This window comes from Myxocyprinus asiaticus, chromosome 5 (assembly GCF_019703515.2).
Source record: "Myxocyprinus asiaticus isolate MX2 ecotype Aquarium Trade chromosome 5, UBuf_Myxa_2, whole genome shotgun sequence".
Lineage (NCBI taxonomy): Eukaryota > Metazoa > Chordata > Actinopteri > Cypriniformes > Catostomidae > Myxocyprinus > Myxocyprinus asiaticus.
Genome location: NC_059348.1, coordinates 24,003,451 through 24,132,030, shown reverse-complemented (window position 1 = coordinate 24,132,030; position 128,580 = coordinate 24,003,451). Strand labels below are relative to the sequence as shown.

Genomic DNA, 128,580 nt, shown 5'->3' with positions numbered 1-128,580 from the left:
GACTATCAGATTAGCAGAGAAGAATTGACAGATGCACTTAAGAAAGTAAAACCCAGAAAGGCATGTGGTTTCGACAACATTAGAACAGAAATGCTGAAGCACAGCCCCGCAGTAATGCTGGAGGCCTTGTTAAAACTGTTCAGTCTGGTTCTGCAAACTGGCTATTTTCTGATACCTGAAGTATGGGCATAATACACCCATTATATAAGAGTGGGGACAAATTCGACCCCAATAACTACCGAGGCATTTGTGTGAACAGTAATCTGGGGAAGACTTTCAGTTGTATCCTGAACGCCCAGATACAGGCCTTCCTTACCAAGCACAATGTCTTGAGTAAGGGGGTTTTCACACTGGGCACGTTTGCTGCGGTCCGATTCCGCAGCGTTGGTCTGGTTTCACACTCACTTGATTCTAACGAACCCCGGTCCATTTGCGTTCATCTTACGTCATCACAAACACGCATGGAGAACACAACGCGACTCATCATACTTTTTGTTTTTTTTGTTATTTTGGTGCCATTATGCACAGCAGAGTGAACGACAACTGTGTATATGTGCACTTCATGGCGTAACTCATCAGATGTCCAGGGGAAGGCAGCTTGCTGCTGCTCGAAAATTGTGTTTTTTGAGAAGACAGCTGACTGCAAGGAATTCATTTACAACTTTGTTTACACTGCACGCTTACGCTCGTGTCCAAGGTGAAGTTATTGCCACTGTCATCTCCTATTATACCCTATATTTATAACCTATAATAGTATTTATATATAGTATTTATAAGATAGATATACAGTATATACAGTGTTGATTGTACTTGTATGTCATTGTGGTGTCCTTACTTTTTTGGGACTTTCAGAAATTAAAAAACGCATGTGCAGGTTACGTTACTTCCTGAAGGAGTGCACACCCGAGTCCGAGTTGCTTTCACATTCATGCGAATCGCGCTACAGTTCCATTGCAACCGAACTCAGACCACCTCCTACAGGTAGTCTCAGGTTCCATACCGCGATGCGCTCCCCGGTCCACATGACAGCTTTCACATTACCAATTTGCAAACCGTGCTCTTTTTCGAACTAAACTGGCAGTGTGAAAGCACCCTAAGGGTCAGATTGGATTCTTATCAAACCACAGCATCACCGACCACATTCACACGCTACACACAATAGTCAACAAATCATAAAAGCAAAGGCAAAATTTATGCATGTTTTGTTGATTTAAAAAAACCATTTGATTCAATTTGGCATGATGGTCTATATTATAAAATTCTACAATCCGGCATTGGGGGTAAAATGTACAACACTATCAAATCTATGTATTCGGACAACAGGTGCGGAGTTAAAATTGGCAATAAAAGAACAGAATTCATCACTGGGCTGCAGTTTGAGTCCAGCTCTGTTAAACTTTTACATTAATGAGTTAGCAGTGCTACTGGAATAATCTGCAACACCCGGTCTTTCTATAAATAATTCTGAAGTAAAATTTCTTCTCTATGCAGATGATCTGGTGCTGCTGTCAGCTACTGCACAAGGGCTACAGCAGCACCTGGACCTGCTGGAGAACTACTGTCAGAACTGGGCCCTGACAGTCAATAAAAAAAAAATAAAAAAAAGATCTTCCAGAAAAGAGCCAGATTACAGGAAACCAGATACACATTCACTCTGGGAAACACTGCAATAGAACACACCCTACACTATGGCTACCTTGGTCTAAAAATCAGTGCAGTGCTTTTGGTCTGGCAGTGAATGCACTAAAAGAGAAAGCTAGAAGAGCATTCTATGCTATTAAGGGCAAATTTACCCAAATAGACATTCCCGTAGCAATTTGGTATAAAATCTTAGATAGTATTATTATGCCTATTGCTCTGTATGGATGTGATATTTGGGGTCCTCTCTGTCTGGCAGATTACTCTAGATAGGACAAACACCCCATAGAATCCCTGCATGCAGAATTCTGTAGAAACATTCTAAGAGTTCAGAGAAGAACACCTACTAATGCATGCCGGGCCGAACTAGGCAGTTCCCTATCTGTCACTCACTCGATGTTGTGTCGATGTAGTGACACTAGGGGTCACACCTGGGAGCCCCAAACACCTCTGATCTTTGAGAAAAGGCCAATGGGAATTGGCGAGTGGAATTTGCATGCCACTTCCCCGGACATACGGGTATAAAAGGAGCTGGCTCGCAACCACTCATTCACATTTTTCTTCAGGGCCGAGCGGTTGTCTTCAGCGAGCTGAATCCTCTGCAGTTCCATTCACCTCTAAAAAAGCTGTTGGAGTTTACGGCGCATTACAGCGGCTTCTCCCCCTTGCGCACCGGTGGAGTGCAGAGAATGCCCCTGGGCACTTCGACAGTCTAAAAGAGTATATATTCTTGCAAAAAAAGAGTATATTTTCCCTACTAAAAGATTGGCACTGACGGAGAGCGTCTTTTTAAAGATACCTTTCCATCTGTGTTTAATTCCTGGTTGCAGTCATTACCTCTCTGCTCGGATGGCCACGATCGCTGTCTTACGTGCTTGGGCACTGCCCACACAAAGACAGCATTCGTGGATGGGTCATGTTCTCACTGCGAGAACATGACCATGGCAACGTTGCGGTCGCGGCTTTCCTTCATTAGAGGGTAAGCCACCCCAGCGGCTCCCCGCCTCGGTCCTTCTACCTATGGGTTTGGGGCCATGTCGGTTAGCACTGGGGGCGATTTGGGGACCACCTCAACGTGGCGCCTCTGGCTCCGTCCCACCGCGAGGCCCCACCCACCGGTATGACCGATGTGATTGTCTCCTTTGTCCCCCTCGCCCGGAGCTTGGGGGCGTGGCTTGCACTCCCCAACCCGTCGCGATGGCTTACCGGGACCGTCTGACTCGGCAATGTGATTCAGTTCGCCAGGCACCTGCCCGGGTTCAGCGGCGTCCGTTTTACATCAAGTGCAGGGCGAGAACGCCACTGCCCTGCCTGCGGAGATTGCATCCATTCTGTGGAAGGACACGGTAAAGCCTGTCCCTCCAGCCAAGATGAAGAAGGGGTTCTACAGCCTCTTCTTCATCATACCAAGGAAAGGCGGTGGGTCCTGTCCAATCCCGGACCTGCGAGTTCTGAACCGGGCCTTGCACAGACTCCCATTCAAGATGCTGATGCAGAAACGCATTTTAGCGAGCGTCCGGCATCAGGACTGGTTCACGGTGGTAGACCTGGAGGACACGTACTTCAACGTCTTGGTTTCTCCTCAACACCCTTTCTTTGGTTCATCTTCGAGGGTCAGGTGGACCAGTACAAGGTCCTCCCCTTTGATCAGTCCCTGTCACCTCACGTCTTCACAGAAGTCGCAGAGGCAGCCCTTGCCCCGCTAAGGGAAGTGGGCGTCCGCATCCTCAAATGTCTTGACGACTGGCTGGCTCCAGCTCACTTTTGAGACTTGTTGTGTGCACACAGGGACCTGGTGCTCAGGCACCTCAGCCGGTTGGGGCTTTGGGTCAACTGGGGAAAGTCGTTGTGAGCCACAAGTCGTTGTGAGCCACTCACATCCCGGGCGACCTCGACAGCACGGCAGATGTGTTGTCGCGACAGGTCACGCTCAGGGGAGAGTGGAGACTCCATCCCCAGGTGGTCCAGCTGGTTTGGAGTCGATTCGGTCAAGCGCAGGTAAGCCTGTTCGCTTCCTGGGAATCCTCCCACTGCCCGCTCTGGTACACCCTGACCGAGGCTTCCTTCGGCACAGATGCGCTGGCACACAGCTGGCCCCGGGGGCCGTGCTAGTATGCATTCCCTCCAATGAGCCTACAGTGAATTCCCCTGAGGAGGGTTCTCTTCGTGACCAGACCTCTGGATTGTTCATGTCTGGCCCTTGGGAGACCTAAGTAGCCTACCAACCATGGTGGTAGACATGATCACTCCGGCTAGGGCTCCCTCTATGAGGTGCCTGTATGCCTTGCAGTGGTGTCTGTTCGCTAAGTGGTGTTCTTCCCGAAGCGAAGACCCCCAGAGATGCATAGTTGGGTCAGTGCTTTCCTTCCTGCAGGAAAGGCTGGTGGGGCGGCTGTCCCCCCCAGCTTGAGGGTGTATGTGGCCGCTATGGCGGCGCACCACAATGCAGTTGACGGTAAGTATTTTGGGAAACACGACCAGATCATCAGGTTCCTTAGAGGCGCGAGAAGGTTAAATCCTCCCAGACCGCGCCTCATTCCCTCATGGGATCTCTTCGTGGTCCTTCTGGGAGCCCCCTTGAGCCCTGGAGTCAGTTGAGCTAAAGGCAGTCTCTGCCCTCCTGACTGAGCTCACATACATCAAGAGGGTAGGGGAACTGCATGCATTCTCTGTCATCGACACGTGCCTAGAGTTCAGTCCGGAATACTCTCACGTGGTCCTGATGCCCTGACTGAGCTATATGTCCAAGGTTCCCACGACCCCGTTTAGGGATCAGGTGGTGAATCTGCAAGCGAAGCTGCCCCAGGAAGAGGCAGACTCAGCCTTTTCGTTGCTGTGTCCGGTGCATGCTTTGCGCATCTACTTGGATCACACGCAGAGCTTTAGATGCTCTGAGCAGCTCTTTGTCTGCTTTGGAGGAAAGCGGAATGGGAGCACTGTCACCAAACAGAGGATCGCCCACTGGGTTGTTGATGCCATTGCTTTGGCATACCACACCCAGGACATGCCGCCCCCCCTTGGGGCTTTGTGCACACTCCACCAGGAGTGTGGCGGCCTCCTGGGCCCCGACCAATGGCACCTCTTTGGCAGACATCGGTAGAGCAGTGGGCTGGGCAACACCCAATACCTTTGCGAGGTTCTTCAATCTCCGGGTTGAGCCGGTTCGTTCCGTGTGATGTCAGGTATGAACAGGTAAGTTGGCGGGACAACTGGCCGGGTGTACCGCTTGTGTATAGCGCCCTTCCCCTCCTGGAGGGGGAGATGTGCACTTTTTACCCCCAGTCTTGTTCACGAGGTCATGTACCCTGGATGTCCTTCCTTCTTAGCCCTGTGGCAGGCGAGTTCATGGAGAAACTCGATGCCGTCCCAATACGTGTGCTATTAGGCCCTGTACTGGGGTAGGTGCTCCACATGCCTATTTGTAACCCCGTGTGATGTATCTTCCACGAGATGTTTCCCTGTTGGTAAACCCGCATCTTCCTTGGGAAGAGTTTCCCTCTGTCACCGGTCAGTGTGTTTGTAGAGCTCCGTCTCCTCTGGGTAGGACCTACCATGGGGACTTCTCCACATGCGACACTGCCGACAAGACTCGGTAAGACCATGTGATGTATTTCCACATAATTGCCTCCCCTTCGGGCAGGATGTGGTCTCAATGGTGTCCTCTCCTTGGGAATGGACACCCCCCCGACGTGGACATTTATGGCCCCCAGCTTAACGACTTCCATTCTTTTTTGGGGAGAAAAAACAAAGAGAAGAGGCCACAGCTGGGGCGGCCTGTCCCCATTTTGGGCAGTCGACTTGTCCCTGAGGTGCGGGGGACTGTATGACGCTCGTAGGAGCATTGGGGGAGGTTACATGACGGCCAGGTGCGCTGGCTACAGGGCACGCAATGTTTACCCGTCTCGCACCGCCAGTCCACATAACACAGTTCAGCTAGTTGTGGCATTTCGTATAGGGACCCCTAGTGTCACTACATCGACACAACGTCAAGTGAGTGACAGATAGGGAATGTCCTGGTTACTTTCGTAACCTCCGTTCCCTGATGGAGGGAATGAGACGTCATGTCCCTCCTGCCACAACTCTGAACTACCCGCTGAAATGGCCGGGACCCGGTCTTGGCTCCTCAGCACAAAACCTGAATGAGTGGTTGCGAGCCAGCTCCTTTTATACCTGTATGTCTGGGGGAGTGGCATGCAAATTCCATTCGCCAATTCCCATTAGCCTTTTCTCAAAGATCAGAGGTGTTTGGGGCTCCCAAGTGCGACCCCTAGTGTCATCGACACAACATCTCATTCCCTCCATCAGGGAACCGAGGTTACAAAAGTAACCAGGACGATTCCCCCTAATTATACATATTGAAAAACGATCCCTCAAATTTTGGACACACCTAAATTCAAGTTCCCCTAACATACTGCAACACGAAGCCCTTAAAACCCAAAAGTTGAAGCCTAAAACCCGTCCCCTTTGTCAGCTGGATCTGAAACTCAACAAACACCAGCTTCAGATCAGCACTGCTGAACAAAACCAAATCAGAATAAATCAAATCATAAAAGAAAGCAAAAACTCATATTTGGACCATTGGGAAAATGAAAGTAAAAACCAAAGCAAATTGAAATTTTATCGGGCCCTAAACAGAATTTGTAATCTAGCAGAATATCTCCACACTGTAAGTGATCCAAAACAGAGATGGATCCTCACCAAATACAGACTCAGTGATCACAGTCTGGCCATAGAAAAAGGCAGACACAGACAAACATGGCTTCCAAAGGAAGAACGAGTCTGTGCTCACTGTGACACTGGTGAGGTCGAGACAGAGACACACTTCATTCTTCACTGTGAGAAATTTACAGAGGTGAGAGAGTAATACTTTGACAAACTCTCAAACCTTATACCACAGTTTTCCAGTTCAGCAGAAACAGGTGAAACAGTTCAAATGCAGGTGTTACTGGGGGAGGACAATCATGCATCAGTTGCAGCTAAATTCATTTTTGAGCTGCACACCCTCAGAAACCAATCACTGCCTTAATGTACTTCAGTTACAGTATTATTATTATTATTATTATTATTATTATTTTTAATGTTCATAATGTCTTGTTAAATGCTTATTTTATTTTATATTGTATAGTGTATACTGTTATTATAATTTTTATTTTATTCATTACCTGGCACCTTATTTTAATTCTATTTTATTGTTATTTGTTACTGTTTTATTATTATTATTTGTCTTGTCATTATCTGTTTTGTGTATTAATGCTTTGGCAATACTGTATGTAAACACAATCATGCTAATAAAGTACTTTAAATTGAAATTGAGTGTGTGTGTGTGTGTGTGTGTGTGTGTGAGAGAGAGTGTGTGTGTGAGAGTGTGAGAGTGTATGTGAGAGTGTGTGTGTGTGTGTGTGAGAGAGAGCGAGAGTATGCGGGTATTTATCACTTTGTGGGGACCAAATGTCCCCATCAACCATCATAGTTGTGGGGACATTTTGTCGGTCCCCATGAGGATACCAATTTATAAATCACACTAAATGATGTTTTTTTGAAAATGTAAAAAGTGAGGGTTAGGTTTAGGAGTAGGGTTAGGGTTAGGGTTAGGGGATATAATCTATAGTTTGTACAATATAAAAACCATTATGTCTATGGAAAGTCCCCATAAAACATTGTGTGTGTATGTGTGTGTTTGTGTGTGTGTGAGAGAGAGAGTGTGTGGGTGAGAATGTGTGTGTGTGTGTGTGTGTGCGTGAGAGAGAGAGAGAGAGAGTGAGAGAGAGAGAGTGAGTGTGTATGTGTGTGTGTGAGAGAGAGAGTGTGTGTGAAAGAATGTGTGTGTGTCAGAGTGTGTGTGTGTTTACTGTAAAATAGCCATATTTATTTATTTGATCTAAATGGGCAACATAAACTGTTGTGCACATGCACAGGTTTGATAATTTGTAGGTATGTCTTTCAGTCCACTGTGAATGTAACTAGCCTTTCTTATCTCTCTGTTTCAGGTGTTTGCTGAGTAATGCTTTACAAACCAGAATCTACCAAACACATGTATGCAGAAATTGATCAGCACAGTCTTCGCTGATGACTTTATATCTCATCAGAAGACATTGGAGTTGGAAAAGACTTCTAGTGAACTTGCAGAGATTCTCTTGATAGTTACTTAAAGGTATTATGGTCTTAGTTGTTTAATAATGTTCTGTGGTTCAACAGACCTTGATTTTACACATAATAATTTGAGCATGTCCCAAACTTAAAGGGATAGTTCACTCAAAAATAAAACCTCTCTCATTTACTGACCCTCATGTCATCCCAGATGTGTATGACTTTTTTTCTCCTGTACACAAGATTTTTGGAAGAATATCTCAGCTTTATCGGTCCATACAATGCAAGTGAAAGGATACCAAAATTTTAAAACTCCAAAAAGCCCATAAAGGCAGCATAAAAGTAATCCATAAGACTCCAGTGGTTAAATCCATATCTTCAGAAGGGATATGATGGGTGTGGGTGAGAAACAGATCAATATTTAAGTCCTTTTTTTTAACTATCACTTCAAAAGATATATATTTAACCAATGGACTTATGGTATAGATTAGTTCACCCAAAAATGAAAATTTTCTCATAATTTACTCACCCTCATGCCATCCCAGATGTGTATGATTTTCTGCTGCAGAACACAAATAAAGAATTTTAAAATAATATTTCAACAAAGATAAAACACAACATATATACGAGTCAACATTTAACCCCTGCTTTTACCCCTCCCCAATCACCAACCCCACCCGACCCCCAACGAACACACCTGTGGTCACAAACACAATACACACACACAAAAAATTAAAAAATAATAATCATATAATTAAAACTAAACCTCTCTCTCCACAGCCCCTCCCCCAAAGTACCCCCAAAACACAAAATACCTGCCCCACTTCCTATCAAACAAATCTCGAACCCCCAGCCCTCTGCTCGACATCTCCTCAAAAGCCGCCACCCTCCCCATCTCCGCACACCACTCCGGAAATGAGGGAGCCCCATCTGACTTCCATCCCTTTACAATAATCTGCCTGCCCATCATAATACTAGTCAGGACCCAATTTTGTATGTGTTTGTCCCCCAAATTTATGACCGCCCCATCGCCCAGAATACAGAGACTGGGGCAAAATGAAATTCAAATGCCCAAAACATCACATATGAAACTCTGAACCTTCAACCAAAACTCTTGGATCTTAACACACTCCCAATAAACATGGGTTGTGTCTCCATCTTCTGATTGGCATCACCATTAGGTGGGTGTGTCTTTAAGAACAAGCCTATACAATCTAGAGGGGGTCCAATAGAATCTATGTAAAATCTTGAATTGCATAAGGTGATCCCTTGCATCTCTAGATGCAGACTTGACGTTTTTTAGAATCCTGGCAATACAGAGCAGGTGGCGCAGCTGTAAATACCTATAGAACTGAGATCTGGGAATCCCAAAATGTTTTCAAATTTTCAAAAGATCTCAATACTCCACTCTCATATAGGTCACCGAGTGTAGTAACCCTCCTCACAATCCAGTCTGACCAGCAGAAAGGGGACTTATTAATACAGAATTTAGGGTTCAGCCATATGCTTGAGGCAACATTTAAATAAATGTCCGAATTAAACACTCTGGACACTTTTATCCACACCGAGTGCAAATGCGAGATAACAGGGTGTAACTTAACCTCTCTGGTTAGTTTGATAGAAAGGCTTTGCAATGGCAAAATAGGGGTAAGAACTTCCTGTTCCTGTTCTCTCAGGTGGAAGTGACCAATGAGCCAAATGCCTGAGACCGAATGCATAATAATAAAATAAAACCTTGGGTAGGTCTAGCCCACCTTTGTCAATCAGCCATTGTAATTTACTGAAGTGTAATCTGGGACCTTTACCATTCCAGATGAAGGACTTTGCTATGCTATCAAATTACTTAAAATAAGTGAGGGCGACATCTACAGGGAGGGATTGTAGCAGGTAGTTAAATTTTGGAATACAATTCATATTAATAACATTAACCTTCTCAATCATAGATAAATGTAATGAAACCCACCTGTCCACATCGCTCGAAAACCTTTTTATTAAGGGGTCAAAATTAACTCTAACTAAATCTGGGAATAAATTGTTAGGAATAAAATTCCCAAATAGTTAATAATCTGTTTGGGCCACTGGAATGCGTCCGGCTGGAAAGCCGTTACTGGGCAGTATGCTGTCAGAGCCAAAGCTTCAGATTTAGACCAATTGACTTTGTATCCTGAGAACTTAGAAAAGGAATTAATAATTATGTGGAGGCAAGGCATAGATCTAGTGGGGTCGGAGACAAATAATAAAATATCATCTGCGTAAAGCAAAAGCTTAACGCGCCATACCTCCCGCCACCACCCCTGGAAAATCATCCTCCTTTCTTATCACGGCTTCTAATGGTTCCAGGGCCAGACAGAACAATAAGGAGGAAAGAGGGCAACCCTGTCAGGTGCCCTATCCAGAGTAAAATAATCTGAAATTAATCCATTTGTTTGTACCGCCACTATCGGGTGTCTATAAAGTAACTTAATCCATGCAATAAAAGTTTTCCCGAACCCGTATATATTTCCAAAATCTTAAAAAGATAATCCCATTCTACCGTATCAAATGCCTTTTCAGCGTCAAGTGAGATGGCAGCGACCGGAGTCTGATCATTTGCCACTGACCACATGATATTGATGAAATGCCTAATGTTATCAGAAGAGCTGCGGCCCAAATAAACCCCACCTGATCTATATGTATAAGAGATGTCATAACTTTACTTAATCGGTTAGCCAGAATTTTTGACAATATTTTTAAATCTAGATGGATAAGGGAAATTGGACGGTAACTCTTACACTCGCTTGGATCTTTGTCCTTTTTAAGAAGTCCTTTTTTCCTTATTGTACAGCACTTTGATTACAACATTTGTTGTTTTTAAATGTGTTTTATAAATAAACTCAAAGTATGACTGTCTTGCCCTGAATAGCCAAAACTCCACCTTCTGTGACAAAATAGTATTATATCTGTATTTCAATTGGGTCAATTCTCTGAGGCCATCAGATGACATTCGGTGCTTCAGCTCTGCCTCGGCACTTTTAATATTCCCTTGCAACTCCGTGAGTTCTCGTGCTTTGGATTTTTTGATGAATGAGGCATACTGTATGATCCGAAACCTAAGAACCGCCTTAAGTGCCTCCCAAGCCATGCCCACAGAAAATACTGAGGACCAGTTGGTCTCCATATAAACATGGATTTTGCAAAAGGGATACATTAAAGTGCCATCTATATGATCTCTTTTTCTCCATATGTGGCAACACCTCTAATCTCACCAGTGTGTGATCTGAGACTAAGATGTTTCCAATTGAACAATCAACAACAGATGAAATGAGGGACTTAGATATTAAAAATATATATACACTATATTGCCAAAAGTATTCGCTCACCCATCCAAATAATTGAATTCAGGTGTTCCAATCACTTCCATGGCCACAGGTGTATAAAATGAAGCACCTAGGCATGCAGACTGCTTCTACAAACATTTGTGAAAGAATGGGCCGCTCTCAGGAGCTCAGTGAATTCCAGCGTGGTACTGTGATAGGATGCCACCTGTGCAACAAGTCCAGTCATGAAATTTCCTCGCTACTAAATATTCCACAGTCAACTGTCAGTGGTATTATAACAAAGTGGAAGCAATTGGGAATGATAGCAACTCAGCCACGAAGTGGTAGGCCACGTAAAATGACAGAGCGGGGTCAGCGGATGCTGAGGCGCATAGTGCGCAGAGGTCGCCAACTTTCTGCAGAGTCAATCGCTACAGACCTCCAAAGTTCATGTGGCCTTCAGATTAGCTCAAGAACAGTGCGTAGAGAGCTTCATGGAATGGGTTTCCATGGCCGAGCAGCTGCATCCAAGCCATACATCACCAAGTGCAATGCAAAGCGTCGGATGCAGTGGTGTATAGCACGCCGCCACTGGACTCTAGAGCAGTGGAGACGCGTTCTCTGGAGTGACGAATCACGCTTCTCCATCTGGCAATCTGATGGATGAGTCTGGGTTTGGCGGTTGCCAGGAGAACGGTACTTGTCTGACTGCAATGTGCCAACTGTGAAGTTTGGTGGAGGGGGGATTATGGTGTGGGGTTGTTTTTCAGGAGCTGGGCTTGGCCCCTTAGTTCCAGTGAAAGGAAATCTGAATGCTTCAGCATACCAAGAGATTTTGGACAATTCCATGCTCCCAACTTTGTGGGAACAGTTTGGGGATGGCCCCTTCCTGTTCCAACATGACTGCGCACCAGTGCACAAAGCAAGGTCCATAAAGACATGGATGAGCGAGTTTGGTGTGGAAGAACTTGACTGGCCTGCACAGAGTCCTGACCTCAACTCGATAGAGCACCTTTGGGATGAATTAGAGCGAAGACTGCGAGCCAGGCCTTCTCGTCCAACATCAGTGTCTGACCTCACAAATGCGCTTCTGGAAGAATGGTCAAAAATTCCCATAAACACACTCCTAAACCTTGTGGAAAGCCTTCCCAGAAGAGTTGAAGCTGTTATAGCTGCAAAGGGTGGGCCGACATCATATTAAACCCTATGGATTAGAATGGGATGTCACTTAAGTTCATATGCGTCTAAAGGCAGATGAGCGAATACTTTTGGCAATATAGTGTATATATCTATTCTAGAATAAATCTTATGGACTGATGAAAAAATGTATAGTCCCTACCAGATGGGTTCAAAAGTCTCCAAATATCTGTAAGGCCAAGATTTTTACACATCCTGTGAAGCATCAATGTTGCTCTAGGGGGCTTGCACACTTTTGCTTCACTATGATCAAAGACTGAGTCCATCAAAAGATTAAAGTCTCCCCCAATATTATATCATGAGGGGTGCTAGCGGCTTACAACATCCCTTCAAGATCTATAAAAAGCCCTGATCATCAATGTTAGGTACGAAAATATTAGCCAAAATCAACCTTTGACTCTTCCTAATTTATTTAATCTGTTTGAGACGTTTGAATTGTAGATGTTTACTTATCAGTGTAGTGACTCCCCTGCTCTTACTTGAGCCAGCACTAAAGAAAACATGCCCACCCCATATCTTCCCAAATTTTTCAGCTTCCTGAAGGGAAAGATGCGTTTCTTGAAGAAATACTGTATAATATTTCTTACATTTAAGAAAAGAAATAACCTTTTTTTATGGGTAAGGAATTCCAACAATTCGGACGTTGTTTCGTCGATTACAATTCTCCAAATCCTCCAGTTTTTCCCAAACATGCTGCAAATCCACCTTGGTTGCTAGCGGGTTAGCAGCTAATTCCCTCTCTGATGACTCCAGATAATCAATCCATTTCTCAACGTCCCCCAATCTTGTAACCAACTCAGTGAATTTCGTCTCCATGGCAGTGATTGATCGATGTATTACAGCAAGATCCTCCAAGTCAGCTACGACCTCTGCCAGCATTGCTGACATGCTCGACAGTTGACGCTGAATCTCTCCCACCGCACCGTCCAAAACTGAGTCCCCGGTCTGTGGCCCTGTTGGGGTATCAGCTTGAGCACGTAAGTGTCTTTTAATGTCTCCAGAGCCTGAAGATTTTGAATTCTTTGACATATTGTCTTCATAGAATAGTTAAGAATCAGGGCGTATCGAATCTATCGAATCTCACTGGTTTATGACACAAATAGTAATAAAACTAGCAAAGTGTGCAGAGCTTGCCGTTCACAAGTCTGACACTTGCATGGTGCAATGTGACTCTCCTAATCAATGTCTTTGTGATCCAGTTGGTTTCGGGTGAGAACAGGCCAAAATAAAAAACCCTTTTCACAGTACATCTGGCCATTGCAATCTCTGAGCATGATCATGATTTCAAGCTCGATTACACTTAAGAGCATAATGCATTTGTACAGCACTAGATGGCACTATAGGAAGTGTAATCGAGCTTGAAATCATGATCGCCAAGGAGTTCCCTATCTGTCACTCACTCGACGTTGTGTCGATGTAGTGACACTGGGGGTCACTCTTGGGAGCCCGAGACACCTCTGGTCCTACGGAAGGGTGCGATAGAACCTGTCCCTCTGGCCGAGATGAAGAAGGGGTTTTACAGCCCCTACTTCATCGTACCGAAAAAAGGCGGTTGGTTGTGGACAATCTTGGACCTGCGAGTTTTGTACCTGCTTTACACAGACTCCCGTTCAAGATGCTGACGCAAAAACACATTCTGGTGAGCGTCCGGCATCAAGATTAGTTTGCGGTGGTAGACCTGAAGGACGCGTACTTTCACGTCTCAATTCTACCTTGACACAGACCCTTCCTGCGGTTTGCAATCGAGGGTCAGATGTATCAGTACAAGGTCCTCCCTTTCGGCCTGTCCTTGTCCACTCACGTCTTCATGAAGGTCGCAGAGGCAGCTCTTGCCCCGTTAAGGGAAGTGGGCATTCGCATTCTCAACTATCTCGACGATTGGCTAATCCTAGCTCACTCTCGGGACATGTTGTGTGCACACAGGGACTTGGTGCTCTCGCACCTCAGCCAATTAGGGCTTCGGGTCAACTGGGAAAAGAGCAAGCTCCTCCCAGTTCAGAGCATCTCTTTTCTCGGTTTGGAGTTGGACTTATTCTCATTGACAGCGCGCCTCACGAATGAGCGCGCACAGTCGGTGCAGACCTGTTTGAAGACGTTCAAACAGAAAACAGCAGTTCCACTGAAACACTTTCAGAGGCTCCTGGGGCATATGGCATCCTCAGTGGTGGCCATCCCGCTCAGGTTGATGCATATGAGACCGCTTCAGCACTGGCTTCAGACTCGAGTCCCGAGATGGGCATGGCGCCGCGGGACACATCGCGTGGTCATCACGCCGGTCTGTCACGTCTCTTCAGCCCTTGGACCAACATCTGGACAGGTGTTCCCCTAGAGCAGGTCTCCAGGTGCGTCGTGGTCATGACAGACGCCTCCAAAACGGGCTGGGGCACTGTTTGCAACAGGCACGCAGCCGCCGGCTTATGGATGGGCCCGCGGCTGCGTTGGCACATCAACTGCCTCGATTTGTTGGCAATTCTGCTCGCCCTGCTGAGGTTCCGGCCGTAGATCCAGGGCAAGCACGTGTTAGTTCGGACAGAAAACATATGCAACGGTAGCATATGTCAACCGCCAAGGTGGTCTGCGCTCTCGTTGTATGTCACAACTCGCCCTTCGTCTCCTCCTCTGGAGTCAGCAGCACTTCAAGTCGCTGCGAGCCACACACATCCCAGGTGACCTCAACACTGCAGAGAATGCACTGTCACGGCAGGTTACCCTCAGGGGAGAGTGGAGACTCCACCCTCAGGTGGTCCAGCTGATTTGGAGTCGATTCAGACAGGCACAGGCAGACCTGTTCGCCTCCCAAGAATCCTCCCACTGCCCGCTCTGGTACGCCCTGACCGAGGCGCCTCTCGGCATAGATGCACTGGCACACAGCTGGCCTCCTGGCCTAAGCAAATATCCATTTCCCCCAGTGAGCCTACTTGCACAGACTCTGTGTAAGGTCAGGGAGGACGAAGAGCAGGTCATCCTGGTAGCACCCTACTGGCACACCCAAACGTGGTTCTCGGACCTTACGCTCTTCACGACAGCCCCCCCCCCCCCCCGGTGAATTCCCCTGAGGAAGGGCCTTCTTTCTCAGGGACGGGGCACCATCTGGCACCCGCGACCAGACCTCTGGAATCTCCATGTCTGGCCCCTGGATGGGCCGTAGAAGACCTAAGTGGTCTACCACCCGCGGTGGTAGACACGATCACTCAGGCTAGGGCCCCCTCTATGAGGCGCCTGTATGCCTTTAAGTGGTGTCTGTTTGCTAAGTGGTGTTCTTCCCGACGGGAAGACCCCCAGAGATGCGCAGAACTTTAGGATCTCTGAGCAGCTCTTTGTCTACTTTGGTGCACAGCGGAAAGGAAGCGCTGTCTCCAAGCAGAGGATCGCCCACTGGCTCATTGACGCCATAGCTATGGCATATCACGCCCATGACGTGCCGCCCCCGGTAGGGCCCATTCTACCAGGGGTTTAGCGGCCTCCTGGACCCTGGCCAGGGGTGCCTCTCTAACAGACATTTGCAAGGCAGCGGGCTGGGCAACACCCAACAGCTTTGCAAGGTTCTACAGCCTCCAGGTGGAACCGGTTTCGTCCCAGGTAGTGGCACGCAATACAAGCGGATAAGCCCAGGATAGCCGGCTGGGTGTATCGCTTGCACATAGCACCTTTCACTGAAGACGTACACCATTAATTCCCAGTAGTGTTCACAAACTATGTTCCCTAGTTGACTTTCTCCGAGCTCTGTGGCAGTCGAGTTTTCGGAGAGACTTGCTGCTGGCCCAGTACACGTGCTAACTAAGAGCCCTGTTCTGGGGTAGGTGCTCCGCATGTGGCGGTTCCCTGTAAGGTAACCCCATGCGATATATATCTTCCGCTAATTTGTTTCCCTGTTGGTGAACTGTGTCTTCCTTGGGCAGAGCCCCTCTGCCCCATTCTCCATGTTTGTAGTAACTCCTCCCCAGTTGGGTAGGACCTACCATGAGACTCTCCACATGGTCGGCAAGACCATGTGACATATTTTTTCCACTTAAATATCCCCCCTCTCTTTGGGCAACGTGTGGTCTCCACGGTGTCCTCCCCTTGGGAGGGACACCCCACGACTAGACCTGGTGGCCCAGTCGGATAATCCCCCTTCTTTTTTAGGGAGTGGAAAAAAAGAAGGGGAAAAGAGGCCACGACTGGGTCAGCCTGTCTCTATCTTTTGGGTAGACGACTTGTCCCCAAAGGGCCGTTCGACACTCATAACTATGTTGGGGGAGGTTACGTGTCGGCCTGGTGCGCTGGCTACGAGGCACACAGTGGTCTGCCCATCACACACCGGCAGTTTACGTAACACAGTTCAGCCAGTTGTGGCATTTCATATAGAGACCCCTAGTGTCACTACATCGACACAACGTCGAGTGAGTGACAGATAGGGAACATCCTGTTTACTTGCGTAACCTCCGTTCCCTGATGGAGGGAACGAGACATTGTGTCCCTCCTGCCACAACGCTGAACTACCCGCTGAAATGGCCAGACCTTGTCTCGGCTCCTCAGCATAAAACCTGAATGAGTGGTTGCATACCAGTTCCTTTTATACCCATATGTCCGGGGGAGTGGCATGCAAATACCACTCGCCAATTTTCATTGGCCTTTTATCAAAGACCAGAGGTGTCTCGGGCTCCCAAGAGTGACCCCTAGTGTCACTACATCGACACAACGTCTCGTTCCCTTCATCAGGGAATGGAGGTTATGCAAGTAACCAGGACGATTTGTAATAAAAAGGACTTAAATATTGATCTGTTTATTGTATCTGAAGATATGGATTTAATCACTAGAGTCTTATGGATTACTTTTATTCTGCATTTTTGTGCTTTTTGGAGCTTCAAAGTTCTGGTTACCATTCACTTGAACTGTATGGACCTACAGAGTTGAGACATTTTTCTAAAATCTTCATTTGTGTTCTGTAGAAGAAAGTAAGTCATAAACATCTGGGATGGCATGAGGTTGAGTAAATGATGAGAGAATTTTCATTTTTGGGGGAACTATCCTTTTAAAGATTATTTATAAACAACAACAACAAAACTAAAACAAAACAAAGATTTTGTCTTCCATGGAAGAAATAAAGTCATACAGGTCTGGAACAAGTGAATAAATAATGACATAATTTTGTGTCAACTATTCTATTATGTAGGTGTGTATTTTAAACCGATTTTAATAAATTGTTCTTTAATTTTGCCACTTTTTTCTATTTCTGCATTTCAGAGCTAAAGATTCAGAAGAGCCAAATGTTGGGTATTCATCAGTTGCCCTGTTAACAGTGGTCAGAGTACTCACAGATGCTGCAATTCACTACAATCTGGTCAGAAATGTCATCGTTCTTGAAAGTGAAGTCATCACCCACCTGCCCAAGCTTTTCAGATTTCTTTTCACATTTGGACTTATTTATGCATTGGATCTGAGTTACCCAAAAGAGTTTTAAAGGCTTTATAAGGTTTTAACATTGAAGGATGTGCAACACTAATGCACTAAGTTGCAAAACTTTCACAATTAAGGAAACTTAGAAAAAAAAGGCAGTTGCAAAACATTAAGTAATACTACTAGCACATTTCAAGTCACCTAAAATTATATAGTTTAATTATTAAGTTAACATGGCTTAAAAAAATAAGTTAATACAAAGCATATTCATGATTTAAATAGTTGTATAAATATATTAAGTTTGCAGAACTTTACGTTTTGAGTTATGGTTTATTAAAATAAACATTAGTAATTGCATATTTTGATTGGACCAAAATAATTTCTTTTAATTTATAGTTTCTGAGAAAAACAAGTTATGCCTACTTGAAACTTAAGTTTTGTTACTTGTAAAAGTTGCCTCAAATTTTTTAAATTAGTAGAACTTATATGGGTTTACAGTGTTTTTAAACCCTCCAAAAATTGGCCCCATTTACTTCCATTGTAAGTTCCTCACTTAAAGAAATGTTAAAATTGTTTTGTGGCAATCAACACTGACACAAATGCTTTCGACTGAGCTTAACTTGTATTGAACCTGTATTCCCTTAAGCTTTGAATGTGGTTTGTACAACAGACTTCAGAATTATTTTTTTTCCAATAAATGGATTAGTTTCATACTGTGTGCTGCCTCTGTAGTCTCATTTGCAGTCACTGAAGAATGAGAAAATAGAATTGACATTTATAACTGGAATTATACCTAGTTCTAGTAACTTGACCTAATCTACTTCATCTAACGTGATATAAACATGTAGACTAAACAAGACAAGAAGGCTTAAATGTAACTGATTCAAGTTAAATGAAAGCCATTAATTCATATTAAATGAACATCATTTAATCATGTTAAACTAACACCATTCATTCAAGTTAAACGAACAACATTCATTCATGTTAGTTTTACATGGTCCGTTTTATTGGGTTTAAATTAATTCCATTTTGATGAGAGAACTTGTTTCAGTCACTTAAAACCACTGTCCATGATTGAATCATGTTCAGCCAAAGTGCAATTTTAGTGTATGTGCGTGTGGGTGTGTGTGTGTGTGTGTGTGTGTGTGTGAGTGTGTAATTTTTAATGTTTAAATGTTCAAATGTTCCATAGCAGGTTCATTCTTCTTTTATTTTAATTTTAAATGTGTGTGTGTGTGTGTGTGTGTGTGTGTGTGTGTGTGTGTGTGTTTGATATCATGTTTTAATTCATATTATGTTAAGGCAAAAAGGCCATAGTATTTTTTTCCAGGGGTGAAAAACAAAAGCTGTTGTTCCCAGAGCAAAAACATTTTAGAGACTGGTTTGTCAGCTTAAAAAAATTATGAACCAGTGAAAAAAACAACAAAAGTGTTGTGTGAAAAATATGCTTAAGCATTTAAAGCCATTGCTAATGAGATCTTGTAATATGTTGAACAAAAGAATTTGTGTTGTTTTGTATGTTGTTTTTGCAAATAATAATAAATACAGTTTTTGTTGATCGCTTTGGTACTATTGTCGCAAGTATGTGGTAAAAACTCATCACACTTGTAACGCAGCCAGTCTTTCATTCAAAACTTACCATTGTGCATTCATTAGGATTGTAAACATCTCTCACCACACATCCATTGATTCAAAATATAAGTTTCTCATGAAATGTCATGAGAACATATGGTTTAATCACCAAAACACAACATAATGATATCTTTTCAGTTTAGCCGTTTTAACTACCAGTGAATCCAATAACAAACAATGCAAGATACATGTTTCAAATCGCCCTTAGAAGTGCTGAAAGTAATATGCTACAGTACTGTAAAATACAGATTACACAGTTTTCACATTAGGCAATACACTTACATTACCCAACATATACAGATGATTAAGTTATGATCAATGAAGCATCCTTTACAATAATTTGGGCAAATTGTGTTTTTCAGATATAACTGTAACATAGGTATACTCTCTATAATCAAATGTACACAGTTTAATAAAACAAATTAACTAAATGAAAACAAAACATATAATTTAGCACACATTACATTCATTTGGATCAAGCCTGTCTTGAGCATTTGGCCATAGATTCTCATCCACATCACAATGAATGTCATCATTGTTCATGCACCTTGGGAAAAACCTTTTGGCATGGCGAATCCATGCTTGACATTGGTCTACACTGATGTCATCACATGCCTCATCCATGGCCTGAAGGAGGGTGGCGTGCTCAAGGGGTTGGCTATCATAGACCTTCCACCTCCATGCTGAAAAAAATTCCTCAATAGGATTGAGGAAAGGAGAGTATGGGGGCAGGTAGAGGGTCATGAATCCATGCTTGAACCACCTCTGCATGGTGGAACCTGACATTGTCCCACACAATTACATAGGTGACCCCTTCACCTTGACAGGCTGGTTCAATTACATTGAGAAACTCGATGAGATGTGCAGCGTTGTTGGAGCCAAGTTATGGCCTGCGTCCTACCACACCATCTTCAGAGATAGCTACGCACATGGAGATGTTTATTCCAGGTTGTCCAGGCACTTGGACAGTGGCCCGTTAGCCAATGAGTTTCCGTCAACGGCGACAAGTTTTGGCCAGGTTAAAGCCTGCTTCAGCAACAAAAATGTACTCATGATGGTTCACATCAGCATCAAGCACCATCACCCTCTAAAAATATATATTTCGATTAGTTCTTTTTACAGTGTAGTTCCAATATACATATGAAGTAGGTGATGCATCAAATAGTAATAGTAATACAGTATATAGTGCTGTACCTGAACATACTCAGCCCTCAGTTGTTTCACCCGGTCCTTGTTTCTCTCAAAACACACCAGGTAAATGTGTTTCATTGATACCTGGTGCTTCTTCAAAAGGCAAGCTACTGTTGGTAGGCTGATGGATGCCACATTGGCAAAGGTGTCATTGTTCTCCTCAATTGCCTGCTTTATTTACATCAACCGTATATCATTCCTGGCCCTCACCATTTCCACCACTGCCCACTCCTGCTGGTCGGTCAGCACAAGGCCACGACCACCACTATGGGGTTTTCTGTCAATTCTAAGCATTGAACAGAGTATACTGTCAATAGATCATACTGTAAGAATACTATAACATGTTTTATGAATTTACATGCATTACAATTTACTGTAAATGTAATGGTAAAGCATAGTATATATCCTCCAGACTTACCGGTTTTCTTGGCGAAAAGTTCGGATGATAGAATTGACCGTTGATCTTTTTAGATTTGGATCAACTACTGTAATCTGGCAGCCTCTGCCATAGTAAGGCCTCGGTTCACCACATGATCAATGATGATGGCCCAGACTTCATTAGAGACAACAGTTCTGCCTCCCTCTCTCTGACGACCAACCCTTCGACAGGCCCCATGCCCACCTCTCTGTTGGTGCCCATGCCCATCTCTCTGACCTCTCTGTTGGTGCCCATGCCCACCTCTCTGACGGATCCCTTGTCCACGAGCTCTTCCTATTCCTTGCTGTCTATCCTGCTCCATGTTGAAAGAAATTGCCAGTGTCCCCCCCCCCCCACTGTATATGGTGACCAATTGTGGTTAACACTATGTGAAATCAATTAGCAATAACAAGTATTCATTATGTGTGGTTACATGTAATTTAGATGTTCATACAAACACACATTTTATTTGTGTAGTTTCTGAAATCCATATACTGTATATAGCTGACAAACCAATTTAAAATCTATAGGTTTTCCAAACGGTTCAGTGATTAACCATTAAGAGCAGTTGGATTAAGTGTTGGTCAAATGTATTTATGCAAATCAGAAGAGAAGCATATCAAAGTATTGTGAGCATTGCATTGTGAAAGACAATTACTTCACATGAAAGGTATTTCTTTGAGGACACACTGATTAGGTGTGGTGAAAAAGTTACCGTGTAATTTTGTGTGTTGTACTTAGTCAATGTAAATTTTGCATTCATTACGCAATATTTTTCCACAAAGTATGCATACAATGGGGATTTGGGCTACTGCTGTCGGACTGTTCAATCTGGTTTTCAGATGCATAAAATATCTGCAAAGTACTCAAACTTTATCCTTCAAAGTATGTAAATGCTAACTGTGTGAATTCTCAGCCTATTATTTTCTACTTTCCCCTCCCTACTTTCCTTCTATTTTTCTTAGTTAAAATTATTTTTGCATACTCATAAAGACCCCCCAAAGTTTGCCCACAATTCAGCTCTCTGGCAAAATTCACAGAAAAAAAAAAATCACAGAAAAAATGTAGCAGAACAACAAACATACACTGACCCTATGCCTGGACATGCTGAAGACTTCTAGTATAAAGAAAATATGCAGCTCTATAATTTGTTTTTTTAATTCAGTTTTCAGCAGGATCCACATTTGTATCATTCTTTACTATAAACCATGTGATTAAGCAATCAAAGGGAATACATCCATGTTATACCATGCATCATATAATTATTCTATAATAATCATCTGAGCCATTGTAAGCGAATGAACTTCAGTTTTTCTTTTTCAGACATCACAAACCTTTCAATTTGTTTGGCTTGTTACTGAAACTTACAGTTCAAATTAAACCCAAAAGAAGTGCACTCTCACGCCAGACATTTAAGATGTTTGCTCTTCAAAAGCAGTTGAAATTAATTTATATGTTGATCCAGCAGAAATCTGAGACTTGAGTCAACTAGACATTTTGCCCTTACCTTAGGATACACATTGGTCCACTCTGGACTTGGTCTGCTTTGTTGCCCCAGGCTTTATGATTTTAGACTTTCAAAGTTCTTTGAAAAGATCTTGACATCAAAGTCATTGCTTACATCTTTGCTCTTGAGGTGGTACTGGGACACAAAGGTTTGAGACAAGACCACAGTTTCATCTCGCTGCTGCACTATCATTGCTGGTTGATAGAGATAAAAGGGTTAATACAGTCAGATTTACCATTAGCTTCAAACTGTTAGGTGTGGATATGGAAGACTGACTCAACCACAAAACTCTAGAATGTGCTGTAGTCTGAGCGTGCATTTCATTGCTGAAGAGCCATCAGCTTAAGATAATCCCTTTATTTATTTGAAGTGGTGAAATCTACTGAATTTGTTGCTATGACTGTACAGTCAGTCTCTAAAGATATGGTGTATTCATATGAACTCATGTTTTTCTTCAAAAGAAGGACAAAGCCCTGCCAAAAGCAATCCATTGTATGGTATGGTATAGAGTAATGACTGCAAAGTATTGTCTATGCAAATCGTCTCGGTAACTGTCGTAACCTCCGTTCCCTGATGGAGGGAACGAGACATTGTGTCGATGTAGGGACACTAGGGGTCATCCTTGGGAGCCCCAAACACATCTGATCTTTGAGGAAAGGCCAGTGGGAATTGGCGAGTGGAATTTGCATGCCACTCCCCTGGACATATGGGTATAAAAGGAGCTGGCTAGCAACCACTCATTCAGGTTTTGTGCTGAGGAGCCGAGACAAGGTCCCGGTCATTTCAGCGGGTAGTTCAGTGTTGTGGCAGGGGGGACACAACGTCTCATTCCCTCCATCAGGGAACGGAGGTTACGACAGTAACCAAGACGTTCCCCTTCTGTCACTCACTCGACATTGAGTCAATGTAGTGACACTAGGGGTCCCTATACGAAATGCCACGACTAACTAAATTGTGGACTGGCGGTGCGAGATGGGCAGACCTCTGCGTGCCTCGTAGCCAGTGCACCCGGCCGTCACGTAACCTCCCCAACGCTCTTACAGGTGTCAAACGGTCCCCTGCACCTTGGGGACAAGTCGACTACCCAAAATTAGGGACCGGCTGACCCAGCCACGGCCTCTTCTCTTTTTTTTCTCCCCAAAAGGAATGAAATCGTTCAGCTGGGGGCCATATAGGGACCGTTCTTTGGGGGTGTCCAATGAACACCCCCAAAGAGAGACCTCTGCCCAAGGAAGATGCAGTTTACCAACAGGGAAACTCTTTTTGCAGATGATACATCACACGGGGTTACGTATAGGCAACCAGCGCATTTGGAGCACCTACCCCAGTACAGGGCCTAGTTAGCACACGTACTGGGCCGGCAACGAATTTCTCCGTAAACCTGCCTGCCACAGGGCTAAGGAGGAAGGACATCCAGGGTCCACGACTTCGTGAACACGACTGGGGGTAAAAAGCACACGTCTTCACCACAGGAGATGGGAAAGGCGCTATGAGCAAGTGGTACACCTGGCCTGTCCAGCAGCACCGTAGGCCTTAGCCACCAGTGACGACGTGAGCCTACAGGCCCTGGACGGGAGCCTCGGACGGTTCCGCCAGGTGGCGGCACTCTGCGGGCACAAGTGTACTGCAACGGCCTGATCCACCTGGGGAATCACCAAATATCCCTTGGCCGCCCCACCGTCAAAGGTAGTGAGAGCGGAGGAGCCTGCAGACCGGGTCCGAGCAGTAAAAGGTGCCCGCCACGATCACGTGAGCTCATCATGCACCTCCGGGAAGAAAGGTACCGGGGCATGGTGCGGACGTGAACGGCGCTCTGGACCCAGGAACCAATCGTCGAGCCGCAAGGTTACAGGGGGGAGTGGAGGATTCCACTCCAGCCCGACGCTCGCAGCCGCCTGGGCAAGCATGGCCGCCAGTTCTGCGTCAGCCTGCGACTGGGCTACCGCACCCGAGGGTGGGAGCCCAGCCGAGTCCTCCGCGCTGGACTGGGCGAACCCACTCTCCGATGCTGCTATTGATAACTCATCCTCTTCGCGTGCTCCGAATGAGATCACGAACTCGCCCTGAGACGAGCCCGCGGTCTCATCCCAGAACCCGACCGGGGCACAAGGAATGGGAGGTAAAGCTCCCATTGAGGTCCCCAAATCGGCCCCAGTGCTAGCCAACTCTGCCTCATACCCATAGGTAGAATGACCGAGGCAGGGAGCTGCTGGGATGGCTTTCCCTCTGACAAAGGAAAGCCGCGACCGCAACGTTGTCATGGTCATGTTCTCGCAATAAGGACACGAACCATCCATGAAAGATGTCTCCGCGTGGGAAGCACCCAAACAGGTGAGATGGCGATCGTGGCCGTCAGAAGCAGAGAGACAACGACCGCAACCAGGAATAATACACAAACTAAAAGACATCTTGATAAAGATGCTTTCGTAAGTGCCACTCTTTTAGTAGAAAATATACTCTTTATGAGGAAAGAATATACTCTTTTAGCTGCTGAAGCGCCCAGGGGCGTTCTCTGCACAACGGCGGTGCAAGAGGGGGAGAAACCACTGTAATGCACCGTAAATCCAACAGCTTTCACTGGATAGAGTGTTTGGGGCTCCCAAGGGCGACCCCTAGTGTCACTACATCGACACAACGTCGAGTGAGTGACAGAAGGGGAACTGACTGGTCTCATTGTACACAGGTGCCTGTATTGAGCGTCCATTGAAAACATTACTAAACTGAATCTTAAACTCACGACTGAATCACATCTTTAATTGATTACAGAGGTAATCTCTGTGGCACTACATAGATTTAGAATTTTTTTTCTTTAAAATATGTATTACTTGGAACAGACATGACATCACAGTGTGGAAAAGACAGTGAAAAACATAATACGCAGATTTTATAGGAGCCAAGACCCTTGTTTCCAAATTCCAATTGTCTCAGACTTTCGTTCAAAGCTTGTGCAAGTGGTGCTTTATTTTTCTTACTGTACGTCTCTGTAGTTTTACCTTTTACAACTCAATGAGGTTCAGTTACTTAATGTTGTCACATGTTGTTACTGTCTGTGTTTTATAATTCACACTGATACCTGTAGAGAGCAATAGTTTAAATCACTGAAACTATCAATTAAGGTATATAGAACATTTATTTATTGACGTATCAGACATAAGATACAGTGAGGAACAATATAAAAGTTGAAAATGAAAACAAAATGCTACACGAATCAATTGTTTTTTGTCATATTGATCTGAGAAGGATGTAGCTGTGGTTTGAGAGTCTCTGCATGTTCTTTATTAACACAGTTTTCACTGAGGTTTTATTTCGTGGTTTTCTCACGTAAGTACTCTAAGCCTTTTGTTTGGAATATTTTGCCTTTGAAATACATACAATAGTGCTGCTGTCCTTATTATGATTTGTAGCTCATAGAGACAGCACAGTGTACAAACAAATGTACTATAAATCTAACATTCTGAGCTGATAAGAAATGAAAAGAGTAACAAAATATTAAATACCGAAATGACTTGCGATAAATCAGCATGAATTGTATAATTATCGGCAGATTCTCTGCATGTGTTCACAGGAAGGCTCTACGTTAATTATAGCAATGCATTTCCCAGTGCTATCAATTTTAAAATGATCACACGACACGTTTAAACAACTTTGACTATAGTAGAGTCATACCACTAACATCAATGACTGCAACTGAAAGATGTAACTTTTAACATTTCTTAGCACTGGCCAATCTCATCTGTTTTCTTAGGTGCAAATATGCAGGGAAATCCACTGGGGATTGCTAATAGCACCATAAGTATGCCTAGAGGTGAACCACATCTATCTGGAGGACTAAATCCTACTTTATATTTTATACAATTTATAAAATCTTAATTGGCTGTATTTGTTTTTTCAGATTAATATAAAAGTCGGCTGCTTAAAGGTGCAGTATTTAAGATTCAACCCTTGTTATTAATTACACCTGTGGCCGTTAAGTGAACTGCAGCCAGCTACCTGTTGCTCGTGCTCATGCACACACTCCATAGGGCCAAAACAATGACGTAACACACAAAGAGATTGAACGTGATTCACCGGCATCATGCTGACAGATGAGGTAGCATAATTAAAATTACACAGTTATGATTGTTTTACTACAAACTTTGAGACTAAACTAGAACTACTTATCAGCTAACATAGCATACTGATACACACATACAGCTACATACTACAGAACTATACCAGACAGTTTACTGTTGCACTGCACTGTTATGTTGCACTATTGTATGTTTTGTATGTCATATGTTGTACTACGATTAAGAAACCAGCGTATTTGCTTAAATTTATCCTGTATATCTGACTTTTAGTATAAAGAGAAGATCGTTGAAATTATTTGAAAGTTACGAAGCAAGGTAGCTTGCAATTCGTCAGCGTTAGCAGGCAAGATCAAGTAAGCTAAAATTACACAGCTCAATCCTTATGGCACTATATTTTACATGCTTTGCAGTTATGTAAGCTTATGTACCTGTCCAATAAGAAGAATGCCAATTCAGGGTGGTTTTGATCCCCAAAACCGAACGAAGGTCCCTCCAGGAATCAAATGCCCTGCCGATGTTCACTCTAGTTTTCGCTCTACCACAATCATGTTCCTGCTTAGCCAGATGGGATTCAGTAGATAAATGTTTTTTTTTTTTGTTTTTTTTTGTTTTTTGTCTTACTCTGAGTTTGTGTAGGAGTCAGTGTTGTGCTGGGAGCTGGACGTTTGCTGGATTTCATCTCTAAGATAACATTACCTAGTGTTGCAGTTTGTTGTTGCTGTTGAATAGTGGAAGAGAAGCACTGAGGCAAGGCTCTCGGGAGTGCGCATAAATGTCACATCCTTTGGATTTTCCCGGCAAAACTGACCTGCTCCCTTCGCATGAAAATCAGTCTACAGGCTTTAATAGGTAACCTGGGAAGTCCGGGAAAGGCTTATTTTTTAAGTGGCGTTACAAGCCGTTCACACATGCAAAAAAAAAGGTGAAAATTACATGATGGGAGACATATTGATGAGTTTATTGAAGAAGTAGACAGGGTGTTTGTGGGGATGGGGGCATGGTCGTGTGTCTGTTTGCGGGAGAGAGGGAGTGGTGTGGCTCGACAAACTGGTTGTAATTTAACAGCTGTTTCTTGTTACAGTGATGGCTGAGGGAAACCTTACAAAGCAGCCAAACATGCAAAAGAGGGAGAGAGTGACATAACAGTACAGTGTTGGCATGTTCATACAGAAGTTATTTATAGTTTATGTTAGTGAAAGTTTATGTTACTAAAAGTTGAAGATATTGTGAGTTTATATTTTGATTTGATGCTACTGAGTGAAAGCACAAAGAAGAATGTGCAGAAGGCAGAAAATAAAGCCTGACCTGAACTGCCATTGCTTCCCGTCTCCTCCTTTCTGTGCCCGAACCTTGAACTGCGTTACATTGGTGCCGAAACCTGGGAAGGAGGAGGGATGCGCTATCGTGGAGTCCTAGCCGTGGCCGTCCACCGGAGGATGGAGGAGTCGCTGCCAGCCGCCGGGAGTCGGAGGAATCACTGCCATCCACCAGGAAGGGGAGAAGCCATTCCGTCCACCAGGGGTCAGAGGACTCATTGCTGTCTGCCCGGGGAGGAGCGGCTGTCATCCGCTACAGGGCGGAGGAGTGGCTGAGGACCAGGCGACGCCGTGTCCGGGGACCAGCGAGCAAGATTTTCTCTCTCTCTCCTCTCTCTTTCTCTCTGTGTCTCTCCCGCTCACCCTCTCCCCTCTCTCTCCCCTCATCTCTCCCCAGGTTCCCAGGAGGCGGGATGGAACATCGGCTGATGGAACGGCCGGAAGGACAGCATCTCTCCTCCAGAGATGGGGGGATAAGGCCAGTTCAGATGGCACCCTGGCCTGAATCGGGCGGCGGAGGAGTGTGTCAAGGAGGAGGGCATGGCTGGGCCATGAGGGTGCACGGCCGGCACTGAGTCAATTAATCAGCGGGAGAGAGAGATAAAGGGGAGCCGGAGACACCAGTTTGAGAGAGAGAGACACACGTGGCCGCTGTGTGTGTTTATGTTTGTTTTATGTTGTTTTAAGTTTAGTTACATCATTAAAGTTATGTTGAGTGTTCTGCCGGTTCCCGCCTCCTCCTTGCCCATCCTGAACCCACTACAGTGTTACATGCTAGAAATCAGACAACAGAGGACCAGTTAGACCTCGTACTCTCCCTCTTAAAGGGTGCAGCCTTAGAAGAAGTAAGATTACAGATTGGAAATGAACCAAAGTGACCATGTGACCTCTTTGTGTACCTGAGAGATGATTTTAGAGAAAAACACAGTGTCTTAGTTATTGCAAACATTCTATAGCCATAAACAAATGGAAGGTGGGGATGATCATGCTTACTCTCATGCTTTGTCCCAAATTCTAAGTTCTATTCTGAAACTATCAGCAATCTGAGATCAATTCATTGAGGGGATTAGGGATGCAGACCTTAGAAGGGAACTTCGTAAGCTTGTGAGAGGTAAGCCACAGTCAATACTAATTGAAGTGCGAGATGAAGCCCTTATGTGTTCTCTAGAAGATCCTAAATCTTATGTCACAAAATCAGTTACAAACAGAAGTGTTCTGTCTGAGACAGCAGAAGCTCTGTGCGCTGCTTTTGGTGTACCTGAGAAAAAACCCGCTATGCTTGAAGAAGTTTTAAAAACAGAACAAGCAAGCTGTCGAGAAACTCACTTTGCAGTGCACTAAGTCAGAACCTGTGGCTCATTGTAAATCCAGGATGCAGCCAAGGTTTACAGATGATGGCCAGCCAATATGTTTCCGGTGTAGTGGTGAAAGACATTGTGATGATGTCATCATGAAATAAATAAATGAATTACAATTAATTGTTCATCTGTCTTGCATTTATCAGTCATCATTCATCTGGGAAATGAATCTGTGTCCACAAATATCAAAGATATGACAATATTCTATGGATCTACAGTCATCGTTCTATATGGCCCAAATCAAGATGGTGACGTTTTTAGTCCAGCCCCTAGTTACCTTTATCTGGTTGATGTGCGTCACTCACGGCAAGATGGCGGTGGCTGTCGGGTGGCATTGAGTGTACCTCGCGGAGCTCCTCCTGAAGACTCCTGCGGCGATTTATTGTTTTATCCGCGGCAAGAGTGCTTACCGTCGGCTTTATACTGTGATTGCGCATCCTGGATTACGCAAAGGAAAGTATCCTCGTCATTATGTGACTAGCTGACAGTCGTTGAGATGCTTCAGGGAAAACAGTAATGCGAGTGTATAATTCCAAAACCTGAACTGGATTGATGGAGTGGGAGCCTCCAGCCCTGTATATACCAATGCCTAAGAAGTCCCGGAAAATGTGTACCAGACTATTAAACAAAGAGTTGTCAGTACAATTCAGCCTGCTGTGGATGACTGTTTGACTTGACTGTTGACTGTTTTTGATAGGGGGAATATTTTTTCCTTTTCTCCCCTACTAGTTTGACTATTTGAACTATTTTTGCTGCTGATTATTTACTGTTTGGATTAACTGATTGCCTTGTGAACTGGACTAATGTTTTTTTTTTTTTTTTTTTGGTAGCCTATTTTGTGGCTGGGCAATTTTGAATTAATTTTTGTTTTTCTTTTTTCTTTCTTCTTTCCTCTCCAACCAAAAGTCAATTTTGAGACACTTGAATTTGCTGAATTTTGAATATACAGATTTGAATGTAAATCCTTATCTGAGTTCTGTTGTGTTTAATGTTCTTTTTTTTCTATTTAAGAGTGGTTATTATTGGTATTATTGCATTGATTACTGGTGTGTAAAATCCTCATCTCATTAAGTTACAGGTTTTGTGTAAGACACAAGATCTTTGTACATTTTCTTTACTTTGAGACCTCAAACTTAAACTAATGACAGAAATCCTGTCTGACACCCCAGCATATAAAACAACCCAAACTAAGAGTCTGGAAAACGTTACAACATATAGTTAAGAGGTGTGTGAAGAAAAACAAACAGACTGTCACAGAGAATGCTAAATCATCAGTGCAGCAGGTAAACTTGCACCCTCGCTTGCTGTGAGCCAGGCAGTGCGAGGGCAGTCCATAGGCTCAGCCAATATCTATACTTGTCGTGACCGACTATTCAAGTGTGCTGTGGGAAAATGTCCTGTCGCTAATCTAAAATTAGTGGAGTAATGGCCTCTTGTTTACTTGATACAGGAAGCCAAGTCAGTACTATTTCTGAGAGTTTCTTTAGAGAACACCTGTCTGGGGAGGATGAAGATATGTTGTCCACAGCAGGTTGGCTGAAGATTGCAGCTGCCAATGGTTTAGACATACCTTACCTAGGTTATCTTGAGTTGGAAGTTGAAACCATGGGTATTACCCTACCAGAGTGTGCTTTTCTAGTAGTTAGAGACTCACAAAACTCTTCTGCTGTACCAGCCCTCATTGGCATGAACAACATTAGCAGATGTAGACAACTGGTTCTTGCAGAGTTTGATACAACCCTTGGTGGAGTCTGATTGAAGGGAGGCATTTCAGCAGATGCAGAGTGCCAGCAGTCTACAGAAGTGAAGCTTAGTCCGAGTAGCTGGAAAAGACATGGTACACATATATGTTTCATCAATTACAATGGTAATGGTCAAGGGAGCAAAGAGTATGTTAAATGATGGTTCACGGGACTTCCTGTTAGAACCAGTGAACACACCCTTACTTGGCGGTCTGATTGTTGTACCGTCTCGTGTCTTCAGAGAAACTGTTGTTTCCTGTACAGGTTTTGAACCTCTCCCCAGAAGATATCTGGTTACAGGCCAGAAATAGACTTAGTACTCTATCTCGTGTCAAGAATGTGAAGTCCAGTGAGACGTGTGAGGTGAGATTAAAGAGAATTTCAGCTGATATTGAAGAGATCACCATAAACACAAAAGACAGTCAGTTATTGGAGGACAGCTCCAAAGATTTTCTCAACAAACTACATATAGGTGGTATTCCTGAACAGCAGGCAGAGCTGAGTGATTTGTTGATGAAGTCTCTGATGTTTTTGCTCTTGAGGATGAAGACCTCAGTTTTACCAGCAAAGTGCAACATGAGATTCATGTGGTGGATGATGTACCAGTGGCCCAGCCTTATAGGTATATCCCACCCACTCAGTACATGGAAGTCAAAGAACATATCACCAAGCCCCTTAAGAAAGGAGTGATCCAAAAAAGCACTAGTGCTAATGCTTCACCTATTGTGCTAGTCAGGAAAACTCAAAGACCAAGGAAGACACGTTTCCTCTGCCTAGGATAGATGAAAGCTTTGATGCACTACAAGGAGCAAAGTTCTTTTCTTCCATTAATTTAGCAAGTGGATATCATCAGGTTGCTGTCCACAAGTAAGACAGGCATAAGACTGCATTTACGACTCCATTTGGGATCTTTGAGTATTTTCAGATGCCCTTTGGGATTTGCAATGCACCTTCGACATTTCAAAGTCTTATGCAGGCTTCCATGGGTGATCTAATTTTTCAGATTATGCTAGTGTACCTTGATGACATACTAGTGTAGTCACCCACTTTCCCTGAGCACTTGCAGAGAAGAAATGAAACAGGTCTCAAAGTTAAGCCTGAAAAGTGTCATTTCTTGCAGCAAGAAGTAGCTTTCTTAGGTCATCAGATTTCAGCTCGAGTTATTGGTACAAATCCAGGTAAAGTTGAAGTGGTCAAACAATGGAAAATTCCCTGTACAGTTAAGGAATTACGCTCATTCTTAGGGTTCTGCAGTTACTACAGAAAGTTAATTGAGGGTTTTTCTAGAATTGCCAGCCCTCTTCATGATTTAGTGAACCTGTGTATCAAGCAGTTTAGCACCACAAAGAGAGATTTTAGTGTTTTGTAGTCATCAAAACATTTGAGCTGCTGAAGGAGAAGCTTACTTATGCTCCTGTGTTAGGGTATTCAGATTTCAATCTTCCTTTCACATTGGAGACTGATGTGAGCAGTGAAGGCCTGGGTGCTGTCTTATACCAGCAGCAGTATGAGTGTAGAAGAGTCATAGCTCATGCTAGTAGGAGACTTCATAAAGCAGAAAGGAATGACAGAAATTACAGTAGCATGAAGCTTGACCTATTGGCCCTCAAGTGGGCTCTGAAAAATTCCATGGTTATCTTCTGGGTTCTAAATTTGTGGTTATAACAGTTAACAAACCTCTGTGCCATCTAAAAACGTCCAAGCTTGCTGCAATTGAGCAAAGATGGATCGCTCAATTAGCCATCTTTGATTTTGAGGTGAAATACCACCCAGGATGGCATAATGCAGCTGCTGATGTCCTCCCTAGGCAGCCATCAGCTGGGGAGCCAGCCACTCCTTAGGATGCAGAATATGATGACTGTATTGTCATCTGCAATATAATATACAAAGGAACAGCCTTAGAGCCTGACTTAGTGATGGCTGGTGAAAAGAGCTGTAGGATTAGACAGATTCATGCTTAATGATGTATACTCTGCCGAGTTACATCAGCTGAACTGAAGGATTTTAAATTGAAATATCCCACTTTGAGTTCTATCAGAAACTGTTGTGAACATAAACAAAAGCCCACCACTCTGAGAGATCTGGTCTATCAAAGTCTGTGTTAGAGAGCTGGATGGCTTGCTTTTTTGCATTGTGAATGACCAACATCATGGTGAATGTCAACAGCTGCTCTTACACTCATGTCTAAAATAACAGGTCCTTGAAAGTGTTCATGACAGTATGGGACATCAGGGCATGGAGCACATGCTGAACCTGTTGAGGCAACGATGCTTCTAGGCTTGGATGTATTGTTTAATGATGTGGGGTGGGGGATCAAAAAGTGTCAAAGGTGCATCTAACCAAGATGCCACAGCCAAGGAAACATCCTCCTATGAAGCCATTTCTGGCAGCAGATTTTACTGTGCTTTAACCTGCCTCTGATGGCTGTGACAATGTGTTAATTGTGACTGATGTTTTCACAAAGTTCACACAGGCGTTTCCAACCAAGGATAAGAGGGCTGATACCACTGCCAAGATCTTTCTGAAAGAGTGGTTCATGATATATGGTGTGCCTAAACGATTGTATTCTGATCAGGGAAAATTTTTTGAAAGTGATGTGATTGCTGAGCATTGTAAAATGTATTGTGTAAAGAAAACCCACACCACACCCTGTCGGCCTCAGGGTAATGTTCAGTGAGAGCGCTTTAACAGAATGCTCCATGATCTATTACGTATACTTCCCCCTGAAAAGAAAAAGTGTTGGTCAGAACACCTTCCTGAGTTTATATTGATAATGTAATACTACATGCAACCACTGGATATTCACCACAGTACTTGCTGTTTGGATTTAACCCACATCTTCCAGTAGATACGCTGCTATGTCAAGAGCAAACTGTGGACAGAAAACATGATTGGTTAGTGATTCACCAATACAGATTGAGAGAAGCTCATGAAAAAGCCAGGGAATACAACGAACACTAGGCTGCTGAGAGACTTGTCCCTTTGACCCATTCTTCCACAACACCACAATCGAGGGGAGAATCTGTTTCTGAGCAGGTTGAGATTATTCATTCTGATCCTGGTTTTGTTTTACTAGAATATATCACATATCATAGTCTGCAAGAGACAGAGAATGTGAACCCTGAAAACCCTGTGTCAGCCACCGAAGCCCTTATAGGTGAATCTGTACTGATTTTAGAGAACATTGAACAACAAGGTTTGGTACCAGAGAGAGTTGAGTCTAGCAATGACACAACTCCTAGAGTGTCTGGTCCAGAGAGAGTTGATTATGACACTGGCACAGCTCCTAGGGTGTCTGGACCAGAGATGAAAAAGCCTGTTCCTGCACCAAGAAGAACTAAAAGAGCCAATGCTGGTATACACTCAGACCCATTTAATGAGCCAAAATCAGCATGCAATGCTGTTTCACTCAGTCCTGAAGTTTTTTCACAGGTGTTAACAAGCCTGTTCTCTAGAGAAGCTTTTAAAGAAGTGAAAAATATGTATTAAGTCATCGGAGACAATGACTTTTAGCAGGGGAGAATGTAGGCAAGAGGAGAAATTTTATGTAATTTGACTCTAGTCATAAATTGGACATGGCCCCTTTAAGACTGGAGTTTTGTGAAACCAGAGTTTTGCCACACCTGCTTTCAGGTACTCTGGTGTTAGAGACTGAAAACAAATGTTGTGCAAGAGCGCTCCTGGTTTTGTTCATTGTTTGAGAGTTCTTTGGGTAAATATCAAATTTTACACAAAATGCTTATAAAGTTCATTAAATATGTGTTCATAGGAGTTGTATGTTAAAACTGAGTGTTTGTTATGGGTTATTTTTGAAGGATGCATATGGATAACGTGTGGAGTTTGACCATGTTTTTGCACATGCAGGACTGGGTATGTAAATTTAGTATTAATCATATCTCATTTAATAATTTATAGCCCAGAGTGTTTTCCATTTAAGTGAACATGTGTAATGAGAATTTTATTGTTTTAAACTGTTATATATGTCCTTAAAGCCTGGTTAGAAATGCATAAAATGCTGTGAATGATATAAGCATGTATTAAGGTGATGTATGCTGAAGCATCTGGGTAGGCTAATGCCCTGTTTGTATTTTCATTTGACATTAGCCTCCACCATTTTTCATTATTGTATTTCGTTGAACCATATTTCATTTTTTTGTGTTTCAATCTTCATATATACGGCCCCATCGACCGCTGTTTTTTTTTTTTCTTCATCTTCTTCTTTTTTAAACAGCCGTCAGATAAAACTCCCTCAAAAAAAATTTGTATTCTGTGTTGTTTTGTTTACAACCCACCAGCTACATATTAAATAAATAAAACGTTGATGTTTACTTATTTTAACTCCTTTATTTCAGCACTTTTTTCAACTCTTTGATTAGAAATACACTTAACTGAATCAAATTTACAGTGAAATGACACAAGCAATTACCAGTTTCAAACAGAAGTAAAAGTCAGGCATTTAAAGGTTTAAAAAAGGTAATTGTAATAATTGTGGTAATTATAAAGGCTTTTATAAACCAGAGATAAAGGGTTGTCACATTTATTTGTTTACAGAATCAGAATGTGTTTGCAATTACAACTGGTTTAATTTACATTACACTTAGCATACCTGTAGATTTATGATGTATGGTCCAGTTCTGGTCCGCTTAGCAGCGAAGTGTCCATCAATTAAACCCTACAGAAACGTTCATTTTGAAGGCCCCTTCGAAGAAATTAACTTTGAACACTTCAGTTTGGAACAACCCTACAACATGGCGGCCAAGATTGTTCTGATTTCTGGTTGATTTATACCGTTTGGAATGCAGGGAATGGAAATGAACAAGAACATTTTTGTTAGAATTTGTTTGCTTAAAAGAGTTGTTTAAAGAAAACGTATTTGTCCGCTAACCATACACCAATAAGGAGAGGAGAATCTTGTGATTTTTTAGGTGTTTATGAGAATTTAAAGGAATGGTCCAGGTTCAGTACAACTTAAGCTCAATCAACAGCATTTGTGGCATAATGTTGATTACCACAAAAAAATTATTTAGACTCGCTCCTCCTTTTTTATTTAAAAGAATAAAAATATATATATATATATATATATATAAAAAAAAATAATAAAAAAAGAATCGAGGTTACAGTGAGTGAAAGTGAATGTGGCCAATGAAAGTGAATGTGGCCAATTTTGGAGGTTTTAAATGTGAAGCCCCAATTATAGGTTCATTACAATTGGTGTAATATTTCCACATTAATTTGCTTAAATAAAAATGTTATCAGAGTTTTCATTAATTGCTACAATTAATAACAAATGTATTAACATAATAGAGTGTTATTTTTCCTACACTGGGTGAATGGTGGGTTTGCCAGACAGGTAGATGGCGCTGTGTGAGCATAGTGTGTTGCGCTGCATAACCCAGCAAGACCAGAGCTGACATTACATACACCATTGTCTTGTGTCTTTATTTCCACCATTTCACAGGTCAGTAGAGCGCTTTACATTTTAATATACTTGGATGACAAGAGTATGCATGTTAGTGATCATTATGTGATAAGTATTGATGAGTTTTGAAAGAATTTTGTCTGTTTAATCACCATAATTAATCGCGAATGTTTAACCGCGATTTGAGTGCAGGTGTGCCTCATTAGGTTTGTCTTTCTGAGTTAAATGTTTTTCAATACATGTTTATTACCGTTCGAATAATGTTATATACTAGGGATGGGCGATACCACTTTTTTTGTTTTTCGATCCGACACCAAGTACTTTTAGGCCAATATCGCCGATATCGATACCTCTATTAAATTGAATTTTTACGAATTCTTTGGATAAAATGAGTAACTTTATTTTATATATATATATATATATATATATATATATATATATATATATATATATAGACCTAAACAGAATTATTAGGCTGCTTTGTTTACCCTTTAAAAATGAGTTAGTATAAGCCATATATAAAACTTCAAAATTAACCATAGAAGATATTATATGGTTACTATTACTAGAACCAAATTACCATATGGATACTACAGTAATGCTGTAGTAAAACCATGGTTAATTGTATCAAAACCTTGGTTACTGCCAAAAAGAAGAGAAGAAAAAAAAAAAAAAAAAAGAACTTGGTTACTACAGTTGTGGTTATTAGTCATGTTTAATACAATATTACTACAGTAAAGCCATGTTAACCCTCTATGGCATGGTGTTGCCCTCAGGCAACAAACTACCTTTTCTTTTTATAAAAGGAAAATATATAATATCACCTGACATGTCTGTGTTCAATGAAATGAGAGGCTGAAGTGGGTCTGGCCTTTTGTCTGGGGGTGGAGCAGTCCTTTCAGGAAGAAAAGCGGGGACACAGTGCCTCCAATTGGTAAGATAAATATAACTTTTTAACGTTTAAATTGAAATAACTTTATATAAAAAAAAAATATATGCATGTGCATGAGCATGTAAAGAAGTATGTTTGATTGTTTAAAGATTTATTTTGTTTTTATTTATATACTAAAACTGTGTTTTTTGGTTTGTTGCCTCAGGGCAACATAGTGCAGATAGACCACTTTTGTTCGGGCAATATCATGCTAAAGTGTGGAGATGTGCTCGGATGCATAATTAGGACCATATCACTTGGCTGCTCTACCGAAGAGATTGTGAAGGCACTGGCATGAGAAAGAAGGAACATATGAAGCTGTATACCATCAAGTCATACATCGCTGAAGGCCTATGCAACGCACACACCAGAGTCATTTGGAGATGTTTATATGAAATGTGAGACATTTATACATGAGGTGTTAGTTGTAATTAGTAGAGATTTGTTTATTTGATTGTTTGATGTTTGTGATTGGTCGGAACCATTTGTGGTTGATGTTTGTCAAAATAAAAGTTTTTCTAATGCATATATTGCTTGTTTTCCTTATTCCACTTATCATATGTACTATAGAAAAACTTGGTGTTTCAGTACCCTCATATCACATTGTTGCTCTGAGGCAACAAACCAATATCTGGTTGGGGGGGATTGGACAGACACATTTTATGATGGCTATATTATCAGGGTCCCCCAAGCTCCCAAAAAATGGGGTGAAATACCCCATAAAAAAAAAAAAAAAAAAAATCATGCCATAGAGGGTTACGTTTTCATAACGGTATCATTTATTAACGAGGATTAAAGATCATTATCAATGTTTTAACAACTCTGAATTTAAATAAACCTGTAACAATTGTCACCAATCCCATTATAATATATGTAATATCTAGGTTTGTCATTACTAAGTGTGAATAACTCCAGATGCTGTTTTTGTCATTACCTCAGAAAGCACTGCTCCCTCTTTGAACGAGCACTATTACTGAAAGGGTGTGCTGTCTGACTGCTAGTGTATTTTAGCATTTCTGCGTGTCAAGATGAGCGGAAGAAAAACAGTTCCAGTGCCATGCAACAATTCGCTCATATAATTACTTTTTCCTTTTCAAAGCGTATGAGATGCATTAATATTCATGTAATCTAAATAATAAGATCACTTGTTAAAAAAGAAAATAAAGAATCTATATTTTTATGTGAGGATCGATATACTTGATACCACATCCGTATCGGAAGTATCTTTAGTATCGATCCGCCCAACCCTATTATATACACTTTAAAACACAAGAAAACGGTCTAAAATGTGTAAAGCATGTAAGAGTTGATGTTAAGAAAACAGATTGATGTCATAAATCTGTGATTCCAACCAGGTCCGGACTGGACTGCGAAAGTTTAATCGTGATTAAGCTGGTGTACTTTTCGGCATATCGCGGCGCCGTTTTGTGACCCTCTTCCCCTGATTACAACGGTGTGAAAGTTTATTGAACACTGCGACTCTAAGGAAACTCATGAATATGCAAATGAGCTGTAACGTGATTGGTTTCTGTTTCATGTTTAATGTAAAAGACCTGAAAGTCAAAGTAAGAGACTGAAACATTGTAATAATGATTTAATGCTTTTTGACGCAAAATATGTATTTTTGACTTTTTTTAAATTTTTTATAAAAAACTAAAAAGAGACCAAAAAGGAATATATAACCCAGAAAGACCAGAGCTGACCACACATGCACCTTTGTCTTGTGTCTTTATTTCCACCATTTCACAGACTGCTGGGATTTAACTGATAGTCAGGCACTGAGGCCCAGTACCTGCTACATAAACAGAAATGTGAAGCTTATAATTTAAAAAAGCACTTGCATTAATTCCTCTGTTAAAATTTGTGTAGTATTTGAGCAGTAAATTTGTTCATCATTTTTACAGTCATTTTATGGTTTTAGGGTTTGATGACATTACATCGTCATGATAACGAAGTTGTAAAATTGGCTATAACTTCATCAGAAAAGGTTTGTAAGTGATTTTATCACACTAAAATCATGCTTAAATACATAAGCTTTTTCTTATGGCTATATTATTCAAACAGTATTTTAACATTCAAAAATTGGCCCCCATTCACTTCCATTGTAAGTGACTCACTGGCTGTGTCTCGTTTGGAAGGCTGCGTCCTCCAGAGGTTTCATTTGTCGGCCACATACATCATCGAGGCTGTCTCGTTTCAGAAAAGCGAGTAGGACACTCCGAATGCGACCTTCAAATGCGACCTTTTAAAGGAATTCGGAGAATGCATGAGGTGTATCCTTGTGGGCACTCACAACCCACAATTCTTTGCTTCAACGGAAATGAATGTCATTTGTCTAAATAAAATGAAGCTAATTTGCTATAAATATGATGTTCAAATGCAAGTAATGTTAATTCAAATTAAAGTTGAAGTACCTCAGTAGATGGGTGTAGAGTATATAATATGTATAATTATAGTAATATATGATTAAAATAAAGTATTATAGACTAAAGTTACACCTGTAAAATCTATTTTCTTTTCTCTCTACATCATTATAACTCTCCTAAAATATGCCTCATACATTCCCTTCCAAAAGGACTTTGTTCCCTTGTCACTTAAAGCACTCGCGCTTGTTAAAGAGTGGCATGCTCTCATAGCAACCATGTTACATTCCGTTTCCATTTGTCCTACGAAGGCCATCTCGTTTAAATGAGGCTTGTTTAAAGGAGAACGCTCGGTATACCGCAGCCTTCAAAGGACGCATCCTACCTAATGCGCAGCATTCGAAACGAGACACAGCCACTGTTACCCAGATTTTTGCTTTTTTTTTTTTTTTAAAGAAAAGGAGGAACAAGTCGAAATAATTTTTTTTGGGTAATCAACACTATGCCACAAATTCTGATGATTGAGCTTAACTTGTATTGAACCCGGAACATTCCTTTAATATATATTGGTAATTTACTTGAGTAATTGAATGTTTCCCAGTAATCCTAATATCTAAAGCAAAGAGTATCAGTTAAAGTTGAGATAAATGAACTCAGGGTAGCTCCCTCATTTAAGTGGTCTAGGGGGTGCTACAGTAAGCTAATGTGTTCTGTGTCTGTGTTCTCTCACTCCTGAATGGCTCAGAGTCTGGTTTCTCTCATTTCGCTTTATGTTAGGGATGCACCGATACCACTTTTTCTCTTCCGATCAGATTCCGATATCGGAAATCTCAGTATCGGCCGATACCGATCCCAAGCCAATACCAGTGTTGTTTTTTTGCATAATCAGTTTAGAATATCTTTACATTGTGTGGAACTAATTGGGAGTACTCTTTAATATGTAAATAAACACAAACCTCTAACTACACATTATTTCAATATAAATGTATAGCTTATTAAGAAACACTTTATTATTAACTAGTATACTGGATAATGTAGCAGCAAAATTAACAGTAATTCAAGTCTTCAGTAGAAAAGAAACCAGTGTTTTTTTTTTTTTTTTTTTAAATGTTTCAACTTGCATCTGGACTTTAAAGGATTCAGATCTCTTTTTTGTTCAATTTAGTTGTAAGACATCAGTCCATTTTTCATTCACACAGTTATTTTTTTGGAACCCATTCAACTTAAATATTGTTATAAATTGTAAACAAATACTAATGATGACAACAATAATAATAATAATAATAATAATAATAATAAATTGTTATTAATATTATTATTATTGACTTTTAATTTTAAATACAACAGTAATATTTAAATTGTGCACTTTTTAAACCCTCGTGCTTTTATTTTGACATTCTAAACTCTCCAGGAAGTCCTGTATGTGTCTGTTTGTAGGCAAGTTCACAGTAGTTTAATTTGCTTCTTATTCAAATTCTGGTAAAATGCACCTCCGGTGCCATTCTAAATGCATATTATAAGTGAACCGAACTATTGAGCATCTACATCTGAGATGCTGTTCTTGAGTAGCACTCAAATATTGCACACTAATGTGAAGGCTAAAAATAGCCGCGAGTGCATCACCAGCCTGTGCATGAGTTTGTGTCAACAGAGCAGCACCATTCAATAAAGCGCTGGCGCTGCGCATACTATATATTTACTTATTAAACACAGCCTTTTGTGATTCACAGAGCTATCGCACATCTTCAAGTGGCTTTGAATAAATTGCACGAGTCATATGAACTGCTTTAATGGTGTTTTTATGATTCTTTTATGTCATTTTTGGAGCTTGACAGTAACGAACATGACAAACACACAGTATCGGATTTGGATTGGGCTCGTCAGACCGATATCCGATCTGTCTAAAAACTTCAGTATCAGAGCCGATACCGATCCAGGTATCCAAGGATCAGCGCATCCTTACTGTATGTAGAGGGGGTTGTCTGAGACCCCGTTTATACCTGGTATTAAGGTGGTCCAATCATATGGTCAAGCAAGACACATCGCTGTTTAAGCTTGGTATTATCATGCATCACAAATAAGTCTCTTGTGACCGCTTGTCTTTGGATTTCGAGGGGAAGGTCTCTGATTTCTTGATGATCAGTCACTACAGTATGTCAGTGTGTTATTGCATGATAATACACCGCAAAATATTCATAAATGACAAGGAAAGTGTGAACAAAATTGACACTCTTTTTGTCCCAGATGTGCAGAGTGGGGACGACTGCGCAGAGCAGGGTTTCTCTCTGCAACGCTTTGAGCGAAGTTGGGAAATTGCTCTTACTCCAATCCACTCTCATACTGTGTGATCCAGTCCATGTGTTGCTTGGTGACACAAGAGAGCTTGATGCTTTGGCTTGCGGTGAAGAAATACAAATATTTGTGTATTTTTTTTATCTGAAATGTAAGGTAGTCAGTTGCCCTGTTGTATCCACCTTTTTTTCTGAACATGAAAATGTCTATTTTAGTTTTCCGGTCAACAGTGTTTTCACTCGCATCTGTGTATGTTCATATGGATAATGTGGTGTTTAGTGTATTAAATTTGTCAATTTTCACCAAAAAAAAAAAAATAAGCATGTGGCTCCATATTACTGCACAAGCCTTGATGAAATGAAGCCTGAGCCCAACCCGTACCCGAGACTGTGTAACTTGACCCTACCCGATCCTATGGTACTGGCTGTATTTTATGTAAGCATATAGGTAACATTCGTAAAAGTAAAGTAACAGTAAACATACACGGTTTTAACAAGGCACAACAGCCACTCAGCACAGTAGAGCAGAAGGGGAAAATTTGGCTCACTGTTTATCAAGTGCTAAACCTTAACTTAGTGAAGAACAATCTGGAATCATTTATAACAGTCACATAAAGTCTTCTTTGTGGCCTGAACATCTTCAGAACGGTGAATCTTTGTGGCACCTGCACTAAAAACAAGCTAGATGAAGCAGGTGAAACAGAACGCGGAGTCTCGAGATGCATTTTCAAAAAATTTTATTTTTAATATAGTGTCTAAAAAATTTGGCGGTCCTATGCGATATACTGAAGAAACCGCGAGACATCATTTCAGGAAAACAATGGAAAAATAGCATAGACGCACACAAACTCAGTATGAACAGCCCCTAACTTGTCCATCTGCGCTTGTCTGTGAGTGAGAGCGTGTGTGCGAAAAAAGCTAGGTAGGCCTTTTTTTTTTTTCTTTAAATATATAATTACGAACCCAAACCCATAGTCACACCTAAATAACTGACCCAAACGGAACCCTGCCCCAGTTGCAGTACTCCCTACTCCATAGTGCCAATACTTCATCTTGATGAAAAATTTTTAACAGTGCCTCAACCATCAAAGTTTACGGGTTACGTTGAAATCATAAACTTCTTTGAGTTATTACATGGCTTTCTGGAATACTCGATTCTGGCTGGTTAATGGCACCATCCAGTGGTGAGATATTGCACTGTAACAACCACGCATCCGGGGACTAAGGCATATCAGACTGCTCATCTGGGTTCTGCGAGCCATCAGACGGTCATTTTTACAAAGTAAACACCAACAAACAGGAGGTTGATTTCAGCTGTTCGATTTCTTCTTAAATTGCAAAATTTCAACGCAAATCAGTATTATATGTCCTAGTATTTATTTATTTGGTTAGTAGCCGTGTTATAAGGGATAATGTACAGTCATCCGGTTGTTATTGCACAATAAACACCGACAGGGTGATCAGGTCTTTTATCACTTACTTATGGCACTGAACTCATTTTTACTCCAACTAATACTTTATAAGGTTGTTGTTCTCTGTCAATTCTGGAATGCTTGTATTGGTCATTTTTCCATTGCTTTTTAAGGAGCCTGGAACCAGAAAACAATCCAGTGGAAATTAGAATCATCATGGCAGCACCCAGTGATTAGTCAGGAAAACTGTAATATCAGACTCATAATGGTACTGTTGTTGTATGCTGGTGTTCTGTGCTGTGATTGCCCGTGGCCTCATGCCCATGGCCAAATCACAGCTGTGCTGATATTCGGAAAAGCAATTGCTTTTGTAATATTGCTTAATGATATGCATTAAAACACAGCCTTTAATGAAGTTATCATCTTACATAATGCAAAATTGTGCATAAAACACCAAATATGTGACAATCGCTCAAGATATGTGAGATAGTCAGAATTCACTGCAAATAAATAATAGATAACTTTTCAGAAAAAGCTCTCAAGTTCTGATAAATATCCTGCTTTTCATGCTGCACAAGCTTTTACTGCAGCCTGCAATCAAACCACTGTAATTGGTGGCATGATGTCACAGAGTATCCAAGCTTCAGTTAGTTGTATGAAACCACACAACCATATTCCAGTCCACTGTGGCTTTGTCAAGCTTGCTTCAAATATGTGCAACACTTGCTTAATGATGGTCTTGGATGAAAGGCTGTGCTTATTTAGTTTTAAAATCCAAGCGATGGACAATCACTACTAAGAAATGCCGACGAGTCAATGAATGCCTTGACAAAGATGGAATACATGTGGTCAGTTTAGTTTTGAAGTCATAAATATGCCTGGGAACACTGCAGTCATGAAAAAGGCATAATGTCAGGGGGAGCAGTGGTTCATTGTGTCAATGAAGACATGCAAAATGGTCTGGCCAATCTAAGTGAGGGTTAGAGAGCTGCCCTCTGGTGCCAAACTAAAGATTGTTTGTTAACAAACTAAGTGACCATTTCCAGATGAGTCAGTGGGAACGTGGGTTTGGAGCACAAACTGAATCACCCTTTGGGAGAGTGATAGCAGAATATTTCATTGCTTGACATTAATGTAAACATAAATTAATTCTTGAGAAGCTGTCCAAGAAATTACAGTATAAGATTATCATAAGGTATTTGATTGTGTGGAGTGTCCCCTAGTGGAAAGAGTTGGGACAGTGACAGCTCAGTTCCCCATGAGGCTTTTTCAAGCATTTCAACCATGTAATCATTAACAGACTTCTTGCATTATCTATGTATTGTTTCCCAGATCCCTCTTTCATTAGTAGAATGGTAAGTCGAGAGAAAAATTTGAGTTTTGTAACTTGTTTTTGTTGCTTGGAATGACCACAAATCCAAGGCAAACTCTGTACCAACTGTACATCCTTCTCACATCTCTGTCCCCTAATTTGATTCTGCAAGAGCCTCCATCAAAATTGTATGTGGCCTCATGCCAAAGTTAACTTCCTGGATCTTCTACGGCTCCTCTCTCTTTCTGTCTCAGACTCTCTCACTTTTACACACACATGCTGATGAACTTTATATGCCAAATGGGTACAATAAGGTTCCATTTGTTAACATTAGTTAACAGCATTAGGTAACATGAAACTTATTGTAAAGTGTTACTGCCAAATGTAAAGAAAAAAGGCAGATGAGTGATTATAAATGGCTTGATTATAACTTTGCTTGCTTGAGAGATTAAAGACAAGTGGGTTTAGCAGGAAATAATGAGTTCAGATTGTCACAAGTACTGTATCAAGTGAAGTGAAAACAGAATGTGGTGGATGTGCACAAAGGTTATGGTTGTGAAATACTACACGTTCAAGTTATCTAAGATGACCATATGGTGGCAGGCAGGCAGCCCCAGCATGCCTTTAACTGACCCTGACCTCTAACTGACCCTGACCTCAATGCCTGTACCTTTATGAAAGGCCAATATGTCTCCCCTGATTTGTGAGCATTCATTTTGTTTAGTCATAATGTATTCAGGATTACTAACAAACAAGGCATGGAATGATAAAAATGTCAGTTTAGAGAGTGGCTGTTTTCTCTCTTTTAATATACTTTCCCAGCCTAATGTAATATGCATTGTCAGCTATAAGCAAGCCCAGATGAAATCTGCATACGTTTTAGCATTCTCTGTACTGATTTTGAGAGGAAATCTTCAGAATTCTGTGGAAGGAATTAAAACAGTAAAATGTGTTATATATAGTACTACACTCTTATTGGTAGCTGAAATCATCATCAAATTACCCAAAAATATTCAATAAACATGCATGCAAGGGGTGGGGGAAATGTAGAAAGTTTATGAATGACAGATGTCTCAATTCTGAGGAAATCTGCAGAGTTTTCATTGGAGTTCTGCACACACAGATTCCGTCTGGGCCTGGCTGTACAGTAAATTAGCAATTAGTAGGATGATTTCTCCACAAAGAGTAAACACTGTAAACCTGTGGTGCTTTCAAAACACTGCTCAGTTGCTGTGAACATCTTGACAAGCCCGACACACCAACATTGGCTCAACCAATGGCATGAAAAAGATTGAAGAGTACGTAAAGCTAAGTTGTCTGCACTAAGCAATTTTACTTTTTCAGAGTGTCTATTTGCACCCCGTTGTAAATAGCATCTGCCACACAGGGCAGCTATTTTCACCCTAGTAATCTAGTGGAACCAGAGAAATATACGACAAACCAATCAATAAGTGTTGCTGCAGTGGCGTGGGGTGTAAAGACGGTGTGTGAATGTGTTGTCCTAGCGACCACGGTTTGAATCCGCATTTTGCCCCACTCTTTTTCCCATCCGATTTCCTGTTTCCACTCTTAATATTTCCTTTATTACTACTAAAAATAATAGATAAAAATGAATATAAATGTTGATTTCATTACTGTGATTTGCTCACTGTGAATTTTGAGAAGTGCTGAGAGGAGTTTGATCCGGAGGGGAGGGGGGAGGGGGTCTGTCGATCACAATCGTTCCCTTCCTCTGCATTGCTTGTGTGTAGATTGCATCAAACCAAGGTTATTTGTTTTCTAAGGGAAGGTTAAGGTTAGGTTTAGGGGTAGAGGTTAATGTAGTGTGTCTACATTATATACACAATAAACACACAGCAGTGATGTCCATATACTGTATGTTAGTATTTAATTATGGGTGCAAATATTATCTGACACTATTTGCACCAGGGTGCAATTAGTATCTACCATTATTTTCACCAGAGTGTAAATAGCACTGGGGATGTAAATAGCATATAACCTAATATTATTTGCACCAGGGTGCAAATAGCATTTGCCATTTTTTTTTTTTTTTTTGGTCCCAGACTGGAGTAGACTGATCACTGATGCTAGTGTTTCTGAAAGAAACCTCTCTTGGCCACCGTTAAGGCAGTAAGTTTGAGGGGAATGAGGCCAACTGAAGACGGAAAGTTTGACCAAAAGAAGGCAAAACTGTGAACCGTATCCATGAACGAAAACAAACAAATTCCACAGCTCCTGAATCATCTGTCTGCTCAAGACACCCTTTCCATTTGAGACCAAACAGGACACTACTACTGTCAAAAAAGGAATGTGCTAGGTTTTTACATTTTGGAGGCTCACTTTAGAGGTCAATTGAAGTATTGCAAATTTCTGATGAATAATGTTACTGTTTTCAAGTAATAAACTTTCAATGTGTACCGTCAAATTCGTGTTAATGAAATAGAAGCAGCAAGCACATTATTGTAAGTTTTGAGGAAGAATTGCAGAGTAAATTTTTAGTCTATATTGTGCATATTCTGTAAAGTTTAGAAGAGGAAGGAGATAGTTTGTGCATTTTTATTAAATCATTTCACTTAAGGTGCAGTCACATTTACCTTTGCACTGCAAAATACGGCTGGCAAAATACAGTCATCTCAATGGGAATCCACGCGATCAGGAACTTCGCCTGATGGACTTCCGGTGACAAAGAATTTACCTACACAAATTTTGAATGGAGTTCAAGTTTGGTGAACTTTGACACACAAAGTTGCTGTACAAAGGTATGCTTAGCAAAGGCATGCTGTGCAAAGACAAAGGTATACAGTATGTGTGCGCCTTTAACATGAGTAATTTAATGATTTTGCTAAATGGTTGTTTTCCATTTTGTGTCTTGTTTCACAGATGTAAGCCTGTTGATGATAGCCTTTTTGATGATTTTGGCCTGATAATTATCTGGTACAGAATATTGCAGGGTACAACACAAAGTACAATTTAAGTGACGTATCCTCAACAAATCTGGCACAAATTAACAAGAGAATTTTCTATCTTAAACAACAATTTCATCATATTTTCTCATTGAGGGTGAAGTGGATTGAGATGAAAGGGGAGAGAAAGAAACAGAGAGAAACTGACAGACAATCAGCCTGAAAGAAAGAGAAGAATGTTCCCCTCGGTTACATGTATTTCTACTTGCGGCCACGAAAGTGAAGCCTGTTTCCCGCTGACTACTGTGAATCAGGATAATTAAATTGATTCCATCTGTACTTTCATGGATAACTTTCCATCCACAGCATATGCCTCAGCCCCTTTTATATCTTACCCTCTTTTACATTTACAAAGATCTACCATGTCATCTATCTGCATGCCAAAAATCCATATCAATACAGATTAAATAATAATGTTCTTTTCCAATGACTAGGTAATTATTTTAACTTTTTTTTTTCCAGTTTTTTTGCTGACAAAATTATGTTACACATAATATTATTCTGTAATGTTATCTTCTACATGCTGTAATGCTATATCACTTTATGTAACACTATACTAACAGCCCTGTGGCCTTTTGACGTAAAAGAACAACTATAGTAAATATGCGGTATTTTTATATTTATATTTATTACATCACTATAATACACCTATTGATCAGTATTACATGTTTATAAATAACGTTTAAGCTGTCCTCTGTTGGTAAAGGGAACACAGAGGTTTTCAACTGACATGACGCATTGTTCCTAGTATTTATCAAGCATTTTTGGGACAACATGAGAGAAGAACTCGCAGACAGTCCTGGACTCATTTTATAAAGATTAATGCCATCTAAATGTAAATACCACCATCTCACAACAAATGCTTGACTGATGGATGTTTTTAGTGTGTGTCCAAAAACACAGATGTCAATCTAATGTGTGTTTACAGAGTTTGTAGACATTGTCCTTATCCAAATGCAATTAAATCCAGTCACTGTTCATTAACTTGCACATTACAGACTAGCATTAGTTTGATTAGGTATATCCAAACTGAATTAACAATTCAAAGTTGTGCAATCAGAGGGCAAGGCATTTCAGTGATTATATTCTGGTTATATATGTCTTCAAAATAACTAGAAGTGTCCTCAAGATAACTGCAATGTGTTATGCTGCCTGTAACATTGTCTCCTCTCTCATGGTGGTGCTGGTGCTCTTTCTCAGAGGCTGAAGATAAAATTTAAGTCTTACATTTTAAATGTAAATGACACATTGCAAATCAACAATGGTCTGAATAAAGTGGAAAATCTCTTCTTTTTTATCATAATGATATGGTATGGATTCCTATGAATAATGGTCTAATCTTTACTCAAGTGTTAAGATGATATTTGCATTTTGATGTCTGTCAGGTAAAAAAAATAAACATTTTATATTTTGTTGTCAAATAAACAGTTGTTTGTTCTATAATAATAATAATAATAATAATAAATTATAATTTGCCACTGATCACCTCTGAAAATAATACAAAATACTTTTAAGCAAATTTTAAGTTTCCAGTGGCTGGTTTTTACCAACGTTTACATTCAAGAACTCTGGAACACCTTTGGTCATTTCTACATATTTGTTGTATTTGATATGTTAAAAAATATATTTTTATGTTGTTGAACTTTTACAGTTTTGAGTCAGCATGGATGGCAATAAATGGGTCTTCTTCCATTTTGCTGAATCTGAAGTTAGCATGTCCATCTCCTCCAACCTGCACCTCTTTCCCAGTGCATCTGCTTCCTTCCTTCTGTCCAGAGATGACATCACAATAGGTGCCTCCTGACATGCCAGTGTTCAGGGACACATCCAGATCCCTAGAGAACAAAGTGAATATTGTACATTATAAGCTGCTGGCAACAGTGAAAAATAGCTATTAATAAATAAATCTGTTGGACTCACAATGAAAATAAAAGTTCTACCTGTCTTTAAATAGTTCATTCTTACATGTCATCATTGTTGATGACAATGAATCCACGATTGCCATGGCCGAAAGCCATCTGGTTGTTCTGGTTGTCCCATCAGTTAGTGAATGGCTGTCCATTAACAACATTATGGAAGATCACCATGTTTCAGTGAAGGAAAATTTGGTTTTGAAAATGAACTTTAAACTGTATATTTGAGCTCATTATAAAGTTTGTCAGCATGTATAACATATCAGTGCAATGAAACTGTAAGAACTCACTTGATCTGATGCCATCCGTGCTCACAAAATCAGCCATCTCCACAGGTCAGGGTTGATGGGAACGGGCTTAGTGAGTCTATCACTGTATCTGGGAGGTCCTATCCTTCATTTTGGTCCTGTGCGAAGAGAAAGTCAACAATGGGGAGAAAAGAAAACACTTTGGATTTGATTTTGTTTTCTCTGTTGACTGAGCATAATCATCTACCTGTCCATTAACAATGTTGCGGTCCCAGCGGTAGCTGGACATTACTCTGGTGACTCCATATGGGTGGGCCAGCATCAGACCTACAGCCATTTTGTAATGATATAAAGATATATACATGGTGTGCAGGGAAGAAAAATAATAAATTTTTCAGTCGACTAGCATATGTTGCTTTTGCCATTTTGGCTTTTTTTTTTTACATCATAAACAAGGTTACGTTGTACCTGGCATCCCAGAATGTGACGATAGATGCACCTCCAGCACCATGTCCTCTCTGGTTATCGTGGTTGTCAATAAATACCGGGCTTTATCAGTGGGTATCATTCCCTAGCCCTCACCCCAGTTCCTGACACATTAAGTAGACACAATAAGTAGTTCACAATGATTCAAATTGCTCAATGTCTCCAACTTTGTTTTATAATAAAAATTCCACTACTTTCTTACTTGAGGTAGGACAGTTTTTCTCCATTCCATTTGCACATGACAGTGCCCAACTTGGCGCCATACTTGAACTCAGTGACCCTTCCAAGTCCATAGTACTCACTTGATGAAATGGACTCCCCACCAAGGTCAATAACCTAATAACATACCCAATAATAATGTGACTCACTATTAAAGACTTTTCCACCTTTATACTGATGTTCTTCCAGTAGTTCAATGCAAATGAATGGAAACACCTCATGATAGATGAAAGACCTGGAGCCAGAGGGAAACCATTTGGTGTTGAGATTATTGAAAATACCATAAATCGCAGAAAGATCACCAGGCCACATGTGCTTGCAGGCATCCACTCTGAACCAGCCACACCCATATCAATTAGCTTGTTCATGAAGCCAGTCACCTTACCACGCACATAGTCTTTTCTCCAAAGCCAGGTCCAGCAGACCAACCAGACGACAGTTTCTCACCTGTAAATATTACGACAATCAGATTTGCACATATCTGAGGTTGACGATAAAAGTTTGATATGACAACAAAGAAAATTTTTCATACTTGATTAATATCATTGTAGTTCTCAATATTTCTGCTGCCAGTGTTGCATTTGCCATCATTGAAGTCCAAATTTGAGTATGGAACTGTGGGGAAATCCTTGTTGTTGGCATTGAAATATGAGCCACAGCTTGAGTGCGTACCTGCTCCACCACCTGCTCCACATATGTGGTTGACGACTGCATCTACATAGATGTTCACCTTCAAGAACTAACATTAGACAGTACTGTATACTGTATTTAATCAAGTAAATGAAAGCAACAACATTCAAATTCACATTTGCTGAAACCAATGTTCTTTATATGTTGCCATTTATTGTTGCATTTACCCCAACATTGTGCACCTAGTGATCATGTCTCTCAGCTCATCTTCATTTCCTGATCTGGAACACAAATTGTAGCCAATTGGCTGATATCTCTACCACCAAGGATGCCAGGGGTTTGTGACAACAATGCTCTCACTTGGAGAGGAGATCTGAAATAGAAAATGTCATTGAAGAAATTATGAGTTAACCTGTGGTTTCATGACTTAAAAATAAACAAATAATATAATAATATTCAAAACAATATTTAAATAAACTCTTCTCATTTTAATACTAAAGATGTTTTAAAAATGCAATCATGATGCTTACCTGAATTCCACCAAAGCTGTTTGGTGCAAGGTAGCACTCACACTCTGCAGCAATATCAGCCCAGCGCCACTCAAACAGGTGGACGATGGAAGTTCTTCCATCTTTTGTGTTAGGGTTGAACTGAGCAAAGCTTAGCCCAAGTAGTGCTGCCAAGATTAGAAGCTTCATTCTTGCCTGGTACAGAGAAATCAGGCAAGTGAACATGGGTTCATGCACAATATATATAGAGAGGAACAATTTTCTGTCCAATCAGCAACCTCAAAAGTTCTATGATACAGTTGATATCAGCACATGAGAAGTGAACATGTGACATTTACTATGTCCTTCTCACAGATCTTTACATCAGTCTCTGAACCACCACACTAATGAACTCTGCATGACCCTCACTATGTAAACACAATTTGTTACGAGACAGAATTGTGTATCATTATACAATAATGTTACATTAATAATGTGAGTTATGCATGAATTACCATTAGTTAATGACTGTTAATAATCTACTCATAAATTATTATTTAGTTATGACTTCACAATATTGATCATAAAGCAAATAAACAACTGCTTAATTGTTAAAATGAGTTACTATTTTCACGAGAAGGCTAGTTCATTTTGAGACAGTATACAGTAATCAAAAATGATTTGTAATTTGCTCAAATGACTTAGTATAATACCCCAAAACAATTGGAAAACTTATTTACTATATATGTAAACTGTATATGACCATTTGCAAATTGTCCATACTGAGCAGTATAGACTGCAAGACAGAAGAACTGTGGTATGAGACCTGTCAGAGAGGTTTAAGGAAGTGGGCATGGGCCCAGTCTTAGAAGTGGACATGAGAGGGAGGCAAAGAACAGGATACTGTTCTGTCTAATGAAGTCATCATTGATGATCATGTGGTTAGCAGAGTTCTTACTGTGACAGGGGCTGCCAAATTATTCATTTGTCAATTCAATCGTACCATTTTGCCATAAAAAAATAAAAATAAAAATAAATAAATAAATAACAGAAAGTCTTGGATATGCATTATAATTGTATGTACTCAGAATACTTTAGTACTTTTGGAATGTTCTCAGAATAGGGATCATACCTTCCCTTTTATGTGCCATTATTGCAATCACTTTGACCAAAACTGATCCCAAAAGCCATTTTTTAGTGGATGTATGAAGTCAGCTCCCCTCAAGTTCACACAGGTGTCATAGCAGAGTAACCACAGGTGTAGTTTATCACACTACCTATGGAAATATTCCACTAGCATCTGACAACCAGTAAGTGTCTAAATACTTTTAATCTTAATGTTGAACTGAAATCACAGAACACATTATTTTCATTCAAGACCTAGAAAACAGGAAACTAACCCTAACCCTATCTAAAACAATGACATGCACACATTTTAAGTGTAATACTTAATACGTTTGGGGCCACATAGCACATAATGTATGTGTACATATGTTTATAAAAAAGAATACATTTTTTGCAGCTGGAGCACTGGGGCCAACAGGATAAAATCTTGTTTATTTATATATAAATATGAATAGTTTGAAAATGGGTCTTTAATATCTGAAGTGAGTGTGTCCACTGTAGCTTGCATATGTTGCTTTGGTATTTTGATTTTCATCATAAATCAAGTACCTGGCATCCGAGAATGTATCATTAGATTTACCTACAGCACCATGTCTTTTCTGGTTATTGTGGTTGTCAACAAATACCTGGGCTTTGTCAGAGAGCAACATACCCCAGCCCTCACCCTAAGACAATAAGCACTTTTTAATTTTGAATTGCTAATTGAAAAATATATTACATTGGGCAACACAATAGATCCTATTAACTGAAATACAAATGGTATGTAACCAGATATTACATACCATTTGCATTGCAGTTTGATCTTTATATACAATACTTCACTTGACTTCTTATGTTCACAAGTCTCTGACTTAGAGTCAAGTTTCAAATGTTTGCGGTGTAGTAGTCCAAGTCCAGTCTCCAGTCTTTTGTCAAAAGTCCAAGACAAGTCTTAACGCTCTTCCCAGGGCACTGTGAGTTCCAGCATGATCAGCTGCTTGGTGGACTCTGAAACAATGGTCATGTCTGGTCAAAGCCATGTTGATATTATCTGGGCTGGGAACTTCAGCTGCTTGCCCAGGTCTACTTCCAATTGCCAGTCGGTGGCAGTGATTAGGAGACCAGACTTTGCTCTAGGTTGTAGGTGGGGCTTCTCTACTGCTCTGAGGAACGTAATGGTCTCTTGCTGGTGGTGGTCCTTGCTTGTGTTGATGGCCGTGGCTGCACTCTTAGTGACTGCCTTAAGCATTTGGTCATGGCGCCAGTGATAGTACCTGTCTTCTAGGGCTTTTGGGCAGCTGCTAAGGAGGTGTTCCAAGGATCCTCTTCCAGAGTAACAGGTGTAACCCATCTACGGGTAAGTACACAATACTAGGTTTGTAGGAGTTCAGGTAAGACAGATGCAGCAAAAGTGAATGTTGTTTCAGTGGAACTTTAGTGAAACAAGAAATAATTTTGTACAGAGTTACAAAACAATTAAGCCAGTGTACAATAATAAAATGAAATAATACACCTTTAAATGTGTGTCAGTGTGAATCTGTTTATCAGTGTATGTGTATTATATGTATATGTGCAACAAATTAGTCAGTCTGATTATTCAGGTCTTTTCTTTCAAGTGTCCTCCGATCTTTGTTTGATTTATGTGGGCAACAGTCCTACCACACAGTGAAGCTTCAGAGCTCTGGGTTCAAGTTTTGTCACTTAATTGGAATCCAGGAAAATCAACTCTGTCCTCTTCTGGATACAACGATCAGTTCCGGTCAAACTACCATCTACTTCCATGTCCGATGCTTTGTGTCAACAATGGGGTGCTCTTAAAAATAGTCCTGACCTGCATTTACAAAACAGGTACTTATAGTATACATTTGTAAAAAATTGTTTGGACATCATTCACATTATTATTAGGCCTAATGATCACATTTTTCATGAAAATAAACATCCATATGTCACACATATGAATACCGCATGTGAAAACATCAATGAAATACTGGTATGCTCAAACAGCATCATTTGATGAAATAAACAGAAAAACAATCATTTCAGCTGTAAACACTATACTGTAGATTTCACAAAGAAGTGAAATAATGCTAGAAAATATATTATCTTCAATATACATCTGCAAAATTGTAGCAAAGATACATTTTATAGTCTCAATCAGCAGGAATGCCCTATATGGCCTGCACAAAGTGCATACTCAGTTCTGAAGTGCATACTTAACTCAGTGTTAAGAACAATACCACTTTTAGTAACTCAAAACAACATAAAAGCTTGTTCATACAAAAAAAAAAAAAAAAAAAAAAAAAAAAAAGATACAAAAGATTAATATTTTACTGCAATTAAAGTCATTAAGATATTGTGACTTATAAAAGTCTAGCTCTGTTACATTTTTAAGATGTAAATTCAGTGGCACATTGTTTAGCCAGTAAAGCTAATTAGTTGGAAAATATCACTTAATGTGACAGATACTCAAAATATGAACTCACCAAGATATTCTGGGAACTTGGTTCATAAAACAACTGAACAGTTAACAATGGTCTGCTGCAGTCTCCAAATAATAAACAAACTTTTAACAAATTCAACTAAATCTCCCTCACACCTGCTGATCAGCAATTACATGTGCTCTCTCTAGCGCAATCTGCACAGTCACACACAACCTCTCAAGCATCTTGTCGGCAAAGCCAATCGACAGTGTCAGGAGGCGGTACAACGTGCCTAAGTGCATTTTGATTGACTTAGAGCGGGAGTAACATAAATCCTCTTTATAATTCTTGATTTAATTTTTATTAAACTTATATTTTGTAACTGGGTCACACAAGGGCAGGAAGGTGTCTTACTTTTGCCCCAGATGTGAAGGTTTGCTGGACTTGGTAGGACATCGTAGACAGCTTGGACCAAGAACCTGATGCGATGGAAGTCTGCTTGCCAGATGTTGGACCAGGTGATCTTTCGTTGCAGTACACTTTCCCAACAAGTCCATGCTCCTTGCTGTCCCATCCCCACCATCCTGCTGGTTTGTACCTCCTCCATGCCTGCCCGCACTTCCTCTTGAATGAGATGTTGCCGCTCTTTGCTCTGGACATTGACAACCCTGGTTGCTGGGAAGTAGCCTATGCCTGCACTTCTTGTTGCTACTGACCCTACCAGTGCCTTCTACCTCAGCCGTGACTCAGACACCTCCAGAGATTTGTCTGCGCTCAATTTCCTGCCTGTTTGAACCTGGATCCCGGCAGATGCCACTTTTGGATCCATGGATTCTCTGTACTGAATAGCATCCCATCTCCATGACACCATGAACTCTTCAGCGAGGCCACTGATTGGGAGCTGCAGGATGTTACTTGTACCATACAGAGCAGCACTGCTCAGACTGCAGGTTAGACCTAGCCACCTTCGCAAGTAGCTGCTGATCTTGCTCTCCAGGGCCTCGATTGTTGTTATGGGCACTACATACACCAGCAGAGGCCACAGAATCCAGGGCTGTATGGAATGCTGGTAAATCTAGGCCTTGAACATCCTCGGCAGGCCTGTTTTGTCCACCTTGGTGAGCCAGGCCTCAAGCTCTTTGCTGGTTTTCTGGATGGAAGCAGCATCTTTGAGGTCACAGTCAAAAATCTTCCCGAGGCTCTTGACTGGCTGCTCTGTAATGGACAGGATGATGGCTCTGGACAGAGATAACAGACTGAGAACTGGAACTTTTCCACTACTTTCTCCCTCTTCAGGACTAGAGACCTTGATTTTGTTGGTTTAAAGCTCATCCTTGCCCAGTTGATGAGCTTCTCTAGGCCTTGGAATATCCACCTGCTGCCGGGGACAGATGTAGTAGTATACAGTACTGTCTAATGTTTGTTCTTGAAGGTGAACATATATGTGGATGTAGTCATCAACCACATGTGTGGAGCAGGTGGTGGAGCAGGTACACACTCAAGCTTTGGCTCATATTTCAATGCCAACAACAAGGATTTCCCCACAGTTCCATACTCAAATTTGGACTTCAGTGATGGCAAATACAACACTGGCAGCAGAAATATTAAGAACTATGAGGATGTTAGTCAAGTATGAGAAATTTTCTTTGTTGTCATATCAAACTGTTATCTTCAATCTCAGATATATCCAAATCTGATTGTCTGAGAAACTGTCGTCTGGTTGGTCTTCTGGACCTGGCTTTGGAGAAAGATTTTGTGCATAGTAAGGTGACTGGCTTCATGAACAAGCTGATCAATATGGGTGTGGCTGGATTCAGAGTTGACATCTGCAAGCACATGTGGCCTCATGATCTTTCTGTGATTTATGGCATTCTCGATAATCTCAACACCAAATAGTTTCCCTCTGGCTCCAGGCCTTTCATCTATCAAGAGCTATTTCCATTCATTTCCATTGAACTACTGGAAGAACATCAGTATAAGGGTGGTAAAGTCTTTAATGGCGAGTCACATTGCTATTGGGTATGTTATTAGGTTATTAACCTTGGTGGGGAGCCCATCAGATCAAGTGAGTACTGTGGACTTTGAAGGGTCACTGAGTTAAAGTATGGTGCCAAGCTGGGCACTGTCATGCACAAAAGGAATGGAGAAAACCTGTAAGAAAGCGGTAGATATTTTCTTATAAAACAAAATCGGAATGCCCCGCCGCATTTTGGGGGATGGTAGGGGTCTCCTCCACCCCTGGCACCGGTTCTCCCGCTCCAGGCGGTCGGTAGTAAGCCCCTCCCCACTCGCAGATGGCAGTCTTCCCTTTGACCCACCGCATTTTAGCGGTCGGTAAGGGTCTCCTCCGCCCCTGGCAGCGGCACCTCCTCCCTTCGCGGTCGGCGGTCATTCCTCTGCTTTCAGGTGGCTGGGCTCCTCCATTCCCCGGCAGATGGCCTCCTTTGGGGTGGATGGTAGTAGCGAGGACTCTACTACGGCGCATCCCTCCTACTTCCTGGGCTTCGGCATCAATGTAACAAGGTAAAATGGAAAGGAGGATGCGAGAACTGGACGAAGCATCAAAGTAATATTTAATTAAACAAAAAGACACAAACATAAACACATACAGGGCAGCTGCCTGTATCTCTCTCTCTACCGAACTGCAGCCTCCCGGCGGCCTTTATCCCTCTCGTCGGCTTGATTAGCCTGATTAGGGGCCGGGCGTGCGTCACCACGGCCTGGCTCCGCCCTCCTCCTTGCCACAATTTACAACACTTTACAATAAAGTTCCATTTGTTAACATTAGTTAACAACATTAGTTAACATGAACTAACAATGAACAATTCTAATTAAGCATTTATTAATCTTAGTTAATGTTAATTAAAACATATACCAATACATTTTTTAAATCAAAAGTGGTATTAGTTCATATTTGTTATGCACTATGAACTAACATGAACTAACATTAAACAATTGTATTTTTATTGACTAACATTAGCTAATATTAACAAATGCAGTACAAAATATATATTGTTAATTGTTTGTTCATGATATCTAATGTATTAACTAATGTTAACGATGGAACCATATTGTAAATTCTTACCGATATATTTATTAATAGCTATTTTTGCATCTAGATGTATCCACAGTCACTGTTGACAGCAGCTGATAATCTATAATATTCACTTTGTACTCTAGGGATCTGGATGTGTCCCTGAATACTGGCATGCCAGGAGGCACCTATTGTGATGTCATCTCTGGACAGAAGGAAGGAGGCAGATTCACTGGGAAAGAGGTGCTGGTTGGAGAAGATGGACATGCTCACTTCAAAATCAGCAAAATCAAAGAAGACCCATTTATTGTCATTCATGCTGATTCAAAAATATAAATATGAATATTTATTAATAAACATATTAATTGTTGTAATGTTTATGGTGCTTCATCAGTATTATCAACTTTTACCCAAAACTCCCTGTTTTCTTTATTGTGTACATATATTCTATGAAGAGAATGACTGTAAATTTTAGGTTATTTTATTTATATATATATATATATATATATATATATATATATATATATATATATATATATATATATATATATATATATATATTTTTTTTGTAATTTTGTTAACTTTTATGAGTACACTAGCATATTGATGACTTCAAAGCTAATAGACATGGTATAAAATCCACATCTCCAATTTTTCAAAGACTTATGCACAACAGTATAATACAATTACTTTGGATAGTAAAACATTTTAGTTAAAAAAAAAAAAAAAAAATTAATTAGAACTAAACCAGCTAACAAAAGGAATATAGAAACATGTGTATCAGTATTCTCATTTACTGTATTTCATAAGCAGAAAAATTTAACTTCAAAAACATTAAATAAAGTAAAATTGGTAAAGCACACAAAGTGAATTGCTAAAATAATTATACTGATATATAATATCTTTAATAAACTAACATGACCAACACTGTAAGCTGCATGTCCAGTAATGGGCAATAGTTCCACTCCAGGCATCAGCACAAATATCTTTGTGATACTGTGAACAGTGTATATAATACTTCTATTTGCTTCTCTCTGATCATTCTGATAAAGCCGATGAAAAATGCTGCTTCTCTTCCTCAATAACACCGTAAGAAATTAATGCAAGCTCGGTCCTTGCAGTCCGTCACTCAGCATGATGGCCAATAATGGCCTGTCAGAGATGCTGGCCACACATAGCAGAGCATAACCCAGCAGGTCTACAGGGGCTTCCTACTTTAATGAATGCTGAGACGGACTAGTACACTCAAAGTGCCTGAGATAATGCATAATCTATTTCCTGCCTCACATCAAATGTGACACAAATGTATTCCCTTAAAACATGGCTAGTCAACTGGCAGCCAGCGGGCTAAATCTGGACAACCAATCATCTTTATCTGGCCCTCCGGCTGATTTCTGAAATACCAGAGCACTCTCTGCACACAACTCAGCTTTCAAAGGCACGAGCCACAGCAATCAGCGGTGAGTTTAACAATGCTCAATGGCACGTGCAACAACATTCAGCCTTATCATTTGTCCAGACCGAAGTGTGTGTTTAAGCTTTTCTGGTGAGAGTTTAGTTACACTGCTTTGCAAAACATGGATCGCACCATTTAGGTGAGCATTCGATAGTGTCTTTTTCAATCAAATGTATTTATATAAATTGCTTAGTTGAGGGAAGTGCTGTCAAATCTACAGATGTAAAGAATTAACACTGCAGTTGTTACAGAAATGTTGTCAGCGCATATGCACATCTTAAGCAACAAAAGAGAAATCGATGATGAAAACCGAAATAAAATGTGCTGAAAAGTTTGCTTTTATTCACTATTCTTGGAGTGTCAAACAGGTGTGCCTCATCTGTTCAGGGTCGGTAGTGCTCGTAAAAACAGTGATAACGTGAAACTGAACCTGCAAATATCCTGATAATATTTGGTTTTATACAGCTGTGATTCAGCCCTCTCAATCACCAACAGAATCAACACAGTTTGCTCTTCTTTTACCAGTGATTATCTGCACAAAAATCTGGCTCCTGCACTAGCTATTGTGTGCAAATTCACAATACTTGAAGGACTAATTTTCCACTCACTGAGTAGGATGATACTTTATAGAGAAAATGGAAGAATAGACATTTTATCTCTTTTTTTTCTTCCCAAAAATAAAATTAAATGTATTAATTCTTAAGTAAACATGACATATCTAGATGACCATTATTTACATATGTAGGTTGATATTGTAATAAGGCTTTAGCAGAACTATATGTTCCTGCTCAGTTTTCATAATTTGTAAACAATAGCCCTAAAATTTAAAAATGATCATTATGTTTTGTTTAGTTTTTTCCTTCCAAGTAAAGTTGATCAAAACGTATTTGTTAGTTAAGAGTGTAAGTCGTGTTTGTTCTTCAGCCAGATCTTATGAAGGAATTTTGACCAGACATAAGAAAATGATAATTAAATATACAGTTTACCCTGTGAATATTTTATTATAAATAAACACACAGTATTAAGGATGTTTTTTAAGTAACATGTTACTTAAGATGAATGTGCTAGCCAAGATGAATACAGAAAAAAATTTGGCCCCCGCAAAGTTTTCATATGGACAATCTGGCCTCCGCAAGAAAGTAGTTGAAGAGCGCTGCCTTGCAAAATAGCCTTAAACAGAGCAGAGACCAGCTTTTGATGAATCATTACTGTGTTAAAATGTCAAGCAAACAGGAAGGTCTAATGTGATGAAAGTGAAAGGAAACCCAGAAAGCATTAAAATAATGAATTTTAAATAAGTGGCATCAGGTTGTTTGTCAACATGTTCCCTCAAAATATTGATCCTAGTTCATGAAGGATCATTAACTAAGAATGTGATTCAAGCTATTGGAGTTCTGTCAAGTTAGCCATGACCAAACCCCCTGAACTACAGACACAAATGGACTTTTCACTTTATAAACCTGGGGTTAACGTAATCCTGGGTATTCACATTTTTAGATTTCACAATGCACATATGTAAACCCTTGGTTAATGTTCTTATTTGCACATTGGTGTTCAGTTTCTGATAGGTTGTCTTTTGCTGGACAACTAGACGTTATATTCTAGCCGGGGCAGTTCAAGGATCAGTAGATATTCAGGGCTTAGCCCAGACCCCTGTGGATACATATGGGGCCATTATTTGATGAAACATCGGAATATAATAAACTTTATGATAAAAGTTTAAATGTTACATCTGTGAGATGTCATTTATATAGTAAATCTTTACATATTACTGAAATGAAAACTCAGAGGTCCCACTAACTTTTGTCTCAGCTTCAGATATACTCGAAGATTTTAAATTGCATGCTTTTAGCACTATGTACTTTAAAACCTGATTTTTGTCCCTTTCGTCTTAGTACAATTGTAAAGGGGTCAATTGTGTACAATTGACCATTTTTATATCATTGATTCGTCAGGTGCTTTATGTTAGTTTAGAAGATAGCAGGCTGTAAATAGGCTAAAATATGTACTGTATTTATAAGGTTTCTAGTTTTGCCAGAGTTTGCGAGGTTCATGGCATCGTGTCTTAATAAAAAAGTTTAGCAAAAAACTCATATGCGCTGGCTTGTGGCTTAAAATGTGCAAATTCCTCGAGCACATCTGTTTATATTACTCTTTGTTTTCAGGGTTATATATCGGAATATTTGATGTGGTTGATCTGGATGGACCATCTCAACACAGTTTCCAATATCTCACCAAGATAGGAATGTTGGCCAAACACACAGCCACAATCGTGTGTGTGAATGTTTTCATTCATGCGTGCACACACATGAAAGCTGGAAAGCAGCTGCCAACAAGACAATGTGTGTGTGTTGAACTGTGTGTATTTGATGTTATCGATACTGTAGAAAGACAGGTTTCATTGATTTACATATATTACTTAATATTAAAATATATAATATGTTTTAATATCAACTTAATACAAAGCACTTGTACATCTGACATCACTACAAGATGATAAAAACATTCAGGGCTTTACGGAAAATATTTGTGGCTTAAAGGGATAGTTCACCCAAAAATATAAATTTCTCTCATCATTTGCTTACCCTCATGGCATCTCAGATGTGCATGACTCTCTTTCTTCTGCAGAACACAAATGAAGATTATTAGAAGAATAAGGACTTAAATATTGATGTGTTTCTTACCCACACCTATCGTATCACTTCTGAAGACATGGATTTACAGTAACCACTGGAGTCATGGATTACTTTTATGCTGCCTTTATGCCCTTTTTGGACCTTCTGAGTTCTTGTCACCATTCACTTGCATTGTGAGGACCTACAGAGCTGAGATATTGTTCTAAAAATCTTTGTTTGTGTTCTGCAGAAGAAAGTCATTTATATCTGGTATGGCATGAGGGTGAGTAAATGATGAGAGAATTTACATTTTTGGTTGAACTATCCTTTTAAGCCCCTGTAGCCCAGCCCTAGTGCCTCCCATGATTCTAATGCTGCACTGTTTCACACTGAATACCTTTGGCACTTCAGGGTTAGCAGGGAGCAAGAGATAGGTTTTATAACGCAGGGTTATAAGCGGTGGTTTTATAATAAAGGATTTTGTAACTTATTTTAAAATTACAAGTGTGAAATACTGCGCAGTACTCACGTTCTGTGCATGCGATAAGCACGAGAAAGTGTGAACAAGCTTCTCTCGTGAATGTGCCAAAAAAACTATGGATGTCAAGATTTATAGTTAATAACGTCTTGGTTACTGGTGTAACCTCTGTTCCCTGATGGAGGGAACGAGATGTTGTGTTGATGTAGTGACACTAGGGGTTCGCTCTTGAGTGCCCCAATCATCTTTGCTTTATTCAGAAAAGGCCAATGAAAATTGCCGAGTGGAATTTGCATGCCACTCTCCACCCCAGACATACGGGTATAAAAGGCTTGACCACGTCGTGACCTTCCAGCGAGTTAGGTAAGGCGTCTCCTGGGTCCCAATAAGGGTGGGAGGAGGCACTTACCCGAGGAATCTACGGACGGTGGCCTTTCCTGATTTTTGTATTAAGTAATTTCCCACCGAGCACCTGCTAGAATAGCACTGGGGAAGTGCTCTTCCATCTCCAGAAGAGAGAGCACTACGGAGACCACATCCTACTGGAGGGAGGTTAACATGTGGAGAATACCTCACATGGATTTACTGATGGGGAAGTTCACATATGGAATGATGCCACTGGGGAGGACCCTATCTACAGAGAGGGTACACAGCAACAGTGGCCGAGGCAGAGCAGAGCTCTGATGAGGGGAAACACAGCGTTCACCTAAGGGGAAACCGAACAGTGGATACGCCTCATACGGGACTACCGAGGGGGGAGTCACCACATATGGAGCACTGAGCCCAAGTACACGGGCTCACCTGAAAAGAGGCATACCATGAGTACTGGGCCTGGCGGCGTCACTCCTCTGCTGAGTTTGCCACCGAATAGTGCTTAAGGAAATAAAGAGGCATCCAGTGTTAACCAGTTACGGGGAACTGTTGTGGAAAAGATAGCACACATTATCACCTCAAAAGGGCAAAGGTGTAATGCAAGCGATACACCTGACCGGCCGCCAGGCCTACCTGTTGTTACCCCGTAACACTCGGGTTGAAACCGGTTCTATGCATAGGTTGTAGAACCTTGCAAAGGTATTGGGTGTAGCCCAACCCGCTGCTCTGCATATGTCTGCTAGAGAGGCGCCCCTCACCAGTGCCCAGGAGGACGCAACACCTCTGGTGGAGTGTGCCCGGACTCCCAAAGGGCACGGCAGGTAATCCAAAGAAATGGCATCCACAGTACAATGGGACAACCTCTGTTTGGAGACAGCTTTCCCCTTCTGCTGCCCTCCAAAGCAGACAAAGAGTTGCTCCGAGCATCTAAAGCTCTGTGTGTGGTCCAGATAGATGTGCAGGGCACTAACTGGACACAGCAACGACAAGGCTGGGTCTTCCACCTCTGAAGGGAGCGCTTGCAGTTTCACCACCTGATCCTGGAAGGAAGTGGTGGGAAATTTGGGTATGTAACCAGGCACCTCAAGATCACATGAGAGTGTGCCGGCCCGAACTCCAGGCATTCGTTGGTGACAGAGAGCACCTGCAGGTCCCCCACCCTCTTGATAGAAGTGAGCGCCACCAGGAGGGCCATCTTCAGTGACAAAGTGCTGAGCTCAGCCTGCTCCAGGGGCTCAAAGGGGGCTTTCTGTATGGCAGGTAGGACCATAGAGAGATCCCAAGAGGGAATTTGACACAATCTAGGGGGATTCAATCTCCTCGCGCCTTTGAGGAATCTGGTGATCAGGTCGTGCTGTCGAGAGGGTCTCCCATCCAGTGTATGATGATATGCTGCAATAGCAGCCACGTACACCTTCAGGGTAGAGGGAGACAGCTGTTTCTCCAGTCCCTCTTGTAGAAAGGACAACACAGACCTGACTGCGCATCTCTGTGGATCTTCTCTGTGGGAAGAACACCAATTCGCGAAGAGACACCACTTCAGAGCCTACAGCCATCTCGTGGAGGGGGCTCTGGCCTGAGTGATCGTGTCTACCACTGCTGGCGGAAGGCCTGCTATGTCCTCCGCATCCGCCAGGAGCCAGACGTGGAGATTCCAGAGGTCTGGCTGCAGGTGCCAGAGCATGCCCTGCCGCTGGGTAAGAAGGCCCTGCCATCAGGTCTGAAAACCAAGTCCGGTTGGGTCAGTATGGCGCAACCATCAGGACTTGTTGCCTGTCCTCCCTGACTTTGCACAACATCTGTGCAATGAGGCTCACTGGGGGAAACGCGTACTTGTGCAGCCCCCGAGGCCAGCTGTGCACCAAGGCATCCGTGCCGAGGGGAGCCTCAGACAGGGAGTACCAAAGGGGGCAGTGAGAGGACTCTCAGGAGGCAAACGGGTCCACCTGTGCCTCTCCAAAATCAGCTGGACTGCGTGGGGGTGGAGTCTCCACTCTCCGCGGAGTGTTACCTGCCATGACAGCATGTCCACTGCACAGTTGAGGATGCCCAGGAGGTGAGTGGCTCGCAGAGACTTCAATGTTTGCTGACTCCAAAGGAGGAGGCGGTGGGCGAGTTGCGACGTGAGCGTACCCTGCCCTGGCAGTTTATGTACACCACAGTCACTGTGTTGTCCGTCCGGATCAACACGTGCTTGCCCTCAATCAACAGCCAAAGCCTCCGCAGGGCCAGTGATACTGCCAGTAACTCTAGGCAGTTGATGTGCCACTCATTTACCCTGTCCAGAGCCCCAATACTGCCTGCCCATTGCACACAGCACCCCAGCCTGAATTCGAGGCATCTGTCATGACCACCTCAAGACCTGCTCTAAGGGAACTCCTGCCATAGAAACGGCAGGTCTGACCAAGGACTAAAATTTTGATGGCACCGAGGCATGATAGTCATGCGCTGGGTGCCGTGGCGCCATGCCCACCTCAGGAATCGAGTCTGTAGCCAGTGCTGGAGTGGTCCCATATGCATCAACCTGAGGGGAGTACCGCTGCTGAGGATGCCATATGCCCCAGGAGCCTCTGAAATTGTTTCACCGGGACCGCAACCTTCTGCATGAAGGTTTTCAGGCAGGCCAGCACCGACTGTGCATGCTCGTCCATAAGGCGTGCCATCAGGGTGACCGAGTCCAACTCCATACTGAGAAAAGAGATACTCTGCACCAGGGAGAGCTTGCTCTTTTCCCAGTTGACCTGAAGCCCCAGTTGGTCGAGGTGCCGAAGCACAAGGTCCCTGTGCACACACAATAGATCTCGCAGGTGGCTGGGGCGGGCGAGCTGCCCCAAGAACCAACGTACTTACCTGTTTTGACGGAAAACAAGGGAACGCGAGATACTCGCATTCCACTCGCTGACCGGAAAGACTTTCAGCACCTGGCTGTCATGGGTGCGAGGGCCGGAGGGGCTGAGCATTGGAGAATGATCCAGAGAATGAGGAAATTGCTCTTTTATTGACAATTTGGGTGCCGGAGCCCAGAAGGCATCCGGTAATGTTGGGATACCCACCTCGTGCTGACCCAGGGGTGGGAGTGGGGCCCGTGCACACACCTGGGTCAGAGTCGTCAATGAGAGCTGCCTCATCCCTGGATCGCCCGTCTCAGGACTGCCTCGAAGCCCGTCCGGGGTCTTGGCAGCCGGCTGGCGGGCAGGCGGTGCCGCCTTCCTGCGGGAGGATCTTCTTCTCAAAGACTGGCATACGGGCTCCGATGGTGGGGGTGCTGGGGCCAACACCGCAGGAGGACGGTCCAGGTGAGAGGCATATGGGGCACGGGACTTCGGAGGCCAATAGGCAGCTGAGCCACGCCGTGGCAGGATGTGTTTGATGGCCTCTATCTGCTTCTTCACCATCGAGAACTGTGGGCGAAATCCTCAACAGTGTCATCAAAGAGCCCCCCTTGAGTGAGATGGGTGCATCAAGAAAGCGGACCTTCTCGGCATCACGCATCTCTGTAAGGTTGAGCCACAGGTGCCACTTTTGGACCACCAAGGTGGACATCATCCTTCCAAGGCACGCACCATGACTTTCCTCGCCCATAGAGAAAGTCGGTCGTGGTACACAATTCCTGCATAAGCCCTGGGTCGGTCCTACCCTCGTGCAGATCTTTGAGCGCCTTGGCCTGGTGGACCTGCATGATGGCCGTGGCATGCAGGGCGGAAGCAGCCTGACCCGCGGCGTTGTAAGCCTTCGCCATGAGTGACGAAGAAAACATACACGCCTTGGAAGGGAGCCTTGGTCGGTTCCTCCAGGTGGCTGTGCCCTGCGGGCATAAATGCACCGCAATGGCGCGCTCTACCTGGGGAAGTTCGATATATCCCTTAGCCACTCCGGGTAGTTAGGGTGGATGAGCCGGCAAAGCGTGTACAAGCAGAGAAAGGTGTCTTCCACGACTTCGTGAGCTCCTTGTGCACTTCCAGGAAGAAGGGCACTGGGGCGGGTGTGGCCGTGAGTCATGCTCCGAGCCCAGAAACCAATCATCGAGCTCAGGGCAGGGCGGAGAGTTCCACTCCAGCCCAATGTTCGTGGCCGCCCAGGCAAGCACGGCTGCCAACTTAGCGTCTGCCTCATCCTGAGCTCTACTGCCCAAGAGCGGGAGCTCAGAAGATTCGTCTGCTTCCAAAAGCAGAAGCCCATCCTCCGATGCTGCAACCGATAACTCATCCTAGTCGTGAGCCCCGAACGAGATATTAAATCTGCCCTGAGGCGGACCACCTACCTCGCTCGTGAACTCTACTGGGCAGAACGAGTGTTCTGGGGGCTGGGAGGTCTGCAGGGACTGAGCCGCAGACCAGATTGCCTGCAGCGCTCGCCGACACAGCCGCCTGAGTTTCAGCGCAGGACAGACCGGGTCGGGAAGCAGCCGTGGTGGCTTTCTGTTTCACAAAGAAGGAAGAGAGACACAACCGCAATGTTCTTATGGGCATGTTCTCGCAGTGAGAACATGACCCCTCCACGAAAGCTGCTTCGGCGTGCTAGTGACCCAAGCACTCGAGACAGATTTCATGGCCATCCGGTGGGGAGAGATAACGGCCGCACCCAGCACAAAGGCGAAAGGACATCTTTAAAAAGATGGCAATCGTTTGTGCGAGCTCTTTTAGAGAAAATATACTCTTTTGGAATATACTCTTTTAACACCTGTGGACTCAGCCGCCGAAGCGCCCAGGAGAAGCACAACACTCGACCGTGTGAGGGTGACCACTGATATGCGCCATAAATTCCAGCAGCAGAAGGTAAGGTGATGAGACGAACACACACATGCGCCCGGCTCCGAAGGACAAGTCTGAATGAGTGGTGCATGCCATCTCCTTTTATACCCGTATGTCTGGGGCGGAGAGTGGCATGCAAATTCCATTCGCCAATTTTTATTGGCCTTTTCTGAATAAAGCAAAGGTGATTGGGCCTCTCAAGAGCGAACCCCTAGTGTCACTACATCGATACAACTTCGAGTGAGTGACAGACGGGGAAGGACTTACATTTAGGTCTTTTTTCAATTAAACCGGATCATATTCTTAGAAGACATGGATTAAACCATTCAAATCGTATGAATTACCTATATGCTGATTTATATCCTTTTTGGAGCTTTAAAGTTTTATACCCCATTGAGCTTAACTTAGGGTTAAAATGACTTTAAACCAAGGTTTTGCACAGTGTGTAAAGCCCTAAAGGATTTTGTAAGAATCATTCAAAAACATACTGTGTAATAGCCAACCCACCTGGATGTAGCCCTAAATAGAGATTTGGATATTTTAACTACTACAGTAGCAAAATAGACACAACAAAAGCTACAGTATTTGTTTACCAAGAAACAAAGTTGGGTCTTTGATCTTGGAGGGATGTTTTCTTTCTGTTTTTTGGAGCTTTCACATCGGTTTCACCTGAGTGCAGCTGTGGCAGGGCAACAGGGGGCCACCCTCTGCACCCCGTCACACACACACACTCAAGAGCTCAACATATACACACACATACACAGACCTGAGGTCCAGACATGAGAGCTTAGACAGCGAAGGTGACATTCACCACACCATCCCACTTTGTTGTCATGGCAACTGTGGTCTGATGACAATCTGGAAAACAATAACTTTGTTATATACTAAAATATTAATTGAATAACCTTTGTCTCTCACTTTCTCTCTCTGTTTATGTATGTATGTATATGTATGCGTATACTATATGTGTGTATATGTGTGTGTATGCATCCTGAATATGTGTGTACTGTGTGTAGTAAACTTATACATGTATATCAATATATACAACAGATTTACAAATATGTATATTATGCCTTTTCCTTGTGGGGGTTTATTGGTTCCTACACACACAAACACACTTTTTTAAAAGATTATTTTAGTTTTGTGATTTTTTTTTCTTCCAAAAAAAAAAAAAAAAAAAAAAAGCATATAGCACCATATTTCATTCAATAAATAATTTAATTGCCCTGCATTTTTCTGAGCTGGACAGTGGGGAGAGCTGTACCTTCCGATTAGAGGCTCAAGTTTCACTGTTGCCGGTCAGAAGCTTGGGTTTGTCTTTTTCACTGATGTTTTTTTACATTGTTGTCAACACTGTCTCTTGTACCCACACCCCATCCCTTGCTCTATAATTTATTATGCTCACAGTGAACCTGACTCTCAGTGCACATATGGTGGACTGCCTGACCAAAAACATTGTTTTTCTTAATTGTTTGAAGGGGGAACAAATAAAATAAATGGTTACAGAACAGTTTTCAGAAGTTCCAAAAATGATGCTTATAAATTCAGAATCATTTGTAGTCAACACAAGGAGCCAGGTAAGTGCTTCGATGTCCTCGGACTCAGCACGGCCACGACGTGGTGTGGCACCTCGAGCTCCGCCCCGCTGCGAGGCCCCACCTGCCAGTACATACGATGATGTTGTCCCTTTGGTCCCCCTTGCGCGGAACTTGGACGCATGGCTTGCACCTTCCAATCCGTCACGAGGGCTGGTCTGGACCGTCCGACTCGGCTGCGTGATTCACTTCGCCGGGCATCCGCCCAGGTTCAGCGGTGTCCACTTCACCTTGGTGAAAGACGAAAACGTTGCGCGAAACCTTGCGCAGAGATCGCTACCCTCCTACGGAAGGATGCGATAGAACCTGTCCCTCCAGCTGAGATGAAGAAAGGGTTTTACAGCCCCTACTTCATTGTACCAAAAAAGGCGGTGGGTTGAGGCCAATCTGGACCTGCGAGTACTGAGGCTTTACACAGACTCCCATTCAAGATGCTGACGCAAAGACACATTCTAGCGAGCGTCTGGCATCAAGATTGGTTCGCGGCGATAGACCTGAAGGATGCGTACTTTCACGTCTCGATCCTTCCTCGACACAGACCCTTCCTGCGGTTCGCGTTCGAGGGTCAGGCGTATCAGTACAAAGTCCTCCCTTTCGGCCTGTCCCTGTCTCCTCGCGTCTTTACGAAGATCACAGAGGCTGTCCTTGCCCCGTTAAGGGAGGTGGGCATTCGCATTCTCAACTATCTCGACGACTGGCTAATCTTAGCTCACTCTCGAGATGTGTTGTGCGCACACAGGGACCTGGTGCTCTCACACCTCAGCCGACTAGGGCTTCGGGTCAACTGGGAAAAGAGCAAGCTCCTCCCGATTCAGAGCATCTCTTTTCTCGGTTTGGAGTTGGACTCAGTCTCCTTGACGGCGCACCTTACGAATGATCGCGCACAGTCAGTGCTGGCCTGTTTGAAGGCGTTCAAACAGAAAACAGCGGTTCCACTGAAACTTTTTCAGAGGCTCCGGGGGCATATGGCATCCTCGGTTGTGGCCACCCCACTCGGGTTGATGCATATGAGGCCACTTCAGCACTGGCTCCAGACTCGAGTCCCGAGACGGGCATGGCACCACGGGACACCGCGTGGCCATTACGTCGGTCTGTCACTGTCTTTTCAGCCCTTGGACTGACCTCTCGTTTCTACGAGCAGGTGTTCCCCTAGAACTGGTCTCCAGGTGCGTCGTGGTCACGACAGATGCCTCCAAAACAGGCTGGGGCGCTGTTTACAAAGGGCACGCAGCTGCCGGCCTCTGGATGGGTCTGCGGCTGCGTTGGCACATCAACTGTCTTGAGTTACTGGCAATTCTGCTCGCCCTGCGGAGGTTCCAACCGTTGATCCAGGGCAAGCACGTGCTAGTTCGGACAGACAGCACGGCAGCGGTAGCATATGTCAACTGCCAAGGCGGTCTGCGCTCCCGTTGTATGTCACAACTCGCCCGCCGTCTCCTCCAATGGAGTCAGTAGCACCTCAAGTCGCTGCGAGCCACTCACATCTCAGGCAACCTCAACACTACGGCGGACGCACCATTACGACAGGTTACCCTCAAGGGAGAGTGGAGACTCCACCTTCAGGTGGTCCCAGCTGATTTGGAGTCAATTCGACAGGCACAGGTGCACCTGTTCACCTCCCAAGAATCCTCCCCACTGCCCGCTCTGGTACGCCCTGACCGAGGCCCCCCTCAGCATAGATGCGCTTACACACAGCTGGCCCCCTGGCATTCGCAAATATGCGTTTTCCCCCTGTGAGCCTGCTTGCACAGACCCTGTGCAAGGTCAGGGAGGACGAGGAGAAGGTCGTCCTGGTAAGCACCCTACTGGCCCCCCAGACGTGGTACTCGGACCTCACGCTCCTTGCGACAGCTCCCCCCGGGCAAATTCCCCTGAAGAAGGACCTGCTTTCTCAGGAAAGGGGCTCCATCCGGCACCCGCGCCCAGACCTCTGGAATCTCCATGTCTGGTCCCTGGATGGGACACGGAAGACCTAAGCTGTCTCCCACCTGCGATGGTAGACAAGTTCACTCAGGCTAGGGCTCCCTCTACAAGGCGCCTATATGCCTTTAAGTGGCGTCTGTTCGCTAAGTGGTGTTCTTCCCATCGGAAAGACCCCCAGAGATTCGCAGTCAGATCAGTGCTTTCCTTCCTGCAAGAGAGGTTGGAAGGGAGGCTGTCCCCTTCCACCTTGAAGGTGTACATTGCTGCCATAGCAGCACACCACGACGCAGTCGATAGTAAGTCCTTAGGGAAGCATGATCTGTTCATCAGGTTCCTAAGATGCGCCAGGAGTCTGAATCCCTCCAGGCCGCGCCTCGTTCCCTCATCGGACCTCTGTAGTTCTTCAGGGTCTACAGAGAGCCCCCTTTGAGCTTTGCAGTCAGCCGAGCTTAAGGCACTCTCCTTGAAGACTGCCCTCCTGACTGCGCTCACTTCCATCAAGAGGGTAGGTGACCTGCAAGCGTTCTCTGTCAGCGAAACGTGCCTGGAGTTCGGTCCGGGCTATTCTCACGTGATCCTGAGACCCCGACCGGGCTATGTGCCCAAGGTTCCCACCACTCCTTTTAGGGACCAGGTGGTGAACCTGCAAGTGCTGCCCCAGGAGGAGGCAGACCCAGCCCTGTCGTTGCTGTGTCCGGTGCGTGCTTTACACATCTATTTGGATCGCACGCAGAGATTTAGAATCTCTGAGCAGCTCTTTGTCTGCTTTGGTGCACAGCGGAAAGGAAGCGCTGTCTCCAAGCAGAGGATCGCCCACTGGCTCATTGACGCCTTAACTATGGCATATCTATGAGCCCATTCTACCTGTGGTGTAGCGGCTTCTTGGGCCCTGGCCAGAGGTGCCTCTCTAACAGACATTTGCAGAGCAGCGGGCTGGGCAACACCCAACAGCTTTGCAAGGTTCTACAACTTCCGGGTGGAACCGGTTTCGTCCCAGGTAGTGGCACGCAACACAAGCGGATAAGCCCGGGATAGCCGGCCGGGTGTATCGCTTGCACATAGCATCTTCCACCTCCTTTTGAGCTGAAGATGTGTGCTGTTAATTCCCAGTAATGTTCACAAAAGTTGTTCCCCGGTTGACTTCCTCCGAGCCCTGTGGCAGTCGAGTTTTTGGAGAGACTCGCTGCCGGCCCAGTACATGCGCTAACTAAGAGCCTGTTTCTGGGGTAGGTGCTCCGAATGTGGCGGTTCCCTGTAAGGCTAATCCCATGTGATCTATATCTTCCGCTAATTCATTCCCTGCTGGCAAACTGCGTCTTCCTTGGGCAGAGCCCCTCTGCCCCAGTCTCCATGTTGTAGTAACTCCTCCCCCCATTGGGCAGGATCTACCTTGAAGGCTCTCCACATGGTTGGAAAGACCATGTGATGTATTCTTCCACTTAAATATCCCCCCCCCTCTTGGGGCGAGGTGTGGTCTCCGCGGTGTCCTCCCCTTGGGAGGGACACCCCCCGACTAGACCTGGCGGCCCAGTCGGATAATCCCCCTTCTTTTTTAGGGAGTGGAAAAAGAGAAGGGGGAAAGAGGCCACGACTGGGTTAAGCCTGTCTCTATCTTTGGTTAGTCGACTTGTCCCCAAAAAGGGCTGCTCGACACTCATAACTGTGTTGGGGGAGGTTACGTGTTGACCTAGTGTGCTGGCTATGAGGCACACAGCAAGTCTGCCCACCGCACACTGCCAGTTCACGTAACACCATTCAGCCTTGTGGCGTTTTGTATAGAGACCCCTAGTGTCACTACATCGACACCAACTTCGAGTGAGTTACAGATAGGGAACGCCATGGTTTCTGGTGTAACTTCCGTTCCCTGATGGAGGGAATGAGATGTTGGTCCCTCCTGCCACAACGCTGAACTACCTGCTGAAATGGCCGGACCTTATTTCGGCTCCTCAGTGTAAAACCTGAATGAGTGGTTGCATACCAGCTCCTTTTATACCCGTATGTTCGGGGGAGTGGCATGCAAATACCACTCGCCAATTTTCATTGGCCTTTTATCAAAGACCAGAGGTGTCTCGGGCTCCCAAGAGTGACCCCTAGTGTCACTACATCGACACCAACGTCTCGTTCCCTCCATCAGGGAATGGAGGTTACACCAGTAACCATGACGTTTGCCAGCAGGGAAACGAACTAGCAGAAGATATAGATCGCATGGGGTTAGCCTTACAGGGAACCGCCACATGCGGAGCACCTACCCCAGAACAGGGCTCTTAGTTAGCATGTGTACTGGGCCAGCAGCGAGTCTCTCCGAAAACTCGACTGCCACAGGACTCAGAGGAAGTCAACCAGGGAACAAAGTATGTGAACACTACTGGGAATTAATGGCGCACGTCTTCAGCTCCAAGGGAGGTGGAAGGCGCTATGTACAAGCGATACACCCGGCCAGCTATCCCGGGCTTATCCGCTTGTGTTGCGTGCCACTACCTGGGACGAAATCGGTTCCACCTGGAGGTTGTATAACCTTGCACAGGTGTTGGGTGTTGCCCAGCCCGTTGCTCTGCAAATGTCTGTTCGAGAGGCACCCCTGGCAAGGGCCCATGGAGCCGTTACACCCCTGGTAGAATGGGCTGGTAGCCCTACCACGGACGGCATGTCCTAGGCGACATATGCCATTGTTATGGCGTCAATGAGCCAGTGGGCGATCCTCTGCTTGGAGACAGCGCTTCCTTTCCTCTGTGCACCAAAAGCAGACAAAGAGCTGCTCAGAGATTCTAAAGCTCTGCGTGCGATCCAAATAGATGCGTAAAGCACGCACCGGACACAGCGACGACAGGGCTGGGTCTGCCTCCTCCTGGGGCAGTGCTTGCAGGTTCACCACCTAGTCCCAAAAGAGGTGGTGGGAACCTTGGGCACATAGCCCGGTCAGGGTCTCAGGATCATGTGAGAGTAACCTGGACCGAACTCCAGGCATGTTTCGCTGACAGAGAACGCTTGCAGGTCACCTACCCTCTTGATGGAATTGAGCGCAGTCAGGAGGGCAGTTTTCAAGGAGAGTGCCTTAAGCTCAGCTGACTGCAAAGGCTCAAAGGGGGCTCTCTGTAGACCCTGAAGAACTACAGAGGTCCGATGAGGGAACGAGGCGTGGCCTGGAGGGATTCAGCCTCCTGGTGCCTCTTAGGAACCTGATGATCAGGTCGTGCTTCCCTAAGGACTTACCGTCAACTGCGTCGTGGTGTGCTGCTATGGCAGCAATGTACACCTTCAAGGTGGAAGGGGACAGCCTCCCTTCCAACCTCTCTTGCAGGAAGGAAAGCACTGATCCGACTGCGCATCTCTGGGGGTCTTCCTGACAGGAAGAACCCCACTTAGCGAACAGACACCACTTAAAGGCATACAGGCGCCTCGTAGAGGGAGCCCTAGCCTGAGTGATCGTGTCTACCACCACAGGTGGGAGACAGCTTAGGTCTTCCGTGTCCCGTCCAGGGGCCAGACATGGAGATTCCAGAGGTCTGGGCGCGGGTGCCAGATGGTGCCCCTTCCCTGAGAAAGAAGGTCCTTCCTCAGGGGAATTTGCCAGGGGGGAGCTGTCGTGAGGACCGTGAGGTCCGAGCACCACGTCTGGGCAGGCCAATAGGGTGCTACCAGGACGAACCCTCCCTGACCTTGCACAGGGTCTGTGCAAGCAGGCTCACTGGGGGAAACGCATATTTGTGAATGCCAGGGGGCCAGCTGTGTGTAAGCGCATCTATGCTGAGGGGGGCCTCAGTCAGGGCGTTCCTAGAGCGGGCAGTGGGGAGGATTCTTGGGAGGCGAACAGGTGCACCTGTGCCTGTCGAATTGACTCCAAATCAGCTGGACCACCTGAAGGTGGAGTCTCCACTCTCCCCGAGGGTAACCTGTTGTGACAGCGCATCTGCTGTAGTGTTGAGGTTGCCCGGGATGTGAGTGGCTTGCAGCGACTTGGCGTGCTGCTGACTCCAGAGGAGGAGACGGCGGGCGAGTTGTGACATACAACGAGAGTGCAAACCACCTTGGCGGTTGACATATGCTACCGTTGTCATGTTGTCTGTCTGAACTAACACGTGCTTGCCCTGGATCAACGGCCGAAACCTCCGCAGGGCGAGCAGAAATGCCAACAACTCAAGGCAGTTGATGTGCCAATACAGTCGCGGACCCGTCCAGAGGCCGGCGGCTGCGTGCCCGTTGCAAACAGTGCCCCAGCCCATTTTGGAAGCATCTGTCGTGACCACGACGCGCCTGGGGACCAGTTCTAGAGGAACACCTGCCCATAGGAACGAGAGGTCGATCCAAGGGCTGAAAAGATGGTGACAGACCAACATAATGGCCACGCGGTGTGTCCCGTGGTGCCATGGTACATGCTATGTGCAGTCTGGAGCCAGTGCTGAAGCGGCCTCATATGCATCAACCCGAGCGGGGTGGCCACCGCCGAGGATGCCATATGCCCCAGGAGCCTCTGAAAAAGTTTCAGTGGAACCGCTGTTCCCTGTTTGAACGCCTTCAAACAGGCCAGCACTGACTGGGTGCGCTCGTTCATAAGGCACACCGTCAAGGAGACTGAGTCCAACTCCAAACCGAGAAAAGAGATGCTCTGAATCGGGAGGAGCTTGCTCTTTTCCCAGTTGACCCGAAGCCCTAGTCGGCTGAGGTGTGAGAGCACCAGGTCCCTGTGTGCGCACAACATGTCTCGAGAGTGAGTTAGGATTAGCCAGTCATCGAGATAGTTGAGAACGCGAATGCCCACCTCCCTTGACGGTGCAAGGGCTGCATCTGCGACCTTCGTAAAGATGCGAGGAGACCGGGACAGGCCGAAAGGGAGGACTTTGTACTGATACGCCTGACCCTCGAACGCGAACCGCAGGAAGGGTCTGTGTCAAGGAAGGGTCGAGGCGTGGAAGTACGCATCCTTCAGGTCTACCGCCACGAACCAATCTTGATGCTGGACACTCGCCAGAATGCGTTTTTGCGTCAGCATCTTGAACGGGAGTCTGTGTAAAGCCTAGTTCAGAACTTACAGGTCCAAGATTGGCCTCAACCCACCGCCTTTTATTTTACCATCATCTCGGCTGGAGGGACAGGTTCTATCGCGCCCTTCCGTAGGAGGGTAGCGATCTCTGCACAAGGTAGCAGCGTTTTCGTTTTTCAGCAAGGTGAAGTGGACACCGCTGAACCTGGGCGGATGCCCGGCGAAGTGAATCATGCAGCCTAGTCGGACGGTCCGGACCAGCCCTCGTGACAGATTGGAAAGCACAAGCCATGCGTCCAAGTTCCGCGCAAGGGGGACCAAAGGGACAACGTCATCGGACGTACCGGCAGGTGGGGCCTCGCGGCGGGGTGGAGCTCAGGTGCCACACCACGTTGTGGCCGTGCTGAGTCTAAGGACATCGAAGCACTTACCTGGCTCCTTGTGACCACCCCTGGAACAGCCTGGAACGGGGTGGAAGAGGCCTGTCCTCGTGACCCGTGGAGACTGTCACATCGGGGGCGGATTTGTGCCACAGCTGGGAGCTCAGGGCGGGAGACCACTGCTGGAGCACCAAACCTGCCAAATAGAGTGGTGGACGGTGGTCGTGATGACGGCCGTACACACCGGATACGTGACCCAGGGAACAAGGAAACCACTCTTGCTGAGCTCTTGAGTACTGCAGCCACTTGGGCATGCAGCACAATTAAATGCAAAAGGTAACAAAAAGATGGAGATCTGCTTACCAGCTCCAGAGCAGCGGGTTTCGTTGTCCCTGGGTCACCCATCTCAAGGGCGCTTTGAAGCCTTTCACGGGTTCTGGGCGGCCGCGAGACGGGTGGCATCTGCTTCCTGCGGTGGGCTCCACGCCAGGGCCGGGCCAAAGGGGCAGGCTGCGGCAGAGCCGGTACAGTCACCGCAGGGGGACGCCCTTGGCGACGAGTAGACGGGGTGCGGGATCTTGAGCTTGCGGGATATGCCGGCTAGCATCCATCTACTGCTCTACCATCGAAAACTGCTGGGCAAAGTCCTCGACGGTGTCTCCGAAGAGGACTCGTGTCTTGTCAGCCTCACCCATCTCGACCAGGTTGAGCCAAAGGTGGCACTCGTGGACCACTAGTGTGGCCATCGTCCGCCCGAGAGACTGCACCGTGACCTCCGTTGCGCAGTTCCTGCATCAATCCCGGGGTGGAACTACCCTCGTGCAGTTCCCTTAGCGCCTTGGTGGACTTGCAGGAGAGCCATGGCGTGCAGGGTGGAGGCGGCTTGTCCAGCGGCACCGTAGGCCTTGGCCGTCCGAGACGACGTAAACCTACAGGCCTTGGACGGGGGCTTTGGGCACCCGTGCCAGGTGGCGGCGCTCTGCTGGCATAGGTGCACCGCAAGCGCCTTTATCCACCGGGGGAATTGCCGAATAGCCCTTGGCCGCCCCACCATCGAGGGTAGTGAGGGCGGGGAAGCTGAAAAGATCGGGACCGGGCAGTAAAAAGTGCCTCCCGTGACCTTGTCAGCTCTTCATACACTTCTGGGAAGAAAGGAACGGGGGCAGGGCGTGGCTATGAGCGGCACCGCGAGCCCAGGAACCAATCACCGAGCCGCGAAGGTTCAGGGAAGAGCAGTGAAATCCACTCTAACCGATGCTCGCGGCTGCCCTGGAAAGCATGTCGTCATCTCCGCATCAGCCTGTGACTGGGCAATCGACCCCGAAGGGAGGAGCCCAGCTGAGGCTTCTGACTGGATGAGAATAAGAGGTCGAACTCGCCGTGAGACGAGCCGTCGGACTCACCCTGAAGCCCGATCGGGGCAGCCAAGTGTGCTGGGGAATGGGAGGTCCGCGGGGGGATACCCGGCAGAGGCGGTCCCATTGGGGTCCCCAAATCGCCCCCGGTGCTAGCCGCGCTGGCCTCATATCTGTGGGTAAAAGGACTGAGGCGGGAGCCTCAGGGGTGGCTCGCTTTCTTACGAAGGCGAGCCACGACCGCAACGTTGCCATGGACATATTCTCGCAATGAGAACATGACCATCCACGAATGCTGTATCCGAGTGAGCAGTACCCAGACACGAAAGACAGTGATCGTAACCATTAGAAGGCGAGAGATAACAAGCACAACCAGGAATAACACACAATCAGAAAAGCATCTTTAAAAAGATGCATCTTTAAAAAGACGTTCCGTGTGTGCGCTCTTTTAGAGAAATATATACTCTTTTAGAGGGGAAAAATGCTCTTTCAGAAAATATATTCTCTAGTTTTTCTGCCGAAGCGCCCAGGGGCGTTCTCTGCAGTGCACCAGTGCAGAGGGGGGAGAAGCCGCTGAAATGCACCGTCAGATCCAGCAGAGGTGAATGAACAGTAGTATTCAGCTCAATGAGCATGACCATTCGGCTCTGAAGAGAAAATCTGAATGAGTGGTTGCATACCAGCTCCTTTTATACCCGTATGTCCGGGGAAGTGGCATGCAAATAAAACTCGCCAATTTTCATTGGCCTTTTATCAAAGACCAGAGGTGTCTCGGGCTCCCAAGAGTGACCCCTAGTGTCACTACATCGACACCAACGTCGAGTGAGTGACAGATAGGGAACTTTGTTTATATTACAAAGAGAAGTGTTTTGGTTTGTTTTGCATATGCCTGTGTCATGCTGATGGGATGTCAGTGCTCGGATTCAAACCTTCATTCATTGTTTTTTTTTCCGGAAATCGATATTCTTCAGATGTCGATTTTCCTAAGAAAACAATCTAATATTGAGACTGTTTTACTATTTGGTTATTAGTCCCTGATTTCAGGGTGGTGGCCAATGTTAATCCTTATTAATATTCTATTGATTTTTGATAATTGATAATTATCTTTGATGATTGTTGAATTTGAATGATCAATAAGCTAGTGTTAATTTTAATTAATGTTTCATCGATGTTAACAATTAACGATTATCTTTGATAATTGTTGATTTAAAGGATTAAAAAAAGCTAACATTGATTCGCATCAATGTTCTATTGATTTTAATAATTAATAATTATCTTTGATAATTATTAATTATTGCTAATAACCAAACTTGCTCCTAAACGTAGCACACTACATTTACTGGAGCCCCATATGAGGTTTTAATGAGTTAGATTCAATTGATTAATTTAAATATTGATTAATAACTACAGTAATAATTACCTCCCCTGAGCTGAAGACGTGTGCCGTTGACTCCCAGTAGTGTTCACAAACTGTGTTCCCTGGATGAATTCCTCCGAGCCCTGTGGCAGACGAGTTTGCGGAGGAACTCCCTGCCGGCTCAGTACACTTGCTAACTAAGCCCTGTACTGGGGTAGGTGCTCCGCATGTGGTGGTTCCCCATAGGTAAGCCCATGCGACGTATATCTTCCGCTAATTCGTTTCCCTGTTGGTAAACTGCATCTTCCTTAGGCCCCTCTGCCCCAGTCACCATGCTCGTAGAAACTCCTCCCCATAGGGTAGGACCTACCATGGGACTTCTCCACATGACATACTTCCGACAAAGCTCGGCAAGACCATGTGACGTATTTCCACTCGAAATACCACCCCCCTCTCTGGGTGGGGTGTGGTCTCCACGGTGTCTTCCCCTTGGGAGTGACGCCCCCCGACTAGATTTGGTGGCCCCAGTCGGTTAATTCCTTTTTTTTTTTGGGAGAAAAAAAAAAGTGGATAAGAGGTCACGACTGGGCTAGCCTGTCTCTATCTTTTGGGCAGTCGACTTGTCCCCAAAGGGCCGTTTGACACTCATAACAACGTTGGGGGAGGTTACGTGTCGGCCTGGTGCGCTGGCTACGAGGCACACAGTGGTCTGCCCATCACACACCGGCAGTTCACGTAACACAGTTCAGCTAGCTGTGGCGTTTCGTATAGGGACCCCTAGTGTCACTACATTGACACAACATCGAGTGAGTGACAGATAGGGAACGTCCTGGTTACTTGCGTAACCTCCGTTCCCTGATGGAGGGAACGAGACGTTGTGTCGCTCCTGCCACAATGCTGAACTACCTGCTGATATGGCCGGGACCTTGTCTCAGCTCCTCAGCACAAAACCTGAATGAGTGTTTGCATACCAGCTCCTTTTGTACCCGTATGTCCGGGGGAGTTGTATGCAAATACCACTCGCCAATTTTCATTGGCCTTTTATCAAAGACCAGAGGTGTCTCGGGCTCCCAAGAGTGACCCCTAGTGTCACTACATCGACACAATGTCTCGTTCCCTCCATCAGGGAACAGAGGTTACGCAAGTAACCAGGACATTTTTCAGAGAATGTATTTTTAACATGTTTATTTTGTCTTACTGTACTGGCAGAGTTTTTATAGACAAAACAAGTGAAAAAATCTACCAGTGCTGAAGAAGTAATCCAAAGTATTTAGAATACGTTACTGACCTTGAGTAATCTAACGGAATACGTTACAAATGACATTTTACAGCATGTATTCTGTAATCTGTAGTGGAATACATTTCAGAAGTAACACTCTGTAGGGCCTTGGCCCACTTAAAATGGCAGCAGAGACCGCATGGCCCTTTGTTCTATGGTCAAAAGGATAGACATTGAACTCAGTTTCCCAAGGTCCTTCACAAATTCACAACTGGATGCGAAGTCCCGCCCATGGACCCAGGCTTAAACGCCATTGGTCGAGTGGCCTACGACCGATGACGTCATCTCGTCAACAAAACCCGCGGACAGATGAATTTCGCTCTCTCTGTGCTAAGCTCTGCCTGGCTCTAAAGGGACATCTGTACTGTGCACGTACTGAAGGAGTTTTCCCTCCGTTTGGACTGAGAACAAAGAGACCACGTTTTTCTAACCTCGCCATTTGGCCACGGTAGAGTAAGATTAACTTAGCATTGTTCAAGTCTTATAGTATACTTATATCAACCGGTTCAGTTTCACTGTAAAGCAACAGTGAATTTATTTTGAAAAACGGAAAGGCGACCAGTTTCACTTCTCCCTCTTTTTCATTCAACGTTGACTATCTGCATTCTTCCCCACCGCTGGATCCGAAGAATAAAGCAGAGATGCGTCTTTCCGCTGACGAGCGTAAGACAAGGAACCATCCAGACCGTTTCTCCTGACCGCTCAATGCAACAGGAATTCCAACGGACAAACCTACTGAAATCACACAGGATTTCCCAAGTAAGGCTTGATATCTGGGCAGATTTAGTTTAGAAACTGTGATTTTTCTTGTGAATCTAAATCGTATTTTTGATTCTAAATGCTGATGTTTTGAATATATATATATATATTTGTATGTTAAACTCTGCTCACTGTTTCAAGTGGGGATATTTGTTTTAGTTTCTTTTGGGGTTACGTTTGTTTTGTTGAGTGATTTGAACTAGTAATTCAGTCCCGCTGTTACGAGCGGTTACCCTTAACTAAACTGCATGCATTCTTCCTCGCTCCCGCTCGCTCTCACTCTCTCTCTCTCTCTCTCTCTCATTGATATTCATTGAGTGAGCGGCGCCTCAGTTCGTGTTCGACTCAGGCTGGTGAACCAAATTCTCCCGCCTGTTTCGTCAGTTCCTTTGTGTGTCCGCTCATTTCCATTCGCACATGGGATCAGCTCCATTTTGGACTTAACCCTCCATTCTGAACCTGATCCTCCATTTTTTTATTCCTTTGTTACCACACCTGGACACACACACACACACACACACACACACTATCATATAGCTCCACTGTTATCTTAGGATATCATTGATTTTATATTTGGATTATATTCAGATAGTATTGGCTGTGTTCACTGGCTGGCCGCCAAATTCTCCCGCCTGTTCCGTCAGTCCCTTAGTGTGTCCGCTCATTTCCACCCGCACGTGGTATTAGCTCCATTTTGGATTTAACCCTCCATTTTGAACCTGATCCTCCATTTTGATTCCTTGGTTACCACACCGGGACACACACACACACTAGCATATAGCTCCACTGTTAGCTTAGGATATCATTGATTTTAACTAGATTATATTCGGATAGTTTTGGCTGTGTTATAATAAATCTTGTTATATTATAAGTACTCCTGTTTGTTTTTGTTTGAATGTTGTGTTGAAGCCAACCTCTGCCACGTGAAGAACTCCCAAGTTACCTCAGAGTACTATTGTGTTGTTGGTATTAGAAACTAACTGTAACTAGATTACTGTTGGATTTGTGTATCAAAATAATTGAACTAGGTTTCCCCTTTGATTATTTTGATTAACAATTAAGATACTCAACCTACAGGGTAGATTTTATTCTATGAGACTCAGTCAGTAACTTGCTATCATTTTTATCTTTTCAAAGAGTGGTGCCCCGAGAATAGAGTTGAATGAATTAAATTATATTTAATTACTATTTAGCTATTTGATTATTCCATAATTAATAACAATTAATTATTGATCATTTCTGGAGAATAGTTTGTTAAATTCTATTTAGTTATTTAATTGTTATTTGATTATTCCATAATTAATAACAATTAATTATCGATTATTTCTGATAGTAAAACTGATTTAAACAACCAGTAGCACCTACAACTCCCAACCCTGGGCATGTTATATCCTCGTATCCACTATTACATTATCATGGAATATCCTTCATGGCACCCCCTTATCCAAAAAATAAAAATAAAAAACATATTTCCATGTATCCTGCCAACCCAACTTAAACATTTACCCAATATGTGGCTAAAATATTGCTTTTATGGTCTAGTCATACCTCTCATCTCTCCATTGTTTGAACAGCCATTTGCATGGGATGTTTGTTGACAGCCGACAGCAGCTGATATGACAACACCACAGTGTCCAAATACAGGCACTAATTCAAATGTGTTTATGCAGTAATTGCCAGCAATGTTGGAGGCGGACCCTGGGCCCCATTCCAAATGCTCCCGGGGCCCACTGAGCCATCCGCAGAGTGAGCTACGATGAGAAGGAACAGATGGAAGCATGAGTACTGCAGAGTGCGCCCACCCCCGACTACCTCACCCTCATCAAAGCCTCTGCACTCATTACCCATGTGCTTAAAACCCCATCACATAGTTCTGTGAGATCATATTCCATCAGGTTAGAATCACATGCATGCACAAATTGTGAGGCATTCTATTAGTTTTTTTGAGTTACTATAAAAACTGTGTAATTTTTCAACAGACTCAGCAGGGGTGCTGTAAATAACACAAGTCAAGCAGGGGTGTTTAACATCACCAACAAGTGCATGAGCCAAATGGAAAAATTCCTGGAGGCCAAGGAATAAATAATAAATAAACACAATTTAGAGATAACAAATCTAAAATATAGTTGAATATTTGTTTATATAAATAATACATCAGTGTTTATTGCTCTTATTTCGGTCATCTCATTAAAAACATTTCCACCTAACAGGGAATTAAGACAAAATACAGTGAAATTAGATACTAGTTAAACTAGTAACTACAGTTAATAGGCCATCAGAAAATCTCTTTATGGGGTGTATAACTTTATATATGTATAATCAGGTCATTTAACTATTTTATGTTTCTTCTGCTTTGAGAAATGACATGATGACAATGTAAAGGAGGCATACTGATTTAAAATGGAATGATTGAGAATTTGGTATATATAATATAGCATAAATAAAGTGTGGAAAACATAAATAAAGAATTAAATAATTTCAACCCCCCAAAAAAATCACCTTAAGGAAAGTAGTCTGGGAGAAAAAGCCTATGTGCACTGCCCACATCTGACAAGTTTCTGTTTGTCTGTTATTTAATTTGCTTTTTGTTTTCTTTTTTTTCCAGGTTACAATATTTGACTGGCAACTTCACACAGGTCATTAAAATGTAAAATGGGCTGGCAGTTAACAACTGAATATTGAATAGTTAGTGGTTTAGTGGTTTGACACACAATGGCATCTTATGGAAAGGTCATTGTGTAAATGTGACATTCTCCTTATTGTAGATTATTGGTGTGTTGTTGGAATGATAGAGGATTGTGATCATTAATGACAGTGTCAATATTATAAAAGTATCACAATGATCCCACCATCATCGTGAAAATATGTGGAGATATGCTATCTGCAGTATCGCATTTCACATCGCAGCTCTCACTGTAGTATGAATAACAGTCGATTTAAAGGTGCCGATTTTAATGATCATTAGTTGACATAAATGGGGCCCGTGCAAAAATAGATCAAGTCTGTGCTGTCACTACCTGCGACAGTATAAATAAAGCTAGCTCAACATGCTTGCGACATGTCAAATTAATTATTCTGACAAGGGAAAAAAAAAAGATTAATTATTTAAGAACGTTTAAAATCTCTGAAAGCATATCGGCAGGTGGGTAGATTTAAACAAGGTTAAATAGTTCAGGAATAGCTTGAAGGCAAAACTTTATTTATTTGTTGTCACCAGGATGTGATTACCAACTTGGCATGCAATTCTGTATTTGCAGCCTGACAGAGAATCATGGCACTGAACCCCTGTGCGATCAGAGTTCACTGACACTTGTCACTGCATAATCCCATAAAAATTAATCACACAGTACATACTGTATGAATTACAGTACAAATACTTAGCATACAATGCTCACTGTATAATGTGAACAGTATGAAAATCAAATGACATGAATAGAGAAGACTTCACAAGTTCCTCAGATTATTGTATCTGCCTGCATTAACTATTTAGTTAACAATATCAAACTCTAAAATTAATCTACCCATAATGAAGTAACTCATTACTGCTTCATCAGCTTCAAAATGGTATCTCCAACCAATTTTTGTCAAAGAAGCCCACAGAAATATTTCAATAATACATGATTCCCTAAGGCAACACAATGCATTAAAATTGCATGGTTGGGTCCACTAGCTTTAGAATCTGCCAAAACCTGTTTGTGACCCATCTATCCAGAATACCGCAATGCACACTGCAGTTAAGATTTCACAGACATGAGAAATGGCAAATACTTGCCACATTATTTCACCATCAGTCCAAACCTTTATGCTCAATCTCAAAACCTGTAAATTGAACTGTGAGGTGCTGATAAAATAAACAAATAAAATTTGATTTGAACACATATTGATCAGGAGTTTTGGCATACACACTGCAAAAAGTGGTAAACTCCAACTGATAAAGAGTTATTTCTACCTTATCTAACCCTTACAATTTATTTTGTTCATGTAACCTAATGAATTAAGGTTTATTCTGTGATGTTCAATACAATTTTTGACTTTTTACCACAGATAGCACATTGTTAAGATTTGCATTTTTTTCAGTGTACAGCATGTTTTATGCTTCAATCATCATGGTACAATTTAAAATAAGAAAATACATTAGTTGAAATAGCTAGGTTATAACCGCCAGCTAAATTGAGATATTCAGCAAGTAGCCTAAATCTCAAGATCCATTAAATTTATCTGATGTCTATCACAATCAACTGTCTCTAATTCCCTTCTTTCCATACTGACATTTCTCATTTTCAGATCAGTGAAGTTCAAACTATAATTGCATATCCTTTGCTGACTTGTAAATGTGTTGGCCTGCCTTACTCTTTCTGATGTGAGCTGTTTAGTGTCAATATTGGCTGTTATTGATTAGGTCTAAGAGGAATGGGAATGGTACCTCAATGACAGGTGCCTGAATAAGAGTGGTGTCAGGGCAATGTTTTCTGACAGGTCGCTGACTCACAGACGACCCTATTTGCTTCTGAGATAATGGCATCTAATAAACACTTTATAGGACAGGCAACTTTTGGCAAAAGTCGAGTGTGAGATTTTTTTTTTCTTCATTTGAAATGCCTCTACTACAAAGGGAACAATATGATTGATAATCTATTCCACAACTACGGTGATACAATATTTTGTCTGAATTAGAAGTTTAAAGTGTCTTAGTGATAGGATACAGAAAGGAACAAGACAACATCTCTAAATCAGATATGGGGATACTTTTGTTACAGCTACTAAAAACTGTAAATAATATTTAAGAAATATCCACAATTTCTAAATCTGAGCAGATTTAAGACACTGTGAATTCTGTGACTGTAGGTCGAAAGTTTTGCTGCTCAAATCGGTCTGTGTGAACCAAAATTCAAATCACTGCCCCCAGTGGCCAAAGCTGGAAATGTTGAGCTTCAGTTTTCCAATGAAATGTCCACAGAGTGGCGCCAAAAGCTAGTTGTAGTTTTAGTTGTAAATAATGTAATACAGTCAACAGCAATGCATATTTTATTAACCACACGCCCTAACCCAAACCCCAACCCTAAACCTAACCGTCAATGTTTTTATATGAATTCAACTACTTTCTGGTTCCATGGAATCTGAACTTGTATCTCAGAGGTTGCTTGCACAATGCACTATCAGTATCTCTAGAGGAAAAGGTGACCACATTTGACCACACTAGATGCAAAAATGTCTGATGGAGTATGGTGGTTGGCAGTAATTCATCAGTATGGGATTGATTTCAGAGTACAAGGACTTTTGGAAGCAGAATGACGATTTTACGTGTGATCATTGAATTTAGAGGTGTGCAAAGACTTTAAAGAGTCATGAAACCCCCCTTGTTCAGCACCAATCATGAAAGGGGTGTGAAAATATGTAAAAAGTTGGGCAGGTCATGGGTGGGTGGAGGACATTAGAGGGTCAAACACAACAATGAACTCACTCTCACGCAAGATCAAAACGTGAGAGGAAACAGAAGAGTGTTGCACATGACTACAGTGTGATCAAATCGCTTACTAACCATGTCTGTGTAGTTATCCAGTATTTCGACTTCGTTGTCTTGACGATTGAATCCTGTAGGCCTACATCCCTGTTACTTTCGCACAATGTAATGGATACCAAAAAGAGTGTTGATGTGATTTTGAGATTTCAGTTTCACTATTGTCTTCTGTTTCTGAACAAGCCGTTGTGTTATCCTTTCCATAACATCCAGACGTACAGAGAAGATGCAATGGAATATGTGCATCTCTAAGCTGCTTCATGTTTAGAGCGCGAGTAGCTGAACTTAGGCCAACAAACATGCTTGCTCCGGTCCGGTTATAGACAGCAATCCATTCTTATGAGTGATTTTGATCTCACCACAGTTTTCTGTGTCAAATCTGGGCCAAGAACGTGTGATTTTGAATTCTTTACTGTAATGCGATCTCACCAGGGTTGGGGAGTAACGGAATACATGTTATGGGATTACGTATTTAAAATACAAAATTTAAGTAACTGTATTCCACTACAGTTACAATTTAAATCATTGGTAATTAGAATACAGTTACATTCAAAAAGTATTTTGATTACCGAAGAGATTACATTTTAATTTGCATTTTATTGTCATTTGTTTCATTTAATATTTAGTCCTTTCAGATGGAAAACATTTATACATATAAATGATGCGATCCAAAGTGCATTTGAACAGCGGTGAAACACTTTCTTATGATGTGTTACATTCATACGAGCAGACAGAGAAGTAAGTTTGAAGTTTGGAGCAGAAGTAGAAATAAACCTTGTGTAAATTGTCAGCTTTACGCTAAGATAAAATGCTATTTCTAGCCATTTTACATGCACGTTACCAGGCACAATCATATTTTTTATCAAGAAAATTCATGTTAGATCATAATTTCTTTTTTTCTAGTAAGACCTTTGATATTAGGGCAAAAATCATATTCTTGATAATAATTTTTGTATTGTTTTCCTGTAAAAGTATAAAAAAAAATCCTTAAAACAAGATCAATTTTATTCATCTTGTTTTAGAAACAACACTGCATAAGATATTTAGGTTTTTCAGAGAATGTATTTTTAACATGTGTATTTTGTCTTACTGTACGGCAGAGTTTTTATAGTCAAAACAAGTGAAAAAATCTTCCAGTACTGAAGAAGTAATCCAAAGTATTTAGAATACGTTACTGACCTTGAGTAATCTAACGGAATGCGTTACAAATGACATTTTACAGCATGTATTCTGTAATCTGTAGTGGAATACATTTAAAAAGTAACCTTCCCAATCCTGGATCTCACTACGGAGCCCCTCTTATATTTGTTCTGCGAGTGCAGTTGAACTTGTTCCGGCCAGGAACCACTGTCATATCCGTGTGTGATTTTGAATTATCTTCTGTTATGCGATCTTACCACGGAGTCCCTCTCATATCTGTTCCGCGAGTGCTGTTGAACTTGCACCAGGAACCACTGTCTCATCCGCGTGTGATTTTGAATTCTCCACTGTAATGCGAGCACAGTGATTGGTTGAAAGTGTTCCTTCACATGAACAATGCTGAGAAATATTAGAATCCAATGACATATTAGTGTATTCTACTACCAACCACAACTCAGAGTTAATGCATACAGGTGCATCTCAATAAATTAGAATGTCATGGAAAAGTTCATTTATTTCAGTAATTCAACTCAAACTGTGAAACTTGTGTATTAAATAAATTCAATGCACACAGACTGAAGTAGTTTAAGTCTTTGGTTCTTTTAATTGTGATGATTTTGGCTCACATTTAACAAAAACCCACCAATTCACTATCTCAAAAAATTAGAATATGGTGACATGCCAAACAGCTAATCAACTCAAAACACCTGCAAAGGTTTCCTGAGCCTTCAAAATGGTCTCTCAGTTTGGTTCACTAGGCTACACAATCATGGGGAAGACTGATCTGACAGTTGTCCAGAAGACAATCATTGACACCCTTCACAAGGAGGGTAAGCCACAAACATTCATTGCCAAAGAAGCTGGCTGTTCACAGAGTGCTGTATCCAAGAATGTTAACAGAAAGTTGAGTGGAAGGAAAAAGTGTGGAAGAAAAAGATGCACAACCAACCGAGAGAACCGCAGCCTTATGAGGATTGTCAAGCAAAATCGATTCAAGAATTTGGGTGAACTTCACAAGGAATGGACTGAGGCTGGGGTCAAGGCATCAAGAGCCACCACACACAGACGTGTCAAGGAATTTGGCTACAGTTGTCGTATTCCTCTTGTTAAGCCACTCCTGAACCACAGACAATGTCAGAGGCATCTTACCTGGGCTAAGGAGAAGAAGAACTGGACTGTTGCCCAGTGGTCCAAAGTCCTCTTTTCAGATGAGAGCAAGTTTTGTATTTCATTTGGAAACTAAGGTCCTAGAGTCTGGAGGAAGGGTGTAGAATCTCATAGCCCAAGTTGCTTGAAGTCCAGTGTTAAGTTTCCACAGTCTGTGATGATTTGGGGTGCAATGTCATCTACTGGTGTTGGTCCATTGTGTTTTTTGAAAACCAAAGTCACTGCACCCATTTACCAAGAAATTTTGGAGCACTTCATGCTTCCTTCTGCTGACCAGCTTTTTAAAGATGCTGATTTCATTTTCCAGCAGGATTTGGCACCTGCCCACACTGCCAAAAGCACCAAAAGTTGGTTAAATGACCATGGTGTTGGTGTGCTTGACTGGCCAGCAAACTCACCAGACCTGAACCCCATAGAGAATCTGTGGGGTATTGTCAAGAGGAATATGAGAAACAAGAGACCAAAAAGTGCAGATGAGCTGAAGGCCACTGTCAAAGAAACCTGGTTCCCTATCTGTCACTCACTCGACGTTGGTGTCGATGTAGTGACACTAGGGGTCACTCTTGGGAGCCCGAGACACCTCTGGTCTTTGATAAAAGGCCAATGAAAATTGGCGAGTGGTATTTACATGCCACTCTCCCGAACATACGGGTATAAAAGGAGCTGGTATGCAACCACTCATTCAGATTTTCTCTTCGGAGCCGAACGGTCATGCTCATTGAGCTGAATACTACTGTTCATTCACCTACTGGATCTGATGGCGCATTTCAGCGGCTTCTCCCTCCTCTGCACTGGTGCACTGCAGAGAACGCCCCTGGGCGCTTCGGTAGAAAAACTAGAGAGTATATTTTCTGAAAGAGCATTTTTCCCCTCTAAAAGAGTATATATTTCTCTAAAAGAGCGCACACACGGAACGTCTTTTTAAAGACGCGTCTTTTTAAAGATGCTTTTCCGATTGTGTGTTATTCCTGGTTGTGCTCGTTATCTCTCGCCTTCTAACGGTCACGATCACTGTCTTTCGTGTCTGGGCACTGCTCACGCGGAGACAGCGTTCGTGGATGGTCACATTCTCATTGCGAGAATGTGTCCATGGCAACGTTGCGGTCGCGGCTCGCCTTCGTAAGGAAGCGAGCCACCCCAGAGGCTCCCGCCTCGGTCCTTTTACCCACGGGTTTGAGGCCAGCGCGGCTAGTACTGGGGGCGATTTGGGGACCCAAATGGGACCGCCTCCGCCGGGTATCCCCCCGCGGAACTCCCATTCCCCAGCACGCTCGTCTGCCCCGATCGGGCTTGCGGGTGAGTCCGCCGGCTCGTCTCACGGCGAGTTCGACCTCTTATTCGGAGCCCGCGAAAGTGATGAGCTCTCGAGCGCAGCATCGGAGAGCGGGCTCGTCCAGTCGGAAGCCTCGGCTGGGCTCCTCCCTTCGGGGTCGATCGCCCAGTCACAGGCTGACACGGAGATGACGACATGCTTTCCCGGACAGCCGCGAGCGTCGGTTAGAGTGGATACCGCTCTTCCCTGAACCCTCGCGGCTCAGTGATTGGTTCCTGGGCTCGCGGCGCCGCTCCAAGCCACGCCCCGCCCCGTTCCTTTCTTCCCGGAAGTGCATGAAGAGCTGACAAGATCGCGGGAGGCACCTTTTACTGCCCGGTCCCGATCTTTTCAGCTTCCCCGCTCTCACTACCCTCGATGGTGGGGCGGCCAAGGGTTATTCGGCAATCCCCCGGTGGATAAAGGCGCTCGCGGTGCACCTATGCCCGCAGAGCGCCGCCACCTGGCGTGGGTGCCCAAAGCCCCCGTCCAAGGCCTGTAGGTTTACGTCGTCTCTGACGGTCAAAGCCTACGGCGCTGCTGGACAAGCCGCCTCCGCCCTGCACGCCATGGCTCTCCTGCAAGTCCGCCAAGGCGCTAAAGGAACTGCACGAGGGTAGTTCCGCCCCGGGATTGATGCAGGAACTGCGCTCGGCGACCGACCTTGCTCTCCGAGCGACGGAGGTCACGGCGCGGTCTCCCGGGCGGACGATGGCCACACTAGTGGTCCAGGAGCGCCACCTTTGGTTCAACCTGGTCGAGATGGGTGAGGCCGACAGGACACGATTCCTTGCTGCCCCCATTTTCCAGGCGGGCCTATTCAGCGACACTGTCGAGGACTTTGCCCAGCAGTTCTCGATGGTAGAGCAGTAGATGGATGCTAGCCGGCTTGTCCTGCCCCGGTGTGGCTCAAGATCCCCCCATCTACTCATCGCCGAGGGCGTCCCCCTGCGGTGACTGCACCGGCTCCGCCGCAGCCCGCCCCTCCGGCCCGGCCCCGGCGTGGAGCCCACCGCAGGAAGCCGACGCCACCCGTCTCACAGCCGGCACCGAAGAACCACGGAGGTCTTCGAAGCGCCCCTGAGACGGGAGACCCAGGGACAACGAAACCCGCTGCTCTGGAGCTGGTAAGCAGATCTTCTTTTTGTTACCTTTTGCATTTAATTGCGCTGCATGCCCAAGTGGCTGCAGTACTCAAGAGCTCCGCAAGAGTGGTTTCCTTGTTCCCTGGGTCACATATTCGGTGTGTACGGCTGGCATCACGACCACCGTCCACCACTCCATTTGGCAGGTTGGCGCTCCAGCGGCGGTCTCCCGCCCTGAGCGCCCAGCTGTGGCACAAATCTGCCCCCGATGTGACAGTCTCCAAGGGTCATGAGGACAGGCCTCTTCCACCCCGTCCCAGGCTGTTCCGGGGGTGGTCACAAGGAGCCAGGTAAGTGCTTCGATGTCCTCGGACTCAGCACGGCCACGATGTGGTGTGGCACCTCAAGCTCCGCCCCGCCGCGAGGCCCCACCCGCCGGTACATCCGATGACGTTGTCCCTTTGGTCCCCCTTGCGCGGAACTCGGGTGCATGGCTTGCGCTTTCCAGTCCGTCGCGAGGGCTGGTCCGGACCGTCCGACTCGGCTGCACGATTCACTTCGCTGGGCATCCGCCCAGGTCCAGCGGTGTCCACTTCACCTTGGTGAAAGATGGAAATGCTGCTACCTTGCGCGGAGATCGCTACCCTCCTACGGAAGGACGCGATAGAACCTGTCCCTCCAGCCGAGATGAAGAGGGGGTTTTACAGCCCCTACTTCATTGTACCGAAAAAAGGCGGTGGGTTGCGGCTAATCTTGGACCTGCGAGTACTGAACCGGGCCTTACACAGACTCCCGTTCAAGATGCTGACGCAAAGACGCATTCTAGCGAGCATACGGCATCAAGATTGGTTCGCGGCGGTAGACCCGAAGGATGCGTACTTTCACGTCTCGATCCTTCCTCGACACAGACCCTTCCTGCGGTTTGCGTTCGAGGGTCAGGCGTATCGGTACAAGTCCTCCCTTTTGGCCTGTCCCTGTCTCCTCGCGTCTTTACGAAGATCGCAGAGAATGCCCTTGCCCCGTTAAGGGAGGTGGGCATTCGCATTCTCAACTATCTCGAGGACTGGCTAATCCTAGCTCACTCTCGAGACGGGTTATGCGCACACAGGGACCTGGTGCTCTCACACCTCAGCCGACTAGGGCTTCGGGTCAGCTGGGAAAAGAGCAAGCTCCTCCCGGTTCAGAGCATCTCTTTTCTCGGTTTGGAGTTGGACTCAGTCTCCTTGACGGCGCACCTTACGAACGAGCGCGCCCAGTCGGTGCTGGCCTGTTTGAAGGCGTTCAAACAGAAAACAGCGGTTCCACTGAAACATTTTCAGAGGCTCCTGGGGCATATGGCGTCCTCAGCGATGGCCACCCCGCTCGGGTTGATGCATATGAGGCCGCTTCAGCACTGGCTCCAGACTCGAGTCCCGAGACAGGCATGGCGCCACGGGACACACCGCATGGCCATTACGTCGGTCTGTCACCGTCTTTTCAGCCCTTGGACCGACCTCTCGTTTCCACGAGCAGGTGTTCTTCTAGAACTGGTCTCCAGGCGCGTCGTGGTCACGACAGACGCCTCCAAAATGGGCTGGGGCGCTGTTGGCAACGGGCACGCAGCTGCCGGCCTCTAGACGGATCCGCAGCTGCATTGGCACATCAACTGCCTCGAGTTACTGGCAATTCTGCTCGCCCTGCGGAGGTTCCGGCCGTTGATCCAGGGCAAGCACGTGCTAGTTCGGACAGACAGCACGGCATGGTAGCATATGTCAACCGCCAAGGCGGTCTGCGCTCCCGCTGTATGTCATAACTCGCCCGCCGTCTCCTCCAACGGAGTTAGCAGCACCAAGTCGCTGCAAGCCACTCACATCCCGGGCAACCTCAACACTTCGGCGGATGCGCCGTAACAACAGGTTACCCTCAAGGGAGAGTGGAGACTCCACCTTCAGGTGGTCCAGCTGATTTGGAGTCGATTCAGTCAGGCACAGGTGCACCTGTTCGCCTCCCAAGAATCCTCCCACTGCCCGCTCTGGTACGCCCTCACCGAGGCCTTCCTCGGCATAGACGCGCTGGCACACAGCTGGTCCCCTGGCATTCGCAAATATGTGTTTTCCCCAGTGAGCCTGCTCGCACAGACCCTGTGCAAGGTCAGGGAGGACGAGGAGAAGGTCGTCCTGGTAAGCACCCTACTGGCCCGCCCAGACGTGGTGCTCGGACCTCACGCTCCTCGTGACAGCTTCCCCTGGGCAAATTCCCCTGAGAAAGGCCCTTCTTTCTCAGGGAGGGGGCACCATCCGGCACCCGCGCCCAGACCTCTGGAATCTCCATGTCTGGCCCCTGGACGGGACGCGGAAGACCTAAGCTGTCTCCCACCTGCGGTGGTAGACACATTCACTCAGGCTAGGGCTCCCTCTACGAGTACCTGTATGCCTTTAAGTGGTGTCCGTTCGCTAAGTGGTGTTCTTCCCATCAGGAAGACCCCCAGAGGTGCGCAGTCAGATCAGTGCTTTCCTTCCTGCAAGAGAGGTTGGAAGGGAGGCTGTCCACTTCCACCTTGAAGGTGTACGTTGCTGCCATAGCAGCACACCATGACGCAGTCGACGGTGAGTCCTTAGGGAAGCATGATCTGATCATCAGGTTCCTAAGAGGCGCCAGGAGGCTGAATCCCTCCAGGCCACGCCTTGTTCCCTCATCGGACCTCTGTAGTTTTTCAGGGTCTACAGAGAGCCCCCTTTGAGTTTTGCGGTCAGCCGGGCTTAAGGCACTCTCCTTGAAGACTGCCCTCCTGACTGCGCTCACTTCCATCAAGAGGGTAGGTGACCTGCAAGCGTTCTCTGTCAGCGAAACGTGCCTGGAGTTCAGTCCGGGCTATTCTCACGTGATCCTGAGACCCCCGACCGGGCTATGTGCCCAAGGTTCCCACCACTCCTTTTAGAGACCAGGTGGTGAACCTGCAAGCGCTGCCCCAGGAGGAGGCAGACCCAGCCCTGGCGTTGCTGTGTCCGGTGCGCGCTTTGCGCATCTATTTGGATCGCACGCAGAGCTTTAGACTCTCTGAGCAGCTCTTTGTCTGCTTCGGTGCACAGCGGAAAGGAAGCGCTGTCTCCAAGCAGAGGATCGCCCACTGGCTCATTGACGCCATAACTATGGCATGTCTCGCCCAAAACATGCCGCCCCCGGTAGGGCTACGAGCCCATTCTACTCGTGGCGTAGCGGCTTCTTGGGCCCTGGCCAGAGGTGCCTCTCTAACAGACATTGCAGAGCAGCGGGCTGGGCAACACCCAACACCTTTGCAAGGTTCTACAACCTCCAGGTGGAATCGGTTTCGTCCCAGGTAGTGGCACGCAACACAAGCGGATAAGCCCGGGATAGCCGGCCGGCTTGCACATAGCGCCTTCCACCTCCTTTTGAGCTGAAGACGTGCGCTGTTAATTCCCAGTAGTGTTCACAAAGGTTGTTCCCTGGTTGACTTCCTCCGAGCCCTGTGGCAGTCGAGTTTTCGGAGAGACTCGCTGCCGGCCCAGTACACGCGCTAACTAAGAGCCCGGTTCTGGGGTAGGTGCTCCGCATGTGGCGGTTCCCTGTAAGGCTAACCCCATGCGATCTATATCTTCCGCTAGTTTGTTTCCCTACTGGCAAACTGCGTCTTCCTTGGGCAGAGCCCCTCAGTCTCCATGTTGTAGTAACTCCTCCCCCATTGGGTAGAATCTACCTTGAAGGCTCTCCACATGGTTGGAAAGACCATGTGATGTATTCTTCCACTTAAATATCCCCCCCTCTCTTGGGGCGAGGTGTGGTCTCCGCGGTGTCCTCCCCTTGGGAGGGACACCCCCCGACTAGACCTGGCGGCCCAGTCGGATAATCCCCCTTCTTTTTTAGGGAGTGGAAAAAGAGAAGGGGAAAGAGGCCATGACTGGGTTAAGCCTGTCTCTATCTCTGGGTAGTCGACTTGTCCCCAAAAAGGGCAGTTCAACACTCATAACTGTGTTGGGGGAGGTTACGTGTCGACCTGGTGTGCTGGCTATGAGGCACACAGCAAGTCTGCCCATCACACACCGCCAGTTCACGTAACACAGTTCAGCCTTGTGGCATTTTGTATAGGGACCCCTAGTGTCACTACATCGACACCAACGTCGAGTGAGTGACAGATAGGGAACGTCATGGTTACTGGTGTAACCTCCATTCCCTGATGGAGGGAACGAGACGTTGGTCCCTCCTGCCACAACGCTGAACTACCCGCTGAAATGGCCGGACCTTATATCGGCTCCTCAGCGTAAAACCTGAATGAGTGGTTGCATACCAGCTCCTTTTATACCCGTATGTTCGGGGGAGTGGCATGCAAATACCACTCGCCAATTTTCATTGGCCTTTTATCAAAGACCAGAGGTGTCTCGGGCTCCCAAGAGTGACCCCTAGTGTCACTACATCGACACCAACGTCTCGTTCCCTCCATCAGGGAACGGAGGTTACACCAGTAACCATGACGGCTTCCATACTGCCTCAGCAGTGCCACAAACTGATCACCTCCATGCCACGCCGAATTGAGGCAGTAATTAAAGCAAAAGGAGCCCCTACCAAGTATTGAGTACATATACAGTAAATGAACATACTTTCCAGAAGGCCAACAATTCACTAAAAATGTTTTTTTTTATTGGTCTTATGATGTATTCTAATTTTTTGAGATAGTGAATTGGTGGGTTTTTGTTAAATGTGAGCCAAAATCATCACAATTTAAAGAACCAAAGACTTAAACTACTTCAGTCTGTGTGCATTGAATTTATTTAATACACGAGTTTCACAATTTGAGTTGAATTACTGAAATAAATGAACTTTTCCATGACATTCTAATTTATTGAGATGCACCTGTATACTTAATATTTTATGGCACTTTACTTCATACTTCATTTACTTCATGATTTAAAATGTATTTTTTTAAACTGGAAGAATGAAAAGGCTTAAAAAAAATAAATAAATAACCACTTTAACCGTTACCTTAACAATAAACTTAATGAGTGCCATAATTGTGATATAGCATTCATTAATGATAGCTATAAGTGTTTTGGGGTTGCATCACCCTTTAAAAACCCCATAAAATCGCAAGTGCAGTTTCTTGTCCTGTGTTTCTGTCTAGGAAGTTTAGACAGGACATACTGAAGTGTTTAACCCTTAAAAAAAAAAAAAAAGAAAAAAGAAAAGTAATAGTTACAAATAATTTTTATTTGATCTTTATTTTTACTAAATCTGTGTAGTGCAAGGTGAGTCATCAATATTTTTGGTCCATTTTTTCAGAAAAGAAAGATTGTACATTTAAAAGCTAAAAGTGAGTCTACTTCCACTAAATTATAAATGGATTCAAAGGTAATGGACATTTATGTAAAGCCACAAAAGTCCAATTTTTATATTATGGGATCTTTAAGTGCAAAGCATGAAAGGCAAGATAATCGATTAAAAAGAATAAGGAAAATGCGATGGAATATATATTTATTATTTTTTTTTTGCAGGTACAGATTTAATGTTCAGTTTGCAGGGGAAATAATTCAGTCAGTCAGTCAGTGTTCTCTCAGTATGCACATATTACTGAGAGCTGATTATGAGTATACTACAGCAAATAGGATACCTAAAACAATCTCACTCTCTCTCTCTCTTCTGGAAGTTAATTTGTTTCTCCCAGTATAATGGATCTCTGTATGGGGTCCATATGGTAACAGTAGGGCAAGCAGGAAAGGAAAGGGGGGCTGAGTGGGACACACATTTTAATGAAAACTCACAATGGCTCCTGCACACCTGTGCTAATTCTCCACAAGATGAAGCCTAATGTGCTTCTCTTCAGTAAAAGAAATACACTTTAGAAAAAGGTAATTATAACTCATTCAATACTGTTTAAGTGTGGATAAAATAATAAAACATTTGGATTTTACCTCTATATTTGTGTATTTTCCTGCCTGTGTCACTGGTTCATTGACTGACAAGTCATTGTTGTGTCTGATAATAATATGTCATGTGTTTCTCCATTACACAGTGGAAGAAATGATTCAGAATCCCCTCTGTAGCAGAGCAATTGGACTAGAAATGTAACAGATATGATCATTTGAATCATAATGAGATACTTTTGAAAATCTTATGGAAAGAAAAAACATTTCCAATCTGACATATTGACAGATTAACAGAATTGCATAATAATTTAACCGAGTTGTTGACAGAGAGAATGCCCAACCCCAACTCTTTACCATATTTTTTTTGACCAAGTACTAAAATGGATACATGTGTTTGTTTATCCATTAATACATGCATTACTTCACTATTCTCTCTCTCTCTCTCTCTCTCTCTCTCTCTCTCTCTCTCTCCACACTTTCTCTCTTTCACAGGGATAGCTCTTCCTTTCACAGGCAGCAAAAAATAAATAAATAAATAAATAAATTCACGTGAATGAATTGGATTTGAATTTGAAAATAAATTTAAGAACTTGTATTATGATCTTCCTGAAGATAGTAAAGCTTTAGAGCAAAAACATAATATAATTTAGTACACATAAACAGTTAACCAATTAGTATAGCTTTGACATGTTCTATTAGATATTAACTGCCATTAAATGCTATGGGTCACTTTCCAATTTAGAAGTAATTAAAGGAGAACAATTGAAACCGAACTTGATAGCTACCCAGAGGGCTCTGGTCGTGTTTATTTTTTCAGTATTACATACTGTATGCCTGCTTGATGCCCTTGTGTGATCATTACAATCAAACAGCACAATATGAACTTGTGGGATCCACCAACAAACACACGAAAATATCAGACAACAAAACAGTCTGGACTGCAGTCCACACTACACTTCAAATATATATTACAGGCTCATCCTGAGATAAAATGTTACCAAAGTGGACTGAAGCACTGCGATTTGACTGGTTATGCCTGAGCATCCAAGGTCAAGTTTTTGAAAACAGCATGTTATCAGAGCTAGGCAGGGTAAACAGAGCCAATCTTCTCTGCAAGGTAAAGCCACAAGGGGCCCATTACAGGCTTCAGATTGGAGTGGCTTGTCATGCATTCAGTCTATTTATTCTCTTTAGCTATCTTTTAAATAATGTACATCAGTGTCAGGTGAGTCCTGGTGTTTTGTGGGTCACCATGCAGTTAAATATTGGTAATGATTTTAGATTTTCTGAAACATTGCAAAGAATCATGAAATAGTTTGGGGGAAAAGTGTCATCTTATTAATCAACTTTTTGATCTAATAGTACATTTTTACAGTCCTAAATGTTACTATATTGCTTATACTCCTTTGCTGTTTTGACATTCTCACTTCTCATATTGAATTTTTAAGAGTACCCTTTGTAGTATGTGACAACTATAGCGTCCTGGTTACTTGCGTAACCTCCATTCCCTGATGGAGGGAACAAGACGTTGTGTCGATGTAGTGACACTAGGGGTCACTCTTGGGAGCCCGAGACACCTCTGGTCTTTGATAAAATGGCAATGAAAATTGGCGAGTGGTATTTGCATACCACTCCCCCGGACATACGGGTATAAAAAGAGCTGGTATGCAACCACTCATTCAGGTTTTATGCTGAGGAGCCGAGACAAGGTCCCAGCCATTTCAGCGGGTAGTTCAGGAGGGACACAACGTCTCATTCCCTCCATCAGGGAACGGAGGTTACGCAAGTAACCAGGACATCCCTATCTGTCACTCACTCGACATTGTGTCAATGTAGTGACACTAGGGGTCCCTATACAAAACGCCGCAACTGGCTGAACTGTGTTATGTGAACTGGTGGTGTGTGATGGGCAGACAACTGTGTGCCTCGTAGCCAGCGCACCATGCTGACACGTAACCTCCCCCAACATAGTTATGAGTGTTGAACAGCCCTTTGGGGACAAGTCGACTACCCAAAAGATAGAGACAGGCTAACCCAGTCATGGCCTCTTTTCCCCTTCTTTTTTTTCCACTCCCTAAAAAACAAGGGAGATTATCTGACTGGGCCGCCAGGTCTAGTCGGGGGGGTGTCCCTCCCAAGGGGAGGACATTGCGGAGACCACACCTCACCCAAAGAGAGGGGGGGATATTTAAGTGGAAAATACGTCACATGGTCTTGCCAACCATGTGGAGAAGTCTCATGGTAGATCCTACCCAACGGAGGAGGAGTTACTACAAACATGGAGACTGTGACAGAGGGGGCTCTGCCCAAGGAAGACGCAGTTTGCCAACAGGGAAACGAATTAGCAGAAGATATACATCGTATGGGGTTACCTTACAGGAAATGCCACATGCGGAGCACCTACCCCAGAACAGGGCTCTTAGTTAGCACATGTACTGGGCCAGCAGTGAGTCTCTCCGAAAACTCGACTGCCACAGGACTCGGAGGAAGTCAACCAGGGAACATAGTTTGTAAACACTACTGGGAATTAATGGCGCACATCTTCAGCTCAGAGGAGGTGAAAGGTGCTATGTGTAAGCTATACACCCGGCCAGCTATCCCGGGCTTATCCACTTTTATTGCGTGCCACTACCTGGGACGAAACCGGTTCCACCCGGAGGTTGTAGAACCTTGCAAAGGTGTTGGGTGTTTCCCAGCCCCCTGCTCTGCAAATGTCTGTTAGAGAGGCACCCCTGGCCAGGTCCCAGGAGGCCGCTACACCCCTGGTAGAATGGGCTCATAGCCCTACCGGGGGCGGCACGTCCTGGGCATGATATGCCATAGCTATGGCATCAATGAGCCAGTGGGCGATCCTCTGCTTGGAGACAGCGCTTCCTTTCTGCTGTGCACCAAAGCAGACAAAGAGCTGCTCAGAGATCCTAAAGCTCTACGTGCGATCCAAATAGATGCGTAAAGCGCGCACCGCACACAGTAACGACAGGGCTGTGTCTGCCTCCTCCTGAGGCAGTGCTCGCAGGTTCACCACCTGGTCCCTAAAAGGGGTCGTGGGAACCTTGGGCACATAGCCCGGTTGGGGTCTAAAGATCACGTGAGAGTAGCCCGGACCGAACTCCAGGCACGTTTCGCTGACAGAGAACACTTGCAGGTCTCCTACACTCTTGATGGAAGTGAGCGCAGTCAGGAGGGCAGTCTTCAAGGAGAGTGCCTTAAGCTCAGCTGACTGCAAAGGCTCAAAGGGGGCTCTCTGTAGACCCTGAAGAACTACAGAGAGGTCCCATGAGGAAACTAGGCGCGGTCTGGAGGGGATCAGCCTCCTGGTGCCTCTCAGGAACATGATGATCAGGTCATGCTTCCCTAAGGACTTACCGTACACTGCATCATGGTGTGCTGCTATAGCAGAAACGTACACCTTCAAAGTGGAAGGGTTTCCAACCTCTCCTGCAAGAAGGAAAGCACCGATCTGACTGCGCATCTCTGGGGGTCTTCCCGTCGGGAAGAACACCACTTAGCGAACGGACACCACTTAAAGGCATACAGGCACCTTGTAGAAGGGGCCCTAGCGTGAGTGATCGTGTCTACCACCGCAGGTGCGGGATCTTGAGCCGCGCCGGGGCAGGATATGCTGGATAGCCTCTGTCTGCTGCTTCACTTCTCTGGGCAAAGTCCTCGACAGTGTCGCCGAATAGGCCAGCCTGGGAGATGGGGGCAGCAAGGAACCATGTCTCATCGGCCTCACCCATCTCGACCAGGTTGAGCCAAAGGTGGCACTCCTGGACCACTAATGTGGACATCGGAGAGCTAGGTCAGTCGCTGAGCGCAGTTCCTGCATCAGATCTGGGGCGGAACTACCCTCGTGCAGTTCTTTTAGCACCTTGGTTTGGTGGACCTGCAGGAGAGCCATGGCATGCAGGGCAGAGGCAGCTTGTCCAGCAGCGCTGTAGGCTTTGGCTGTCAGGGACGATGTGAACCTACAGGGCTTGGACGAGAGCTTTGGGTGTCTGCGACAGTTGGCGGCACTCTGCGGGCATAGGTGCACCGCGAGCGCCTTATCCACCGGGGGAATCGCCGTATAGCCCCTGGCTGCCCCGCCATCGAGGGTAGTGAGGGCGGGGGAACTGAGAAATCGGGACTGGGCAGTAAAAGGTGCCTCCCACGATTTTGTCAGCTCCTCGTGCACTTCCAGGAAGAAAGGCACTGGAGCAGGGCGCGGCTGCTTTGAGCGGCGCCACGAGCCCAGGAACCAATCATCGAGCCGCGAGGGTTCAGGGGAGAGCGAAGGGTTCTACTCTAGCCTGACACTTGCGGCCACCTGGGAAAGCATGTCCATCATCTCTGCATCAGCCTGTGACTGGGCAATCATTTTCTTATGAAAGCAAGCCACGACCGCAACATTGCCATGGTCATGTTCTCGCAGTGAGAACATGAACCATCTACGAACACTGCCTCCGTATGGGTCGTATTTTCTATATTTCAAACAATGTTTAAAATGACACAGCATCTTAAAAATGGTGTGTATTTGATGCAATGTAACCAAAGTGAAACGCTTCAAAAGCATCCCTCTAATGCATATCTACATAAACACAGATAATACCCTTATATAATACCCACAGAAATACCCTTATAATTAGTCTCCCTCGGACAAATTGACAAATTTAATTGTAAATTGAATTTTTGTTAACTGTAGGCCAAAGATGTTTAATGATATAAAAAAGACACTTTTTTGTATTGCCTAATCAATGCTTTTTACTCGTCTGCCACAATAATGTACTGTATTTTAATCATCTGAATTATTACATTTATTGTATAGGCCTATATTTATTATATTTATAATTATTTAAATAGGATCATTTCTAAATATTTAATCATTATACTGTATATTGTTTTTTTAAAAAAAAAATTTATTTGGGGGCCTTTCTTGACAAATATTAATAGATGTGATAAATTGTGATTAATCGTCATATTGTGTAATTAATTCTATTACGAAATTTTATCGATTCGCAGCCCTTGTAAAAATATAAAGAATTTATTAGACAACAGATAATATTAAAGTAAGAAAATAAAGTTTCAAAGCTAGTTTGTAGAATTGCAGAAGTTGAAACAAAATTTGTGCAACATGATCATACGGGAAATTGACATGTTGTTTCCATGTACCCTAAAATCAACCCCGTTCAACTGAACTAGTGACAAGCACCATCACCAATCAGACATTTTTCATCAGTTCAAGTGTGACCGCATTTCCCTCAGCGCTACTGCAACCTTTGAGACATGGAAAAGTAAGAAGTGGTCCTGTGGAAACCTGGTGGTATTCACATTCACATAAATAATGGTGAGTGTGATGCGGGGGAAAGGGGGTGGATGTTGGGGTCTGGACTGGTGGGTGTTTTTTGGGGGTTGTTGGGTGCAGAGTAGGGATGTCCCAATACCAGTACTGGTATCTGTATCTGGTCCGATACCACGCTCATGTACTGGTACTCGTACTCGTAAAAATGCTCTAATACCAAAAACCGATACCATCTGATGTACGAATGTCATTACATAAACATTCAGCCCACACGTGAAAATCAAGTTATGTCCTAGTGAGAATGTTTAACTGCAAAAGCTGCAATTTAATGGTATAAATACAGTTGAAGTCAGAAGTTTACATACACTTAGGTTGAAGTCATTAAAATTATTTTTTTAACCACTCCACAGATTAATAATAGCAAACTATAGTTTTGGCAAGTCGTTTAGGACATCTACTTTGTGCATAACACGAGTAATTTTTCCAACAGTTACAGACAGATTGTTTCACTTTTAATTGACTATCACAATTCCAGTGGGTCAGAAGTTTACATACACTAAGTTATCGGACTTTAAGCAGCTTCTTTAGACAATTAGCCAATTAGCTTCTGATAGGAGGTGTACTGAATTGGAGGTGTACATGTGGATGTATTTTAAGGCTTACCTTCAAACTCAGTGACTCTTTGTTTGACATCATGACATCAAAATCCAAAGAAATCAGCCAAGATTCAAAAATTGTGGACCTCCACAAGTCTGGTTCATCCTTGGGGCAATTTCTAAATGCCTGAAGGTACCATGTTTATCTGTACAAACAATAGTATGCAAGTACAAACACCATGGGACCACGCAGCCATCATACTGCTCAGGAAAGAGATGCATTCTGTCTCCTAGAGATGAATGTAGTTTGGTGCAAAAAGTGCAAATCAATCCCAGAACAACAGCAAAGGACCTTGTGAAGATGCTGGAGGAAACAGGTAGACAAGTATCTATATCCACAGTAAAATGAGTCCTATATCGACATAACCTGAAAGGCTGCTCAGCAAGGAAGAAGCCACTGCTCCAAAACCACCATAAAAAAGCCAGACTACAGTTTACAAGTGCACATGGGGACAAAGATCTTACTTTTTGGAGAAATGTCCTCTGGTCTGATGAAACAAAAATTTAACTGATGGCCATAATGACCATCGTTAAATCTGGAGGAAAATGGGGAGGCTTGCAAGCTGAAGAACACCATCCCAACCGTGAAGCATGGGGGTGGCAGCTTCATGTTGTGGGGGTGCTTTGCTGCAGGAGGGACTGGTGCACTTCACAAAATAGATGGCATCATAAGGAAGGAAAATTATGTGGAAATACTGAAGCAACATCTCAAGACATCAGCCAGTAAGTTAAAGCTCGGTCGCAAATGGGTCTTCCAAATGGACAATGACCCCAAGCATACCTCCAAAATTGTGGAAAAATGGCTTAAGGACAACAAAGTCAATGTACTGGAGTGGCCATCACAAAGCCCTGACCTCAATCCGATAGAAAATTTGTGGGCAGAACTGAAAAAGCGTGTGTGAGCAAGGAGGCCTACAAACCTGACTCGGTTACACCAGTTCTGTCTGGAGGAATGGGCCAAAATTCCAGCAACTTATTGTGAGAAGCTTGTGGAAGGCTACCCAAAACGTTTGACCCAAGTTAAACAATTTAAAGGCAATGCTACCAAATACTAACAAAGTGTATGTAAACTTCTGACCCACTGGGAATGTGATGAAAGAAATGAATAATTCTCTCTACTATTATTCTGACATTTCACATTCTTAAAATAAAGTAGTGATCCTTACTGAATCCTTAAGACAGGGAATGTTTTCTATGATTAAATGTCAGGAATTGTGAAAAACTGAGTTTAAATGTATTTGGCTAACGTGTGTGTAAACTTCTGACATCACCTGTATATAGTTTGCATGTAATTCAAATATGAGTGCTTGTGAATGTGAGGAGACAGTTTTGTGCTGACGCCAGCTGCTCATACCTTTTAAAGCTCCTTGGCTCGTACAGGGAAAACATTACCATGAGCATTGCATGCTCTTTTTGTAGCAGATGACAGTAAACAGAGTCCAAATTCACGTTGTAGTGAGAGGCACATACAGAGTACAGACTTATTTAATTAATTAACAGCCTTTTGCGGTTTAATAATCACTCTGAGTCATGTAGCGACTGGCTTTTCTAGAGTGGGAAGCTGCCGTCATAACATCAGAGCTCCTTGGTCAAAAAAACACAGAAACACTTCAAAATAAAAGCTCCGTCAAAATAAAAGCTAAAGTTATAGGAAAAAAGTATGACAGAAATATATCACAACTGTAAATTTATGTAATATTCACTGTAATACTACTACTACTACTACTACTACTACTAATAATAATAATAATAAATCAGTAGTAATTGTATTATACTTAAGCAGTATCTAACATCTGGGATGCTCTGTTATGCAGCACTTTATTTTACAAATATATAACTCCAATGTTGTATTTTGTATGGTGATGTGAGGTTCTGTATATAAGCATTTCATTTGATAAAAAAATAATACAATATTATGCTGAAAATTAATTGTTATATTTGATTAAAGTTTTAATGAATTAATTTATGTAAACACCATTTTGATGATAAAATTGAAATAAACTGTTGATATGGAGTTCAGAAAAAACAAAACAAAAAACAGGTATCGGACTCGGTAATCGGCGCGTACCAAAATGAAGTATCGTACTAGTACTCGTTCATAAAAAAAATGGTATCGGGACATCCCAAGTGTAGAGATAATAAAATATGCATTCCTGTTGACTGTATTACATAATTTACAATTAACAATACAAGTTGCTGGGGCCTGGGTAGCTCAGCGAGTAAAGACGCTGACTACCACCTCTGGAGTCATGAGTTCAAATCCAGGGCATGCTGAGTGACTCCAGCCAGGTCTCCTAAGCAACCAAATTGGCCCGGTTGTTAGGGAGGGTAGAGTCACATGGGGTAACCTCCTCGTGGTCGCTATAATGTGGTTCGCTCTCGGTGGGGCGCGTGGTGAGTTATGCGTGGATGCCGCGGAGAATGGCGTGAAGCCTCCATACGCGCTATGTCTCCGTAGTAATGTGCTCAACAAGCCACGTGATAAGATGCACGGGTTGACGGTCTCAGATGCGGAGGCAGCTGAGATTTGTCCTCCGCCACCCGGATTGAGGCGAGTCACTACACCACCATGAGTGCACTGGGAATTGGGCATGCCAAATTGGGGAGAAAAAAGGGGGAGAAAATCAGAAACAAAAAACAAAACAATACAAGTTGCTTTTAGAGCCACTCTGAGGACATTTCACCCAGAATGTGTGAAGTGAAACACACATGCCCATTCATTCACCAACACTTCCAGCTTTGGCCACTGGGGGCAGTGATTTGAATTTCAGTCAAAACAGACCGATTTCAGCAGCAGAACTTACGACCTACTGTCGCAGAATTAAATATCAGCTATACAGTAAACTATAACATATCTATACGTTTTAATTCTTAACATTACAAAACTGAGGCAACATTTTAAATTAAATGTCATGCAAATGTCTTCAAATCACAAATACACGCAACTTTCCATTTGTACATATCATTATGTCAAAATTATATGGATCCCCTCTAGCTAAAGACAGGAAACAGTATGCCTACACCAATCCATTTAACTTTCAAACATTTGAGCCATTTCCAGACCTTTAAATGTGCTGATTCTGCACCTTCCTCTGCAGAATTCACAACAGAACTCTAAATATAAAAATTATTCTCACAGAAAGGTGGCAAAAGCACACAAAGAGAATCTATGATCATGTTTCTCATTACCCTCACTGAGCCTCAGAATCAATGGCTTCCTAAGCAGCAGATGAGCGGAGGTTCCATCTGCAGGCTATCTCTGGGATCTGCTTGATGTTAACGCCACCTGGGTGAGGAGATGAATCAGCATTAGCACTGCAGAGGCCAAGCTCTGATCTTATCCCACAAAGATGACACAGCTCTGCTCCCCGATGAGATGAACACACACTCTGGCCCTGGGATGAGGAATCATGGGATCACATGGAAATATGTCACAGAGGGGAAGGAAGGAAATATTTTAGGTTATTTTAAGGTACCAATATTAAAATGATTCATCTTTTCACACTTTTTTTTACACTTCTATATTACATAGGCCAGGGTGTTCACTAAATGTTTCAGTGTCCCTCCCACATTAAAATGTATTTAATTCAAATTAAAATGTGACGTACAACTAAATGACTCCATACACTGTATGGCTTAATGGCTTAAAATTGATATGGTACTATATGCATGTTATTATAGACCAGGCTTGCAACAAAATGAAAATGCAATATGTTATTTTAAATTTTGTGTAACACATGGTCCCTGCTTCATCTCTCTATCCACAAAGAGGTCCTTGGTCAGAAAAGGATTGACGACCACTAGGCTAATGCTGCTTCTTGGTGGTATAGTCACACAAAACACACAATAGCGGATTACAGTTTTTCAACTGCTTACATTTTCAAATCTTTGCCTCTTTTTTTTCAAAACTTTACACACAAATCCAAGAATTGCACACACAAAATGCAAAATACCTCATCTCTTACAAAATGAAGCACTGCATTCAAAATATCACAAACACATCTCAAAAGCAAACATATGTCTTACGTTGCAAACACCTTTGCCATAATAATATATTTTTGGATATATCATATACACACAGTTATTCAAAACCTAAAGCTCTTCTTTCATGAGCTCCTATGTACATTTCTGTATAAGATTGAAAGTAATTGGCAGAGAGATGTTGAAAAATTCACGGTAAACACGAAAGTAAGATTGAAACCAAACTATCTATTTTTTTTACTGTAAGCATTTGTGGTTGTGAATACAGTATTACACAGTACGAAAGAAAAGAAATACATCAACCATGTGTAGTTGGACAGAAACCAAACATAATTTTGAAAAATGTGATTATTCCAAAGGAATGGTGTGTGTGTGTGTGTTTGTTGGTGGGCGAGATGGTTGGGTGTATCTAGGCTCCATCTCTCCTCCGGGCTGGGTCCGGCCACAATACTTCATCCACGTCACATGCTATGTTCTCTCTTACCAGATACCGTGGAAAGAACCTCCTTGTATGGCGTATCCAACCTTGGATGGAGGCAGCGTCAGTGTCTCCACATGCCTTCTCCATTGCCTGGAGAAGTGTCATGTTGACATAGGGACGACGATCATACACTTTCCAGCACCATGTGGAGAAGAATTCCTCAATAGGGTTTATAAATGGTGAATATGGAGGCAGGTAGACAACAGAAAAATGGGGATGAGTAACAAACCAATTTTGGACCTGATGGGCGCAATGAAAGTTGACATTATCCCAGATGATAAATCTTGCCTGGTCTTCATTCTGCAGACCTTGAACAAGCATATCATGAACAGCATCCAGAAAACATATGATGTGATCAGTGTTATAGGGGCCAAGTGTGGCATAATGGTGCAGGACACCATTCTGTGTAATTGCAGCACACATTGTAATGTTTCTGCCACGTTGTCCAGGGACATTGACAATGGCCCTTTGTCCAATTACATTTCTCCCCCTTCTTCTGGTTTTGCTGAGATTGAAACCCACCTCATCCACATAAATGTATTCATGGACGATGGCATGGGCATCCATCTCCAAAATTCTCTGTAAAAGACAAAAGAATATGTAGATCAGTATATACACAACCCAGTAGCCTGACTTGGTAGGTGCAAGTCTGATATATTGGAGAAAGTGTTGTATGCATATATCCACAAAGTCATGTCGAAGGTTCTTAACTCTGTCACAGTTCCTTTCAAATGGGACCCTGTACAGCGGTTTCATTCTCAGTTGACTTTTCTGGAGGACACAATGTATTGTTGAGGGGCTCACAGCATTTTTGTTAGCCAAAATTGTGGCATCATTAAGGATATGATTGCGTATTTGGCGAATTGTTATAGCATTATTGGCCAAAACCAAATTCACGATAGCCATCTCTTGCTCTTCAGTGAACATGTGACCTCGCAGACCATGAAACCTTCACCTTTCCACTCTGTAGAAGATTCAAGAACAGTGTGAGTGTGTGACATAAACTGTAACATAATATATACTATTTTATACAATATAGTCAGAATGTCTTCTTACAGTCAGCTGTACTGTTGTGCAGTATAATAACCCACCAGACTGTGACCAGTCATGCAGTGTACTGCAGTAAATGGATGCATGGGTGCTAAAATATATGTATTATAGTATACCGTATGTTATGCTGAAATAGCTATTAGGTGTACATTAGAACATGTGTACATTACAGTAGATTGTAACATACCTGTTCTCATTTCTAAAGGTTCGAATTATACCCGCCACTGTAAATCGACTCAAATTAGGCTGGACTCTGTCCAGCCTCTCTCATTATTAAACCGTGGTTGATTACATGATCAATGACAGTAGCCCTAATCTCATCAGAGACCACTCTTCTTGTTCCTGGTCTTTGTCCTCCTCCTCTTCCCCGTCCGACTCATCCTCTTCCTCCCCTTGCTCCCAATTCCAACTCCTCCTCTTGCTCCTCTTTGAACTCCTCTAATTCGAACTGACTCGTCCTCTGGCTCTCCCTCCAACTCCCCTTACTCTGTCTGCATTGTTGGCATCCATTGTTCAAAACCTATAACTTGACCTTTGGCCTATTTATAGGCCTATTCTAAAGCCATGATTGGTTGGTGTTAAGTAAAGCAATGAGTGTCTGCACATGTGAGGAGTTAGTGTGAGGCACTGATGAATTAGTGTGGCATTTTGATTGGTTGTGTTTGAAAAAGAAAATCAAAATACTTCCTGTTAGATTTTTGTGTGTTATATAGAGAATTGCGTGTTGTGTTTTGAAAAAATTGTTTTATGAAATTGAAAACTGAGTCGAAGGCCGAGAATTAGTGTATGGTTTTGCAGATTTGGTGTGTGGTTCTGGTGTTTGAGTGTCAGGTTTCAGAAATTGTGTGACAAGTAAGGATTTTGTGTGTAAGCAGTTGAAAAAAACTGTAATTGTAATCTCCTCCAGTGTTTCTCCTCATTCTTTTGCAAAAAGATGTGTGCACAGCCATATAAATATAATATAACAAAATAAATATTCCCTAATGGGTTTTTTACACAGCTGAAAATCATTCCGTATCATCTGTTTATTTAATCATCATATTTGCTCTTTATTGAACTATATTTTAGCATCAGTTTCAGAGCCATGGAAAATATTCAAAATATTCAGAAAATTATTCAAAAAGCTTTCAAAATGGGTCAAACAACTTAAACCAGTCTTAGTTCTCCCAGCCTGGCCAAGCTGGTTACTATAGCTGGTCTTTTTTGGTTTTAGAGGGATTTGAGCAATTGTCAGTTGGCTAAACTGGGAGACCAGCTGGCCAACATGTTAAACCAGATAATCACCAACTTGGCCAAGCTGGGAGACCAGCTTAAACCACTTTAGGCTAGTTTGAGATGATCTTTTCAGTGGGGGCAGAATCTTTTTGCTGCAGTTTTCCACAGATGTATCCTTCAGGAATTGACAATAATTATTTTTCTTATTTCTGATTTATAAATTAGGTAGTAAAAAACTACAATTAAAGTCTCCTTTTAGTAACCTCAAGGGTGTTCAGTGTTCACAAATAGCAAACACCATGCTCAGCTCAAGTCCCCATATTCATAAGAACATAATCATTTTGCAATGCTTACATATTCCTGTGGAGGGTGCTATTAATCACAGAGCCAATTATTGTATACTGTGATGTTTTTCTACTCAAAGTGTAACCAATGTTTGCATACCTAACCATTCAATCAGTATGTTACTTAGGAACAGCACCTCAATGCCGCATCACTTAATTCATGGCTGTCTAGTTTCTCATTGCATTGTGGAAGATGTGACTTCCTTCTGGCGCTGAGAATCAGCAGGGGAACCAAATGAAACGGCCTTGTCACACAAGCAGCTGATATGGCTCTTTTGTAAGAACAAAGGGTTTGTAGACAGAAGAAATAGAAAACCAGTACAGATAGTAATAGTACCATGTGTAAAGACAATTAGAGTGTAACAATGAAACATAGTAAGTAAAAGTGACAATTGTTTTTCCTTCTGTGGTAACCATGAAGAAATTTTGTTGATACCCCCTTTCAGCTTTTGGTTACAACAGTTCTCATGAGTTTAATTTTACATAGATATTACATACACTTTATTTTACATTATACATAATTGTCACATCTTTGGACAGGGCCAGCCCTAGCATTTTGGGGGCCCTAAGCAGATTTTCAAAATAGGGCCCCCCTACCTTCAAGTACACTTATTAATTGTGCAAATAAACTAGTCTATTTATTTAAAAGCGTATTTCTTAAAAATGAAAAACTATCAACTGTAATTTATTGGAACAGGTACAACTACTTCTTGAGTACAAAAAAGAAAGAACACCATTTTTTTTAAACTAAACAAACACACATCACATGCACAAATTAATAAATATATTTAATGAAATTCTTTGCAAATAAATCAGAAATAATTAAATTACCAAATTAAGGTATGTTACAGAACACTTGCTGTAAATAGTGGCATATGGTATTTGCACCCTGGTGTATAATAAAACAGTATATTATCTAATTAGAAGGCTATTGTGATGAAACTTAACTACATTGCTGGCAGCGGGATGAAACACATCTGATGTCACATATTGGTACCTCGTCACTGTTGTCTTCAAATGCAGAGAGTGGCTTTAGAGAGAGTGGTTTCTTCAGGTCCAGGAAATGGGTTACCGCAACCCTCATTCCGCTGGCCCGTGAGAGGCCGAGCCGCTAGAAAAAGCCACCAACCACACGTTTCATACCGGGAAAGGTGTGCGTGCGCCCGCCCACCCCCTTTTCTGCACTGCCTAACCTTTAGTGATCATGACGAAAATGCAGCATTTATTGTCAATGATATCACAGTCTCCTTAGACATTTTATTTAGTGTTAATTTTTATTTAAAATAAGTGACTTTCCGGTGCCATGTACTGTATGTCTTCGCTTACATAAATCGATAAGGGGAAAAATACTAAAGCAGGCAAAAGGTGGATTTGAATCCGGACTGCCCACTCAACTGATAACTGTCTTACTAATATTGCCACATCAGAACTTAGGCTGAGGGAGGTCAAATTCACATACTTACTGTATCTCGCCTTATCTTTACTTCAATCGTATGCAATATTTTTACTAGTTTTGACAGGTTCCATTGGACTATTGGCATGCATATAGCTGGTCTGTGTGCCCAGTGCTATTTTCACTTAACCCTTTCATACGTAAAGTCACAAATAACTGGGCCCCGCAGAGTAGCGTCACACATATGTGTTTCTGCAACAGTCAGTTAAGTTACAAGCTGCCAGATTCAAATCGGCTTCCGCGCCGACACAGGCTGCACTAGTCAAGCATCTGTGATTTATATTCACTCAAACAGTTACTCATACAGTCTTTTAAACCACCGAATAAGTTTATTCTATAGACATACACTACCGGTAAAAACTTTTGAAACTTTTGAAATGTTTCTCATGATCTTAAAAATCTTTTGATCTGAAGGCATATGCTTAAATGTTTGAAATTAGTTTTGTAGACAAAAATATAATTGTGCCACCATATAAATGTGTTTAATTATAAAACTAAAATTTTATTTAAAAAAAATAAAAAAGTTTTGAAATTGATGACTTGGAACAAATAATAAAGAAAAGCAGCCAATAAGTACCCAACATAGATGGGAAATCCTTCAATACTGTTTAAAATGAATCCCAGGGTGATACCTCAAGAAATTGGTTGAGAAAATGTCAAGGGTACATTTCTGCAAATTCTAGGCAAAGGGTGACTACTTTGAAGATGCTAAAATATAACACAGTTTTGATTTATTTTGGATTTTTTTTAGTCACAACATAATTCCCATAGTTCCATTTATGTTATTCCATAGTTTTGATGATTTTACTATTATTATAAAATGTGAAGAAAAAAAAAATATAATAAAGAATGAGTAAGTGTTTCAAAACTTTTGACCGGTAGTTTATATCCAACTCATCACCAACGTACCACGATAAAAAGTGTACAGCTCTTATACGCACAGTCAGTACATCAAACGAGATCTTCCTCTGATGCGTGCTTCCATGTTTGTTTACATTAGTAGCGGTTGTCATTTGTCAAACAAACAGCCACTCAAAGAGTCTTTTCAAGCACATAATATGTTTATTTTATGTAACAAACAGCCAGATTGTCACCAAATTACCATGATTACAGTTCACAGCTTGTATATGCACAGTCATCATATCTAAACGCGATCTTCCCATGCACGCAGCCTCGTCTACTTATTGGGTGCAGATGCGGTTTTCATTCACACAAACAGCAACTAAAACAATCTTTTCAGGCATATAATACATTTGTTTTCTGAAATAGGCAGCCAAACTATAACAAAAGCACCACGATAACAGTTTAAAACTCATATACTCAGCGAAAACATGCTGATCGAGCGCGATTATCTGATGCACGCAGCCAAGTCTGTTTACATTAACGCTTGTCACACACACACACACACACACACACACACACACACACGTTTGAGATGCCAACAGTGCATAGGCAAACTGGACTGCTGATATTATTTGTTCATTTGTTTTAACAGCTATAAAAACAAAATAAATAAAACAAAAAAGTACAGCAGACATAACACATTTGTTCACATGTTTACAATATTATATACAGTATTTGTTTTATGAAAACAAATCAAAAATAAAAAAATAAAAAAATAGAAATACTCGTCTACACTCTGCCCTCTCTACCGGCTGTGCAGTGTCACAGGCAAAAATAACTCCAGAGGGCACTGCAGAGGAATTTAGACCCTACTCATGAAAAGGTTAATGTAAATAATTCTATGGCTATACTGAACCAGTGGTAGGGGGACCCTGGTGGCAGCAGAGGCCCTTATGCTGCAGCATATGTCACTTATTAGGCAGGGTTGGCTCTGACTTTGGCTGATGAGAATTAAATACTAGCTTAAATCTTACTGAATACTGCACATACTTTAGTACAATATACTGCCTACTTTTTTTTATATAAAAATAGCAAATGGGACAGTAGGCAATATTCCATGATAAACATTTTAAATACAACCCCAATTCCAAAAAAGCTGGGACAGTATGAAAAATACTAATAAAAAAAAAAATGAGTCATTTGTAAATTATATTCACCCTTTGCTTTATTGAAAGCACTACAACTACACATTATATGATGTTTTACCTTGTGAATTTCATTGTTTTTTGAAAATGTACAGTAATTTCAAATCAGATGACTGCAATACGCTCAAAAAAGTTGGGACAGTCGAGTGTTTACCACTGTGAAACATCACCATTTCTTCTAATAATACTTATTTAGTATTTGGGCACTGAATACACAGTTTTGTTAAGTTTAGAAAGTGGAATTTTTCCTTCAGCTGCACAATTGTGTGGGGTCTTTGTTGTCATATGGTGTGCTTCATAATGTGCCACACATTCTCAATTGGAGATGGGTCAGGACTGCAGGTAGGCCAGTCTAGCACCCACACTCTCTGCTTATGCAGCCATGCACTTGTTATCCAGGCAGTATGTGTTTTGGTGTTGTCCTGCTGGAAAATGCAGGGATGTCCCTGGAAAAGACATGCTGGATGGCAGTATATATTACTCCAACATTTTTACATATCTGTCTGCATTAATTGTACCCTCACAGATGAGCAAGTTGCCCATGCCAATGGCACTGACACACCCCTGGCCCATACAGACACTGGCTTTTGGACCTGATGCTGATAACAGCTTGGATGGTCCTTTTCCTCTTTGGTCCAGAGAACATGACAGCTGTGCTTTTCAAAAACTATTTGAAATGTGGACTCATTGGACCAAAAAACATGGTTCCACTGTTCTACTTTCCATCTAAGATGAAACCGAGCCCAGAGAAGTCAGCAGCGCTTCTGGACAGTGTTGATGTATGCTTCTGCATTGCATTGTAAAGTCTTAACTTGCATCTGTGTATGCAGTGGCGAGTGGTGTTGTCTAACAAAGGTTTACTAATCCCAAGCCCATGTTCATGATATCCATTACAGATGAATGACGTTTTTTAAGACAGTGACGTCTGAGTGACAGGAGATCAAGCACATTCAGAAGTGTTTTTTGTCATGCCCTTAATGCATCAAGATTTGACCAGATTCCTTGAATCTATATTATGCACTGAATTGCCCAAAATCCTTCCAGTTTGTCTTTAGGGAACATTGTTCTCAAAGTGCTGGATTATTTTCTGAAGCATATGTTGGCAAATTGACAAGTCTTGAACGATCCTTGCTCTTGAAGGACTAGGCTGTTTTTGGAGCCTCCTTATATACTATAACTTTAACCAGTTCTGGTTAGAGGAGTCAGAAAGCAACGAAGCAGTGCAGGCAATACTTTTATTTATTTCTACCTCAGGTTCTGGGGTGACTTAATGCAGTCTATTCACTCAATCAGATAACAAAATAATCTTTTCCTTGAACACTCAGTCAGATAATCACAACATTCAGTAAGCGTCGAGTTCATGCTCTCTCTCTCTCTCTCTCTCTCTCTCTCTCTCTCTCTCTCTCTCTCTCTCTCTCTCCTCTCTGGTGAGCTGGTGGCCTTTAAGTCTCCCTCAGCCATCACTATAACAAGAGACAAGTGTTAGAGATAATTACAACCCAGGTGACGAGCCTTACCGCTCTTTCTCTCCAGCAGACAGACACACGACCACGCCCCCATCACCACATATCCCCACCGCCCGACACAGGCCAGAGCAACATCCGAACTGCCAACTCCCCCCCCTCCCCCCCATTTATGGAGAGGAAGTTCACCACAGCCATCTGCACTCCTGGTCTGTGGATCACCTCAAACTTGAATGGCTGAAGTGCCAGGTACCAACGGGTGATCTGCGCGTTGGTAAACTTCATGCGGTGGAGCCATTGGAGTGGGGCGTGATTTGAACAGAAGGTGAAGGCCCACCCTAGCAGGTAGTAGCGGAGAGTGAGGAAGGCCCACTTGATTGCTAGACACTCCTTCTCCACGCTGCTGTACTTAGTCTCACTCAGCGAGAGCTTACAACTAATGTACATCACTGATTGCTCCTCCCCCTCCACCTCCTGCGAGAGCACTGCCCCCAACCCCCAGCCCCCTGTCTGATGCATATGTCTGCAAAATAAAGGGGAGAGAGAAATTAGGAGCATATAAAAGTGGTCCCCCACAAAGCACAGACTTTATTTTTAGAAAAGCCTGTTGGCATGACTCAGTCCACTGGACCGGATCAGGGGCCCCCTTTCTAGTAAAATCAGTCAGCGGGCTGGTGACGTCAGAGTAACTAGGCACAAACCTTCAATAGTAGCCAGCCAGCCCCAGAAACTGTCTCACCTCCTTTTTGGTCTTGGGCCTCGGACAGGCCACGATCGCTGCTGTTTTGTCAACCTGGGGACGCACCTGCCCATGGCCCAAGTGGAACCCCAGATACCAAACTTCCACCCGCCCAATTGCGCACTTCTTTGGGTTGGCTGTGATCCCCGTCCATCCCAGCGTTCTCAGGACAGCCCTCAGATGTTGCATATGCCACTGCCAGTCATTACTATAGATAATAATATCATCTAAATATGCAGCGGCATATGCTGTATGGGGTCTGAGGATTTTGTCCATGAGACGCTGGAACGTGGCTGGAGCCCTGAACAAACCGAACGGAAGGGTCACGGTGTGGAAAAAGCTATTTTTTATCAGGAGATTGGAGTTAAAGGGATCTGCCAATAACCCTTTGTTAAGTCTAGTGTCGAATAAAACTGAGCCGTGCCCAACCAATCGAGCAATTCGTCAATCCGAGGCATTGGGTAAGCGTCAAATTTGGACACCGTGTTCACTCTGTGTTGCGACAGTCAACACAGAACCGGACCGACCCGTCACTCTTTGGCACCAGAATCACCGGGCTAGCCCAATTGCTGTGTGACTCTTCTAGTATTCCCATATTAATCATAGCCTCTAATTCTTCCTTAACAACCTTTTTTTTGTGTTCAGGTAGGCGATAAGGCCGGCTATGAATCACCACCCCCGGGGTGGTCTTGATATGGTGTTCGTGTGACTGGGAAGTGACGAGAACACGTCCGCAAATTCCATTTGCAACTGGCCACATCTGTGAGCTGCGATGGTGAGAGATGGTCCCCACAAGGGACCGGGGTGAATGAATTTGGTTTGAGGGACTACCGTCACTAGATACTAACGTCCTCACAGGAACCGCCTCCCTCCATGATTTTAGGAGGTTGAGATGGTAAATTTGAGGTGCCCCGCCCCATCCGTTTGCTTAAGCTCATAATCTGACTCGCCATGTGACCTCAAAGGGCCCTTACCACTTGGCAAGTAATTTAGAGCTTGAGGTGGGCAGTAATACAAGCACTTTATCTCCCGGTGTGAATTCCTATAGTCTAGTGCCCCTGTCATACAGCCGGCTTTTATGTTCCTGAGCTTGGAGCAAATTCTCCTGTGTTAATTGCCCCAAAATGTGGAGTTTTCCTCTAAGATCAAGGACATACTGGATTTCATTTCTGCTGTTTGAAAGTCCACGCCACGTGGCCAACGCCCATACAGTAGCTCGAATGAGGAAAACCCTGTGGAGGCTTGCGGGACCTCTCACACTGCAAATAACAGGGGATTGAGCCACTTATCCCAATTTCTAGCATCCTCATGTACAAACTTACAAATCATGTTTTTTAAGGTTTTATTAAATTGTTCCATCAACCCATCTGTTTGTGGGTGGTAAACACTGGTGCGAATCGATTTAATACCTAACAATTCATACAGTTCGCGTAGTGTTCCTGACATAAATGTGGTGCCTAGATCAGTGAGGATTTCTTTTGGAATCCCCACTCAGGAGATTATTCTGAAGAGTGCCTCCGCAACACTACGTGCTGAGATGTTGCACAGGGGCACTGCTTCCGGATATCGCATTGCATAGTCCACCAGAACTAGTACAAAGCGATGCCCGCATGCGGTCCATTCTAATGGCCCAACGAGGTCCATGGCAATTCATTTGAAAGGGACCTCGATTAGCGGTAGAGGGCACAAGGGCACTTTTGGGGTGGCCGGTGGATTCACCAACTGACATTCACGGCACACCACACACCACTTGTGAACGTCCCAGTGAATGCCCGGCCAAAAAAAAATGGGCCATTATTCTGTTTTATTGTGCCCTAGATGGCAAGCCATTGGATTATGGTGAGCTGCCTGGAAGAGGGTTTCCCGATGGCTCTTTGGTACTAACAATTGGGTTGTATTTTCTTTCGTTTGAGTGTCCTGCATCACTCAGTACAACCTATCTTTGAAAATAGAAAAACACGGGAATGTGAGTGCGACATCAGGCCGGAGCTGTTGACCATCGATTACTCTCACTTGGTCAAACGCGTGCTTGAGAGACTCGTCACGTGACTGCTCTAGAGTGAAATCCTCCTCAGGGAATCCCCTGAGGATGGGAACTCTCTCTCCTGTGTCATCATTGCATGGAGCAGACGTAGATGGCCCTGGCACCACCTCTCCAGCCATACCATCACATGTCACACACCGAGACAACATTTTACAGGACCCATCCACACATATTTCCCTTAATAGATTCTTAAACCCAGGCCAATTCGTTCCCAAAATCAGTAGATGGGTGAGGCAGGAATTAACCGTGGCCTCTACTCTATGCTTTTTTCCCCAGAATAGTATCTCAGTGGTAACCACTGGATACCTGTGAATATCCCCGTGCACACACTGCACCCTTACCCATTTATTCATACCCAATGCCACGTCTTGCACCAAGCATTGGTGAATGGAGGTTTGAGAACATCCTGAATCCACCAATGCGTGGTATGTATCCCCAGTGTCGCCACCTCCATCGCTGAGCACTGATCCTGGAAGTGCCATCTTCCCTGCAGCCTCAGCAGACTGGCCCAGGCCTCCCTTCCTCACTCATGGGGGTGGTTCTGCCAACCTGGGAAGGAGAGCGGAGAGAGACAGGAGAAGAGGGAGACATGGGGAAGGACCCTTTAGTTCGGGGAAAAGGTTTGGGTGGGGTTCCTCCCCATCTCTGGGGAGCCGGAACAAGAGGGGAAGGGCGAGAGGGGGGAGGGGTTTGAGATGCAGGGGAGAGAGAGAGAGAGAGAGAACAGAGAGAAAAAGTGTCTGCTTCTCTGCCTCCCGGAAGTGCTGCCATGTAGTCCTCTGCCAGCAGTGGCACTGGACCCACTCGGCCATACCACGAGGAAGCTGGGCGATGAATTGCTCCAGTACCACCAGGTCAACGATGTCCATGGCGCCGCAGGTCCCCTTAGCCAGCAACCCTTTCCGGCAAGCATCCAGGAGCTGTTGGGAAAAGGCTAATGGGTGGCCGTGTCTCCTGAATCTCAGGGATCAGAACTGCTGGTGATTTTGCTCCAGACTACAACTCGCTGCAGGATGGTTTTCTTGAGGTCTGGGTAATTAAGGAGGCTGATGGCAGGAAGTTGTTGGGCTACCAGCTGCGCAGCCCCAGAGAGTAGCGGCAACAAGCAGGCTGCCCACTGGTCGGGCGGCCACTTTCACACCTCTATTTAAACAAGTCGAGGTAGGCCTCCGGATCGCCATTTGGCCCGAGCGTCATAAGGGTCACGGGGAAAGTGGGCTCTGGGGGGGCGCAGCGCCAGCCCCCTCTCTGTTGATCAAGCTCCGGAATTCCTGCAGGTCCTCCACTTGGGCCTGGAGCAAGAGTTGGAACCACTGTTCCTGTTCCAGGCGTAGCTCGATGAGGGCTTGATGCTGGGTCTGCTGGATGACAATGGAGGGTCAGGTTGACAACTTTGTGTTGTGAAGTACAGATCCCACTGCAGAATGCATTGTTGTATACAGCACATTTTGGCAAATGTAGTAGTTCATCCAGGTATTCTATCCTACAGGTATTCTATTCTATCCTACAGAAAATGTGCATATTGTGCGCATTATACATACTATTGTATAAATTGTACTGTACAGTATACTGTTCTGCAGAAATAGTAAGAGCAGTACGCTAGTATTCTATTTCGATCATAGCCTCCATTTCACTAAGCTTATGGATCGAGTATGAGGGAGATATACAATATGGGCACCATATGTAAGATCTTTTTTTTCCCCCAATAATGTAATCAATTTGGACCATCTCTCAATCTCATTCCTGTATGCTTGTCTATTAACCTTTTTTTAATATATGCGAAAAAATAATAATAAAAAATAAAAAATAAAAAAAATAAATAAAAAGGACACATCTTCAATAATATGCAAATAATATAATAAGGTATGTAATGACAAATTATATTTCTCATCCAAAGCTCACAAAAATAAACCACCTGACTGCACACCTACAACAATCTCTGCTTTACAGTGTTTGTGTTTGTGGTTTGTTTTGCTGTGTTCTCTTGTGTATTTCAGTGGGAGTTTGAACAGCTGTTTTTCAGGTTTGTTTACTTTTCTTTGACAGGCCTGGCTAACAGAGGTAGAGTTTTACTCAAATGGAGTCATTTGATGAACAAACATAGGAATGCTATAGCTACAAACTGGCTTCTTGATTTTGTCCACAATAAAAAGGAGCAATATGTTGAAGAAGATTAGCTTTCTTTACCTATACAGTTATTAAACATCTAACCTACAGTAAAACACAAAGAAGTACAAAGCGGTTGTTGTAAATAGTTCAATTACAGTACTCTTTGAAAACATGGTCTGGTTTTGGTCTGTTTTGTCACTTCTTCAGTAGGCATGCAAGCGAGTTTTGCCAATATTTCTGCCATTTGCTAGCAAATATAATTTTTAAATATTAAATATACACCCTTTCGGCACCAGTCAAAAATGGATATGTAAACTCACTCACTATTTTACTTTAATTTTTAAACAGGCAATGTCTGTTATGTCTGTTTTATGCCTCTATTTTGCCTCAGCTTGCTGTAAAAATGCTCTGTCAGGTAACCTCAAAAATTTTCTTTATGTGGAAACATCTAAATTAACAGGTCTTATCGAAGTAAAAATATTAGATATTGAAATTATAAATTGACGTTAATAAATCAGAAATGCACATCCTATAAATTTATTTCTGTTTTTTTTTTTTTTTTTCATTGGTGCAACCCAATGATTTACCAATGAAAGTCTTTTTTAAATGCAAGATCAAGTAGAATACTTCATGTATCCACTTTTTACAGTGCCTTGGCCTTGACATCCTTCCCTATACCCTTTGTCCAAACATTGGTCCTGAAATCCACACTTGGTGTTTCATGAGGCAGACTGCAGAGTGCTGGTGAGGAGGATTAATTCTTACTGCCATTCCAGAACACCCAGGGAAGCTAGACCTTCACATCCTCCCCCTCACCTGAAGCTGGATATCATTATTATTCAGGATCAAGCCCAAGCATTAACCCCCAGAAGGCATTTTTTTGATTGAGTATTATCAAATCACGGCTGCCTCAGACTTTTTCGGATTGACTTGTTGTTAGGTGATGCCTGTCAAGGGATCAGTTCAACTGATGACAGGTGGGTGTCTCTTTTTTCACACACACTTTTTTCAGAGGTCAAATAATAATAATAATAATAATAATAAATTCCATTGGCACAAAGTCTAAACATTGTTGTTTAATTTATGAACTTGTATGTAATTGCTGGTCTAGATAAGGTTTTGTATAGTATTATATTATATACTGAAGGTCTGTAAGTGTATACGGTTTTGGGGTGAATGTCAGTGCTGTAGTAGATACAAGCTCATATGTGTCCAAGTCCAGGCCGAGACCAGAGTAGGTTGAGTTTGAGTCAAGACCAAGACCAGAAGAGTGTTTAGTCCTACTTGAGACCAAGACTGGAGAGGGCCGAGTCCAAGTTGGGCCAAAGGCAGAGTCTGAGACAAGACTGTTTATGAATGTACAGTTCTGTGCAAATGTCTTAGTCACATAAGATGTTTCACAAAAGCATTTGTCTTAAGCTGGTTGTTTATATCTTCAGCTATGGTGTGTCAATAGGAAATATAAATTTTATACTCCCAAACATCCCTTTTGCAAATAGAAAAGATTAGAATAGAATAACAGGGAGCCCTGCAACAGATGTCATGGCCCCCACAAAGCCCCCCACTGAACATTGTGTCAGTCTGAGATTACATAAAGAGACAGAAGCAATACAGACAGCCTAAATAGATAGAAGAACTGTGGTGAATTCTCCAAGAAGCTTAGTACATCCTATCTGCCAACAACCAAGAAAAATTGTGGCCAGGTGTAAGTAGGAGAATTGGTGCTGTTTTAAGGGCAAAAGTGGTCACACCAAATATTGATTTAGCTTTTTTATGTTTACTGGACTTTGTATGACATTAAGTGATAAATGAAAACTATTTATGACATTATTTTTGAAGACATCCTCAAAATGCAACATTTTTCACAAGTGCCTAAAACTTTTGCACAGTACTTTATAAAATGTGTAGTTTAAACAAGTATTGACTCTAGGCTCCTATTGAACTGTTTCAGTGATGTCACTTTTCCCACAGCCGCCATATTTGTGACCATCAGTGGGAGGAAACTGTGGTGGTGAATGGAAAAACACTCAAAATCTATATCAAGAAAAACATTAAAAAAATTGCTTTTGATCCATGCCAAGTCCCAGGAAAAGTTCATACAGATCTGAAGACAGCACAAATATTGCCAAATTGAACTTTCACAGACGTTTAACCCTTACTAGCCAGAGGGTTCAAATTTGGGAACATTTATTCCCATGGTTCCTGTCTCAATATCTTTGCCGTCCAGTCACCGATTTTATTTCTGAAAACTGCCAGATACTCATGACAATATAAGCTAAAAGCACATATGATTGGTTAAGGGGTTACTGAGCGTGAATAATAAATGTATCGTCATCAGCATCATCCTCCATTTGCCTGAGCGGAGCCAGAGAGGATACCCGGGAAATTACCTCCAGTGTTGGACTTACTGCTTCAAATTGAAAACTGAGGCAATCTTTCGAGGTAAGACAAGTTATTTAACATGTGTTGTCAATATTGTCAATTGAAAGTCAAAAAGTTTTAGTTACGAAGTATTTATTTGAAGGAGTAACGCTAGTTATTTCTGGAAAAAATGATATGACCATCGGCGTTCATCGGACAGGCAGCAAGCCTCTATTTTTAAGCAAATTTTTGTGAAACTTGCTAAATAAAAATTAGCTAGCAATACTATGTACATTTTTAGCTAAATATCAATAACTTTTTTTGCCAGATTTGTCGCTTGTGGAAGATAGTCAAACCTTTTTAGTTACGAAGCATTTATTTGTAGGAGTAGCGCTAGCTCATTTTTTTCTGGAAAAATTGACGTGACCCCCTTACGAAACAAAAATATATGTGAATATACTGGAAAATATGATGTGATATATAAAATAATACATTTTCATATATGGGAATCTAGTGCTTATATTTTTCAATATTCTGCAATATATGCATGAACCATGTATGGCTATATATTGATACATATAAAAAAAAAATATATAGCAATAGCAAGACAAAAATCTACTATATTTTTACATGTAATAGCTTTATTGAAACACTCAAATCATTTCTTTTTCATTAGTTAATGCATGGGTTTACATACAGCATTAAATGTCTCAAAAATATATTACCAATATGCCTACAAAGGTTCCCAATTCTTTATAGATTCAGGCAAATGAAGACACAAATGTAAATTCAGTGACAGATTTGCTTTCCACATAGTATTTCAAACTGTTGGACAAAATCTATTTAACATACATGTTCCCATATATATGTTAAAATATAGTGCATATATGTTCAAATGTATGTATACTCAATATAGATATATTTGTGACTATATATAATTACATAAATATTCACATATATGGATATATATTACAGTATATATTTCCTCAGAATTGTGTACATATATTGCTCATACATATTCCCATATAAATGTGACTATATGTACAAAATACTGTATATGTTAAAATATATTTAAGCACACACAACCATTTTTTATCACATGCACATTGTCAGGTGTATTTTGTTGATTCATGTCTTTTATTTTGAAATTCTAGTTCCTGTTTCATGTCATGTGTTCCTGTTTCCCTAGTCATGTGATTTCTGTTTTCCCTCCATGTTCATGTGTCATGTTTTCATTGGTTTATTGTTAATTATCTTGTTATCAGTTCTGTTTGTTCATTGGTTTATGTTCTCCCATGTCTTGTATTTAAGCCCTCATGTTTGCATTGTCTATTTGTCGAGTATTGAATGTTTTCGTATGTGTTTGCCAAGCCATGGCCAAGCCATGGCCAAGCCATGGCCAAGCCAAGCCAAGCCAAGCCAAGCCAAGCCAAGCCAAGCCAAGCCAAGTCAAGTCTAGTCTGGTTATAGTCAAGTTTCATGTTATGATTGCTTCATGTTTGTAGTCAGGGTTAATGGTTTTCACGGTCTCTAAATAAACTGCACTTGGGTTCTTCATCTTCACGTCATCATCATCATTGTCAGCAGTTCCAGCATACGTTACACACATCTATATATTATGAAGTGTATTATTGAATATAAAATGACATACGTTACAAAATATAAGGACATATATTGTCATTTATTTCCCAATATATGAAAAGTGGCAATTCCTTATGTATTACTCAGTATATTGTAATATATTAACGCAATGTATTATTCTATATAATTATGAATATACTGAAAATTATTTAATACATTGAGCCTTAATATATAAGGAAATATATTGTTTTTGCGTAAGGGCCGTCATTGGCGAGCCTCTTCTTTTTATACCAAACTTTTTTGGCTGTTTCTGTGAAACTTGCTAAATAAACATTAGCTAGCAATACTATGTTACATTTTAGCTAAATATCAATAACTTTTTTGGCCAATTTTGTCACTTGTGAAAAATCCGCCTGAAGTAATGTGATGCAGAGAGCAGACACTGTTCAGACCTGCCTGGAAACTGGCCTGCTAGTTAGATTAGTTATCTAGCTTGTTGATTTTCCCATGTAATAAAAAACAATTGTAGATATCTTTCTAAAATTTAGCAGATAGCCTTACCCATCCATTACACAGACATGATTTTTGGTTGTGTGTAGCTTCCTGTTCACAAGGAAAGTGTGAGAGGGCTGTCTGCAGTTGTACATTCTGGTTAGTCTGCAAGCCTTTGGTGACTATTCAGTGTACGGATTTGTGAAGAACACACTGCTGGCTACCAATTGTTGTACTTTTTTCTGTTGTAGAGATGGATAGAGACTATGGCTCCCTGCTCAGCACCCTCAAGAGGAGGAGGCAGCTGACTGCTGATGAGCTTAGGTTCATAGCAGAGGAGGAAGTGGCATGAGAGCATGAGCACACAGGAGGAAGATCTGCTGGACCAGGAACTACTGCAGGAAGACCCAGACCATGAGGAGATGGAGGAAGAGATGGAACCTGATCCCCAGCCAAGACCATCAACTGGGTATGTATGAATGTGTATTGTTTGTTTCTGTTTCTCATATGACTGATACTAGACTCATATGAATTTGTATATATTCTGTTCCTGCACTCTTTATTAAAAATATAATTACTGTAGATAGTTCAAAAGTTTGATTTTGTATGTTTTGCTGTGTAATTCGTTTGTAATTCTAATGTTCAAATTAAAGTGTGTGTTTTATTGAACACATAAAATGTATATTTCAGTGTTTGTGTCCTTCAATTTCAGATGCAATCTCAATTTATTATTATAGGTGCTCAAAAGCAGTATTTGAGGAGTGGTCATGTGAAATGTATCTTAACATTCTAAATGTTTGTTTTATTCCATTTTCCCACTAATCACTAGAATGGTCATAACTTTTAAACAATAGATTATATTTCTAATCTGTCTGCTATTCTACATTGCTCACAAAATTATGTATATTTCATACACTCTAAGTTTCCCTCTAGTTTGTAATTAAAATGGTTGAAAATGCAAAATTTAAAGGGTTAAAGATAATTTATCCATGATTCATCCACGGACGCAGGTGAGTCTGATATGTGACCGTCGAGTACACACGCCCACCGGCACTTCACCATAAACATCTCTTTTTTTACAAATGTTTTTTGTGTTGTTTTATGGTCTGGTTTAGTCACAATATTTAAAAATGTCTGTGATGATCCTGTCTGTATATATGTAGGAGCTGTTTTTAACTCCTGAAAAAGGTTTATGTCGCATCCCACAGTGCTGCACATCGAAGGTATATGGAATATTGGTCACAAACATGGCGGCATGGTCATACAGTGACATGTGAAACAGCTCAATATCAAATATACCTAATTTATTATTTACTTAAGCTTATGTTGGTTAGACAATATTAGCAGTCGAGAATAAAAATGAAATAAATGCCACATTCTAGGTTAAGTAAACACAATTGTATTACAATTACGACATGTCAGTGTTAACAAAATTTCAGTGAAGAAGTCAAATTAAAAGATGTGGCGGAAGGACCCGCCCCTCCCTCTCGTCATCATCGCCCTACCATGGAGGGCCATCCTTCAGCCAGGCTTACGGGCAAGGGAGAGAAGAGGCACATAATTAATAAGCCTCATTTGGGCGGCGGTGTGGAACGAGGCACACTTGATGTGTGTTTGACCTTGTCACCGCTGCCAAATAAACATAGAGCGCACCTCTTCTCAGGGAGCTGGCTGCTATCTCCTTGTGTGCACACACTGGCATCCTCACAGATCCAAGAGCAGAGCAGGGAGGGCTCTGGCCAAATTAGATGTGTGCCGGACCCACACCCCTGGCATGAATTAGATGCGACGCCGGGGGACTGAAGCACGCATCATGGCCGACGGGCACGGATGCCGGGCCGCTTTCCCCTCACATACACCGCGGCCCTGGGAACACAGGCTGCCGAGGAAGCCGCTGCCCCATGCGCCACGGACCAATGAGGGACACGCCTGTGGCCGGCAGACCCCGCCCACATCCTGGATCCTCTTCTGGACAATTCCATCCTACACAACGCCCCCTTTCACCATGAGGATGCCAGATTCCCTCTTTATTTTGGACACTTTCCCTTCTTAGACACTATTTTCCCCATTTATGAACATTTTATGTTTATTATTAAGTTGGGTATATTAGTCCTCTGGGAGTAACCTGAACAACGTGCAGCTCTTTATGAACCTGGAATAATTTGTCCTGATAATCGCCTTGCTGTTGTACTGTATGGATATTAAAATGGAAGATGTTACACACATAGTGAAGTGTTGTGTCAAGCTAAAGAAACAGTTTAAACTGTTGATGTTTACTGACAAGTGCATCTACTGTAAGTTAGCTTAGTTTATTTATAAAAACATCCAATCGACTATAGACAGAACTATAGGCGAAGATTTGATTACGCTACTATTTGGAGCTGGATGTGACAACTTGTGAACTCTGATAAAGATCTATTCATTCACAAATCAAACTGATACACTTTTTGATTTTAACTAACTGGCTCAATGATCTGGTTCTTGAGTTAACAGCTCACTTGAGGGCAAGGTTATCTCTCACACAAAGATCTCATATGGCTTCGGAAGACTTGGAATAAAGTACACGAGTTGTAAACCACTTTTATGGAGATTTTTTGTTCTTTTTTGTTCGAGTTTGGCAGATGTTCTAACTGTAAACTGTAATTGTATGGAAAAGAGGAGCATGAAAGCTCTTCATTTGTGTTTGGGATGACATGAGGCTGTCACAGTGGTAGGACCCAAATGCAGTAAGGTAATTCAAAAGGGCTTTTATTTAAAACGAACTAAATACAAACAAAGACTCTCACAAGGAAGAAAAAGATTAATAAACAGAAACAAACAAAGACCGACTGAAGATTCCCGAAACAGGAGCCCAGGGCAGAGCTGGCAGAAGACAAGGAGACCAGCACAGATCAGGAGCCCAGGGAGGAGCTGGCAGAAGATCAGGAGACCCGCGCATGGGGCGGAGCTGGTTGAATACCTGGAAACCAGCATTGATCAGCAGCCCAAGGCGAAACTGGTAGAATGTCAGGAGATCAGAGATGACCAAGAGACCAGGGTGGAACTGGCAGAGACTTGGAGGTAGAAAGGACAGGTAAGGAATCAGGTCTGGACAGGGGAACAGGACTAAGAGGAACAGACTGGGCAGATCGAGGTTCAGGTCTTGGCAAGGGACTGTAAGGCTGGCACCAGAATGTCTCCAACCAAAAGGCGCCATTTCTGGTAAAAGTCAAAGAACTCTGCGAGAATCAACGTCATAGAACTCTCTCACAAAAGCTGAAATCTACACCTGAATATCACCACATGTGATAAAGTGCAAATCGCCTTTTGCTGAAATCTACACCTGAATATCACCACAGTGTGATAAATTGCAAATCACCTTGCTGCCCCCCTTCTTTCTCCCCTTTTCCCCTTCAACAGCTCTGGACCAACACAAAGACATAAGATTTATATGTAAAAAATATAACAAATACCATGAAAACAAAGAATGCATCTGTATATGTTTGATATCATTTAAGAGGTCTCTGTGTGACTGGTATAGTGGTCTCTTTCCCATGCTGATGGTAACAAAGTTATAAGGTCTTTGCCAAATACTGCATAATTCTGGAGGTGGCTCCCCCTCCTTGACCTACAATTGAAATTATCTCCTGTATGTTAACAAGGTTAAACCCCAGGAAGTCAAGAACCCATTCACCCCCAAATCCTCATTGTTCAAAGGATAATACCATTTGTATTACACAATGTTTATTCTGTCTGGATATTTAAGGAAAGTTGGCATGAAGTTCTGGGAATCTGTATACAGATCTCCCATGCTGTACCGCTGCATGTAGTTTTGTCAGGTATGTTTCTTTGACTTGTCTTTTA

General features: G+C 43.2%; 1 long non-coding RNA gene and 2 pseudogenes across 1 annotated transcript; 1 reads left to right on the top strand and 2 right to left on the bottom strand.

Moving 5' to 3' along the window:
- Positions 1-49,004: 49,004 nt before the first annotated feature.
- On the bottom strand, positions 49,005-50,326 carry LOC127441499 (uncharacterized). Its single transcript, XR_007897317.1, has 5 exons — positions 50,152-50,326; positions 49,931-50,010; positions 49,726-49,841; positions 49,463-49,576; positions 49,005-49,357 (listed from the first exon to the last, which is right to left on the bottom strand). It is a non-coding gene; the product is annotated as an uncharacterized LOC127441499 (long non-coding RNA).
- Positions 50,327-50,395: 69 nt separating this feature from the next.
- On the bottom strand, positions 50,396-106,584 carry LOC127441498 (alpha-amylase-like; annotated as a pseudogene).
- On the top strand, positions 55,900-58,400 carry LOC127441148 (alpha-amylase-like; annotated as a pseudogene).
- Positions 106,585-128,580: the final 21,996 nt, after the last annotated feature.